This window comes from Cucumis sativus, chromosome 2, assembly GCF_000004075.3.
Source record: "Cucumis sativus cultivar 9930 chromosome 2, Cucumber_9930_V3, whole genome shotgun sequence".
Taxonomy (NCBI): domain Eukaryota; kingdom Viridiplantae; phylum Streptophyta; class Magnoliopsida; order Cucurbitales; family Cucurbitaceae; genus Cucumis; species Cucumis sativus.
Window position 1 is genome coordinate 8244028 of NC_026656.2, and position 144179 is coordinate 8388206.

The 144179-nt window shown below is 32.5% G+C and overlaps 13 protein-coding genes, 1 long non-coding RNA gene and 1 other non-coding gene across 21 annotated transcripts; 9 read left to right on the forward strand and 6 right to left on the reverse strand.

The window, feature by feature from the left end:
* Positions 1-1109: 1109 nt before the first annotated feature.
* LOC101203226 (non-specific phospholipase C3) lies at positions 1110-14543 on the forward strand. The gene is made up of 4 exons (XM_004138949.3): positions 1110-1927; positions 12334-12743; positions 12883-13053; positions 14024-14543. The coding sequence occupies exons 1-4, from the start codon at positions 1269-1271 to the stop codon at positions 14371-14373; spliced, it is 1590 nt and encodes a 529-aa protein (XP_004138997.1). The 5' UTR covers positions 1110-1268; the 3' UTR covers positions 14374-14543.
* Positions 14544-21048: 6505 nt separating this feature from the next.
* Positions 21049-36591, forward strand: LOC101203465 (putative acyl-activating enzyme 19). 3 transcript variants are annotated; one of them, XM_011650764.2, is made up of 17 exons: positions 21056-21552; positions 21895-22374; positions 22814-23010; positions 23180-23377; positions 24092-24811; positions 24940-25658; positions 25990-26065; positions 26209-26295; positions 26576-26619; positions 26941-27049; positions 27389-27448; positions 28742-28826; positions 29741-29805; positions 30824-30883; positions 35428-35472; positions 35737-35846; positions 36119-36591. In XM_011650764.2, exons 1-17 carry the CDS (start codon positions 21246-21248, stop codon positions 36354-36356), a joined length of 3600 nt encoding a protein of 1199 aa, XP_011649066.1. In that variant the 5' UTR covers positions 21056-21245; the 3' UTR covers positions 36357-36591. The 3 variants fall into 3 exon arrangements, 2 of the variants coding, with proteins under 2 accessions (XP_031736826.1, XP_011649066.1); XR_004214488.1 differs by lacking the exons at positions 29741-29805; positions 36119-36591 and having other exon boundaries at positions 21049-21552; positions 35737-35760; XM_031880966.1 differs by lacking the exons at positions 30824-30883; positions 35428-35472; positions 35737-35846; positions 36119-36591 and adding an exon at positions 29871-30809 and having other exon boundaries at positions 21049-21552.
* A 10333-nt stretch (positions 36592-46924) lies between these two features.
* LOC101203715 lies at positions 46925-47449 on the forward strand. The gene has a single exon (XM_004138951.1). The coding sequence runs from the start codon at positions 46925-46927 to the stop codon at positions 47447-47449; it is 525 nt and encodes a 174-aa protein (XP_004138999.1).
* A 2077-nt stretch (positions 47450-49526) lies between these two features.
* On the forward strand, positions 49527-50045 carry LOC101207229. The gene has a single exon (XM_031881021.1). The coding sequence runs from the start codon at positions 49535-49537 to the stop codon at positions 49805-49807; it is 273 nt and encodes a 90-aa protein (XP_031736881.1). The 5' UTR covers positions 49527-49534; the 3' UTR covers positions 49808-50045.
* A 133-nt stretch (positions 50046-50178) lies between these two features.
* LOC101203959 (transcription factor bHLH91) lies at positions 50179-55329 on the forward strand. 2 transcript variants are annotated; one of them, XM_011650767.2, is made up of 4 exons: positions 50179-50341; positions 52755-53689; positions 53995-54459; positions 54943-55329. In XM_011650767.2, exons 2-4 carry the CDS (start codon positions 52778-52780, stop codon positions 55051-55053), a joined length of 1488 nt encoding a protein of 495 aa, XP_011649069.1. In that variant the 5' UTR covers positions 50179-50341; positions 52755-52777; the 3' UTR covers positions 55054-55329. The 2 variants fall into 2 exon arrangements, with proteins under 2 accessions (XP_011649069.1, XP_031736880.1); XM_031881020.1 differs by lacking the exon at positions 50179-50341 and adding an exon at positions 50361-52633.
* A 552-nt stretch (positions 55330-55881) lies between these two features.
* LOC101207968 (60S ribosomal protein L37a) lies at positions 55882-58014 on the reverse strand. The gene is made up of 5 exons (XM_011650768.2): positions 57911-58014; positions 57145-57184; positions 56478-56566; positions 56281-56363; positions 55882-56192 (listed from the first exon to the last, which is right to left on the reverse strand). Exons 1-5 carry the CDS (start codon positions 57911-57913, stop codon positions 56129-56131), a joined length of 279 nt encoding a protein of 92 aa, XP_011649070.1. The 5' UTR covers positions 57914-58014; the 3' UTR covers positions 55882-56128.
* A 4674-nt stretch (positions 58015-62688) lies between these two features.
* Positions 62689-66672, reverse strand: LOC101207479. The gene is made up of 3 exons (XM_004138884.3): positions 65273-66672; positions 63412-63676; positions 62689-63293 (listed from the first exon to the last, which is right to left on the reverse strand). The coding sequence occupies exons 1-3, from the start codon at positions 66355-66357 to the stop codon at positions 63114-63116; spliced, it is 1530 nt and encodes a 509-aa protein (XP_004138932.1). The 5' UTR covers positions 66358-66672; the 3' UTR covers positions 62689-63113.
* Positions 66673-73646: 6974 nt separating this feature from the next.
* LOC101207720 (putative casein kinase II subunit beta-4) lies at positions 73647-77876 on the reverse strand. Its single transcript, XM_004138885.3, has 5 exons — positions 77237-77876; positions 76654-76872; positions 75939-76048; positions 75701-75866; positions 73647-74190 (listed from the first exon to the last, which is right to left on the reverse strand). Exons 1-5 carry the CDS (start codon positions 77490-77492, stop codon positions 74054-74056), a joined length of 888 nt encoding a protein of 295 aa, XP_004138933.1. The 5' UTR covers positions 77493-77876; the 3' UTR covers positions 73647-74053.
* Positions 77877-84882: 7006 nt separating this feature from the next.
* On the reverse strand, positions 84883-87723 carry LOC116402225. Its single transcript, XR_004214681.1, has 2 exons — positions 87585-87723; positions 84883-85846 (listed from the first exon to the last, which is right to left on the reverse strand). It is a non-coding gene; the product is annotated as an uncharacterized LOC116402225 (long non-coding RNA).
* On the forward strand, positions 87126-91374 carry LOC101208211 (cytochrome P450 714C2). Its single transcript, XM_004138887.3, has 5 exons — positions 87126-87901; positions 88006-88232; positions 89622-89863; positions 90365-90734; positions 90833-91374. Exons 1-5 carry the CDS (start codon positions 87595-87597, stop codon positions 91268-91270), a joined length of 1584 nt encoding a protein of 527 aa, XP_004138935.1. The 5' UTR covers positions 87126-87594; the 3' UTR covers positions 91271-91374.
* Positions 91375-100544: 9170 nt separating this feature from the next.
* Positions 100545-108022, forward strand: LOC101208456 (TBC domain-containing protein C1952.17c). 2 transcript variants are annotated; one of them, XM_031881108.1, is made up of 9 exons: positions 100545-101070; positions 101165-101257; positions 101371-101475; positions 102895-103038; positions 104296-104394; positions 104491-104619; positions 105485-105664; positions 106977-107156; positions 107273-107537. In XM_031881108.1, exons 1-9 carry the CDS (start codon positions 100762-100764, stop codon positions 107279-107281), a joined length of 1248 nt encoding a protein of 415 aa, XP_031736968.1. In that variant the 5' UTR covers positions 100545-100761; the 3' UTR covers positions 107282-107537. The 2 variants fall into 2 exon arrangements, with proteins under 2 accessions (XP_031736968.1, XP_004138936.1); XM_004138888.3 differs by lacking the exon at positions 107273-107537 and adding an exon at positions 107552-108022 and having other exon boundaries at positions 100550-101070; positions 106977-107093.
* A 947-nt stretch (positions 108023-108969) lies between these two features.
* On the forward strand, positions 108970-109058 carry TRNAY-GUA. The gene is given in 2 exon segments: positions 108970-109006; positions 109023-109058. It is a non-coding gene; the product is annotated as a tRNA-Tyr (tRNA).
* Positions 109054-114713, forward strand: LOC101204204 (actin-related protein 2/3 complex subunit 4). Of its 2 annotated transcripts, XM_011650769.2 has the most exons (8): positions 109054-109289; positions 109674-109739; positions 110472-110524; positions 112278-112305; positions 112690-112764; positions 112948-113052; positions 113872-113961; positions 114320-114713. In XM_011650769.2, exons 1-8 carry the CDS (start codon positions 109287-109289, stop codon positions 114407-114409), a joined length of 510 nt encoding a protein of 169 aa, XP_011649071.1. In that variant the 5' UTR covers positions 109054-109286; the 3' UTR covers positions 114410-114713. The 2 variants fall into 2 exon arrangements, with proteins under 2 accessions (XP_011649071.1, XP_031736665.1); XM_031880805.1 differs by lacking the exons at positions 109054-109289; positions 109674-109739 and adding an exon at positions 110187-110326.
* Positions 114714-115563: 850 nt separating this feature from the next.
* On the reverse strand, positions 115564-122624 carry LOC101208697 (probable methionine--tRNA ligase). The gene is made up of 17 exons (XM_004138889.3): positions 122281-122624; positions 121805-121949; positions 121139-121292; positions 120847-121002; positions 119783-120013; positions 119552-119695; positions 119298-119388; positions 119075-119181; positions 118877-118991; positions 118387-118505; positions 118181-118246; positions 117930-118058; positions 117456-117599; positions 117205-117325; positions 116483-116709; positions 116274-116375; positions 115564-116153 (listed from the first exon to the last, which is right to left on the reverse strand). Exons 1-17 carry the CDS (start codon positions 122411-122413, stop codon positions 115923-115925), a joined length of 2415 nt encoding a protein of 804 aa, XP_004138937.1. The 5' UTR covers positions 122414-122624; the 3' UTR covers positions 115564-115922.
* A 4427-nt stretch (positions 122625-127051) lies between these two features.
* On the reverse strand, positions 127052-133785 carry LOC101208942 (probable sucrose-phosphate synthase 2). Of its 2 annotated transcripts, none has more exons than XM_031880459.1 (12): positions 133277-133785; positions 131037-131282; positions 130890-130953; positions 130078-130773; positions 129812-129940; positions 129586-129717; positions 129311-129487; positions 129173-129226; positions 129002-129064; positions 127955-128902; positions 127732-127859; positions 127052-127535 (listed from the first exon to the last, which is right to left on the reverse strand). In XM_031880459.1, exons 1-12 carry the CDS (start codon positions 133396-133398, stop codon positions 127247-127249), a joined length of 3048 nt encoding a protein of 1015 aa, XP_031736319.1. In that variant the 5' UTR covers positions 133399-133785; the 3' UTR covers positions 127052-127246.
* Positions 133786-144179: the final 10394 nt, after the last annotated feature.

The window sequence follows — 144179 nt, forward strand, 5'->3', positions numbered from 1 at the left end:
GGCCCCACCCATACACGTGCATGAATCCTGAAAATGGGCATTTGTTAAACAATAAATTTTGCCCAACTAAATTCCACAATGTCATCACAGCAAAAACCATGATAATTATAATTTGATTTAGTTTGGATAATTAAATTTTCTCATATCCAACTCAATTCAAATTCCAAATAGAAAAATTGAGCCAAAGAAAATAATAGGCCCAAGCCCAAGTCCAGTTACAACATGAGCCCAAGCCAAGCCCAACAAGAAAATGGGTCCAAGTCTCATCTAAGGTCTATGGAAAATCTCTATAAATAGAGACTTTGTCATTCATTTGAGAGATCTTTGTTGGTTAAAGGAAGAATTAAGAATTGAAGCTTCAAATTTCTAAAGCTTTCAAGACGTGCAAGTTCTTATTGACCTTGAGATTACCATGTTTTGAAAGATTGAAAACTTGAAAGATTAAACATTCCTTGAATTCTAGAAGATCAAAGCTTAAATTGACTTGCAACCACAACTTTCTTCAAGGAATAAGAAGTTCAAAGTTTTAGTTTGTATTCAAGAAAAAGCATCAATACACTATAATTCAATACAAAGTTCAAATTTCGCTAATTACATTTATTTGGAAATCTCGTGTGAACATTCCCACTTATCCTATTTTTTACATTATTTTTCAAAATAACATTATTAGAAAAAATTAAAACTAGGTGAAGTCATCACTCACCCTTTAAAATGAGAAGGTATGATATTAAAATTATAGTTATGTAAGTAGAGAAAAGGTGAAGTTTTAAAATATATATATATATATATATAGTGAGAAAGAAAGAGCAAAGAGAGATTTTAAGAAGTAAAGGAAAGATAGGAAGTCAAATATTCTTTATTTTGTTTTTTTAAATATAGTATAGAGATTAGATAATGAAGATATAGATATTGAAGGTTTAATATAGATATAGAGTTGAGAGTCTCCTTAAAAGTTTGAAGATATATAATTGCAATCTCCAAACTATTGTAGTTTTTTAATTTGCTCTAATTTTTTTATATTTAAATTTGGTAGAATTACAAAGACATCGATATATTTAAAATCCTTTGGTAAACGGAAAAAGATAATAATAAATGTGATGCAAAACGAGTTCCCAAAAGCAAGATTTTTGTGATTATTTATTCACACGTAGAACTTCCCCAAGGACGGACGTCTTTCAAAACGCAACAAACTAAAATCAAATCCCTTACTCAACTCTACTTCTCTCTCTTACATTCCCCTTTCCATTTCCTCTCTCACCTAAAAAAATATGTCTCTGGAAATCACCGCCGGTACTGACGGCCGCGACGGTAAAGCCTCTCCAAATCCGATCAAAACCATTGTCATTCTGGTACAAGAAAATCGATCCTTCGACCACATGCTTGGCTGGATGAAAACTCTAAATCCAAAAATCGATGGCGTCACTAACCAAACTCAATTCTCCAACCCTATCTCCACCTCCCATCCAAACTCGCAATCTATTCCTTTTGGAAACGCCTCCGCCTTCGTCGATCCCGATCCTGGCCACTCAATCCAAGACATCTACGAGCAGGTTTTCGCCCACCCATGGTCTGACGATCTCCATCCTCTGCCGCCGCCTTCTATGCAAGGCTTCGCACAGAACGCCGAGCGAATTCAAAAAGGAATGTCCGCCACCGTGATGAACGGATTCAAGCCGGAGGCGGTGCCGGTGTTCAAAGAGTTGGTGGCTGAGTTCGGAGTGTGTGACCGGTGGTTCGCGTCGGTGCCGGCGGAGACGCAGCCGAATCGACTGTTTTTGCATTCGGCGACGTCGTTTGGACTGACTAGTAACGATACGAAGCAGTTGATCGAAGGACTTCCGCAGAAAACGATTTTCGAATCATTAGAGGAAGAAGGCTTCAGCTTCGGGATTTACTATCAGTATTTTCCGGCTACTCTTTTCTACCGGTATGTTCCATCGCCTTCTTCTTTCTCATTTTCTTTTTGCTTCCATTTTTATTTCTTAAATTATCTTTTTTTTTTAAATATTGTTTTTCTTCGTTATGTTTGAAATTTTCCCAAGAGTTCTTTTTAAAAAAATTAATTCTTAACCAGTTGTTTTATAGAAATGTTTATAAAATATAGTTTAAAAGATTAATTAATTTATTAGTTAATAAGGGTTTATTTTCAAATAAACCAAAATATATATTTACAAGATATCAAATTCTAGAGATCAATGTGTTGCTATAGGTATAATAATATTATATAACCAAAAGTAATAATTTTGAATCTCAATAAACATTAAACATTTTATAAAATCTGTTTAGATTGACAAAAAAAATGTTTTTAGAAAGAGTTATTTTTGTTTAAACTTTTTAGGATAAAATACACTTATACTATATACTATAGTTCCATCCATTTACATCATCATTAGAATATATGGTTTGTTTTATATGTTTAAATTTTGGTCTTTTTAAGTATTATTAATTATATAATAGTATTTTGTTAGGGTATGTATTAAATTTGCAATGACCTTAAACTATATTTTCTAAACATAATAAAGCAAAAAAGAAAAAAATATGATGGTGTGAAAATATTAAGAAAATGATAAAATTTTCATAATTAGGAGTCAAATTGGAATCTAACTAGAGAATGAGTTTCCTTGGCACCAATCAAAAGAGGCATATTTATATCATGAGAATTGATAAAATAAGAGTTAATGTCCAATTAAAGTAAAAAGAAAGAAACAATTAAGGTGAAGAAGTCGAACTTTAATTATTATATTTAATCAAATCACGAAATAACTTTTTGAAAAATAATGGTTATTAAAAACACACCAAATTAAAGTAAAAAGAAAGAAACAATTAAAGCGAAGAAATAGAACTTTAGTTATTATAATTAGTCAAATCACGAAAAAACGTTTTAAAAAATAATGGTAAGAATGGATGCAGTTTCATTGTTAATTACCATAACCTTCTTGCCCAAACGAAAACCTCTACTGATTTTCAATTTTATATTTGAAAATTATTGTAAATGAAAATTTATTTATAAATTATAATAAACCTCTAGTAATATTAATTTACACATATAAAAATAACTCCAATTAATTTTTTCATAAATTATAGGTTTGCCATTTTAGAATTTCTTCTTTTCTCCATAGTTTTTTTTTTTTTTGTCATCCCTCATCTTCTACGTTATCATTTTCATAAAAACAATTTCTTTTTCTTATTCTTTTTTCATTATGAAGTATTGTACCAAGATGATTTAGATTGAGTATAAGATCGTGTGAATTGGATACAAAGAAACATCGTGTACCAAGATAACTTAGATTGGTATCGTTTAGACGGGGTACAATGGTATAAGATTGTTTAAATGGAGTGATTCTTTATATTGTTTACAAAATCGTTTTTCGCATGTGTGTTTGATTAATCACATAGTATTTTTTGTTATTTTACGTTGTGGATTTAAGAGCTTTTTCTTTTTCAAAATTGTTACGTTTGTGTAAATGTTTTGTTCTATTTTTTAAAAACTTCATAATTATATCTATTTATAACAATAATATCTATCAATGCACCATTATCATTCATAAAGGTTATATTTTATAAATATTTTGATTGGTTATGCTATTTTTAAAACTTTCCTTTATATTTTATTTTATTTGTATGGATTTAATAAATATGAAGTGGAGATTGAAACTAAATTTAAATTTATTATGATGGGGTTTGACTTCCATGAAATATTTTAACAAATTGCTTATATGTTAAAATACAGAAAAGAAAAAAAAAAGTTTAGAGAAGTGTCAAAATGATTTTATATTGGATAAAATTTGCAACCAGTCTTTTTTATTTATTTTATCATTTGTTTGGTTTTGTTAAGTTTGTTCCAATACCCACATTTTGACAAAACTTTGGATCCACTCTTATTTTAACTAAATATTTAATAGAAGTTTGAATATATTTTGAAATATCTAAACAACATCCACTGCATATGGCTTCAATTATTCTCAATTATTTGTCATCTCCACTCTCATCATCTAATTGAAGGAAAACAGATGTGGTATTGACTTTCATTTTTATTTTAATATTTTAAAGCGCAAAAATATCCGTTGTAAACAACAACTTTAAAAATAAAAAAACTCACACTCTCACAACATGAAATAACAAAAATATTTTATGATTAATCAATCACACACGCGTGAAAAATTGTTTTATACCCAATCTAAAGAATATCGTATTAAGTCTAAACGACTTCGTAGCAAGTTAAACGATCTTGTATTCTTCTACATAGTTTAAATGATTTCGTAGCAAATCTAAACGATCTTGTACCATTGTACTAGTCTAAACAATCTTGTACTCAGTTTAAACGATCTTGTATCAAATCAAAACAATCTATTAGTGATATTTGTTTATATCTGGCTATCTGAGATAGACAATTGATCGTTTAGATATTAGTACACGATTGTTTAGATCATGTACCAATATTATTTAGATATTGTACCAATAAAAAAAAAGAAATTAATAATACAAAGATGAGATGAATAAATTGCAAAGAAAAAGAATAAAAAGAAACCGTTAGCATGGCAAACCTTAAATTTATAAAAATATCATTAGCCTTTTTATTTTGTTACCGTATCAGAAAGTATCGTACTGTTTTGTTATATTTTTTAAAATTAACCTAATCCTACGATAATTAGTAGATTTAAATATTAATTTTGATATTTAATGAATTTCTAAAACTTTCGAAAACTGTATTTAAAACTTTCGAAAACTGTATTTAATTTCTAAATCCTACAATATAAATGTGATGAAGGGACTGTTTTCATCGGCTTGAGAATTTTTTTTTAAAAAAATATTTTTATCAATACTCTTTTGATTTATTTTTTAAAAAATACACTTTAAAATCAAATGATAGTTAAAAATTATAAAGTATAAAGTGTTTTTAAATTATAAATTATATATTCTAAAGTTTGTTATTTTTAATTCTAATTCAATCCATCTACTCTTACTAAATCTTAAATTTAGTTCATAATCTTGGTTCATTATTGATTTTTTCATATAATTAATTTTTTCGTGAAAAATGATCATTGTTATTTAACGGATAGAAATTAAATTTGATACACTAAAATTTTAGATTTATTGAAGATAGATAAAAATATAAAAATTAGAACTGAGAACAGCTTCAAATATAGGTAACAAAACTATAGTTTAACTTTACTTTTTCTTTTTTGAAAGAACTATTGTTGTACTCTGTACTTTGGGAGAATAATAATTTTAGTATTTAATCATTTTAAATATATATATATATATATATATATATATATATATATATATATATATATATATATATATATTAGGTTAATTTTATATATGTAGCATAACATCAAAATATTTACGGTTCGTGTAACAAAAACAAAAAGTCCATGAAGTCGATAAAATATTTTCATAAATTTTATATTTACTCTTGATATTGCGAACGATTCGTCACTTCTTCTTATTCTTTGCAATTTATTCATCTTCTCTTCCAAATTATCTTTCTTTTATTTTTATTTTTATTTTTCTTTATTTCTTCATCTTTTCTTTCTTTCTTCCAACTCCTTTCTTTCTTTCTTCATCTTTTCTTTCTTTCTTCCGGCTCCTCTTTCTAAAATATCAAGACCGTTTAAATATCACTTTAATATGATCTAAACGATCGGTTATATAGTTCTCGTGATCGTTTAGCATGATCAACAAGATCATTTAGATTTGAAACATTTTTCCATCATTTTAAAAGAACTACACGATCATGTAAATCTGATCTAAACGATTGTTTACTACAGTCAACACAATCGTTTAGCATGATGAACATGATCGTTTAAATTTGAAGCCCTTTAATTTTTCAATTGTTTAAAAGGAACTAAACAATTGTGTGGATATGATATAAACAATCACTTACCATAAACAACACGATCGTTTAGTGTGGTTAACACAATTGTTTAGATTTGAGGCATTTTTTCCATTGTTAAAAAAAACTACACAATCGTGTATCATTTTTTACATGATTACTTATCATGGTCGTTTAGAAGAAGAATTACACGCGTGAATGTCACCAATTAATCTCATGTTTGACTAAGGCATTTTTTTATTTTTCATTGTGAGCTTTTTTTTTCGTTTTCAAAATTATTCTATACAGTGTAAATATTTTGCTTGTTTGTTATATTTTTTTAAAAATTCCTACATTATAGGCAATTAAAAACCCTTAATTTAGGAAATATAAAAATACAAAAAAAGACAACTGTATATAATATAATAATAATATAAATACATATTACACATTGCTCCCATTGGAGCAAATATTTCAATTATCATATCCAACTTGTTGCATGGCTATTTTATTTTTGCTTTGTTTAATACGTTGGGAAGAATATCTCACAATTATTAATTACCCTGTCTTCACATATCTTGTAGAAATTAAACCTTCTTAGATTTTCTCCCTGACAAAATGACAATCCACTTCAATATGTTTAGTTTGTTCACAAAATGTTGAGTTGGATGCAATTAAGAGTGATTATCATACCATAGTCTAGCTGGCACAGTAACACTGAAACCTATCTCAGTTAAGAGTGCGTATACACACTATTTTACACACAAATTATGTCACCTCAATATTCTGACTTAGCACTGAAAGTGTGTGAAACTACATTATGTTTCTTATTCTTCCTAACACTAAGATTCCTCCTCCAAAAACATAATATCTAGAGGTTGATCTCCTGTATTCTCAATAACTAGTCCAATCAACATCTAAAAAACATTCAACCCTTATGGCCATGATCTTTATACAAAATCTTATATTCATGTGGAGCTTTTAGATTACATAGAAATTATCCTACTACAATCCAATGATCCATAGTTAGGGAAGACATAAACTGACTCACAATACTCATAGAATAAACAATGTCAAGTCATGTCACTGTTAAATAGTTCAACTTTCCAACTAATCTTCTATATCTCTTAAGAATTTTAAATAATTCTCCTTTTTTAACAAGTTGCAAATTCGATATTTATTGAAGTACTATATGGTTTGCCTCCTAGTTTACATGTCCATCCAATAAATCAAGTACACATATTTTCATCATGATAGACAAATACATTTAGTTGCCTCTCATTACTTTAATACCCAAGAAATACTAAAACTTCCTCAAATCTTTATTATAAAATTGACTCTGGAGGAAAGTCTTGAGAGTAGATATGATTGATACATCATTTTCAATGATAACGATATCAACATATACAACAAGCAAAGTAGTATTACCATCTTCAGATGTTTGATAAAATACAAAATGATCAAGACCATGCACACATGGACTTTATTTCAGTTCCTACAAAGATTTTCAAAAGCAGCACACCTTATTACTCTCCCTCTGAGCAAAAAATTAAATTCAAGTGGTTGCTCCATGTAAACTTCCTCCTAAAAGATCATCATGAAGAAAAACATTCTTAATTTGGAGATGGTGCAAAGGTCCATTGTGAGTAGCAACCATAGAAGGAAATAGTCGTTGGATAAGAGTTAATTTGACAATAAGAGAAAGTGTATCATCAATCCTATAGAATTGGGATAACCTTTGGCAACAAGATAAGTTTTTAATTGAGCCGCATTATTCCATCAGAATTAAACTTTATAGTAACACTCATTTACACTAATTTCCTTTTTGTCTATCGAGCATGAAATCAAGCCTAAGTAACATTATCGTGGTCGTCATCTCTTTATTCATTGCACTACACCACCCAAGATGAGATAAATTTTTATGAACAAAGTTAGGATTAAATGTGGAATCAAGAGACATAATAAAAGAATATGGGTTGAGACAGTTAGGAAAATGTAACACACATAGAAATAAGATAAGTATAAGTGTATTTATCTTTTCGAAGAGCAATAAGAAGATCATCACTTTGACCCAGATTAGATGTCGAAGAAAAAGGTGGTGAAGGACATGTGTCTGAAGGTTGTTGTGAAGGATGCTTGGAGTAGACTCTAGTAATAGGTGGGGCAAAAGGAAGAGACACATGAAAGAAGAAGAAGTTGGAGATGATGTGGGAGAGGTAGTCTCATAGATAAAAAGAACATCATCATTCCCTTGACTATAAGGTGATGGACTTAAAGGTGATGGACTTAAAGGTGATCTTCAAAGAAGTAAAATAAAAGGATAGAGATACCTATTTAGAGTAAGACAATAACAACATTATCCCTTTTGAACACATGAATAGCTTAAGAATATGCATTTTAAAGATTTTGGATCGAACTTGATACGATGAGGACGAACATCCCGAGCAAAATGAACACAACCAAAGATCTTGTGAGCTATAGAAACAACATCAACTCAAAAAGGGCTTTGGCACATGGATGTGAAAGAATAAGGTCCAGACTGTTTCAAGTAGGTGATTGTTCTTTCTTTCAGCAACTCCATTTTGGGACGAAGGATGGACGAAGGATGTCATAATCATGTAAGTAACAACCAAGTACATGGGAGAAATATTTACCAACATTATGATTAGTGCACAAAGTTTTAAGTTAATAAGAGAAATATTTACCGCCTTTTTCGAATTTTAGCAAAAAAGCACAAAAATATAACCAAGTAATATTTAGCAAACTGACACGAATATAACTAAGTAATACAAGAGTGATCGTCAACAAAAGTAACAAAATAACGAAAATCTTTGAGACACGACTGGATAAGGACCTTAAATATCATAATAACCTAACTCAAAAGGAGTGCTAACTCATTTATGGACTCTAGGACTAGAACTAAGATCGATGATGAAAATTTAGCAAACTAACACGAATCACAATTAACAAGATGGATGACCTAAATATTAATGAACTTCAAAAGAGGTGTAACTCCATACCAAGCCATGACTTTCGGTATCTAGTGGTAAAAAATGTAAAGGCGGCCCCATGATTCATGTCCTTTACCAATAATCTTCTTCATCATATGATCTTGAAACAAGCAATAAATAGGAAACTACGACCATAGTAGTTAAGATCACGAGTAAGTTGGTTAATAGAAATTAAATTAAAAGACAATTAAGACAAATGTAATACATAGGACAAAGAAAGAGATGGAGGGTGAGAAATGGTGTCAAATCCAAGAACAAATAAGGTTGATCCATTTGCCAAAGTGACAGGTAGGGGATAAGACCTATAGAGGACAAAGGCGTAGAAAATAAGTTAGACCTATCATATATGAGCAGTGAAACCAGAGTTTATAACTCATTTGGTAGATGATGTAAGAAGACATTTCGTATTACCTCTCTCAAAATGGTGGCAATTGCATACAAACATCAAATATTTGATGAGTTTGTTCTTTTCCAGATTAGTATAGAAACTCTAAGAATTCTAAGAGTTCCTTCACAAAATCATAATGATCTACCAAACCAACAAATTCACTTTTAATAGAACTCTTAATCTAGATGAAGTCAGCATCATCATGAAGCTAAGCCTTTTTCTTACCATCTTTTGTTGGCTCCTTAGTCACATGATCTCTCATATCTGTACTAAGTAAATAAAAGGTTAAATCGAGTGATGTCAATCATAGTAATTAGATCTATTTTAACTTGTGTTTAACTATCACTACATCAAGTAGGGGTTTTTCCGACGCAAGACGACATCGACGAAAGTAAAGAATGGCGTCAGTAAAAGTTCTTCCGACAAAATCCTACACATCAGGATGATTGTCGGGAAGTCCACTTTGGGAGACCCATTCTCGATGAACAAAGATCACAGCGTTGCAAATTTTCGTCCCACGACAACCATTTTGTCGATGATGAAATCACGTAAACAACACTCCCGACGTCAGCATGTGATGTCAGACATAGGACGCTGTCGACGTAACTACAGGCATCGGGAGACGAGTTCTTCCGAAGTTACATTGCGAAACGTATCCTTGAAGTGCTAAAGAATGCGTCGGGGAACGCCACTATTGCCGCTATTTGCGTCGGGAGTTGTTTTAGATATATATATATATTGAATTTTTTGTTTCAATCGTGCACTATTCTGTTCGATACCAATTCGATTTAAATTGAATAAAATTTATAAAAACTGAGCAACCAAATTACTAAATAATTATATAAAATACCAAATCAAAATTAAATATATTATAATTAAACGTTATATTGTCTAACAATTTGAATGTTTAAAAAAAATTATATAGAAAAAAATTAACATAATATGGTCGTGGACGCCACGATTCTACAAGTCTACACCTACAATGACACAAAATTAAATTTATATATATATATATATATATATATATATATATCACTAAGAATGCAAAGTAAACAATGGTAAAGTTAAAAAATGCGTACTACAAGTGCGCGACTCACGATCCTCTTTGTGTTCGAGTCATTTTTTCATCATCTTCTTCATTTCTTCCATTTGTTGGCCCTGCAACTCGGACATGTTTGATCATTAGTCGTATATTCCTCCTATCAAACCCTAAACTTAATTACTCCATGAATAATTTATGCCCAATCCTCCCAATTTTTTCATGAAGCTAAGTTTAAACTACAAAGTTTACAAAGACTACTATAACTGCATGATAGCCATAAACTAACCACACAAACTACTAGCTAACAGATTCAAAACTAAGTTTGCACTAAAGAGAAGAAGTTACCATAATAGCCATACGAAATCAACAACAAATTTATAATAGTTCTAACAAACGAAACTATTAAAAATAAACAACAATCAAGTTTAAACTAAAGGTTATCATAACTGCAAGATAAATAAAGCAAATTTTCAATTCAATACAACCCCTCCCCTTCAAGTTTTTAATACAAACCCTCTCTCCCCCCTCAAGTTTCAATTCATCAACCCTCCCCCCAATATAATCTTCATTTCACCCCATCTCTTTAATTTTCAATTCACCCCTCCCTTAAAATTTCAATTCAACTCCCCCAATTTTCAATTCAACCCCTCTGCATCAAATTTTCAATTAATTCATGAATTCCAAAAACACTTAAAATTCAATTGAATACCAAAAACTAAATTAAAAACCAAATTCAAATTCAAAATCTTATTCTTAAAACAAATTTATAATCTAAACAAAAATAAACTAAATCTAAACTAAACTAAAACTAAACTACTTACCGAAATTAGTAGGATCGGCAGATGACGACTGAAAGGCGACGAGCGGCGACACAGGACGAATGACAAACTCTCTTCTTCTCGGTCTCTCTCTCTCGTTTTCCTTCTTCTCGGTCTCTCTCTCTCGTTTTCCTTCTTCTCTTTCGGTTCTGTAATTTACAGAACTGAAAGATGGTTATTTAAAGGAGAACTCGGATGCATAACAAAAGCGTCAAGAGAACCCCCCATTCTTGACGTCATTCGTCCTACGTCGGTGATAAATCTCCAATATACTGATGCATTACTAATGGCACAGGGAATTCGAATCCAATTTCCCTACGCCATGCAAGACACTTTGGAGGAAAGTAAATATATATTTCATTCTTTCACCTGTCCCGACGACGTCATCAGGACAGCGTCAGAAATGCAAATCTCGTTTCTCGACGCCATGCATGGCATGTTGGAGGAAAGTAAATATATATTTAATTCTTTCACCTGTCCGGACGCGGTAGTGGTTAACATCGACAGTGGTGAAGGCATTCCCAACGTTTATGTTGGCCACGTCGAGGATAGGCCACATTTGGCGGACGTAAAAAAGGCGCCGTTGGGATAAAGGCAATCAACTGACGTAGAAATTTCTCGATGTTCCTTTCCTCGACACCTTTGTGTACGTTGAGAGAACTCCAATTTCTTGTAGTGTATCTTCATTGCTAAAGGAATTATATTAGGATACTACCATGTATGTTTCACCAGCTGATTTGCTTACAAATGTCACAAGCAAAAAGAACAAAGCATAATTGGAGCCTGAAGTGAACCAGCAAATAGTAAATTAAACAACTATAAATTGGAACAAAATGGCAACAAAACCCTAAGAACAAAAGAGTTTTTTTCCAAATAACATCACCCGATTAGATTTGAAAGGAATCAAATACATAGACCAACCAGAAAACAAAAACTGAAACGAACTCAACCTTGTGAGAACATAGTGTCTTCAAACGAATAAGCAAATGGACGAATGTAAACTCTAGAAAGGCTTTGGTACCATGCACTTTATACTTTTGGAGAATAATAATCTTATTATATATTTTAATTAGGCTAAAGATACATATGTATAGGCGACTAAGAAACCCTACTAATCTAGGGAATATAAAATTACAATAAAGGACAACTATACATGATGATGATGATGATATAAATACAGATTATAGCAATTATATTTCCTTCCATTGTGTATTAATTTGATCTAACGTAGTAACATATTATTTTTTAAAACATAGGAATTTAAGAAAACTGAAATACATAAAGAACTTCCATATCTTCGACTTGGATTTCAAGAGAGATTGTCGAGAAGGAAAGCTACCAAACTACGTAGTGATAGAACAGAGATACTTTGATTTAGCATCACTACCTGGAAATGATGATCATCCTTCCCACGACGTTTCAGAAGGCCAAAAACTCATCAAAGAGGTCTATGAAGCTCTGCGATCCTGTCCACAGTGGAACGAAATCCTCTTCTTGATCACTTACGACGAGCATGGCGGTTTCTTCGATCACGTCCCTCCCCCCTCTGCTGGAGTTCCCAATCCTGACGGCCGACTCGGCCCTCCGCCATACAATTTCAATTTTGATCGCCTTGGACTTCGAGTTCCGACCATCTTTGTCTCTCCTTGGATTGAACCCGGAACAGGTTTTTTCTTCTTCTTTTAAATCTGTGAATTGTTTGTTTGTTTCAGAATTTCTGGTGTTAGAAAATTTCAATCGAAGCTATTAGTACAATTACACATAAAAAATGTAAATTTGAGAAGGATGGTGTATGTAAAATACAGTGGTGCACAGGCCGAGGGGGCCGGATCCGACGTCGGAATTTGAGCATTCGTCAATTCCTGCAACGGTGAAGAAAATTTTTGGTCTGAAACAGTTCTTGACGAAGCGTGACCAATGGGCCGGCACCTTTGACATTGTTCTTAATCGCCACACCCCTAGAACTGATTGTCCAGGTCTGTTTTTATGCTCCTTCTCCACACTATTATATGTCCCATATTTTTTTTTGGTTAAGCTGTAAACTTCCTCCTATCCTTTTGAATAAGTTCAAATTTAATTTTACAGTTTATAATTAGAATTTAATTCTTTTTTATACAAAATATATTTTTTTTTGTAAGTATTGAACTATGAGAGGTTTTATCGAAGTATACACAACGACTCTTTGTAAAATTTTAGTTTTGAAACGGTAGGGATTCAATGTTTGTTTGTTTTTTAGAAGGTATTTAACAAATTGATGTATAAAGAAAAATACCACAGATATACATGTACATGAAAACATATGAACACACTAAAATAACTATACCCTTACTACCTATTCCTATATTTCAATATATTATAGCAACTAAAATTAACATTAAGTTAAAACAATTAGCAAAATTTTGAAAGATGTTATTTTTTATATAGTATTACAAACACTTAGGAAGAGATTTGGGATGGTGTGAGTTGGTTATTAATTAAGCATGAAATTATTGTAGTCTTTATATTATAATAGTTTATGTGTCACAAATGTGTAGCTTAAAATAGTAAATTGATATTTAGGTCACTTATGTATTCATGGTATAGCTAATTATGAGTTAAAATAATAGTGTTCATTCTATCTAATAAGGGTTTAAAATAATAGTCTCTCAGTACAACTAATTTTGAGTTTAATAATTGTAACCTTTAGTTAGAATAATAATAGGTGCCAAACACCGAGAGTGGATTATAACATCTCATTTCACCCAACTTATAAAATTAGACCCCAAACACCCTCTTACATATTAGATCAATCCGCCTCTCACCACCTATCAAATTATTCCTAAAGTCTATGCAAAATGTCAGATATGTATCACTACTACGTTAATCTTAGCTTTTGTTGATGCATCACGCATGGAATATAAAAGATTATTTGTATTTGAAATCAACTTTGTGAATGATCTATAACAGTCACACTAAACAATCCTGTGAAATTACGGGACGTCGAGGCGAACGAGATGAGGCAGATCAGCGAGTTCCAGGAAGAGTTGGTACAGTTAGCAGCAGTACTAAGAGGAGATGGGAAGAAAGAAATCTATCCCAAAAAGTTAGTAGAGAAAATGTCTGTTGTGGAGGCAGCTTCATACTGTGAAAATGCACTGAAAAGTTTCTTCAATGAGTGTGAAAAAGCTAAAGAAAATGGAGCTGATGAATCTCAAGTTGTTGTTTGTGGAAAGAACAACCAAATTCTTCAACCTTCTAATTCCAAGCCCAAATCCTTAGCTCGTAAGTTCTTTGCCTGCTTCGCTTGCCATGGTTGATTGAAAAATTATTGCTCTTATATTGTTTATGCATATGCCACCATTTGATTTGATTGTTTAATTTGAACTGTTAATTTAAATTTTAGTTATATATGATTGAATATATATAACTTCTTTTGTTTCAAATGAAAATATATTTACTGATCTGTGTGTTATTTATTAGTGAAAAATACAGAGTAACGACCATTATACAATCTTTTTTATTTGTGGACACCCATTCTTAAGGTCCCAATTATAAGACATCTAACTATGCCATGATATAACTTAGACTCCCAATTTTTGCACATATCAAAATCTAAAAATCTAAAAGGGAAGAAAAGTTTTAGATCTTTTTTTTAACAATGTTATTTTAGAAAATATGGTAAAAAAAATGAGGTAAGAGGTAAACTATTAATGATTACAAAAATAGGATAGTTAAGGTAAAGTCGTAAACGGAGTCTACGACTTTGTTAAGTTGTCTATTGCAGTCGTTTCAATAACGGTCACTCATTCACACTTTCTTATTATTTTCTCTATTAAATCCCAAACTCCTAAAAATAGCATTCCTTCCTTATTTCCTTAAAAAATTATTTAAAAATCTCCTTATTGAACTATGGATATAAAATTTATTTAGGAAAATTAACGGTTTTGTTTTTAATATATAGATCAAATATGCATAAAAAAATGCCAACATGAGCCTAACTCAACTGACACTTGTATGTTCTAATCCTCACCCCAGTATTTATTACAATTAGGTTAACATTAATACACTTACTCGTGAACTATGTTTACTACTCTACCTTAACTACTCTAATTTTGTCTACAGTTTGCCTCCTATCTATTTTTAACGATATTTTCTAAAATAATATTATTAAATAAATAAAAAATTCAAAGTTTTAGGATAGAAAGAAGTGATATAGTTAATATATATTCTTTTTATCATTTGATGAAGCTTTTGACCTTTCTTTCTCATTTCTCCCTCCCTCTAAACTTTTCTTCTTCTCTTTGGCTACTCATCTACTCATCTTTCTATCTTTTTTTTTCTTTTTCCTTTTCTTTCTTCTATTTTTCTTCCGCATGCCGTTGAGCGAGACTCGACCAGCTTAGATTTGGCTCCCTCCGCAAAGCGCTAGCCACCGAACTTTTCCCTGTCCAAGCCGCACATCCTCGTGATTGTTGAAATAAGACTTTTTATTTTGTTAAATAAAGAATATTTTTCAATTTAAGAGGAGAAATTTGGCCTTTCATTTTTCTAACGGAAGTGATGTGATATTAACTTTTTTTTTTTCATATAACTCATCTAACTCAACTCTAAATTTTTATAGATCAATTTTGTCTTCTTTAACAAATGGGTGACAATTTTTTTATTTTATTTTAAAATTAATCAGTTTTTTTCATTTCCCTGCTAATTTATTATATGAAAAATTGCATAAAATAGCATTTTGATAATATAATATAGCAATTATAAGCACATTGTTTTAGAATTTTACAAATGTAGCAAAATTTTCATTTCTCCATCTTAAATTTGTTATTATTCCTAAACTACCTTTCAATAACTTATTTCTTTTCCTCTTCTAATACACTACTCTTTATTTATTTATTCTCCCATTTTTTAAGGTCCTAATTATTTGTTTATTTTTATACTAGAAATTTTTTTTATTCTTTTTGTCTTAATCTTAATTTTAAAAATATTAATAGTACAATAATTGCAATATGAAATATAATATAATGATTGTTGATCGGAATAATTTAACTTTATTTGTGATTTTTTTTTCTTTTTTCGATGTATATTTTGGGTTGAATCTGATTCCAAATGATTTTATTTTACTTTTTTACATTAATTTTTTGGTTTAACTTTGTCTTTGTTTTGTATATTAGTGTTGTAATATACTTATATTATATGATTAGCTGATTAATATACTTATTATGTGATTTTCGTTTTTTCAAATTTTATGCAGTTCATTAGAGTATGATTAAATATATGAATGATATAACCCAGTGTATTATTAACAAATATATCAACAATATATTGTTAAAGCATATCAGCAAAGTGAATCATTATCAAGTATATGAATCAAGTTTACAAGTATATATCAATAGTATATCAAGTGTATAAGTATGACTTCAAGCATATCAAGTGCATTTAATCAATCAATTGTATAAGTAAAGAATATTAAATATATATGCAGTGTTTCAAGTGTATCAAACATATATTATTAATGTTTCTGGTGTATATCAAAAGGTATCAAGTGTATCAAAGAGTATCAGGTGCATCAAGTGTATCAATTAAATGTATCAAGTGTATCAAGAAGTATCAGGTGTATTAGGTGTATCAGACGTGTATAAGGTGTATCAGATGTGTATTAGTAACGAGGACATTTGTGACATTTTACCTTTTGATGGGTGGGTTGGACTTCGTTTTTGCCATTTTCACAAATGATAAAGTGTGTGCTATAAACTTAATTATTATAACTTATTTTGTCATTTTTGCAAGTGTCTCTTATTATATAATACATAATACATAATTTTTTTTATTTCTAATAACAATTTGAAGTTAGATTTTATAACACCCACTAAAATCGTCAATTTGAATTCTTTTATACAATTATATTCATAAAATAATGGCATATTTTAAATTCAATATTTTTGGACTATTTATATTCCAAAATATTTATAAAAAAATTGAATTTAAATACTTTCAGAATACGTATTATTAATAACAATTTTAATTTAAAACTTTATGATTTCCTAAAATCGTGCTAATTATAATTATTCACTTATTTTATTATCCCCTAAAATTGTGTGGTTGATTTTTCTAAATAATGGCAAACATAAAAACATTTTTAGATTATTTGTATTCCAAAATATTTATAGAAAATTTGAATTTAAATACCTCCAAAATAAGGATTGTTAATAACATTTTGAATTTAAAATTTTATCATAGTTGAAATTCACATTAGTAAGTTCAATACGTCAGATACAATATAATTTACATACACATTACTTATCTCATCAATAAAGTACTCAAACTATAAGCTATATATAATTCAAATACATAGTTCTTAGAAGTTACAAGTTACAAGTCACTGATGACAACAAACATATCTAATTTGTTCATAACAAAAATATATACATTTAATTGATGACAACATAATTGACATATTTCACACTGTTAGAATTACAAATACCCTACATTTGAGATTCACAATTCTTAAAATTTAATAGTCATTCACTATAACAAACATATGCCAAACATAGAGAGTATTATACCATTTTCATCCAATCTTTTTCTTTTTTCTTCATTTCATCATTATATAACTTTTTTGTCGATTGACCTTATCAGCATGTTGATTTATTCCTCAGTATCTTTGTACCCTGTTTCAATTATGTACACATGTTAGTTACTAAGATGTATTCCAAACATTATGAATATGCTGTCTATATCCGGTTCTTTTCTTTTCCTTATACTGTGAGTCATTTCCCTCTTGTCCTTGGTCAGTAGGTGTTGTTTCTAATGTGCTTAATTTAATTTGGCCAAGTTTGATTATGTTGATTTTCTATAGAGCTACAGTGTATTTGTACATACTAAATGACAATATTATTCTTTTTCAAATTAGTTCCACATTATTTGACAGACTGTATAGCATATGTTGATAACGTAACTACATTGTAATTTATACTTTTAAATAATGTGATAAACTATTCGTTCTATAACATGATCACATATTCAAATATTAATATTTATTTACACATATAATCATATACTTTTCCAATACAAAAAACTTAACATTAAGATGGATTTGTTACAAAACCAACAATAAGAACGATATCCTAAATAGTGTCATTGAATCATAATCACGGTTGTTTAACTAGCCAAACTTTATAATAACCAAGAGAATTATGATTTTCCAAACATAGTATATGTCAAGTATGAATTATGTATACACAAAAAGTAAAAAATTTGGTCATCAAGATATGGTATCATTCACCTGGGCATAAGATAATCTATATATTCAAAATACAGTGTATTTGAATAACTCAAAAAATGAAACAATATATTGGAAATAGCACGAAGATAATGTATTTTGCAAACAACATTCAAATTTGGTAAATCTTAACTTTACTTGCTATTTCATTGTTGTACAAGATTGCAGCAACCTCCCCTATAATAATGACAAATATATATACTAGATTTTCAAATTTGTTTTATTTTTAAACAATTTATTAAATAATACATAATATATATCTTTAATAAAAAAATTGAATTTAAATTTTAGATCATTCTCCTAAAATAATGCCAAATACAAATACGAGATTTTTAATATTTTTATATTTTAAATAATTTATTAAACAATACATAACGTATTTTTCAATTAGAATTAGAATTTAAATTTTAGAATTGTAATTATGCCTCAATCTCATTTTTATAATTATTTGAATATTTTCTGTTATGTTTCATTTGCAAAGGAATAGACTACCTTGAAGAAGAAAATGAGGCACATGAATAAGACAAAGCATTTAAACAAAGAGGAACTTGCTCTTCAACTAATTGAAACCCTTTTCAACTGTTCATCGAATGCTTTCTTCAACCGATTGGATATTTTTTTTGCGAATGAATAGAATAAATGTGGAGTGGAAGAATACTTTTTGGTGGAGGAAAACGGTGGAAGGATGCTTTTCGGAAGAATACTTTTTGGTGAATGGATGTAAATTTGTGTGGAGCGAAATAATGTTTTTTGGTGGAGCAACGAATGTAAATTAAAAAAATATTCGAGTTTCAAATTGGAGATTTGATGCATGCAATGCTATTTTCAATGCCCGCATTGTTTAAATATGATGTGAAATTGTTGCACATATTGAGTGGAGATTTGATGGTGATGGTTTTTTTTTTTTGGAAAATTAGAATTTTCATAAGTTTTAATTGGCTGAATGAGTTTTTTTATTACAATGTATTTGAAGTTTATTTATTTACGATTCAAGTTATTTAGTTAGGTAGGGGCATTTAAGACAATGCTTCGACTATTTTTTTTCTTCAAAATTTTCTGTTTTGCTATTTTTTCAATTTAAAAATATTTTTGCTGTTTATCCAAAGCGAACCTCCTATTTCGTCATTCTTGTTGTAAGCTAATTCATTTTTCTAATTCATAGGTTGATAAAAATTGCACGAGGTCCATTTCAAATATTTTTTCTTTTTATATATTATGTAGAAAAAAAAGAATCAATAAAAAATAAGCTTGACTCAACTAGTACGATGATCCACGCAATTTCTAATGGTGTAAAATTTGAAACATATAGTTCACATCATTTAATCCAAGCTTGTTTGGATTGACGTAAGATTTTTTTTTCTTTTTTAAAAATTCATTTTTATTTGACATTTTTTTATAAAAGTTGATTAAAATAAACTTCAAAAATTATTTTGAGTGGTTATCAAACACTCAAACTCTACTAGAAAAATGATCTTTTTTGACATTTGTAGTTTTAGTTACTTGACGTTTTTCTAAGAAAAGAATGTTAAAAAATGAATAATTTCAAAGAAAAAACGTCAATCTTTTTTTATGAAAAGTGTCGATGTAATCTTAAAAAAATCAATTATATTCAAAATAACTAATTTTTTAAACTAAACATTTGAAAATGTATTTCATACATATTCTACATCATTCACACGAATCTAAATTAACCTTTTCTATTATAAATTGGGGCGGAGGGGATTTAAGTCGAAGACCTTTTGGTTTTCAGTACATGCAATGCTAAAGATGTCTTCTAATTGTATATATAAACTTTTTATAAATAATTCCAATGAAAAGAAATATGTGAAGTTAAAGTACGTTTAACTCAATAGTATTGACATTCGCTTTACTCTTAGGAAATGTTCAATTCATCTCGTAATTGCTGATGCAAAAGTTAGAAAAAGAAAAAAAATTACTTAAAAACACACCACCTTACCCACATAACCCTTCTCCCAAACACATCTTATCATAATACTATCTTCATAAACTCTTCTCCCAAACATCACTTATCATAACACTAGTTTTATTATAACACTAGCAACCTTAACCCTTCCATAACCTAACCCTTCCCCAAACGCCCCCTAATAGTTTAGCCAAATATACTTAATTTTTTAAAAGTTTAAATCCTATTTTGATCCATCAACTTTTATATATGTTTGTTTTGGTCTTTGAATTAAAAAAAAACTTACTTTGATCCCGGTCGGTAAGATTCTATTAACTTTTAACGTAATTATGAGGTGACTTTTATATTTGAATGACTAACTTCATCTTATTAATAAATTGATTAATTGTGTGAATATATATCTACAATAAAGAAGAATTTACTTTCTATATAGGTTGTTCTTATTATACATTTTTTAGTTTATTTTACCCTCGTATGAATGTTAATACTCATGTGCTAGTTCTATTTTTTTTTTTGTTATTCTCATGGTTTGTTTCAAAATTTCAATTTGGTAAAAATAAAAAGTATAAAATGACGGGGAGTCTGAAATGAAATGTAAGAGAGTTGAGTTCGGGAGTAAAAAAGAAAATGAAACTATTTACACTTTACCTGTCAATTTCGTGGATAATAATTTTTTTTAGGGTAAGTAGTTTGTATTTTTTATTATTATTGGAAAACCTTCCTTTTAAGAGTTCGGTATTAAAAGTAATTTAGAGAGTAAAATAGAATTCATTAGGTAACAAAAGAGGATTTAGTTTTTGATTTTTAGTTGCAATCGGGGGTGAGGAATCTTTTGGTTTCGAGTGGAAAGTTTTACTGCTTTAGGAAAATTTTATAATTTGGAAATCCGATTCCAAGGTTCGAGAATCAAGCAGCAATGGCGGAGATGAGCAAATGTTTCCATTTCCAGTATCTCTAATGCTTGAACTTCAGGGAAAGAGACTATGAAGCAGCCTCTTTGCTGCATATCTCACGAGTTTCAAAGGGTTGCACTATCTCATCCTGGAAAAATAGCTGTAATTCATGCCTCCGGTGGAGTTCAACTTTTCCGCCAGTTACACGGCGCCGGCGGAGGCGGCGAAGCTGATGATTTCTTCCAGGGGCGCGCCACATCCTCTTTTCCTCCCATGTACGAAGCCGACCGGTGCTTCACTTACTCGCAGCTGTTGGCCTCCGTTGATTCTCTCAGCTCCCGCCTTCTTGCAACCGTTCGCGGTCCTCAATTAAACGCGCCTACTGCTCCTCGACCAGGTCATTTCTTCAATTCTACTGAATTTTGATCTTTAATTCTCTCGTAATCATTTTCTCCGTTGAGATTTTATGACTCGCACAATACACTTTATTTCACTGAAATTTGAATAATCTGGTATTCCGGATTTATATTGTCGAGGTGCTTCCAATTTCAATTGTTTATCTGTTTGCAAAGAAATTTCTAACGTTGGCTGCAATATTAGTGGGTAATCAGTTTGATGACGACACAGAAGCTATACTTCCTGCAATTCTGTAAAACAGTGTAGTGTTTTCCCGTTAATATGCGAATTAATCAATGGGGCGCTCTTATTAACATAGAAATTAATCTCCACAATTTTTCAGCGAATGATCAGCCGGCAAAGACTAGTCCAGTGGCTAGTGAATTGTCTGAAGCATCAACTGAGCTTGAGAGCAGCAATATACCGAAAATATTTGGAATATATATGCCTCCTTCAGTTGAATACATAATTTCTGTTCTTTCTGTACTGAGATGCGGAGGGGCTTTTATGCCGTTAGATCCTGCATGGCCTAAAAGGAGGATTCTGTCAGTTGTTTCTTCATTGAAAATTGATCTTATTATCTACTCTGGGTCTTCATTTTGTGTAGATGGGTATCATGTGACTGAGGGATTTCGTTGGCTCGAGGAAATCAGTGGTTATTCAACCCTTTGTTTTAATATGGAAGAAAGTTCTGTTCGAGAGCATAATAGTGCAGTTGATTTAGTTTTTCCTTGTGAGGATGAGAAAGCGAGGTTGTTTTGTTATGTTATGTATACATCTGGATCTACTGGAAAGCCTAAAGGCATATGTGGCACCGAACAAGGTACGATGTTCCGAGGATTAAGATATTGATACCGATGGAAATGTCAAGATCTCAATTTTATAAAATTTTTGATGGATTTAACAATAAAATGTTGATACTGACAGATTCTTGAAAACCAATGGACTTATAAAAATTACTTCAATTCATAACTAAGTTCTTTACCCGTGCTCTTCACAATTAAGGTGTTATTTTAATCAACCCTGGTTGGAGATGATAATAGTGTTTTCTTGGTGGGGCTTTGTTGCCACAATGGGTTTTCTTTCTCCTTTTTAAAAATTTATTCCATTTCTGTATTAAAAGAATCCATTTTTCTAAAACCTGCTTTCTCAGTGAGTATAATATACAACTTATAAGAAAGATCAGTGACTTCTCCGTTCTTCGTAATACCAACAAAATATAACAGTGTGGTTTCTTTAACAAAATAGTTTAACTTTTGTAGGTCTTCTAAATCGCTTTCAATGGATGCAAGAAAATTTTCCTTCAACCAGAGAGGAACTTTTATTATTCAAGACATCAATTAGCTTTATTGATCACATTCAAGAATTTCTTAGTGCCATATTAACAGCTTCTGTCTTGGTTACACCTCCAATGAAAGAGCTGAAAGAAAATTTATGTTCTGTTGTCAATTTTATTCAGGTAGGCTCAGTAGGGACACTTTTGGTTTTGGGTTCTACTTTCTACATTAGGATGTTTCATGTAGGATCTGTACATTCTGCCTTTGCTACTCTGTACAGTTGATATCAACTCATATTTTTTGTTACATTCTTATTTAATGGATGACCAAATATAATCTCTTTCTTTGTAGGCGTATTCTATTAGTAAGCTTACTGCTGTTCCATCACTAATGAGGACGCTTCTTCCTGCATTGCAAAGATTCTGTGGGGTCAAATGTTCCCTGAGATTGTTAATTCTGAGTGGTGAAACTCTGCCAATACTGCTATGGGATGCACTTGTCAAGCTATTACCAGAAACCACTATTTTGAATTTGTATGGTAGTACAGAGGTTAGGATTCAATACTTACCAACATTGTGCACTTGATTTATGCAAAATCATTCCCAGTTTTTCATATTTTTCATTTTGGAATGTTGTTTCATTTTCCTGTCTGCAACATTGTTCTATTTAATGCTTTTCTGTGACTAATAAAAGGAAAGAGGCTTGGACTTGTTTCTCTTTTAGCTCCATCTTTGCTGCTCTCATCGTCCTTAACTTTTGTTGGACGTAGTGCTGTCTTCCTGCTTTAGGGTAGTGAATGGTGGTAAGGTTACAAGCAACCAACAACCTTATCTGAACAGGATCTGTTCAATAGGTTGTATAACTGTCTTGTTGAGTTCTAAGGAGTTACAAGCAACCATGCTGTGGGAAGTGTTAAATAGATTGTATCTAGATCTGTTAGGATGGGTATTGAATATAAGAAGCTTGATCGTGGGGTGTATCTTACAATCCTTGAGATTTTCCAACAATGAAATCTTTTTTGGACAGCAACTCATGAAAAGTCTTGAAATCCTTTCTGTCTTTTAACGTTGAAATTGCAACTCCTTTTTCATGCATGGTATCAGTTTCATAATTTAGATTTATGTCAAGATGGTGATTGAAGGTGCCACTATTCACTTGTACTTTGTTCTAATTCAGTGATCTGGAACATGTTGAGCCACCTATTGTCCTATCGTTCATATCTATTGGCCAATAATTTAGTATCTCAATTTTCTGAACAAAAAGGTATCTGGTGATTGTACATATTTCGATTGCAAGAAAATGCCAATGATTTTGGAGACAGACGCAATCAAGACTGTTCCAATTGGTGTGCCGATTTCTCACTGTGATGTTGTGGTTGTTGGTGACAATGATGCACTGAACCTGGGAGAACTATGTGTTGGTGGTCCCTGTGTATGCAGTGGATATTATTCAGATTCTGTTTTTCTCCCTTTGGATGGTATAAAGTTTTCTCAGGACTTTATTCATGAAGGTTCATTCAATGTAACGTGTAGTCAAATTTATATCAGGACTGGTGATTTTGTCCAACAGCTTCGAAGTGGTGACTTGGTGTTCTTGGGGAGAAAAGATCGTATTATCAAAGTTAATGGGCAACGTATTTCTTTAGAAGAGATTGAGGATGCTTTAAGGGAACATCCGGATGTAGTAGATGCAGCTGTTGTTTCCAGGAAAAGTGATTGGGAACTTGAGTATCTAGTGGCGTTTCTAGTTTTAAAAGATAACGAGAAAAGTGAAGTATTCAGATCCACTGTCAGAAGTTGGATGGTGGAAAAAGTTCCATTGGCTATGATTCCAAATAGCTTTTTCTTCACTGACTCAATTCCTATGACAACCAGTGGAAAAGTTGATTATGAGATCTTGACACATTCAAGACCTCTTTGGGAGCAGGTGCATGAAAGTATTGATGAAACTTGGGCAAATGAATTCATTCAAATCATAAAAAAGGTGTGACCCCCACCATCTTAATATTTCCAGCTTCGTTGCTTCATTTATAGCAGCTTGTGAAATGGACAACGGAGTACAATCTCCAAATAATGCACACTTTTTTCAGCATCCATTCTCTTGTTTTGCAGGCCTTTTCCGATGCTTTAATGGTTGAAGAGATCTCCAGTGGTGACGACTTCTTTACAATGGGTGGTAACTCTATAACTGCAGCGCATGTTTCACATAGATTAGGGATAGATATGAGATGGCTGTATCACTATCCAAGTCCAGCTAAGCTTCTTACGGTTATTCTAGAGAAGAAAGGATTGGATATCATACGTATCAATGAGGATGCTGACTCAAGAAGGAACCTGAAAACTGATAGGTGGAACAAATATTCTTTGGATGATTCTGAGTTTCTGAACCATTTTGATCTTAAAGAGGGTGGGAGTTCTGGAAAAAGGAAACAAGTTCAACCAAATGGTGATTTTTCAAGGGCAGTTGTACCAAGGAATAACAATTCTTTATTGTCGAAACACTATAAGGCGGTTTCCGACTGTTCTATCAATTTGGAAAATATAAGTCAAGTTGGTGGACACCTGTGGCATTCTCCTTTAACATCTGTATCATGTGCATTCAGTCGATGCAACAAGGTTGTGTATGAACGCAAGTATATTGGTGATAATAAACGTGCAGGAACTTTGTTGGTAAAGTCCCCAAGAGGTGAAAATGGGTCTATGAAAAAACTATGGCAAGTTCATATGGAATCTTGCGTGGATGCTTCACCACTTCTTGTGTTTAAACACCCCAATATCTACTTGTTTATTGGTTCTCACTCACATAAGTTTGTCTGCGTGGATGCAAAAAAGTAAGCAGCATTAAGGAATCAGAACATGTGTATTTACTATTCGCTTTAATGTAGTTAGTCAGAGTATTCCTTCTATGTTGTCTTCGAGATTTTCTTCCTTTATGTTAATACGGATGCCTTTTTTCCTCGATGAACTTTTATCTCTGTTCCCCTTTCACCATATATATTTATTTTTATTTTGGGATGGAAATGGACATATGCTAAGCCTTTCCCTTTTCTTATTTTCAATGACAATTCCTAATTTCCTTTTATGAAATAGTGTACTCTCTGTAATTAGTACATTTTTATTTGATTTACTGAATTTATACTTTTATTGTATTCCTTTCCATAGTGCTTCTCTTCGTTGGGAGATACGGCTAGAAGGAAGAATTGAATGTTCCGCAGCAATTGTTGGGGACTTTTCTCAGGTGCGGTCATTAGGCATAATATTCAATCAAGTTTTTTTTATATTTATTTATTTATTTATTTATTTGTTTATTTATTTATTATTATTTTAATCTTGGAAAAGAAATGTGTGTATTTATTTACTGTGTTCTCGGAAATTTTTTAGGTTGTTGTCGGATGCTACAAAGGGAATATATATTTTCTCGAGTTTTCCACTGGCGTTATCCTATGGACATTCCAAACATATGGTGAGGTAAGGGAATTTGTTTGCATTGACAAACCGATCAATGATAAAGTACGGCAGTTCTGCTGAACATATTAAAAGAAATAAGAATTGCATCTATCTACCATGTACCTTTTTGATTTGCGTCGGTTTAATTCTTACCAGAGCACTAGCATTGTATGTCAAAGAAAGGGAATAAAATTGCTCATAATCTCATATTTGGGGTTACCTGCCAAAGGGCCAATGCTTAAAACATGTTTTATTTATCAGCATCTCCTAGTTAATAAAGATTTCATTTTTCAACATGAAGGTAAAGTCGCAGCCAGTGGTTGACCCAGATAGAAATTTGATCTGGTATGGTTTTACTTCTACATTTCACCCAACTGATAGTTCATTCTCCTCTATTAGGGTGGTTGTTGTTGTTGTTCTTTTTAAAGGTTGACGTGTAGTTTATATTGGTCTCTCAGCGATCATGGTTGTTTTTTCCATTCAAATCTGATGTTGGACACTAACTTGACTTTAAAATTATTGTAAACAAAAGATGGCTAAAAACATGTTGGTTTGAGGAAAACTTCCATTAATCCACTGATTGAAAAAGGAAATATAGTATCAACTGTTTACATTATTTCATGCCAAAAGATTCTTTTTAGCTTAAGATTTAAAATTTTATTGCAGGTGTGGATCGTATGACCATAACTTATATGCACTTGACTACGTGAGGCATTCTTGTGTTTATAAACTTCCATGTGGAGGAAGTTTATATGGATCACCTGCAATTGATGGGGTAAACACTGTCAGTCATTTTCTTTTTCCAGTACTTTCCTGATTGATGATCTATAGTGAATTCAATATTATTTTTCAGCTACCTTTTTTTTTAATTTTTTTAAAAAAGGTTATCCTGCTCTTTATTTTCAAATGAGAGCGTTAGTAAATGGTTGTGGATATTATTTATGCACGAGGGATCAGCTTTGTGGAGGATGATCATTAGGTTAGGAGTATTGAATTTTTTTACAATTGTAACTTCAGTAAAAATAAAGCTGCAATAGATTAGATTAGGAGTACTGAAATTTTTTACAATTGTAACTTCAGTAAAGATTTAAATGTAACTTTCTTCTTTCTGTAGGTTCAACATAGACTTTATGTGGCTTCAACCGGTGGACGAATAAGTGCTCTATTGATAAAGGCAATGACAAGTATTATTATATGTTGATTCCTTTCAATCATGGAAAAAAAGAATCCCTCTAATGATATGAATCTGGCTTGGGAACTTGGCAGATGAGAAATAACTACAAAAATAGTTTTATCTTTTGTAATTATGCGTCTGCTTCAGGAAATCTATAGAGGCAATGGGTGGTGGGATCTTCAGCTATTGCCTCTTGAGTCTATTTTAATTTTAGTCGGGACTTATTGTTACATGGAGCAATTAGGAGAAACTATCTTTTGCAGATCTAGTTAACTTAATACTGACTCGGGGATGGTGAGACAATTACCATGACATCAGGAACTTGTCACTATCGTCACCATCTATCTATGTTCTCAACACCTTTCCCACCACATTTCCTAACCGTTTGAAAGTTGGGATTACATGAGAACCTATGCATTAGATACGAGAAGAATACGATGGGGAGGAGAAACTAAAATTAGGTTTATATCCTTGAATTGTTGGGACTATTTTATTTTGATTTTTGAACTTCCAAAACATATATAAATTTCTTAAATGTCCAATTTCTTTTCATTTTCGTCCGGAAACTCAAAACATCTATTTGATTTCTTGTCGTTAGCTAGACGTTAGTTGTTGTTAAGTGATATAATATTAAATTCATTCGTCTTCACCCTTCACCCCTTAGTTTAAGTTTTTGGATCAATTGGTGATTAAAGATGGTATTAGAATCAAAAGGTCCTCTTTTCAAACCCCAGCATTGTTGTTTCCTCCTCCGGTTAATATTAATTTCTACTTGTTGTGTCTTCTTTATATTTTGAGCTCACAAGTGAAGGAGAGTGTTAGATTTTATATTAAATTTGCATTCACCCATAAGTTTAAGCTTTTGGGTGAAGGTAAATTTAATTATATATCATCTAAGAGTTGTTTAACATATGCACGCTAGGCTACCTAATAATATCAAGGATCAAACCTTTTTCAAGTAGAAAATTTGAAAGTTTGAAGTAAAATGGGATTTGAACTTAAAAATAATAACCATAAATTTTAGAGGGTTGTTGAGGGTGCAAACAGGATTTATCATTTAGCTTCTAAATTGTCTGGTTTTCTCTCTCTCCTTCTCGACTTCTAGAAACTTTAAATTGAGTGCATACTTCCGTCTCTTATTTATTTCCATCTTCATTCTCCGAATCCTACATCTGCGGTATCGGCATTTCTATTTTTCCTAAAATGTTATTGAAGTCTCCAATATACTTTGCATGGTAGAATTCCAAACCATGCAATTTTTTGTTGACTATTTCCTTCTCTTAATTACTGCAGGATTTCCCTTTCAATTCTTTGTGGCATTATGATTTAGAAGCGCCAGTCTTTGGGTCCCTTGCAATTGATCCAGTTACTAGAAATGGTATTTCTCTATATTCTTATTTTGTTGTTGTTTTGTTTTCTGAGCACTTTTTCCTTTCATATACCATACATTTGTGCAAACAGAGAATATAGTATCTGGGATTTTCGGAAAAATTTGGATTTCGGAAAACGTTAGAAGTTCTGAATGAGGAAGTTTGGGTCACTTTGAGTAGGTTTAAGACAGTAGACAAATTAGTCTTCAAGTTTTAAAGTACGGAACAAATGCTTGACTTGCAAACCAAAGTTAATGATGCTCTTTAGCTTTGATGCTTTAACTGCAATTTTTTTTATTAGATCTTACTTTCTAAAATTTTGATTTTGTTTTTCATGTTCTTTTGTCTAAGGTATCTATCTTTCAATAAATTTTTTAAGCCATTCGTTTAACTTTCCAAAAGAAAAAGAGACTTGGTTATATTATTTTGTCGTCATGTAATTCAATAAATCTTCTTCAGACTTCCTTTTCCTTTTGAGCTATTCTCATAGATAATTTAATTCACTCCTAGCTTTTCCTTAAGTTTCTCTAACAAGTATGAATTGAAACCTAAGCAGCATTTCCCATCTATAGTTTTCTTCATTTGCTAAATCTGCGAGTGTTTAGTGATTAAGCCCCCAATTCTTAGTCCCTTGAACAACAACCTTAACTCAACCGGTTAAGGCATATATCTTTTGTTTAAAGATTATAGGTCCAAATTTTCAACTTCTCATGCTGTCAAACTTAAATAAAAGTTGCTTGTACTCAATCAAGAGTTTGCTAAATTTAGAAACTTCTACTGCCTCGGTGGTTTTGGTTTTCTGTATCCAAGATTTGTCAGCCAGGCGAGAACCAAAAAAAGAACAAAAAAAGAACTCCATATTTTGAACTATGGATTTATGATATTGGATACAGGGTTGCTCACACCATCGTTCTATTCACAGTTATTTGTTGCCTGGTGGATGGCCATGTTGTTGCGTTGGATTCAAGTGGATCTGTTTCATGGAAGGTACAATTTCTACAGTTACTGAAATTTTCTAATTTCCCAAAAGTAATGAACTCACACGTATACAGACGCAGATGTGCAAAGAAGAGAATATGGATAGTCCTTCGGACTAGCACAAAAGTCAATCAAAGAAGAATTCACTCATAAACGAGGATTCAAGAATCATTAATTAACGAGAACGAAAGAAGCTCAAAACAAAATTCATCTGCTAGATTTCAGATTAATCAAACAAAGGTCCAGGTGATTTATCTGTAGGATTATCCATTAGAATAAGGAGAGCTGAAAAGAATATAATAAAGGAACGCAACTTTTCATGAAAAATCAGTCAAAATTTCTCTCTTTTCATTAAATAGAAATATTCGAAAAAGAAAAGCGGTCACGCATATTTCATTGCGCCTTCAGACGAGAAAAGGCAATTCAAGAATCAAGCCTAGGACAGGTAAAAGAAATTCAATGTTCACACTTCTAATGGATAGTCCTCCAGTCTTCATACTCCTAACTACGGGATAAAGACAGGTCTATTCTTGCCTTCTAATGGATAGTCCTCCGTTTTAGAGTCCTACGGATAAATCCTCCAGACTGGATCTTCTCTCATCAAATTTCATTGTCCTTGTTTATCCACTAAAAAATAGACGATGAAAAGATCTCATGAGAGTAGCCGGACTGTGGAGACAAAGAGGTATCCCCCAGAAGGAAGTGTGGTATTCAATTCCCTTTTATTCAAGAAAAGCAAGAAAGCCTATGGTTGGTACTCTAAGTCTCATTCATCAGAAAGAGTTGGGGGCGCGCGACCTGAAAGGAATCCAAGTCTACTAGTAAAAGGAAATAGCCCAACCTAAATCAAACTACAAAATAAAAGAGAAATAAGTTCCTAATTTGGCAATTTCAAAACTATCCCCAACTTTTAATAATTTACTATAAAATCCAACACTTATATTCATTTTCTTTTTGTGTATTGTAAATTTTGTGTAAAACCCTTCATTATATGCTCATCAACAAAACTATCTCATAACTCATTCAGAGTAAAACTGGAGGCCCTATATTTGCTGGACCCTGCATATCTACTTCCATTCCTTCGCAGGTACATTTTTACAGTATTCTCGTAAGTCTTAATTTAATATAGTCCCCTTGTTTATTTTGTCTATCCCACTTTATCTAGCTTTTATTTTCATTTTTTATTTTCTGCAGCACACCATGTAATGTGCTGTGGGTTAGAAACCTATGATCATTTTGCTTTCTTTCTTTATCTCTGAATATGTGATTGCTCTACGACCCTTGATAATTTAGTTGCACATGATAGAAGGGTAAGAAGACATGGATAGAATCGGATGAAGAATAATTGTTTTTATATTAAGAATAAAAGAGTTTTCAAACTTTCAATTTCAATACAAATGTGAATGCATAAGAAATAAAGAAGTGTAAAGCAAGAAATGAGTTGATCCACCGATTGGAATCTTTTGTTCCCTCTGGCTCTGATGTAGGCTGTTTATGGCTTGAATCGCTATGGAGATGGTGGACTCTCTCTCGCTTCATAGAAGTAAACTAAGTTCCCATTTAGAGTCCTTCAAAGAAAAGATCGAGAGGTTGGAGATTATGAAAAATGTGGGGAATTTTGATCAGCAGAGGTTCGACCAATCTTTTGAGAGGAAGTCTGTTGTTAAATTCTGTGCTGCTTTGGGCTATTTATCGTTGGAAATTTATGCGAGATATAAATATTGAAAGCAGTAAAAGAAAATATGACACCGAATTACATTTCGGAGATGAAACAGGGCCAACTGACAAAGGAGACGAAATAGCAAATGGGTGATCAGCAGAACAATATCAATCTCAATGACCCAAATATGCCCAAATGAATTAAACAACCGCAATGTACAAAATTTGGGCAACAAACCGAAAAACGCGTTAGCCCCAACTAATCCCATACTCCTCGCCGATGATCATAATTGACCAATAAGGGAGTATGCATCACCTAATCTGTACGATTTCTCATCAGGGATCATGCAGCCAGCCTTTGAGGGAGTCAAGTTTGAGATGAAACTTGTCATTTTCAAATAAGCCAAATAGCTGGACCATTTGTAGGGAACCCTGGCTTGAGAGAGTAAGTGATTATGGAATGCACTAAACAAGGAAAGAGTTAGCTTTAGAGTTCAAATCAACTAAGTTTGAAATTAACATGAGCGTGCATCTTAGAGATAAGACAAATGTGGCTTTCATAAACGAGAGGTTAGGTTTCTAAACGAAAGAGTTGAAAACTGTATACTTTTGCATCACTTAAGGAAGTATTAGATAATCTTTTCTTCTCAACCCTACCTTATCAAATTGCTTTTTCCTCACTCTTCGTAGACTGTTTTCATAAGAACTGCAACCATTTACCACATTGATAGAACACCAAGTAATGTGTTCTATTTGTTCATTAAGCAACCAAACTGTTACAGAATACAATACTCAAACCAGTCTTGAAAATACAGAACAAACAAGTACTTAGACAATAACCAAGTTCAAACTAAAACATTCAAACATCAAAAGTAATTACGATAATGGAAAACACTTTCTAAGATTAAAGTAACTGAACAACTTCTGTAATTCTGCTCTCCAGAAACTACAACCCCTCCACTTCCAGAAACTAATTAGCCACCCCCATCTTTCTTTCCATCTCTTCCTTTTAACTTCCCCCATTTAACTAACTGTGGTCCCCACTAAGGTGATTTCGACTTCCTCCACTTCCATCACCTGTGCACGTTCCATTCCACTTGTCTTCCTTCTGCCATTTTGTATTACAATTGGTGGTCTATCATTACTCTCCCTCTCCAAAGTCACACCTTGTCCTCAAGTTGGAAATGAGGAAAATGTTGTGCAAAATCATCACAATTCTCCTATGTAGCCTCATGTGGTGGTATTCCTTTCCAACTAATAAGCACTTCCCACTCCTTTGTTGCTGGATTTTTACAAAAGCCAAAATGTCTGCTGGTAGTAACTCTTGAATTGTAGGAACATCATCAATCCCATACAATTCGGCAAATGTCATTCCTCGCTCCAAAGCTCGACATTCTATCAAGAAACCTAGATCAGATGGTGTCCATGTCTTCATCATGTGTTTCAAACTCACTCTAGTCTTTGTCAAACTTGGGTCACCCCTTATAACGACCTTTTTTTCATTTTGTATGAAAGATAAAGTGAGTTTCCGCCAATCCACTTCAGTTACCCCCAACGTGTGCATCCATTGCATTCCAAGGATTACGTCCACTCCTCCCAACTCTAAACTCTAAACTCTAATGGTAGGAAATTATCAAGTTTCCAATCACCCAATGTTAGTTCCACTTGACTACATATATGCTCTTACCTTTCATAGCAATACCCCACCCCAGAATGACCCCATAGTGAGAAGTTTCCTCCAAAGACAATTTCAACTAAGCCCACTAGTTTTTCAGAAATAAATTATGTATTGCACCGTATTCTATCAAAACCACCACTGACATCCCTTGAATTGCTCCTTTTAATTTTATCGTGCCCGGATTTGTTAATCCCACCACTGAATTTAATGACGATTCTATCACTGGTTCTTTTTTTTTAATGTCAAGTTCAATAGCTTTTACCTCATGTTCGTCTGTATGGTCATCCTCTTCCACTACTTTCAATTCCTCCCCAGTTGCTTGAACAACTAACACTCTGAGTTCCTTATGATACTTCACCTTACATCTATGGCATGCATAAAATTTTTCCTCCCAACGAAAACAGTCCTTTCTCACGTCTGGCTTGAAACTCAGCATCAGAAAGCCGTCTTGATTTGATGGTCCTTCCCACCTATTAGTTTCTGCAGCCACTCCTCAAAGTGTGATAGTCCTCACTGGAACAGTACCTCCTGACTTATTGTCATTGGAAACTACAGGAAATTGAGTATTTAAAGTAGAAACCTGGGTTTTACCATCCCATGCACATTTGAAGTCTGATTCACCCCTTATCACCTCTTGATTCTCAATCTTTTGGGCCAACTTCATGATTTGAGCAAGCCCAACAGGTTCCAAACATTCCATTTCTGCCTTAATCCAAGGTTTCAAACTTGAATGTCTCTTCTATGATTGTCTTCTGTAGAAAAGGCAAAGGTGCCACCAATTTATCAAATAAATTTCTGTGTTCATCCACTGTAGTATCTTGCTTTATCATTAAAAATCTGCCCAAGATCGATCCCTCACGGTTTGATCGAAATCGAATAATAAGTCTTCTCTTTAAATCTTATAACAAACGATTCACGGTCTTCATGAGATCTATACCAATCCAAGGCTGCTCCATCAAAACTAATGATTGACACCATCATCTTCTCTGATTCAGTAAGTTTGTGTATCTGAAAATAATGTTCTGGTCTAAATAGCCACGATCCGGATCAGTACCCACAAAAACTGGCATGTCAATTTTTTGAATTTGCTTCGATCCCCTGCAGATTCTTCTCCTTCCAACTGGGTGTGTTTTTCTTCAGATTTTCCTCCCATCACAAATGAATCACTGACATCAATCGTAGTTACTTTCTTGCTGGACGAACCTTCTGAAACTTATTCCCATGTTGTCTTTCCCTTAATCATTCCCATAATATTCATGAAAGTTTGTTGTTGCTGCTGTTGCTGTTCAGCCTGCACACCCAGCCTTCCAATTCTCTTTGCCAACGATGAAATATCCTCCTTAATAGATGGTAATCCATGTAACTCTGCTCGAATGCCAGATATCTCTTGATCAACCATTTCCAACTTTTCCTCACTTCGCTTTTGAGCCATGGCGAGAATGCTGCACAGATTCGAATGTCTCTGATTCCAAAATGATAGAAGACCAAGTAATATGTTCTATTTGTTTATTAAGCAACCAAACTATTACAGAATACAATACTCAAACCAGTCTTGAAAACACAGAACAAACAAGTTCTTTTACAGACAATAACCAAGTTCAAAATAAATCATTCAAACATCGAAAGTAATTACAATAATGGAAAACACTTTCTAAGATTAAAGTAACTGAACAACTTCTGTAATTCTGCTCTCCAGAAACTACAACCCCTCCACTTCCAGAAACTGATTAACCAGCCCCATCTTTCCTTCCATCTCTCCCTTTTACCCTCCCCATTTAACTAACTATGGTCCCCACTAAGGTGATTTCCACTTCCTCCACTTCCATCACCTGTGCACGTGCCATTCCACTTATCTTCCTTCTGCCATATTGTATTACAATTGGTGGTTTATCACACATCCACACACACTTCCAATTCATCGCATCGGCATCATCACTCTCCATCACATTCATCACATCATATTTACCCCATCCTCATTACGACTATTACCCATCAATCACCATTCATTGTAAGTAGATAAAGATTTTTTAGAGTAGAGATTATTATTTCTTTTAATCAATTTCACCACATAAGATCACTCACGTCCAAACATTAATTTTAAAAAGTTCTGTGTTCAGAATTACACTTGGGTTTAGACAAAGAAAACTTGAATTTAATTGCTATTAATCATCAATTCATTCTTAGAGTACGACATAAGTCTATTGCATTACTTCATATTTCCATTGCATGCAAATTTACGAACAACCTATACTCTCTTTTGGGGAATTATTCTTATTGTAAATCTTGTGTTTCAGGTTCTCATATGTTCCAGGAATGGAAGCATTTATTCTTTTGAACTGGTAAACACCATTGTAATTATTTTTTTTTATCTTATTTCCGTTGTTTTTTGGTACTTCTCTCTGGCACATTCTTCTAATTGTCCCTACTCTAGTAAATTTTTTGAACAATGTCTTGATGGGAATCATATTGATGTTGAGAAAAATAAAGGATTACATGATTGGGAAGAAATTTGAGAGCCCTCCCTCCTCTGCTTCTCCCTCATTGTAGTCTACTTGGAGCACTCTAATTTCGAAATCATGTGTTTTCTGTTGGGATCTATTCAGGAAAGTGGAGATTTAGTGTGGGAGTACAACATTGGCAATCCGATAACTGCATCTGCTTGTGTTGATGAGCATCTGCAACTTGTACCTGAAACTTCCATCTCCTCGGACAGGTATGAAAAGTAATGTAGGAAACATAGCTCGAATGTATTATTTTAACTCATTAATGAGATTGTAATGGGTTTAAGCCATGTTAGCCACTTATTTAAAATTTAATATCTTGGGTTTATTTGTCAACGAAATATAGTAGCCTCAAGTGATTGTTTTATTAGAATTGTTGAGGCAAAGCTCGTCCAGGCTTTCATATTTTACCCACAGACACATCCAATTATTTCTAAAATGGATGAAGATGAAGTAAAGAGAGAATTTTTTTTTCTTTTTTCAGGTTGATTTGTGTTTGCTCCAGTGCTGGATCCATACATTTGCTTCGAGTAAAGTTGAATGCAACACAGGAGGGAAATTCCCAGAACACAAATGTGGAAGAGTTTGGTAGGTTAGATCTTGAAGGAGACATATTTTCCTCATCTGTTATGATAGGTGGACTGGTTTTTGTTGGTTGCCGCGATGATTATGTGCACTGTGTTGGGATTGATAACCTTAACACCAAAAGAAATAGTACATAGTGACTAAAATTTTGCCATTTTTCTCTTGTTGAGACTGTTCATGGAAGAAATGAGACCAAACTTAGGAAGATGGTTGAGTCTTGAGTCTCCTCTGGGCTGATCTTTGTTTTTATTATTCTATATTTTACCCTTAGTAGTGTATCTACGTGTATATCAATAGTATATAAGTTATATACTTTATGTACTAAAATTATAATTCATATATGGTGTTTATTAGTCAACAAGTGTTTGTGCAGTTGCTATTGTTTGTGGACTTTGATTGATATACCAAATACAAATAAATATAAAGTATATAAGTTATTCATTTGATATACCAAATCTATCCTTCATATATCATATTGATCAATTAATTAATTTTTCTACGTCTATTATTATTAGTGGACTGAACGAATATGTAAAGATTCATTCCCTAGAAAACTATTCATTCCCTAGAAAACAGAAAAATCCCAACAAGACTAAACATTACATATAAATATCCAACATTTAGTGGGTTCGTCAGCTCCTCGAAATACCATATTTCATGTCAATTCCTTTTCTGTCCCTTCTTGTGTGTGTATGTAATATTCAGGTCTAAAATTTTCGCTTAGCTCGAAACTCACATTGTCTTTAAGGTGGAATGTAAGGAATTATTGATTCCTTATGTGCGCTACGTAGCTTTGCTATCCAACAACCCCTTCCACTTGACCAACCACTCATTTGTTGCTATTTCTCTGTTCTATTTGATCCCCATAGCGGCTTTCAGCTCCAGTTGCAATTCAAACTCTGCGGTCAGTATAAGGGAAAAGTGTTGGACTTATTGATTCATTATGTGCGTTGTCCCCTACGTAGATTTGTGTAAAGTGTTGGACCTATTGATTCATTATGTGCGTTGTCCCCTACGTAGATTTGTGTTTGACCAAACTTTAGCTTTAGTTGGGACACATGAAAAGACATCATGAACACATGCCCTTAGTGGTAATTCTAAGCGATATGCCACTTCTCAAATTCTTTACATGATCCGATATAGTTCATAGAATTTGGGTGAAAGTTTCTCACTTCTTTTTTGTTTTTGCTAAGAACATTCGCGATACGGTCTTAATTTCAAGTATACCTCATTCCTCACTTGGAAAGTAAGTTTCCTCCAATGTAAGTTCCTTGATTTTTCATCATATTTTAGGCTACCACCAAGTTTTCTTTCAACGCATTGATTATTAAATCTCTCTCCATCAACAGTTGATCAACATTGTTATTCACTATTTTCCTTTCTCCATACGAAATGATCGGAGGTGAGGGTCTTCCATAAACAGCTTGAAATGGTCTAGTTTTTTAGGAACCATGAAAATGAGTGTTATACCCAAATTTCGCCCAAAGAATATCAAACTTCTAGTGGAGACTAGCAAGAAAGTCATAGATTTTTTCAATTTTCTCAATGCTTGAGTGTTATATACCATCAATAGGACAATTCCAGACAATTTTCCTGCACATATCTATTTCCTGCCAGATAAGAGAGTTTGTTAAAATAAGACGTCCCATCCATCATCCTCTATCTGTATTCATGGACTTGTTTTCGCAGAGTATAAAGTCAAGAGGTATTTTGACGCTTGGAGTATAGTTGTCTGGGTCGTATCCTATATATCTTTGGTTGTTGCAGCATACAATAATGACTTGCCAATCTAGAGTTCCATATTGTTGATCAATGTGAATTGAAGAGAATAAAGTGGGGAACGAGGGTTGCCACATTCTCCAAATACATTGGTTGTGTATGAAGGCCACAACCAAAAGTGTGGGATGTTATCCCTAAGGTAGCCTCAAGTGCTGCAATTTGCTGTCGAAACCCTTCTAGTTGCTGGTGAGCTATATCCGAAGAAAAAGGGAAAGACACATTAAGGTTGGTGATAGAACCCCGATAATCCACCAGTACAACAGAAGAGGAAAGAAAGGAATTAACACGCGCACATGAGAAGCATGTGATAGGTGATAGGAGTTAGTTACGATTTGTTAGTTACGGTTTGTTAGTTACATGTTAGTTACGATTTGTTAGTTACATGTTAGTTACAATTTGTTAGTATAAATAAGAGAGAGGTTGTGAGAGGGAGATTTGGAGAGTGAGTTTGTTTTCTGTTCTTCCTTGAAAGAGAGGGAAAGAGAAAGGGAGTTTCTATATTGTACTAGGGTTACGTCCTATTCTATAATCTATAATATAGTTCTGAATTCATTACAAGTTGGGCTCCATCAAATTGGTATCAAAACATTTAGATTCCGGGCACAAGGAAGAAAGATGGTTTAGACGCGAAGCGAAGAAAAACTGAAAGCACTTGATCAGGAGATGCACGACATTAGAAAGGAGATTAGTAAGATACCGGTGATCGAAAAGACATTGGCGAAAATATAAAAAAATATGGAGATACAGAACCAGACAATGTTGAGAATTATGGAGTCGACGACACAAGACCGATCGACGATGAGCGAAAAACTGACAAAACTAACTATGCGCAATTCAATGGCGAAGGATGTGAGGGATCATCGAAACGGGAGAATGAGATGGAGAGAGTCGAAAAGAAAACAGAGGATGCAAGCAGAAGTGATCGCAACAAATTCAAGAAGGTCGAAATGCCGATTTTTAATGGAGACGATCCTGATTCCTGGTTGTTTTGTGTAGAGATATATTTCCAGATTCATAAACTTACTGAATTTAAGAAATTAACTGTATCTACTATTAGTTATAAGGGTCCCACATTGAATTGGTACCTTTCTCAAGAAGAACGAGAGAAATTTATAGATTGGGCAAATATGAAGGAGAGACTATTAGTGTGTTTTCGATCCCTGAGAGAGGGGTCGTTGTATGGAAGATTTATGAGAATTCAACAAAAGACGACGGTGGAAAAATATCACAATTTGTTTGATAAGTGGGTCGCTCCTTTGTCGGATTTACCGAAGATGTAGAGGAGACTTTTATGTTCGATTTAAAACCGTGGATACAAGCAGAGATGGATTTCTGTGAGTCGAAGGGATTAGCACAGATGATGCGAATTGCACAGAAGGTAGAGAACAGAGAAGACATACGAAGAGAAGCCAAATTATTAGGATATGCTGGAGGAGGAGTTAAGTTTTCGCAAAGTAACACTAAAGCAAACGCTAATGTGAATACAGGAGAAAGTAAAGGAGGGATGAATTGGCCAATGAGAACAATCACATTGTGAGGAGACACGGAAGAAGAGGGCCGAAAAGAAGGTCCGACGAAATGCTTATCGAATGCTGAATTCCAATCTAGAAAGGAGAAAAGTATGTGCTTCCGCTGTAATGAAAAATCCTCTCATGATCATAAATGTAGGATGAAAGAGCAAAGAGAATTAAGAATGCTGGTGGTGTTAGAAGAAGGTGGGGAATACGAGATTATAGAAGAAGAATCGAGGAGTCATAAAGAATTGAATAATTTGAAGATTATGGAGGAGAATCAGGTGGTGGTGGAGCTGTCCATCAATTCTGTAGTTGGATTGTCTAATCCATGAACAATGAAGGTAAAAGGAGAATTAAAAGAGAGGTCAGCTATTGTGTTAATTGATTGTGGAGCCACCCACAATTTTATCTCAGAGAAGCTGGTAAAGGAGTTATAGTTGAAAACAAAGGAGACATCAAATTATGGTGTTATTCTTGGGTCAGGAACTGCAGTCAAGGGGAAGGGAATTTGTGAAGCTGTAGAACTGATGTTTGGGGACTGGAAGGTGGTAGATGAATTTCTACTCTTGGGAATGCAGTGGTTATATTCCCCAACAGAAGTAGACTGGAAGAATCTGTTGTTGACTTTCACACATAAGGGAAAGAAAGTGGGAATACAGGGAGATCCGAGCCTAACCAAGGCAAGTGTTAGTCTTAAGAAAATGATGAAGACACTAGGGGAAGAAGACCAAGGCTTTCTAGTTGAATGCAGAGCCTTAGAGAGAAGCGAAGTGTGGGAGGGGGAGAATTTATGGGAAGAGGAGTTGACAGTAGAAGAATCTATGACTGTGATACTTAAGAGTTTCGAGGATGTTTTTTAGTGGCCTGAAACTCTTCCACCCCGTACAACCATTAAACATCACATACATCTTAAGAAGGAAGTGGATCCGGTGAATGTAAGACCATATCGTTATGCACACCAACAGAAAAATGAAATGGAAAGATTGGTGGAGGAAATGTTATCGTCAGGAATAATTCGACCAAGCACGAATCCGTATTCAAGTCCTGTGTTATTAGTAAGGAAAAAAGGATGGGAGCTGGCGTTTTGTGTTGATTACCGAGCTCTAAATAATGTGACGGTACCTGACAAATTTTCGATACTAGTGATTGAAGAGTTGTTTGATGAACTAAATGGAGCAACAATATTTTCAAAGATTGATCTAAAAGCTGGATATCATCAAATTCGAATGAGTTCAGAAGATGTGGAGAAAATAGCCTTTAGAATCCATGAGGGACATTATGAGTTTTTAGTAATGCCCTTTGGGTTAACACTTTGATGAATGCTGTGTTTAAGCCCTATTTGAGAAAGTTCATCTTTGTATTTTTTTTATGACATTCTAATATACAGCAGCGACCTCGAAACTCATTTGAGCCACATGAAGATAATCTTGAAAGTGTTAAGAAAGAATGAGCTTTATGCTAACAAGAAGAAATGCAGCTTTGCAAAATCTAAAGTAGACTACTTGGGGCATATTATCTCAGGTAAAGGGGTGAAAGTTGACCTAGAAAAAATAAGGGACCTGAGGAAATCTATGGATACTTGAAGAATAAAGCTGAGAGTTGGGATGTCCTGATAAGTTGGAAATGATTGCCTCGACATGAAGTACATGGGAGTTGTATGAGGATATACGACAACGTTTTCTGGATTTCCACCTTGTGGACAAGGTGAATTTGGAGGAGTGTAATGATAGACCCCGATAATCCATTAGTACAGCAAAAGAGGAAAGAAAAGAATTATCACGCGCATGTGAGGAGCATGTGATAGGTGATAGGAGTTAGTTACATGTTAGTTACGATTTGTTAGTTAAATGTTAGTTACAATTTGTTAGTATAAATAAGAGAGGGGTTGTGAGAGGGAAAGACAATGAATATTTGGAGAGTGAGTTTGCTTTCTGTTCTTCCTTGAAAGAGAGGGAAACAGAAAAAGAGTTTCTATGTTGTACTAGGGTTACGTTCTATTCTATAATCAATAATATAGTTCTGATTTCATTACAAGTTGGGTTCCATCAGTTGGACTGGACCGAAGATTTACCAACCTCAAATGTTGAGTCAATTTGAGGATTCCTAACCTCGCAATGATAACTAGGGTTTGCAGTAGAGTCAGTGGTGGATCATAATTAGGTGGTAGCACATGAGGCGATGCGTCAGGGATAGTACATGCTGCGGATGAATACAAAGGTGGCACAAAAGGGTTGGTAGGCGTGGTTTGAACTGGATGGGCTGGTGTGTGGAGCTTATGCGGTGACACATGGGTGGCGTGTGGCGGCATAGACAATGAAAAAAGTGATGGAATCGCATTGGTCAACGTTGTCTAAAGGCAGTGAAACCACTAATCCATGGTAGCATTAATTCGAGCATCAACAACAGTGCTAATACCGACGGTTGTCTCCTCTGTTTGGTTTTCATCACTAGTTGTGTTGTTTAGGGTTTGATCAGTATCATGCTCTAATACCATATTGAAAGTAAAGATGAAGAACACATAAATTTACCTGAAAACCCTAGTACAAGGAGAAAAACCACGGTGCTGATGATCTTATTATTTTCTAATAATCCTAAAGGTACAAAAGGGAAAAATTTATAGACAACATGAGCCTAATTAAAAGAATAAAAAATTAGAGCAAAGTAAAACTTAACTACCAATGAGGTTTCATCATAACATAAGTCTATTATTTCTAACAAATTGCAAACATCAATATTACATAAGTAAGTTTGGACAATCATAGATAATGATATATATGCAAAGTTTGGCAAGAGGTATATTATGCCAAAGTTAAAAACAAAATATAATAGGTTAAGGAAGTTACGTCGACATTTTGTGCCGACATTTTCTGCGTTTGGCACAAAATGATGAGCATGATAATGACTCATCGACATCTTCCAATGAGATGGTTGGTCAAATGCTTATAGTCACCACAATGTCGATTAAATATGAATTTCAAATTTCTAAATACCCATGTCACATTCTCATTAGGTGGACTTCTTAGAGTTGTTGAATGGATAGCCTGATAGAACTCTTTATTCCTTTCAAATGGATAAAAATACATTTAGAGCTTTATGTGAGAGATTAGGACAATCAAATTATTTAACAGATGATAGGATAATTAGTATTGAGGAAGGTAGTTGGAATGTTTTTACTTACAGTATGTCATAGCACACGTAATAGGATAGTAGCTTAATGATTTCAACACTCCAAGGAAACTGTGTCTTGACAGTTCTCTAGAGTTTTAATAGCTATGTGTATGTTGGGATGTGATGTTATCCAGGCTTCAAATATGATGGAAACTTCGCTTGAAATTTTGAATAATCTCAAGTTCAATGCATGGTTTAAGGTATTATTTGTCTTATTAGTATCTTGCTTTCTTAGTTTATTATTTTCATGTAATTATCAACTTTTCTTTCTGCTGTTTAGAATTGTATAGGTGTAATTGATGGCACTCATATGAGTGAGTGAGCTCCTACGCCAAAACAAATGTCATATCGTGGAAGAAAGGTTGCAGTAACCCAAAATATTTTGTGTGCATGCCTATTCAATATGTTGTTCACCTTTGTCTATATTAGTTGGAAGTGTATTGGAAATGAGTCTAGAGTGTCGATAGATGCTATCGATCGAGAAGGAAATAATTTTCCAATGCCACCTAAAGGTTAGACTTTTTTTCTTTTAAAAGTACAACACTTCTTTTTAATATTGTTTAATATAATTATTGTAATTCAAATTGAATAGGAAAAACATATTATCTTAAAGATTTGGGGTACACAAATATGCCTGTTTCTTAGCTCCATATCATGATGAAAAAGATATCATTTGAGAGATTACAGAGGAAGAGGAAGACACCCACGAGCACCACAATATTTTTTTATTCACAAGCACTCTTCATTTGTGCAATGTGATTGAACGTTGTTTTGGTGTACTTGGCTAGATTCCCCATTAGGTAATAACTACTAAATGTCTTCTATTAAACTAAGAACCTAGTTCATTTGTACAAACATAAAAACAATAATAATGTAAATTATAACATATTATATTATTAGTTGCATGATATGTTGTAATTAAATAAAATTTATAAAATAAAAATATTATATAATATACTTATTAATAAATTTGAAAACATATTCTAGTAATATATATGAAAATATTAAAAGCATAAAATTCAACTCTTATTTTTTATTGGATTTCATGTTCTCAAATTCAAATTTTTGGACCACCAACCAAACAACCCTTATTTATCAACAAAATTCTAAATAATAAAGAAAAAATAGGGTCAACTAGAAGAATACCGAGAAAACACATATTCAAACAAAATTATAAAGAAAAGATTAATATAAAAATTGTGTTGAGGTGCGCTTAGGCAACATTGGGTCGAAGCACTAGAAGTTCATGTTCAAGAGTAATGTTGTCGAAGATAAAAGAATTTTGGGATAGTTGTAAATTTAACTATTAGATTCAAAATAATTAAGTATATAACAATTTTTTAAAAAATTTACAAATATAGCAAAATTTGTCAAATTCTATCAATGATACAAGTTTATCATCGATAGACTATGTTGTAAATATTGGTCTATCACTAATAGATCATACGAGTCTATCAATGATATAAGTCTATCAACAATAGTTTTGCTATATTTGCAATTTTAAAAAAATATTGTTATATACTTAATTTTTATTCCTCAAATGACTATCTATTATAATTATCCAACAATTTTTTGTTGAGATTCTTTGTCTCACTCCAATCTAGAGAGCCAAAAAACTAAAAGATATGTTTCTTAATTTCTTTTTTTTAAACTATAAAATATTTAAGGAATTTTTTCAAAATGGGAAAAATTGACAAACTATTTACACTCTATATAAAACAAAATCACTAAAAGACAAGTAGGCATTACATGTCACCATTTAACTGCACACCATTTAACTGCACAGTACAAAATTATCGGTTAAGTCAATTAACAATTAAATGGGTCTAAGGACCATTTAGATTCATTATTCAAACTTAGACTAAAAATGACCATTATAAAACCTCAAAAACCAAATTGACAGTTACTTCAAACTTTAGAGACCAAAAGTGTATTTTTTTTTAATAACTTCAAAATTAAATGGTAAAGATGATTTAATTAAAAAAAAGTTTCAAATACAATAGCATAAGAAAAATCTACTGTAAAGTTAAGAATACTTTGTAAAACCCTAAAATTTAAAGAAACTTTTCCTACTAAGATATGTGTAAAGAAAAAAGGAAATTTAAATCAAATTGGGATCAAAGTTAAGTATTGAGATTTGATTATTAAAGTTAAATGATCGGACTTGGGCAAATTAACAATGTAGTTGAAGTCCTTAATTAGGTGTTTTGACTAAGGTTAGACAAGAAGGTAAGATGAATCCAGGTGTTATCTTTGTCTTGCTCGACCAAAAGGAAAGACAAAGAAGACAGAGAGCAAATCTCAGACCATCTCGAAGCAGTGGTAGCCCAAGATGGAAAACAGAAAGGAAATTATCAAGGATCTCAGGGGCATACATGGGAAACCCTATACAAGATTGAGGATAGAAGGTTGATCTTGGTGCTTGTCCGATCGAGATTGGAAGAAAAGAGAGAAATGTAAAAAGATCTCGGGCCATCTCAATACTAATTCGGTTGATATTAGAAGAAGAGAAAGGAAATGAAAGAAATCTTGGTCAATCTCGGGCACGAGTCCGGTCGAGATTGAAGACCAAAAGAAGAAATTGAAGAATCTCAAGGCTATCTCGGACTGTATGCAACCAAGACTAGAGAAAAAAATGGTTTAATTAGTGATCTTAGAATGATCTCGAGCCATTTCTGGCCGAGAGCACTGAAGATTAAGTATTCAGTAGAGTGAAATCCAGATGTCTTAAGTATAATTCATGCATTTTTGCGGTCAAATAGAAGGTGGGTTAAGAGTAAAAGGTGGACTAAGGAAATCAAAAGGTAATTAAGTGAAGTTGTTGGTGTCAATTTATTTTCATACAAGATTTAGTATATATAGGCAACTTCATGGTAAGGTTTCTCACAATTCACTCAAATCACTTTCAAAGATCTTCTAAGGAAGGCTACCGAGAAAGAAGCAAACAAAATTGTGAAGGAAAACTCTTCCAGATTATGAGTAGTTTTTTTAAAAATGTTTTCTATAATATTTTATTAAGCATGATTTCTAAGCTTTATTTCAATGCACGTTTTAAGATAAATGTTTAAGTTACTGTTTTCTATTACTTAAATATTTTACAACCGATTTCTTAAAGTTATGTTATGATTGACTGTTATGATTATGGATTGTGAAAACGAAAGAATGTTTCAAAGTTTTCAAAATATGTTTTATCATAACCCAAATATTACATGGGGCCTATTGTGCATATGTGGTTAACTCCATACTTATGGTAGGGTTGACGAACCTATCTTTAACTATGGGTTATCAGGAAGGGTATAAATTATTTTCCCTTAAAGGAGTAGGGTAACAGTGAAAGATAGATGTTTCCTATCAACTGTTCCGTCTTTGGACAAAGAGGTTTAAATACTGTTTGTGGCTATGGATCATGTCTCACAAAATATCCCGGAAATGTTGCCAACAATAAAGGTTTATAAATGTTATGTTATGAAATGATACTTCAATGTTAAATGTTTCTTAAGAAAAAGTTTATGCCAAATTGTTTGTGAAGACATGTGTTGTAAGATTGACACTCACTAAGTCTTTCGACTTACTCTTTCAAAATATCTATGTATAGATTATGTTGCTGGCCGAGGAGACTTACTATTTTCAGGCTAATATAATATGAATTAATGGAATTATTAAGATAGAATGAGTTATTTGTATTAAATTATTTTTGTTAATTTTACCGTTTCCATTGTTAAATATTTTTATAAAGGTATTAAAGTTAAAAAATCATTTTATAAAATGGGTTGCATCTTAATTTTGTTTTCTTTGAGAGCTAAAGTCTTTCACCTTAAAATTATTTAAATATTTGAGGTTAAGGGTATGACATCATTCAAGAGGAGAATGACATCACGTCATCTCTCAGACTAAGGTGTAGTGTAGGTGATCTGGGATGGGGTGTGGCATATTTTATAAATGTTAATTTATCGTAATTTGTTGATGGGGATTCTTTTTTTAATCCGCATGGGGATTTAGTAGTACATCAACCGCTCTATAAATTAAATTATAAATTTGATTTCTGTTTCTCTCCTTTTCTTTTGTCTATTATTATATATGTGATTTGAGAAGTTGCAAAGGTGTTGGTTTTTAGTCATAATAACATAGCCAATTAGAAGCCAAATTTGTAGGGTTTGAAACTCTCTACATGCCATTGGATTCTTTAGTTAGTTTTCCCAAAAAAGAAAATGAACGTGTTGAATGAATCTACGTCATAATTAAACATGATCTATAATCCCACATCTTCACCCATTTCCACATATTTGATGGAAGAAAGAAAAGGAGATGCAAGAATTGTCATCATCTCTGGTTTGATCTTCCTTTGCATTATCTTGGGCGGTTTCCTTCTCTGCCTCTACCTTTTCCTCCCCGAATCGCAAACTTCTGACTGGTATCCGACCATTGGGATCGTTTTGGTTTCAACTCCCTGGATCTTTTGGCTTTCAGTTTATATCTATCATTGCTTGAAACCTACCAAAGTGCTACTCAATCCCTTTGGCTCTAATAGTATTAACTCATCTAGCAAAAAGACAGAAGCTTCTAAAAATAATGAAGATGATGTTGGTGAAGATGATGTTGGTGACGATGAAACCCCTGGTGGAGGCAAACGCAAAGTGCATTTCGGTGCAGTGTTTGTCATGGAAAAACAGCCAACATTAGATAGAAATTCTAGCCATTCAAAACAATCTACTTCTACATCTCCAAGGGAACCTGAAATGCCATTAAGATTGTCAACCTCGTCGTCTTAGTCTACAATATCGATCGCAAAAAATAGCTATTCATGAGGCTCGTTATTTTTGGTAACATTCTTGTTTTTCTATGGTTTGTTTCAAGGCTTTTAAGAAATAGATTATTTTTATAATTCTCACAATTGTTATTGGAATTATTATGCAGTATGTTTTCTCTTAGGTAAGAAGAGAAAATGTAAAGACAAGAAATAGGTTTATCGTGATTCGAAAAAGCTAGATGACACGGTACGTTGTGGGGAATAATGCAAATAATTAAAAGAGCTAGGGAGATGCTTTTTTGAAATCAAGAAACAAAGGAGGATATAGGTAACAACTAAGATTTGATTTGAGATTCTTTTTCAAGTTTAACATCATGAGGAGGTGCAAATTAATCTTTTAACTTCTCTCTGCCTCTACAATGTCTTAACCTAGTTTAGCTAAAGATTAGGTCACATTCATTCATCTGATTTCTATCTAATTTATTTGTCTTTCTTTTGTTATATTGAGATCAACCGGTCGATAATTTGATTATGGTTAACTAACTCTCCATTTTTTTATTTTTGTGTAAGGAAGACGATGTATATAGATGTTGGTGGAAGAAGAAGAGTATAGAAGGCATTACAATTACAAATCAAATGTTCAGACCAACCCAATCATATATTTCTTTTAGGTTATGTCTGAGTATATTTCACTTTGTTTTTTTTTTTTCCGAGGATTTATAGAACGAAGAGTCTTAAACAATATACCTTTTGATCATTGACATATATAGTTATTGTTTGTTGAGTTATACTCACTTTGACAATATAACTAATTTTGTTAAGTTATATTTATTTACATTTGTTGACGTACATGTATTTTCTTTTGTCAAAGCTTGATTCATAAACCGTCCGTGAAACTTTAATTTTGAGCTTAACAATAAATATCTATCCTCAATTTCAATAAAAACACATTTGTTGAGATAAAGTAGATAAGTTAGAGTAAAAAAAATTAATTTGTTTGAGTAATAAACATGAATAAAAAGATACGATGATAATAGACAATGTTGGGAATATTTAGGCAACCTATGAAGCAAGGCTTGGATAGTTAGACGATGCAACTAATCAAATTTTACCATGTGACAAATCTTTTTAATTCTTTTATGAAATATTTTATTTATTTATTTTGATATGAGTGATGAAAAGATGATTTACAAAGATGAATGATGCACCTAAATATTACTCTAAGACCACGTTAACACTTTTGAAAATAAAAAGGTGGAGCTCATTTGATTAATTTTGGTTGTTTGTTTATTTGCATTTGCACTTATTCATGAGACCCACTCTCAAATTTGGAGTGAACAAAATTGATGAATCGAGAGTCTTCAATCCAATTGCTCTCAATAATTTTATAACTATATTAGTAACATATCTTAAAAGTAAATTTAACCAAATTTATAATTTTAGTTTAGAAAGCAATTCAATTAAATTAGGGATCAAATTTGATTAAAGTTCACACCCTATTTTCATTACGGTAAACAGAGCCTAAATTTAAACCATTTAAAACCAATCCTAGAGCTCTTTGGACCCCAACTTTGTTATTTTTGGCAATTTCGGAACAGGGGAGACGCATCAGTTTACCGTGAAAGTGAGGGAGAGAGAGATGATTTGGGCGTGAGGGTTGTGGTTTACGGAAGAGGGTTTCAACGATTGTGCTAATGGAAGGAAAAGTTGTCCCCAATTAGTAGGCCGGAAGAAGCGAGCACGTACATTGATTTCATTGATAAACTCCACTCTGATCCAGGTTAACAAATTTTCATATTTTATAATTCTTTTTACTCCTAATCGCTGCCTAGAATTTAATGAATCGCCATAACTTAGTTGTTGGGTTTGTGTATTTATGTCTAAATTATGGTCCAAAAACCCCAAAATCGGAAAACTTCTACATCCTTCTGTTATTTTACTATTGCCCAATTCTATCCATGAAACGTACTTGAAAGTTTTGAGTTTGATTTGGGACATGCGCACAAGGTGTTTGAAGAAATGCCGAAGAGACATTGACCTGCAATTGGGAACCCTTTCTGTCTGATTGTCTTCAATTTTCTTTTACTTCTACTTTTCAGTTTGAGAAATGGCGAAGGGCATCATATGGGCAACAGCAGAGGATTTAGCGAGGAACCGTGGGCGTGTTATATCTCTTTATCGCCAGATATTGCGAAGCCTCAACTCCCCAAATTTGCCTCTAAGCTTTGCAGCTAGATTGGCAAAGAAGGCGGAGGTTCGTGCCATTTTCATGCTTGCTTCTGAAGAGCGATCTCTTCACAATATTGAAGATCTCATTGATACTGCTGAGTACTCCCTTTCTCTTTTAAGGAAGGGAGAAATTCCCAAATATATTCAATGAGTTACCCTTTCTTCTCTTATGTCAATTTTATGTTAGTTTCCTCTCTATCTACATGAATGAGCGATACTAATGCTTTCCCTTTGTCTAAATTTCTTTGACTTAACTTTTGGGTTCTGCTACAATGTTTTGTATTTGAATGTCATGCATCAAAAACTCATCGACTTGATACTAATCAATCTAAACTTTATGTTGACCCTTTCATGTTCTGTTTAAGTATTTGGTTCAAACTTTCATAAGATTGTAATAGATTTATATTCTATTCATCTTGGCTTAGCCATTTTTGAGTTTGATGTCAAATTCAATATGTCTTATTTAGAGATCAAAGCAATATATATTTAGAAGTATATTAATGGAATGAAAATGAAAAAATACGTATACAAACTAATTGGTTTATTTGAAACTCTGTGGTCTGAAATTGTATTGGTGAAAAATATTGCATTTCAATAATGGCAGTAGAAGGATCTTTCCATAATGATGGTGTATAGGGGCATGGGAACAGCAGCAAACTCAGTAGGTTTCCACTGTTCAAAACAGGTAATATTTGATATCTCTGTTGTAGACAAAACATATATCGCTTTCTGATATTTGCCTTCAGTTGTGTTTGCTTTATGGCTCTGTCTCTAACACTGCAATGGGGCATATACCAAAGCAATTATAAGAAAAAGATGAATGAAGTTAGGGGAAAACAGACAACTGACTTTAACTCTTGTTTTCTGTTCCTCTTATTTTTGAATAACTGTGTCTTTAGTGATTTATCAGCAAAGAAATGGAAGTAACAATAATATTGTTTCTTGTTTCCTTTCATTTCTTTATTAGAGTTGTTTCTCCATGTCTAGTTTATACAATATATATTTCCTTTATTATTGGTTCAATATAAATGGTTCTTTATAAATGTTTCATTACTATGAAGCACATACGGGGATAAAGATATGAGAACTTGAATACTAATTTGTTGAAGTTACGTATTTTTGTTAAAAAGAAAAAGTCTAGGAGATAGATACAAATTATGCTATAATGATGCTAAATGTAATTTGCTAAATCTATGGGGAAAAAAAAGGTATAAAATGTCAAGTTAATGGCAATAGTAAACAAATACAATAATTGAAATATAATACAAAAAAGCAACATAAAAAATATTGAAGTGAATAAAGAATGTTGGAAAATGAGGAATAATATTAAGAAAGTTGTAATTTGTATTTTGGGTTTGTAGACCATTTAATTGTATACAGTTTTGTGTGTGATTGGGACATATGAATTTGAGACTTAGGAAGGTTAAAGTACAAAAGCATTATGAGATTTGTACTTACTCTGCCATGAGATATTATCACATCACAACGTCTTTGTCTTAGAATCGCTTTGATCAAGACTTCCAAAATCTTTAGCCTCATATGATTCCTTGCCCTCAAATGCTTTACTGTGTGTGTGTGTGTGTATTTTAAGAAAACTAGAAAAGAAAAAAAAAAAGTTATCTTTTAGGTGTTTTCTTAATCTATTTTTACCAATTTCTTAAATTTTGTTTTGTTATCTATATCTACATGATTTTAAAAAAAAAGAAAATAGTTTATTTCTTATTGTTTTATATGGTTAGTTGAGATAATTTGGAATTCAATGTTACAAACCAAAAGGGATTGTGTTTAATGTTGTCAAATATGTTTGGTGTAAAAAGATTTAGAAAAATGGATCTCAAATATATATATATATATGTTTGGCAAAGTAGAAATTGAAAATGAGTTTGGGGAATTAATAAATGATTTAAGTGAAAGTAATAAAAATGGGGAAAGAGAGAAAAGGGGTGGGAAAGGATAACAAAAACAGTTGCATTTGGGAAATGGGGTTAGTTTGGATTGGCTGATTGCATGGATAACTCATTTGTGGGTCCCTCACCTTATGGATTTCCCTTTCTTTCTCTCTTTCTCTTCTTCAACTCTTTGTTTTTATCTACAAATAACCGCACTCTGCACTGCACTGCACTGCACTGCACTTCCCTGCACTGCCCCCTGCCTTTTGCTTTTCTACTTCCTCTTCTTTCCATATTTACCCCTTCTCACTTCTCATATTCACCCATTCCTCCCTCCCTCCCTCCCCCATCTAATCTCTTGGTTAACAACCATCTTCCAATTTTAGCTTTTTCTATTTCATTATTTAATATGTTTGACGCTAAACTTCCTTTTAGAGAATATATATCACTTGTAACTAGTTCAATTATAAGCATGTTGGTGGTAGTGCATCAATTTTATTTCCTCTTCCTTGCTTCTTTTTGGACTGAATTGAGTGGAGTATGTATGATGAAGAGATGGGGAGAGACATAGATAGGTGTATGACCAAATTTGTTTTTGTAAATTTAATATGAAGCCAAAAGGAAGGAAGGTGATATGTATTTATTTGTTATTTAAAAAAAAAAAAAAAAGGAAGAAGAGTAAGGGCATAATTGTAAATAAGGTGAAAAGGGAGAGAGAAAAAAAGAAAGAAAGAAAAGAGAAGAGAGTTAGAGTAGGAGTAGAGATCACGCAGCTTTGTATCAGAAGAAAAAATTTAAAAAGGAAAAAAAAAAAAAAGAAGAAATACGGAGATTATGAAGTGGGCCCTCACCTACTCCTTCCTCTCTAACAAACTCTTTCAACTTACAACCTTTCTCTTTCTTCTTCCTTCTTCCTTCTTCCTTCTTTATATAAACTTCCTTCCTTCCTCCTCCTCCTCCTCCTTAATCTTCCTTTTCAAACTCTCTCTCTCTAAACTAATTCCATTCCATGGAACAACTACTCATCTGAATTCTCACCACCCCCATACCTTCCTTCTGATTGAGATTAAAATAAAAAAAAACGAAAGGTTGGGTCTTTTCTTTCTTTGTAATTAGTTTCCTGGCTTTTGTGTTTTTCTTTTCTGACATGATTGTTTGTTTTGTTTTGTTTTGTTTTGTTTTGTAAAAAAAACCATTGCTTGGAATTAGCACACTTGATTTCGTACCAAAATATGTATGAAGAAACTGAGTGTTCTGATCCCAACTCCATCTCACCTGAAACAATGCCCCATATTTCTGCTTTCCCTAATTCATTTCCTCCTCCCCTCATTGCCCAACAAACCCATCCCAATTTTCATCACAATAATAATCTCAATCTTTCCATCGACCACATTTCTTACCATCACCACTCTACCGCCCTCCAACCTGCAGACGCTATGGAGCTTGACTTTCAACAAGCTGCGGCCGCGCCCACACCAGGGTTTGATCAAGAACTAACTTCTGATTCCAATCCCATGCTCTGTCTTGATCAATCCAACTGGGTTGGAACTCAAATTCAAGAAATGGGGTTTAATCACAACCATGTTCAATCTCAATTTTCAGATTCCGCCATCCCCCCCACTCCCTATACTCAACCTCCTGACCTCTTGAACTTCTTAAACATGCCGCCCACCGCTAGATGCTCTAACAACTCTTCCATCTCCTTCTCCAATCTTCACACCCCCGCCATGGGAGCCTTTCTTGGAGACCTTCCCCCCGGAGACGCTCCCAACTCATCCTCCACTTCGCTTTCAATACTCTACGACCCTTTGTTTCACCTGAATCTTCCGCCTCAGCCCCCACTGTTCAGGGAACTGTTTCACTCTCTTCCTCATGGATACGGTATGCCGGCGGCCAGTTCCAGAGGGCGAGGAGGGAGTTTGTTCCCGGAAGGATCAGAGATAGTGGAGAGAGAAGGAACTGCCGGAGTTTATGAAGACGGCGATGGAAGTGGAGTTTTGGAGTTTAGTAGAGATATGGCGGATTGTATTGGGAAAAGAAGAGATGGGAAAATGACTAAACATTTTGCCACTGAACGCCAAAGAAGAGTTCAATTGAATGACAAATATAAAGCTCTCAGAAGTTTGGTTCCTATTCCTACTAAGGTATTTCTTCTCCATTTTTGGACTGAATCAAAGCCTCATTACTAATGTTATTTCTCTTTTTCTCCGTCTTTCCATTTATCTTGATGATGGGTTTACTATTTTTGGACTTTAATTTGATTTCTCTGAATAATCTGACATTTATATCTTGTCACTTTCCTTTGATCTTGAACAACAAATGGGAGACTGAAATAGCTAGATTCACCATTTTTAATGAAAATTTCCTATCTGGTTATCGACCAAATCGAGCTATCTTTCTATCTAACCCACCATTTTTTAATGACAAACAACAAAATGATCAAAACCAGAATGATAGAGCATCAATAGTGGGAGACGCCATAAATTACATCCAAGAGCTTCTAAGAGAAGTGAAGGAACTGAAACTACTGGTGGAGAAGAAGAGAAGCAGCAGAGAGAGGAGCAAGAGGGTTCGGACAGCGGAGGAAATAGAACAGGGCGGCGGCAGCGGTGGCGGAGGCGGTGGTGGAGGCGGCGGTGGCGCGTGGGATGTAGAGAGCTCAAATGCAAAGGGAGGAGAGGGAGTAGTAGAGGATCAAAGATACAATTTGAGAAGTTCATGGCTGCAGAGGAAGACAAAAGATACTGAAGTTGATGTGAGAATTGTTGACGATGAAGTTACAGTAAAGCTTGTGCAGAGAAAACTCAACTGCTTGTTGCTTGTTTCTAAATTGCTTGAAGATCTTCAGCTTGATCTTCACCATGTCGCCGGCGGCCACATCGGTGATTACTACAGCTTCTTGTTCAATACCAAGGTATATAAAAATTCCTCCCATTTTCTAATTTTTCCTTTCCTTGATCACAAAAAAAATTACATATATAACTAATGTTCATATTTTACTCCCAGAACTTTAAACTTAAATAGGTGTAAAAATACCTCTCAAATCACAAAAACCAATTTATACTAAATTTGAAGGTCAAATTTTAATATTAGAGCTCAGTTTTTACGTGTTTTCGTTTTCATAATATATGTAGTATTTCTTTCAAAACTACCTTCAATTATATTTTATTTAAGAAATTGGATTTTGAAATAGTTTGAACACCACCATATCACTCTCATGCCTCCAATATCCCTAAAAGTATATGTATACCTTTTTAATAATTCAACAATTTTGAATTGTGAAATTGGTCGATAGTTCATAAAGTTAGTACATTTTGACGCATAAAGTATACATTAACAACAGATTAATTAACCATAGAAGACAATAATAATGAGAATTGTGTTTGGAATTGATCAGATATATGAAGGTTCATCAGTGTATGCAAGTGCCATAGCCAATAAGGTTATGGAGGCAGTGGACAGACAATACAACAACACATCGATTTCTCCACTCACCAATACCTATTAATTTTTAGTTTTTCTTTTTCTTTTTTTTCTTTTTTTTGGTGATAAAAAGGTGATATTTACTATGACAACTAAACCATACCCTAAGCCCTAAACGTTCTAATTTCTGATCTTTATTTTCTATTACTATTAACATAGTTGTTGGTCCCATTATCTTACATGCAAAATTCATCATTTCTTACCTCTTCTCTAATAAAAACCTCTCTTTAGTGTTTACCTTCGGCCACAATGACTGTTGGCTCCTTAATCAAACTAGTTTAATTATAATTTTTTTCCTTTACTTATTATTATTATTATATATTATATATTACACAATCTATTGTTTCTGATATTAAATTTCATTCTATAATATTTTGATTAAATAGCGTCATTAATAAATTAAAATTGGGTAACTAAAACGACTGACAATATAAAATATTTTCAAATAAGTAACACTTGTATATGGAACTAACATGTGATTAGATAATTGAGTTACACAATTATCAATTACCGGGAGTTCTATTAGAAAATCATTAAAGTAGGTTGGTTTTATGACGTATCTAACACAACCAAAATCAAAAGCAGAATCTAATAGTAACACAAATATTTATTCTATATAATCCATAAACTTAATAAGTAAAGTAGTTAAGAAATTAGAGGAGTATGGAAAGTAGAATTATTAGTAAAAGAACGATACAAATGGAAAGGAAAGGACAGAGAGAGTATCCAAGTAAAATATAATTAAGGGTTTAACTATGTAATAGTTTAGTGTTTAAAAACTGATATAAAATTAGGTTACGACATCCATATTTTCTTTCAAGTTGTTTTCCTACCAAGGAATTTCAACAATAAATTTACTCTTTTGAAAACTCTATAATATTATATATATAAATTTAAATTCTGAAACTTAGAGCATAACTAGCTTGTACTAAACTAAAAAAACAAATTCTAAAATAAATATCCCACATTCATTTATAGTCAAAACAAAATGATCAATTCCTCAACTTCCGTTCGAGAAGGATTAAAATTCGGCAAAGACTGACTCAAGAACCTCAACAAAATTACTCCATGTAACCTCATCAATGAATCTGGAAGTTAATTTAGCTCTCTGTCTGCTCCCTCAACCTTCTAATAGTACTCCTCACAGTGACGGCACTAGCAGTACTGTCATTTACAAACATAATTAGAACAATGAAAATGTTGATAAAAAAAAAGAAGAAAAAAATTGAGAGAGAAATTCAGTCATCCTTACTTCAACGTGTAAGCACCTCCTGCTTTCACTTTGCCACAATCTTTGCAACCCCATATTCCAACAGCCTTTCTCTTTACGGCGTACTGAGACGATACACAAAAGTTGTTAAATAATTCGCATTCACAGCATCAAACAACCTTCAAGACATTAAAAAACAGCAAGCCCCACCCCAGCCCCCAAACAATGTTGTACTGTACCTTTCCACAAAATTCACAGAAGTACTTGCTGTGCTGACTTACTTCCATCTTCTTAATTTGCTTCCTCAAACTAGCACCATAACGAGTGCCTGTAATCAAGAAAAATATTTAACAAGTTTAGTGTAAAGACAAGATAAAAAGGGCTATAGACAAACAATTTTTCACAGAAAAATGCCATTCTTATTTTCGTTAAATTGAGGAAAATTCCCTGGAGCACTCCCTTACATAAAAAAAAGTTACCCTCGTTATTGCAAAAATCGCAGTATACCCTTGATCTTTCATTTGAAAATACCTTAGAAATCAAGAATTTCACATAAACACTGGGACCTAAAAAGAGTGGCAGTGACCAACATTCCCACAATGCAGTCTCACTAACCAAATCGGGTCCTAACTGACCTAAAAAAATCCAAATATTTCTACTACATGGGTAATCTTAAAACATTTATGAACTGTCAATTGTTATATAACTTCTGAAAAATGAGGGTATTACTAAAATAATGGGCAAAGTTTAAGAGTACTTCTCATAATTGAGCCTTTATTACGAGTGGGGGTTATCAAGTACTAAACATAAGAATATTCACCTCTACCATATTCCAAAAACATTATAAATATTCCCTCGTCCAACAATTTTCCTTTACTTAAGAACAAGAACGAGAGTAGCACATACCATACTTCCCAACAATGCCAGCCTTCTTCGTTCTCTTCGTCTACATAACATTATAAAAGGTATAAACATTACAGATCAAACAATTATGAAGAATAATGAGAGTCAATAATTTAAAAAAAATTAAAAGAATTTTACAACAAGATTTCTACTCTAAGTTTATAAGTTTAAGACACAAGTACAAATGAATAAACAATCACATAAACTTTGGTCGACAAGTTGTTTAGATAGGGAATGTTAACAATACAAACTAGGATATCTGAATCATAAAAATGATAAAATGAACGTCCAAAAGATAAACTAGATTCAGCATTTTATTCATCTTCCCTAACAACCAGCAATAATTGAATGAATCGAAAAGATTGCTGCCATCAGGTTAAAACGTCAAAAGATAATATGTAAAGAAAAATCAAAATGTAAAACAGGATTAAGCTCCATCTTTCACATCCAACATATCACGAAATATCCCGAATCTAAATGAGGGTATTGCATCTCTTAAAAAACCAAAAGTACCGAGCGAAATCCAAAAGTTGATTAACCACATTTTCATGCAATCTAATCGCTTAAAATTACCCTGTAAACAATCAAAGTAACAAACAATAACTTAATCGTTTAACAAGAAACCATCGTCAAAAGTCCAAGAGATGATTACGAAATGCCTAATCAAAATTGATATTGAACTATACAAACTAATCTCTATGGAATCCCTAATTCCAATTATGAAGAAGAAACTAAAATCCATAAGTGAGGAACATGGAAACGGGATTACCATTTCGGCTAACTAGCAAGAGAGAGCAGAAACCCTAGAAATCTTCGACACTTCTACTGCGCGGCTGAACGAAAGGCTTTGGTGGTTTATTGGTTTTATATGTGTGGTAAATGGAACCAAAAAACTGTTTCCCAATTGGGTTTCGGGCTGCGATGAGAAAGCCCAATAGGCCCATATTTATTTGGGAATTTTTATAGAAAGATTTTGACAAAAACCTAAATCAAATGTACTATATGATCTATTTTCTTTCTTCATTAGTTTTTCATAAATTTGTAGGACAATTATAGGTTTATAATAATTAATAATTATATATAATTTTCGTAGTTAAATTCAAATTATTTTTTTATTTATATTATACTAAATAGTTAGGGATAGTTGCAGATATAACAAATTTATTATAAAAAATTAGGCTCATAGCACACAACCCACATTTTAAATATACGAAATTACAAAGCTACCATTCATCTTCCCTCACGCATTTTTATCTCTCGCGTTGTTTCATCTTCCCAAAATTTAGGGCATACCAAAAACCACTCAATCGAACATATCATTTTCTTGATACACGAAGTGGCAAGGTATTTGAGAGAGACTTCTATACACTTCTATACAACCATTATTTGATTTCTTTTTCTAACTCATACACAAGTACAATTTATACACTTTTATTCACTTAACTCAAAGCATTATTTAATTTCTTTTTCTAGTATTTTATGTTGTTGTTGAATACAAACAACTTTTTGAAATTGATATTTTTTTTATTTTTGAATACAAACAAAAAAGGGGAAAGATTGAAAAAGATAAAACGATGAAAAGAAAAATGAAGTTTGAAAATGGTGAAAGTTCAAAAAGTAGAAAAAGACAAAAAAAAAATAATCGTCGTCCAAAAAAGAGGTAATTACTTATATATCATTGTATACAGTTGATATACTTTATTTGTTTCATTGATAAACTGCTTATACACATATTATAAGTTTGAAACATTTGATATGATGTTGATACACTTGTTAAACTGTTGATACACTTGATGCACTAAGCATGATACACTTTATGTATTGAAACACTTGATATGATGTTGATACACTTGTTAAATTGTTGATACACTTGATATTTTGTTGATACACTCAATCAGTTAAATACACTTGATGCACTAAACATGATACACTTTATGTATTGAAACACTTGATATGATGTTGATACACTTGTTAAACTGTTGATACACTTGATATTTTGTTGATACATTCAATCAGTTAAATAGACTTGATGCACTAAGAGCATGATACACTTTATGTATTGAAACACTTGGTATAACGTTGATACACTTGTTAAACTGTTGATACACTGAATTAGTTAAATACACTTGATGCACTAAGCATGATACATTTTATGTGCTCTGGACACACTACTTGTTATGGTTTGATGATACACTTGATTGAATGAATCATTTTCAATTTACTTAAACAGGTTAATACTGAAGAGAACCTTGCAAAAAAAAGTTCATTACTATTCAAAGTTGACAATAATAGATTCTATTGTCAAAAAGTTGTATGAAAAGCAAATGGAAATGTTTAGGAAGGGTCCATTTGGGCACCTTATTGATATTCAAATCAAAAAGTGTCATGGACAATTGTTAGTTCATTTGATGAGAAGAATGTCTAAACAATCAACTGATGACACTTTGATTTTCAATCTAGAGGGTAATATAGCAAAGTTTGGGTTGAGAGAATTCCATTTAATTAGTGGACTAAATTGTCAACCATTCCCACAATCCATAACTTCATATATCAAGGAGGTGTTCAATAGTGAATTGAGAACTTTCTGCTTAGTAGTATTGATACATTAGATATAAACAAAATCATTGCAGCCTTTAGTATAACTCAATTTAGTGACCAACTCATGGTTAAACTAGCAAACCTTCTTATTTTAGACTGTTTCATCAATTGTAAACAACTCCATAATGTAGTAGATTGGAAACATCTTAAAATGGTAGATGAAGAGGAAACTTTGCTAAATTTTCCATGGGGTAGGTTGTCATTTAACTTAACAGTTGAGTATATGAGAAAAGTTGTAGAAGACTTGACAGTCAATTTCTCACTACATGGATTTCCATACATTTTGGTTTGCTGGGCATTAGAAATCATCCCAAAGCTTTCTGAAAGTCCAAATGGGATAGCCACAAAAATTGGACATTGAAGCCCAAGAATCATAAATTGGAAATTAGAACAGCAACCTGTATGGACATATCTGCAATTGTAGTGAACATAAAGCTTTGCAAATATAGCAAAACTTTAACTCAACGAGAACTTAGTTACTATGTGATATAGAGAGAGATAGTGAGCATATCAATTGTAGTGAACATGCTCAGTGACGTACTGCCTATACCAGGATATAAACCTAGCACACCCCACATAATGAGTCCGAGTGAATTAAGTAATCACTCTACAACAAACCAATATGTTGTGTTTCTGGAAGCCGTACAAAACTACCATGGATAGTTTGTCGAATTTCTATATGAAAAGTTACAACATATACGATGGACAGTTAGTCCTCTCATGTGTTTTTGCATGGATGAATGGCATCATCATGACAGAACACTCAGACAATTTGGTCTTAAACAAGATGTTCCACTCGACTTTAATACTGAACCACTTTTGCACAATGTTGACTTAAGAATTACTGATTGGTTCGATATAGTTGTCCATTTGGTGATGTGATGACTAAATCACAGAAGATTTATTGCCATGAGAAGTCTTATTAGGCAATTTGATGTGGATGTAACTCCAGAATACATCTATTTGTACAAAAATATTATAAGGCTCTATATCACTCGAACGAGAGTTGTTATGGGTCACTGGAACATATTTAAATATTGTCTAATTATTTTTAGTAAAAAGTTATTTTGAATTTTCTAATTTATTTTAATATTTCATAGGGATCGAACAACGGTAGACTTCGGGATGTTGCAGATCATTCACAGCAGATCCTAGATATATGCAACGATAACGAGCATCACATGGAGAGCATACACTATATGTACGCGTACTCTAGTGCAAAATCCCGATGAATTGGAAGAAGCTGACTAGCACATGGAAGAAGTGCCTCATGTTACACAAACATAGAGCGAAACTGGTTACGTTAGTCCAATGATGATGATGCAAACATTTGAAACGAAATACTATGATTCAAGAGTTAGTTAATCGTTAGACTTTGAAATAGTATATTAAAATTTGGAGGCAGGCCCATCATCGTCAAACTCTGGACAAGAATATTGTGATTTAGGGACCGATCCATCCATTTCATACATGCATTGACACTGATGCAATCATGGAGAACATAATGAATATTTTTACTACGAAGCACTTGCACCGATACCCGAGCAACCATATGAGCAACAACAACAAAAGAATTAGGAGGTACTATAGCAACAAAAATCGTAGAGTCGACAACGACAACCAATTAGAAATTGGCAACATCTAGGTTGTAGTACACATTGATTTTTTTTCTTTAAATGAAAATGGTTAAATTTTTGTATTAGACATTCTACTTTATATTTAATTATTTTTCAATCACAAACAATTACTAAAAATTTACGGCCTTAAATTGATACCAAATGAATGGATTACAATGATAAATATCCATAAGAAATGACATTAGTATAAACCGAACAAATTACTCATATAAAATTGCACACTCAAGTAATGAAATTTCGATTAATTGTTGATCATTACAAATCTATTATGTCAAGTAACAAATGCAAAAATAAATTAGAAAACTAAAATTAAAATAAATTGAAAGATTTAAAAAAATGGAAAGAAATTTCATCAATTTGAAATTTCCTAAATAGTTTTGAAAGTGCATTATTTTCATATATATTTTTCCAAATTGTAACATTAATATAATTTTTCCCTTATTTGCTATTAAAAAAAATATCAATTTAAAACTTAAACTATCAAATTATTATTTAGATACATTTACAACTATGATGAAAATTCGAAATTTAAATCGATATAACAGCAAAGTAGAAAATCTAAATTGATACGACTCACAGATATTCACCTTCACCATCACCACCATACAACACTCAGCAAGTTAATGTTGGAAACAAAACAAAGCAACAAGAAAATTCATTGAGTAAGCAATTCTCGGTCATTTCTTCTAAGCCATGTTTGGCTTTCATCTTTGGAAACCACAAATATGAGTAATTTTTCTGAAGAACAAACAAACAAACAAATCCTACGGTAACAACTAACAACTGATTCTTAGTTTTATCCTCATTTATATTTATTAGATTACTTCATTAATAATATTTGTACATACATAGTTTAGGAACAGAAAGTTAACAGAGCAAACTGCCTAAAGACCTTTTTTACCCAGAAAAAAAAAAGAACCTTTAACAAAAACCAAGTTTTTAGGAACTAAACCCCACCTAATACAAAACCAACCATCCAAACCAAAAAGAAAACCAACCAACCGATGAACACCGTTCAAACTGTAAACACTAACCAATGAAACCCATTTGATTCACCCAGAATTGTTGGTTTTTTCAGTTTAGTTTCATCAATTCCTCGAACATATTAAATAGGGATGGTATGAAAAAAAATTCCAATAAAGTGGCAACCAAAACTAAAAGCAAAGAAGCTCTGATATTCGAGAAAGTTGCCACAATGAAGGTGGTAGTTTTGTGAAAAACAAACTATAAAAGTGCATCGAGTTTGTATTTCGTAGTTACTAGAGAGATTGCAAATTCATAAGCAATGTTTAGAGTTGCAAGCAAAGAGGGATACTTTTGTCACATCAGGCTACGTATGGACAATTTTATATAGTAATGAAGAAAAAGAGCAGCAAATTCAAATACAACATAGCTTTGGGGATAAGACTTTCATCCGCTTCCAGCAGTAATTTCATTCACATCATCTTACCTTCTCTCTTCCTCTCATCTTTACAAAAATGGAACAAAGTGTAAAATTAGTTTATCATATGCATATACTTTATCCTCTCTCTCTCTCCCCCCCACCCTTTTTTCCCCTCATTAGAGAATGTTAATGCAGAGCAATTCTAGCTATTTCAGCTCCTCTTCAGTTTCCCATATCCGATCCCTCCTCTTTAACACATGAGCTAAAAAGTAAGGAGAGACAAAAGAAACCGAACAGGAATCAAACAAACCTTCCTATGAAGTTATTGACTGATGAACTGCTGCTGAAGAGACTCAAACAACTGTAACTGGCATATTGTCGTTATTTCTGCCGCGTTGCATTTGCTTTTGTACTGCTTTGATTGCTGCTACTCTAGCTGCATTGGCTGCTCTATTAGCCGCTGCTACTGCTCGGTTAACCCTTTCGTCCACTTTGCCCACATCGTAGGCTTTCTCAGCCGCTCGTCTTGCTTCCTGTAGACATTGCAAATTCCAAATCAATCAGAAAACTCTCTGTTGAATGAAAGATGGAGAGGAGTTGAACGACACAAAATGAATCAAATGGCTCACGTCAGTACAAAAGAGATTTTACCTGCACTGCATTCAGTACTTTGGAATGATAAACTGCGACGGGGGACACTGGATAAGTGGAATTCTGAGTGCTAGGAATGTCAAGAACTCCATTTTGCCAGTGACCGGATTGGGTTTCTCCATTTCTATATGTATACATTCCAAGTCCTTGTCTTCTGCCTTCATGCCAAGCCCCCTCGTAGCGGTGTCCATTGTTAGCAAATTGATAAACCCCAAATCCATGCATTTTATCGGCAAAATATTCACCAGCATATGTGTCCCCATTTCTAGATAATATGAAAAAAGTTACAATATCAGTAATGAAAGGGGAGATACATCAAATAAATCTGAAAAGAAATAGTATCCAAGAACAACAGAAAGATTATAGTCTATCAAGAAGTGAGAAAGATAAGAAAAACTGCCTCCGAATTAATGTATGACAAGCCCTGCGAGCACAAATTTCAAGGTAGCACATGAACAGTTGTCCTAAATCTCTCAGATTATGAAAGATGATTCAACAATTCACCGAAACTGGAGCGGCAACGACACACACATTCCCTACAGAGCTGTTTCACGTCATTATCAGTTCAGTTACCACAACTATCTCAAGGCACAAGCCTGAGCAAATCAAACCAAGGTCCCCTTCTCTATTTCTTTGTTGCTCTTTTTTGGAGTATTTTTTCTAATTTCCTACATTTTATCAATGTTTTAAAATGCTAAAGGCGACCTTGAGGCCTTTCCTCTTGAAGAGGCAAGGCGTAAGCCTCGAGATGGTATGAGGTGTGTAAGCCGCAAAGAGTGAATTAAAAAACATTTTAAAAACCCTAAATTGGTATGACCAAATACTGCTGAACATGATTGTCATATATAAGTGAAAAGAAAATATGCCCCCACATTTTCACTTAATCAAAAATCCAGAAGGATATCTTTATCATCACTACTACTACTACTACTACTACTACTACTACTACTACTAATACTACTACTAATACTATCATTAATAGGATTGATTTAGACAATAGATTTTTACCTTCGATATTTTTTAAAGTCACGGCAACAAAAGTGGTCCTAATTCAAATTGCCACAACTCAAACCCTAATATTTTTTTAAGGTAGGTAAATCTCTATTTTATTTTTCTAACCATTCGACGAGGGCCACAAGGCACATAGAACTTAAGCCTCAATAAGCAAGCCTCTTATGGCTCAATGAAGGCATAAGTCTCAAGGCTTAAACTTAGAATTTTGGCCCAAGGTGTAAGTCTCAATAGCTTCTTGAAACATTGATCTTAGAAACAGTCGCATGCAAATCCATGGAACTGAATGGGCATTAATAATAACCAAATATTGCAGAGAACAAGGCGTTTTTGGTCAAAAGAAAGCCAAGACACTGCTCAACTTATGATTTCATATCATCCCAAGGGTTGGTCCAGTGGTACATAACTTCTCTAAAACAGGGCATCACTTCTGCGGAGGGGCATTGGTGAGATGGGCCATATGGATAAGAAATATTCAAAGCAAATGAGTTTATGTAATTCAACGACCAATGACATCCCACCTCTCCTTGCACAAACAAAATGAAAGAAAAAACGCATATATTTAAGTGGTTCCTCTGCACAGCGCTGTTGGATCAAAGACACTAATTTCCAAACCTTATGACGAGAACTAAGGTGATTAGAAGCATATAAAAAGAACCGTAGTCAAATCATTGTATATAAAAGCAAGGAATCGAGTAAGCATTCAATGCCCAAACAAACCTCACCAAAAGACACAGAACTCAAACAAAAACCAATACATATATTCAAATACAGTTATTGAAAGGCAAAAAAGCAATGGACAATTTGGATTCCAAATGCTAGAAATTTTTAGATAAATACTTTTAGCTACCTGAAATGATAATGACCAAGCCCATGTTTGACGCCCCACTTGAATTCCCCAACGAATCGGCTTCCATCGTCGCAGGTATGAACTCCACACCCATGGCTTTGCCCATTAGACCATTCTCCGGCATAAACATCGCCTGTGTAAAACCTATACATCCCAAAACCGTGCCGTAGCCCCTGCCGGTACTGCCCACGGTACCGGCTTCCTCTAGCCCATGTCTCAACACCATATCCATCATATTTTCCATCAATCCAGTCTCCTTCATATCTACCACTCATATAGTAATAATAAACACCACTACCTGAACACTTGCCCTTATGAAACTCACCCTCATAAACATCGCCATCACTGTAGACCTGAACCCAACAACCAGAATTCAATCTCTTCTCTGATTTTGACCGAGACCCAATTGACCAAAAAACCGGAAGATGCGTTCTAGACGATGCAGATGACGAAATGAGCTTCACAGGGAAGGAGCGAGCGAAGAATAAACGTATGGAGGGAAGGCGAGGAACAGCGAGATTAAGAGAGAACAAAAGGGCAGCAGAGAAAGCAAAAGCCGAAAGAAAATCAAGGAAAAAAGAATGGGTTGGATGAGAAACCAAGAAATAGAAAAAGGGTAGAGAAAACAAAAGAATCAACCGCAAATGAACACGAAGCCGACGAAGCTGCTTGAGGCGACGGAGCAAACGGAAAGCGGCACTCCGAACGGCCAAAGAAACAGAAAAGAAAGAAGGATCGACGGAATTGAATTGAGGGGCTGAAGGGAGACGATAAAGAGTTGGAGATTTAGTGAGAGAAGAGTGATTATGGGTCAAAAGGGGTCTCTTATAAGGCGAAGTAGACGAAGAAGATGAAGGCGACGGCACAATCGGGTCATGATGAGAAGGAGTTTCAATTAAGATTTGAGGGGTTGTGAACGAAAGAAAAGATTGATGAGATTGATTATTATTATGAGACTGCGGCGGGGGATGTTTCTGATGAATTGAGATTGAAGATGGGAAAAGAAGAGGAGGGGATGGATTGAAATCGGAAGAGACGCCGCTGCTTTCTTTTCCGATCTGAACTTCAGATTTCTTCTGATGCATTACATAAGAAAAAAACCCAATTGAAAGAAGAAGAAGAAAAACACCAACCAAGATTCAAAATCAAAATCAAAACCAAAACCAAAACCAAAACCAAAAAGAGAATCAAATTCTCCCCCGAACGAAAACTTTCAATCTTCAACTTCAAAATCCAAAACTCAAAATCCTTCTTCTTGTTCTTGTTCTCGTAAGAAGCTTATGGTTAAGCGTTTAAATCTTCGAATTCAGCGGAGAAAACTCGATGATGCGGTTCTCCAAAATCCACCCAGATAGAGAGAGAAATGAAGCAGTGAGGAGAGAGAAGGAGCGGTGTGCGCGAAGAATTTATGGTATTACAAATTTTTTTTATTATCAATTCCAAAAAAAGCAACTCACATCCACTTTTACCAAAATACCCTTACACTTTCTACGTAATTACTAAATGACTTCTTCTTGTATGGCTTCGTTTTATTTACTTCCACGGGGGTATATGGTGTCAAACTGTCAATGGCTTCATTTTCTTCCTCACATATTTTTAATTACGGAAAATTAATTTTATTACCTCTAAACCCTCCAGTTTTATGTCAATTTTTACCTTAAATAAATCACTTCTATTAAGGGAGAGTGTCATAATCTTAATTTTGAACTATAATTTTTTTTTTTATAATAAAAACGTCTTAATACTTTTTATTGATTATTAGATATATGGTGATTCCAAGCATGTTTTAGTTATAAAGTCATTAGAGATATGGTTCTAAAGATTGATACTTTAAAATGTGACTCTTTTATCTTTATCAGGTTCTTTAATAATTAATTGTGCATTAATTTGCCTTAAACTTGGCCAACATTCACTGTCCTTAAATTTAGTGAAATTAATATTTTTACATCGTTTTTTTATTAAAAAAAATTTAGAGAAATGTTTTTATTTTGTTAAACTAAACCGAGGGTATTGTTCACACGAGAGTTTTTAGATAAAAAGTGTTTTCTGGTGTTAAATTTGTGTTGATGTTGACTATGATGCAATGTTAACTTGATCTAACGGTTATGATGAAAATACGTGGTATATCTGAATTCACCAATTTATCTATTTAATTTTCGTTTAGATTTTTAATATACAAAAGATAAAATACCATCCACCTTTGGTAGAATTTTTTTATATGGTAGAGAGATTAATTATTATATACTACAATTTAAAAGTAAATTATTACAGATTTACACAAATTAGGTCACTATATAATATAAACCTTTGCTACCTCAACACAAATATCAATATTAAAATTATCGTTAACACTACCTTTGCTCTCTTTCTCTATCTTTTTTCTAACACATTCTTATTCTTTTAATTGAATTAGATTTTTTTTATAATGAGACTTGGTGAATTAACTTATTGATTAATAATTAATTATTGCATGTTTGACTAAGTATAACATTCCTTAAGATGATATTAAATAATCTGTCTTTTTTTTTTAAGAAACAAAAAAGAATTTGTATGTATATTATATAATACATATACTTAGTAATTATCGACCCCATTTTGTTTGTGTCATCTTAGACTTATATTGTTTTAATCATTACACCTTCGAATTTCAAATAGTTCTTTTTTCTTTTTAAAAAATTTTAGTTTATTTATTTATTTTATCTAAAAAAATCTCGAGAGATTATAAAGAGTCAACATTAATATGATTCTTTTAGTTTTTATTGAAATGTAAGATCTAAATAGATTTATAATTTGACTTTTAACAAGTTACATAGACAAAGATTTAAGATAAACGTAGTTTGTAAAGTTGGATATAAGTTTTGTAAGTGGTGTAGTTCAATATTTAACGTTTGAACTTCTTATCTACCTTCAGCTTGTGATATTTGCTTGAAAAGCAAATCACATGCTATTTACATATGAAATTTTAGGTTTTGGAATTGTTTGGGAGTCTTGTTTTGGTTTCTTGAATTCTTTCTAAACTAAATATATAATTTAACCAAAACAAACATATTATGCTAAAAAATTCAAAATAATGATCTTACATCTTAATTTAGAGAATTATCAATTTGATCATTTCCGAAATGTATTAATAAATTAGTTCTCAATTTCAGCTATCTCAGGAAAGAAGTAGTCAAATTTTGTTATAAATCTTTTTTTATATATATATATATATATTATAATTATTAATCTATTAATCTTTATTTTATTAAAAAATGATTACTGTATTAATAAATTGACATGCCTAAAATCCTCCATCATTACTTCTTAAAGGTTGAAATTGTTAAGTCTTTTTTGGGGGCATTTTCTAAGTATATATATACTAAAGCACTTGAATGGAAAGAAATGCAATAGTATTAAATGAATAAAATAAGATGATTATACTTGGAGGAGAAGAAATGAAATAAAGAGCATTTGAAGGGCACAAAAATGGAAAACTTTGATGCAATTCAAGAATTTTGACACAAAAGTTTCAAAGCTTTTGAAATGTTGAAACATAAATTTCAGATTTAAATATTGAGATCAATGATCAAAATCCAACCACTTTGATCACTTTGATCTCTTTAGGAATTTAGGAAAATGGGATGGAAGAAAGCGATGGTTTAGGCCTTAGGGCCTAAAATATAAAGGACACACCTTGAAATTAAAACAAACTTTTTATTTCAAATAGAATCATGAATTAGGGTTCCAATGTCATTCTCAACTAAATTATGGGAATTTAAATTTTAATCAAATGCCTATAAAATATGGATTCATTTTAATGTTGATGGATTTTTATTATTAGATTTGGACCGTTTCTTTCTTTCTTTCTTTCTTCATCGATTTTTATGATAGTCTTTGATATCAATACCGTTGGTAGAACAAATGCTACTCAAACATTCATGAACGATCAAAGTTTCAAGGACCTTAATCTTAAAACACCTTGAGACAACTTTGAATCTAGCTTGTCGAACAAGTTCTGGATTATTCTAGACGACCCATCCCAACCCACCAACTTTTTTTTAAAGGAATCTAAGTCGCATTAATATTATGCATCTACCCGTTTCTAGTAGGAGGGTGTTGGGATATATGTTTTAAATCTCAAAATCGGTAATTATTTAAACAAGTTATGTATATAAATGATATTTAATTTTATTTATAAATAAATGTTATTTATTTTGCATTACTCAAAATCCAATGTTAGGTATTCCACATATGTATTTCGAAAAATAGCAAACAAAGATAGAAATAGGACAATACCAAGGCTACGATGGATATATCTAGAGCAAAATCTCCAACGTTCCGACTTCAATATCAATCCAAAATAAGAGTATTCTTAAGACAAGATGATAATGGAAACAAACAGAAGGAAAAAAGATAAGAGCCAATTCTAGAGTGCGGCTCTCTCTGTCACACCTCATTCTTGGTGAAACCTCTAACCTAGATCGTGGTGTGAATCTACTCTTTAAAACATTCTTTTTCAAACTTAAGATTGATCAAATATTTTTCAAGAAATTCAATAAAAATGTTGGCAGTACCATCCCTAAAATATGGGTTAGTCAAACCTAACAAATGGGGAGAGATTTTCACTTCTATACATATATGCAATCCTCATACTCAAAATCATATCAAGTGTGTCTCACCACACACTCATCTAGGCAATTCCAGAGTCTCAATCAAAGTTTATATTCATATTAGATATTAGTTACAAAAATAATTACAATCCAAAAGGGTCTCTAAAAATACATGACCTTGGAGTGATCCTCATTACTTCTAATCACCCTGTTATACAATACAAAACTTAAGTAAATACATACAAAAAGAATGGTAATATACAACACAAAAAACTTGGTCCTTGACCACTACCTAGTAGGGGTGAAATCGGGTTGGGTTGGGGGCATTCTCAACCCAACCCATATTTTCGGGTTATTTGGGTTGGCAACCCGAATTTAGTTTCCAACCCAACCCGTAAAATATGGGTTGGGTTGGGTTGTCGGGTTGTATAGATTTTTTTTTCTTTCGTATCTAGTTACGTTTAAATCGAGTTGTATAGGTTTGTTACATTTAAATTTCAAACATATATAATTCAAAATTTCATACAATAAATTCAAGCTAAGCATTCATAAATTCGAAGTTACAAACACAAATAAGTTTAAAATTACAAACACAAATAAATTCAAGGTTTTTAAAATACATAAATCCAAAAATTACCCATAAATGAACCGTGAAGTTCATTTTTAATAGTAAACGAATAATAAAGTTCATTTGAACTAGTATATAAAGAGACTTATGACTAAGGTCCCCAACATACCAAAACAATAAGCACTTAGTCTTTCTTATATCTCATCAAGAGAAAGATCTCTCGAAGTTTTGGTTGAGGAAGACAATAACTCAATTACCTAGGGATGGAATCTGGTATGTAACTTATTCTTGATAATTTGGAATAAATGAGTTTGAGTTAATTTATTATATAGATTTAAAGTATTTATGCTAACAATTCTGACCTTAATGGACGTTGTCATTTCAACTCCACCACCATCACAACAACCCAATCAATTTATCTTCTTGATTCATCCCATTTTTCTAGACCAGAATTCATTCTGGTGTGGTTTTCGATTGCCACCGTCTAAAGAACAGTCGATTTGCAGCGGAGTTTAAGTGATTCATTTTTTAAAAAAAAATTGAACCAAAATGACCTTAAATAAATACCCCGCTCTAGATTTCTATCTTAATTTTCCTCCACTAGACAACGCTTACGCTTTGATTTTTGACATTCATGAATTGTCAGATTTTTTTTAGTTCTCCATGTTAATTATGTGTACTTCATTCATCATTAGCAACAACGGTAACAATGGGAGGTTGAAGGAGAAGACGAAGAGAATGGGAAGAGCAGAAGATGTCACGTCATAAAAAATAATATTATAATACATTTTGCCAATTTAGCAAGATGAACTAATCATATTTAACGGCCACATCATTTTGTCATTAGCCAACTAACGGTCCAAGTAACTTCAGGGACTATTTTGAACTATTTTTTAAAATTCGAGAACTAAAGTATTCGTTTTGAAACTTTAGAGACCAAATAGACATCACCTTTAAACTTTAGAGATAAAAAGTGTATTTACTTTTTATTTTGAAACGGATAGAATTACGGTAATAGTTAATTAAATTTGTACCACTGATTTTTTTTTCTTAATTTAATAGATGAGGATTGAATGAATGAAAAAGAAAAATGTTGATATTCGAAGTGATTAAAGTCAAAGAAGAATAATATCAAAGACAGCTAATTTAAAACAACCAAATACGTACAATTAGTTCCCACAGTTACTTCACAGAATTATTTCCTTTCAAATTGAATATAAAATCAAAAGAATCAATTCTCCAAAACAAAACACAAAACACAAAACAATATAAAATACATATACATGAAAAATTGTCAACAATTGTTGTAAACAAGAGTAAAATTGTAGAACCTATAAATGAAATACAATTCCATGGATGACTATTGATTAATTTTGAAACATTTCTATATTTCGTAAATATTTTCTTTCATAAATACTATATATAATAAGGCATATAGGTTAAAATACTGTATAAGTTTGTTCAATTTAGTTCTTATACATTTATTCAATCTTCACTTTAGTCGCTATATAGCATTTTTACTATAAAATTTAGAAATACATTTATATCTATTTGTATAAAAATTATTGTCATTGTCTCATCGATTTCGGTAAAATTAACTTCAAGACACTGAATGATATTTTAACCTATATATAAAATTGTCAATGGATCATATTTAAATATAGAAAAACGAACCTAAATATTACAAAATATAGCAAATATCGCAGTATGACTACAATCTCTATTCATCTATACCTGATATAAATAGATTGTAATATTTTATTAAATTTGTAAATATTTTGGGACGATGTCATTGAAAATAATTTTCCTTTTAAATTTAATGATACAATATTTTGATAAAAAATTAAAGAGAAATAGAACTACATTTATGGAGGGAAATAATGATTTGATATTTATTCTTATAATTGTAAGACAATTTTCCGATGGGTTTATTTGACTTAATTTTACAATAAATAATTTTTTTAGCGACAATTAATAAGTTATCCTTTTTTTTTTTTGGGTGTTTTATAGTTCATCTCAATAAATAACATTTACGGCTGATTTAAAGAACAATTTTATTAAAAAGAAAAAAAGAGAATACTTTTGATTTGTTTCATTGATTTCAAATCATAACGCGAAACTAAACCACCAACCAAACCAACTAATTTCTCAATATTTCAGATTAATACAAAGTCCTCCATTCAATCATGGAAGTGCTTTAATAAAATAATTTAATTACTAATTTACTATCATGCAAACATAAATAAATCAGACTTCCAACCCAAAACCCTTCAAAGGCATGCCCATACACCCACGCTTTGATGATCAAAATATAATTTTCCAAAAACTATGATTTTTTTTTAAGAAAAGAAGAACTCTATAAATTTAAACTATCAGGATTGAGTTGGATTGTTTTTAAAACAGATTAAAGTTGTATTCACGATTTGTGAAGATATGAGAGGGGAGAGATTAAAGCACTAGTAAGCATTTAACCAATAATAATAAACTTTTAAAAAGTTAAAAATGGTAGCTCCATTGTTTGATATTTAGTTTTGGTTCTACAAATACTTCCTATAAGGTCTATGATTTTTTATATTGTGCTAGCTTTCATGGCAAATCTTCACAGTAATTTTCATTCTTCCTTTAACAAACATGTATATTCTCAACCAAATTAAAAAAAAAAAATGAAAACAAACAAACCTCATGTCCAAGTAACATTTACAAGATACTTTGTAGGAGAAAAATGTTCATACGCTTAATTGTTAAAGAAACGAAAAAAAAAAAAAAAACAAAAGGTTACCTTGACTTAGTGAAGTAAATAAAAACAAAATTAACAAAAGAATCAACAAATAAGAGTTTAAATTAAAAAGTCACCATTCATAATTAATTGATTATAATCCCCAAAAGAAATTAATATATCACAATTCCATCTCACAATCAAGCATTACCATGAAAAAGAACATTTATAAACCATGAATCACAATCCACATAACCAAGACAGATATGGAACACAAGCAAGTATCAAGAGCAATGCAAAAACAATATCCTCATTGCAAAAAAAATTGATTTTGTAACACGAGCTCTGGTATATTTGGATATCAACCAAAACACAGTACATAAACTAAAAATATTCAATCCAGAATATTTCAGAAGCCCAAACTTCTCCAAAAGAGTCTATGAGAAAGAGAGATAACATTCTTATTACAACTTAAAGGAAATAAGAAATAGGAAAGAGTGGTGGTAGTAAAGGGCATAAAAGCTAAGGTGTATTATATAAAACTCGAGGAGAAAGAATCAAGTACAAGAACGGGAATGCATAACAGCAAATAATTTGGATTATCAACCCATAAAGAGAAATAAACTTACAAACACCATTTTTAATTCATGAAACGACAATAAGAAGAAAAGAAAGACATGTTCAGCTACTATGACAATTTTGCATTTGTGAACATTTTTTTTTTCTTTAATAATCATTTTGAGACTTTTTGAACAACTGGCTGTAATTTTACCTTTGATAGTTAGAACCATGAGTGCATGCATCCATCAGCCCACGTCCCAAAAGGGTATTAGAAGTATTGCACCAGGCAGCACATTTGAAAATGGATGAATACCGAAGGATCTCGACTCAACGTGCAGCTTTCTAACTCAATCATGCTTTTTGTGAAGCTTGAAGCCAAAAACTCTGGGAACATACCCTTGTGTGGCTTTTTGTGGCTTCAGGTGTCCGTATGTCATCAAAAACAAGTGTGGGAATGTGGTTCCAAAATATGCTCCATCGATATCTTAGGCCAAGTGAAGGAAAATCATGAACAACATGAGGCAATAGGTGTATAGTAACAGTATGCTTCATAAAGAGACTAGTTAAGCAGGTATTCGCTTGCAAAGGAAAAGAAAAAGGCAACTCAAGTGCCCAACATTTGCCTTAGAACGAACCCATAAACCAAAAATCCAAAACCATTACTAAAACAGAGAAGCCACAGATTAACATGTAAAAAATGAAAACACATCCATTCCCAGCCCCCTTTAAAAGCCAAATTTATCTGCATGCAAGTTCGTAACTGTGTCCAATATACATTTGCAGCCCATGGAATATCCAAAATGACAACTCTGACTTAACAGAACACATCAGGGAAGGGAGCGACTTTAGAAGAAAAGTAAAATCAAGTGAAAGCACTTCTCTATCTGTACTTTCAATAGATACACCACTTGTCTGCTTCTCCAAGATGCGTCATATGTGATTACAGAATTTTCCAAACCACTTTTAATTAACCAGGCAAACAGGCAAACACAACATAAAACTTTTTTTAATGTGCTTTAAATTAACTAAAGGCACTGGTCACCCTGCCAAAAATGTTCCAAACCCACCCTTAAATCTCAAAATACCATGGAAAGAAAAAACTTAGAATGTGAAACTGACTTTCTGATTTGCCGTAGCAGGTGGCACTTAACAAAAAGGAAAAAAAGAAACATGGCCATGCCTCGTCTATTTATAACAAAGCATAACCTTTTGTAATATTGTAGAACCAATCAAACCATTATAGGTTGGCCTAGTAGTAAAATAAGGGGACGTGATATTGATAAAGAGCTAAGAGAACATGGTTCAATTCATGGTGGCCACCTATCTATAACTTAATATTCTGAGTTTGCTTGACACCAAATGTTGTAGAATTAGGCCACTTATCCCATGAAATTAATCAAAGTGCATGTAAGCTAGCCTGAACACTCGTGGATATCAAAAAAAAAAAAAAAAGAAACCAAGCATGATCAAGCATCTGTCATGGATGACTCAATTGAAAATGCAGTGACCATTCGCAGCGAAGGAGAACATCCTTGGAAAACTAATGTTCTACACAACAACTAAAGACTATCAAGGCCTTGAAACAACTATTTAAACTGCTATAACAGTTGACCATTCATAACAATGTAATAATTGTGATTTTGTTATTTTTACTATGCAAAATATAAACTCAGCTTGGGATCACAAAGAATACACATGGAAAAAACTCACATGAAGAGTAGTATAGAACCAAATATTATCTTAACCAGCAACATGAGAGAGAAATAACATTACACAAAAATTATTAAAGTTAACGTATGCTTCTTGAGGAAAAAAAAGCACAGCAGAAATCAATCTCATAAAAAAAATGGCTATACATACTTCACAACAGATTCAATAACAAGCATGTAGACGTGAAGCAAAGAATCAAAATAATTATATATGAGAATAAAATAACAACAGGAAGGGACAGAAAAGGCAGAAGGACAAGTCATGATATATTTAAAAAAGGATACTGCCTTGATACTTTGAACGAGGGTAATATATGTCTTCACATTTTGGGCAGTATATCTTTACAGTGCTTGAACGAGGAATATCTGACTGCCCCACTGGAAGGCATGGTTGTCCACAGCAGTACACTCTTGGGCACCTTCCAAAGTCGTAGTTTTTATACTTCTCCAGCTGTATTTTTCTAGTTAGCAGTTTAAACAGAGGGGAAAAGTAAAAATTTAAAAAACTTGAACAAGAAATTACCATTGCAGATATTCCTTTGCCAGTTAGTATGTATCTGACATGAATTAGACCATACAGCATCTCAGCAGCCGACTCAACTAGTTCATTCTGTTCTTCAGTGAACATGTCACCTGTGCACGGCCATACACTTCAAATATGTCAAAATTGTCATGGAAAACAAACAAATGCACGTCAACGAAAAACAGATGAGTACAAAGAACAAAGATATGAAGTATGAACTGTGAAGTAGTATCGTTCTTCTACGAACACAAGCCTACAAGTAGTACTGATCTTCCAAAGCAAGAATGAGGAAGAAAGAGGGAGCTGGTTAACATGTAGAAACAGTGAAGACTAAAATTTTCTCATAGTTATTATGGGAAAATTTAAACAATTCCAGAAAATGAGCTGAGAATGGATTGTACTGTTTTAGTTTTAAAAATAAATAATTCCCTAACAATTCCAAAATCTACCAAATACTAAACAAAATATTTTTGAAGGAACTAGACTTCCTAACAAGGGACAGTAGTGTCTTCATACCATCCAATCAATGGAATACCAAACCAAGATTTCCTATCATATTACACATATTAGACCAGCAGTCTAATAGATACACATATGTTGAACTTCCAAATGATATTATGAAAGTCAAGGAAGCTTACGAGGGCAGCATTATACATTTCTTAAATCAAGAAAGGTGGGGAAACGAGAAATCCAGGATCGGACAAGATAGCCTCACCATGAGAAGATTCAACATCCAAGATAAGATCAAGTGCATAATCATAGTACGGAACTTGACTGCTCAAGCCACAGAGATTGAAATCATCTTGTATGTACTCATCGTCAACTTCACAAAAAAATTCATTTCCCCTCAAATTGCAAAACCACGAAATCCATGATGTATCATCTCCGTCTGAACCACTGACATCTGATTCTTCGCTGTCTGTTTCAGATTCCTCTGCCATTAATGGAAATTGTTAAATTTAAAAAAAAAAAAAATCGAAGAAGAAGACAAACGATAGCAAGAATATCTCCAGAGAAAATAATGCTGCCATAGAACCCAAGTACCACTCTATCATTGGACACAACACTCGATAGCAAAAATGCAACACCCAGTTCAATTAACTTCTGTGTAGATTTTCAAAACACGGAACAAAGACATTAAAAAACCTAGATCCCGATTAAAACAAAAATTAGAGTTAAAAACTCTTCCAAATTTCCCAAGCGTATACCCAAAATTCAACTGAATAACACGAACTAAAAAGGGAAAAACAAACTCAAATTAACAAAAAAAATAATAATAACAAGACAAGAAGACTAACCATCGGAGCATTTATTCTTGGATAAAGAGGCAGAACGATGATCAAGCTGTGGTTTACCAGTAGAAGTGGAGGGCACAGAGAGCCTCTCCTTCTCCTTACTATGAAGACCTCTTGAAGTAGAGGGAGAAGTCTTCTCAAGATGTTTATCGAGAGCATCGTTGATACGCTTTCGATCCAAGGTAGCACCAACGATCTCCGATTTGGAAGAACCACCAATCCCCCCTCCTCCTCCTCCTCCTCCTCGATCCCTATACATATCTTTGAAGAAATCAAAGCTTGTAAAATTCAAATTGAAACAAGTGATGGAGGGACTCTCCCCACCCCCTCCAAAAGAAAAAAGAAGAACTCGGGGGGATTGGGGAGCTAAGAAGAAAGGGAGATTAGGGTTTTTGTTTAGAGAAGGGAATGAGAGGAAGTCATTAGGATGAGAGAAAAGCAAGAGGAGAAATGGAGGTGGAAGAGAAATGGAGGAGAAAGGGGGAAGAAAAACAGTAGGGTTTGATGGAAGAAGGAATCGAAGGAGGGGAGGTCTAGGGTTTGAAGAAGTGGAAGAGAACAGTTTGCTTCGGCTTCTTCTTCTTCTTTTTTCCTTTTTTCTTTTTTTTTTTAAAAAAATTTCTCTCTCTAAATTGAAATGAAAAATCAAAGAGTATGGTAAAGGGTTGCTTTGAGAAACCACGAGAATTTCAGACGATAAATTATTGTATTATTGTTTATATATATTTATTATTATTATTATTATTATTATTATTTCGTCTTTTAGTTTTTAAAATGACTAAGGAATAAAGTTTTGAGTTAAATATCTCTTTTTATAAATTAGGTTACAAGTTTGGTAGGTAGTCTTCCCCTTTTTTTAATTTCTTTTTTTAAATTACAAGTCATACTACTTTAATTTTTAAAAATTTTATCTATTGTACGTAAGTCGTGTTGGATAAATTTTTCTCGATCAACCCAAAGTATAAAATTAACAAAAATAAAATAAAAATAAAAAAAATAAGCCCTATCCGTTCAATATGTAAGGTCAACCAACTCAAAAAGTTCAAGTTGGGTTGGCAGTTTTTTTTTCATCATCTCTCCATAATTTAGACAAATTTCTATATTGTTTTTCGACATGCAAGGTGAACAAATTGTAATTCAAGATGACATACATGTGAGGCCCAGATTCGAGAAAGGGAGTCTTGTTGAAGAAGAGACGCGTCGAGGAGTGGGATGATCATTCTAAAGATAAAATTTAAAGGAAATGAAGGAAGTCACATTGAGAGAAGGCTATGGAGGAAGAGTTGTCGCAACGTTCTATCGCAAGAGGAGTTAGGTGATTAGTGAAGTAACTCAAAGAGGAGTTAGGTGATCTGGTGAAGTAACTTGAAGAGGAGTTAGAAAAGAAGTATATGATTGTAGATTGTTGCGAGAAAGAGAAGGCGAGGAAGAAAAGGTGAGAAAAAAAGTTTAGCTTTTCGAGGAGATAAGACAAGGAAGAGTTTGGCTTCCCAAGATGATAAGGTTTGCATCTGGAGGGAATGTTTAATCGTGAGTTGACATGTTGAGCTTGGTTTGGTTACATGGTGCGGCAAGGCAATAGGACGACACATGTAAAGTTGTAATTTGGAACTGACGGACAAAGAGAGTAACTGGTCCAAAGGATTAATATAAATAGGGGTGAAAGCCTAAAAGAAATGTTATTATTTGGAAGTTTTATCAAAAGAATGCAAGAAATTAAGTTGCTATTGAGAAAGTTATAGACAAGCAGAGGTGTTCGAGGGAAGAAAAAGATCAAATATTTGTGTGAGTGACCTTCTTAAAACTAAACACGCATGTGTAAGTGACATTCTTAAACTAAATACTCATGCAACGATGATTTGTAAACTCAGTGATTCGTAATATTTTTTTCTTCTTTCGAATATGAGTTATGCATAATGTGTTTGGTATCTTTGTGTTGTTGTTATTATTGTGTTGTTGTTTGAAATAGAGAAAATCGATGCTTTCTATATGTTGAACGTGATGAATGTATGCAAATCATTAACCTTATTCCTATCAAGTGAGCAGTGATTATGTGGTGTGCACATATGTAAAAGACGTCATATAGACGATCGATGCAACGAGAAAGGAATGAATAAGGAACCTTCCCATACGCCATGGATGGAGAGAACATCACAATAGCTCAATCGCAAGATGTTGGCCAAAGTGAATCGTAACAGGCTTGGCAAGGAGAAGGATTTATGCTCTTGGTGAAAAGGAATAAGATAAGCTAATGTGAGATTTCTGTGATTTAGGAAATGAGACGTTGGAAGACACATTTAAGAAATGAAAATGATTTTGTACTTAACTTGTATTCCCAAAAAAGTTTTTCTAAAATCTTCACTCACTAAGTATTTGACTTACGTTTTAAAGTTTTCCTACCCCGAGTGATCAGACGTTGATACCAAGTGAGAAAAGGTAAGATGGGTTATGATGCGGAAAAACTGATTAAGTTAGCCGTTTTCGGATGATTTAAGTTACTACATTTGGAGAGAGCATAACATTCTAGTTTTGTGTGTGGGATGCATCTTATCTTTAAGGTGGTTGCTAGGTGATCAAGGAGAAAGATAAGAAAGAGGAATAATATCCCAGTGGATAAAGGAATTAAGGTGTGGAGATTAAAGCTTAGGTTTTATTTAAGAGCCTTGCGAGAAAGGAAATGTAATTGTAAAGTATTGGATTAAGTAATAAAATCGTAATTGTGTTTTCTATCTTTCCGTTGTGTTGTGCTTTTATCTTTGTTAATTGTGTTTTCTATTTTTCTGTTGTGTTATTCTTATTGCTTAGTAGTTAATGAGTTTAAGTTGGTTGAGGACTAGGTGATTAAGCTAAGTTGGTTATTCTAGTGTTTTTCGTTGCATTGAGTTATAAAGATTTCTGGAGTTTGAAGTTGAAACTCTATGATGAAGATTGGTTTGAGAAGCTCCACTTACTAGGCGTTCAACTCGTCAACTCGCAGAGAGGTATACGTTGGGTGTCTAAGCAACACACCTCCTTCTGCATGTAGTGGCTGGAGGGGTAGGGTGTGACAATACATATGTTATACATTCAAAATCCAAGTCTACAATGTCCATTCAAAAGGAGGTTTACTTTTAGGTTTTAAGTTTATATATATATTACATAATTGGGTTTAGCCGAGTCTACCCGATCCCTTACTTGTATGACTCGGCTACTCCACTCAACTTTTTGTTTCTTCAATTTTCTAACTCAACCCTTACGGTTTGAGTTGGATTATCCGGGTTAGTTGGTTTATTGGTTTTTTTTTAACACCCCTACTATTTAATCCTCAAATTTCCTTATTAAATTTTCATTTTTCTTTCTAATAGATTATAATTTATTTATTTATTTTTTTTTTTGGAAAGAATAGATATAACTAATTTAGATTTTATGAATTTTCAACCATAAAATTCATGATGTAGTTTGATACTTTGTTTTAATTTAGGGTAAAAATCATAATTTGCTCTTTCCATTTTTGAAGAGACCAATAGTTTGTTTTATCTAATATAATAATTTTAAAGGTAAATATAAATTTATTACTCTAGACTAATAATTGCATTTAATTATTGTATTAACTATAAACTCTAAATTTAAAAGGAAAATATCAATTTATTCTACACTAGATATTTGTTGGTTGCTCTCGAGTAAAAATAGATAGTCAAATAAGAGTGTTGATCAGAAGATAATGACAATCATTTTCAATCTTTTTGAAACGTTTATAAAATACATCATTGTGAACAATCTAAATGACACTAAGATTGTCACAATGAAGTAGAGTGATAACTATTGCAAAACATCTTTGTAACGAAACTATAGTAACTCAAAAGTTGCATCTACAATGGCAGTTATATTTATTTAAAATAAGAAGATGAATAGGTAGTCTAAGTTTTTATCTTGTGCTTAACAAAACAATAACATGCATTTATAAGATTACGATGGTTAACTCTATTAGGAGTTTAAGAATTTATGTGATATACAACATTGACATGAAAGTGATAGTAATTGATATGGTGATAAGCAAGATAATATATGTTTGAGTTTGCTGGTGAGCTAAGTGTTCTAAACACAACAAAAACATGGATGCCAGATGGGCCACAATTGAAGTTAAAGAACCATCCATTATGTACGTACGATACCAATTCATTTTACATTTTAGTTTTTTCTTTACTATCTATTAACATAATTTATACTATCAACTTTGAAGTTAGAGATTCGATTCTTTTCTTTATTGACAATCATTTGATTCTTGAAAACCACGCTAACAAATGTTACTTCTACGACCTATAATTCCTTTGTTTTTCTATCCACCTTCCACCATTGATATAAAAAATATTCAAGTCCGATTTTGAAAACTAAAAGATAGTATAGATTTTTTTGGTTTTATTTATAAAATTTGATTAAGGATTTAAGTAATTCTTTTTTAAGAAATAAAAAATTATGGTTTAAAAAGTGGTTCGACAAACATTCTTTCTTTTCTAATTTTGTAAAAATGATTGTATGTTCCTCTAATATCTAAATCTCCCTTTTGTTGCTTGAAGAGTTGGTTACATAATTGTAGAGAGTTGAAATTTCTTCAAAATCATCAAGTCTCCTTTCCATCTAGCCTTCTACAACCTTTCTATTGGTAGGTCAAAGCCAAGAAACTTAAAAGCAACCTATGAGACATTTGAGTTCAGTGATTGGTTTTGTAAACATATAAGTTGCATTGTACAAGGGATGCACCTTTAAATCCTTTTACATCTCATTTTCCAATCTAAGATTGAATAGATTTGTTTTGTTGTAGATTTTAGAGATATATATGTATAATATTTACTGTTGTTTGTTGGATTTCGAAGTCAATTAGAAGAGTCTTTTTAGCCATAAAGCTTCCTTTATTATTTTTGAAAGTTAATGAACTTTGCCTCTGTGATTGATAAAGCAACAACGGGTTCTAACTTAGTTGATTAGTGTCAAATAGGAAACAATAGTCTGATAGGTACCTTCCTGTGTTTAAAATCCCAGCAAAGTTTGAATCTATATAGCCATAGAGTTTAAGCTTGACACTTTGCTTTTATAAACCCAACTTGACTATATATGGTATTCTTGACGTTTGTTTCTTCTGACATTCCAAAATTTCAAAATAAATTTTATTTTAATTGTCTTGAGATAATTTGTACTTTGAATTTTAGAGATTAAATTCATTTATTTGGGGAGAAATTCAATTTAAAATTAAGGGTGATTAACAATATGGGAGTTCAAATTTAATTTGGAACTCAGAGAGATAAGAAAATATATTTATTTATTTAAATAAATCAATAGAAATTTTGATTTAAGGGATATGGAAATATATCTATATATATATATATATAAAGGAAGAGGAAGATATACATACATATAAATACATACACACATATGTATGTATGTAATAAAAGGAATTAGGGTAGTGAAGTATACGAGTGCTTTGGGAAGCAGTGCTGAGCAAAAGAGCGAAGAAAACATCTTATTCTTCACATGTGGAAGTCCAGCCGTCGGTAACCTTCTTAATCGTGTATCTCGCCGCCACTATTCACGTTGTCACCTGATTTAGCTGTACACCAACCGCACTCTGTCGTCGCCTATGGTTCGATGTTGTTATTATATTCTCTCTCTCTCTCTAAACCCTTGTTCGTTGATGACAAAACTACTGTTGGGGTCACTATAGCCGTTGGTTATCGCTCGACTATGCCCCTCCTCCTTTTTATCCTTTAAAACTTGGGGTTTTGGTAAGTTTTTTGGTATTTCTGGTTATCATCTTGGTTGATTGAACACTCATTATGTGTTAGCGTTACAAGAATTAGGGGATCTTCCAATGCATAGAGGTGTTGGAATAAATAACAAAAGGTGTTGGGAAATGCTCGTCTGACGCAGTAAGCCATGTTGGAAGAGAGTCGGTAGTAACGCATCGGAGGAGGCAACACCGAAGCACAAACGGGATGACGTTGACAATAACTTTCTCCATATGCAAACAATGATGACGATTGACGTAAAACGTCCGGAAAAGGGTACTTCCGACGTCCAGTCTACGTGTCAGCAATAGAGTATTGCTAACGTCGGTAATAGGCAATAGGGAATGCGAGACACTGTGTTGGAGGACATTTACTCGAAGCAGCGTCGCGATAAGCTATCATGTCCAATGCACCAACTACGTTGGAAAAATGTTTTATAATATTTTTTTAAAATTATTATATTTAATTTTTTATAATCTATTAGGTTCCGATTCGATTTAAATGATTTGATATTACTTTTGCGAAATGATTACGAAAAGGTATTGCGAAAGGTTTTCATAAAATCTCACTATGTCTTTTAGACTTGTGTTTTAAAAATCTTTCTAGGATCAGACGTTTAGGCCAAGTAGAGAAGAAAGTTGAAGGATTTGCGATGAGGTGATTCAAGACGTATCGAAAATAGTTAAGCATTGGTTATTTGGTCAAAGTATTGTAATAATGTATGAAACATGTGTTATTAATAAAGTATACGTTTTAGTTTGTATTTATTTTGTTTGGCGTTACATTGACCACTATTGCGTTTTGAGTGTTGTTAATTGTTTAAAAAGAGTTGAGAATATGATTTGCGATAAGAAAATTTAAAGGTTGTAACTAACTTGCATCTTATTCTCACTAGTTCGACATTTTGGTTTAAGCATTTCTTAGCATTACTTTCCATGTCCTCAAGATCCCTCTCATTCAAATGTGATACTTGTTCATCCATGTCTTCCTCCTAATCTCGGGCGTTACATGCCCACCAGCTTGTGCTTGGTTCGTTCCCGAACCACATCTTACTGGGAGAGGTTACCAATTGTAACGACCAAACTTTTATTTTATTTATTATTTTCTTTACATACTTTACGTATATTTTATAAATAAATATTTGAAGTATTTCTTTTAAAATTTAGCATTTTCTTTTACTTTAAATAAAAAGTCATTATTTGCTTTAGTGGTAATGACCTCAACTTAGTATAAAAGTTAGGTCGTTACAATATCATTTCCAAAGTTTGTAAGGAGTTTTATCTAATTTTCCGTGAAGAACGCTAATAAGAACAAAACATGTAGAGAACGTGATTTTTCTCCACATATTATCAGATAATCCAGAACTTAATAATATAACATTCATAATTTCTTTACAGATTCTATTTTTTCGCTTTGTTATATCATTTTGTTGTGGTGAATAAGAGATAGTAAATTCATGTATAATATCATTTTATTCACAAAAGTCTTTAAAAAATTTATCACTGTATTCATCACTTTCATCTGATCTTAATCTTTTTATCTTTTTATCTAACTAATTTTTAACTTCGGCTTTAAATTTAAAAAACAAGCTACCAACTTCATCTTTTGTTTTTATAAGATAAATCTTAGTAAATCTAGAACAATCATCAACACACGATACATAATAATTTTTTTCACCTCTACTTGTAGTGTAATTTAAATTAATTACAAAAAATTTGTACTTCTGGTCATAACAAATTTGAAAGGTTTCTTAAAATATTTACTTTATACACAAATTTACTAGCTTTATGTAATTCAGATGCATTAATTAATCTTAATTCTTTAAGCTTCTTAATTGATGCAAAATTTACATAACATAGTCAACCACGTCACATAACAAGTTCAACTATGTAAGCAGAATTAGAAGCAGTTGCATTCATTGAAACAATATTTAGTACAACCAACAAAGTTTCTGTTTTTTTGTAAGGATAACCTTGTCACCTTCTAGTATAATCTTAAGACCAACCCGATTCAACAAACTCCGATATACGAGATTTTTACGTAATAAAGGTACATATAAAATATTATTTAAAGATAAAGTTTTGAAAGTATTTTTAAAAATAGTAAAATAAACTAAAATATGTAGCAAAATTTTAGATTCTATCAATGACAGAAACTGATAGAAGCATATTAATATCTATCAACGTTTATTATTGATGAAATCTAAAAATTTTGCGATATGCTGTAGATATTATGTCAAGTTTGCTATTTTTGACATTTCCCCTAAAGTTTTCCATAAGTTAATTTAAAAATAATCTTCCTTTTCCCAAGTACTCCTGTTGTGTCTCATGAACACACATTTTCCATCCATAGCGTCCTCGTAGTCATGGAGAAGTTTTTTTTTATTAGTGTAGCCTTATCTTGTCCCCTTTTTATGAGTTTTTTCCATTGTGCTTTTTAAAATGTTGGAACATGTCTCTGTTACCAGGAGAAGATTCAACGAGGTTAGCATTGAACAAAATTTAGATTTTCAGAAATGAGTTATATCTGTTGATCTATTGGCTTCTTCTGTGCGCATATAGTTGATCCGCTCTTAAAGTTTCAAGCTCTTCTTTTTATGTTTCAAGTGATTTCGATAGTCATTCCATTACGAAGGAAATTTCTCTAGCAATACATTCGCTTGGAGTATTTCACACATCTTCGTTCCTTCAAATAGAACATTTGCCACTAAATTCTCATATTCATGAATTTATTCCATAATAGGTTTATCGTCCACCATTTGAAATTGTAGTCATTTTTCAACAGCATACTTTTTCTGGCCTATATCATCTCCACCATACCGAGATTCCAATGTACTCCAGACTGCCTTGGTAGACTTTTTGACCATGAACAGATCGAACATTAGATCTAACATATAGTTCAATAGATGCTTACAAAGTGTCTTGTTGACTTACAAAGATAACAACATTTTTCATGTCATACGAAAATATAAGATGAGATTTATATTTTGATTTTAAATGGATTTTTTATGCTCGACAATAAAAAAGAACAGGTAAAAATAAAAGAGAAAAAAGCTAGGTAAAAAATATAGTTACTTACTTTTTAAAACATAATTGGATGTGGTACGTATAACAAAGAGACATATCCAAAATTAATAAAACTATTTACAAAATATAGCAAAATTCATATATAGCCTATTATGATTTTTTTGTTATATCTTATAAATAGTTTCAATATTTTGCTATTCATCACAATTCTCTTTAAATTATAATAAATAAATAATTTTCAAACCACTTTAGTTATTGTCGACGACATATTCTTTAACAAAACATGCAAATCTCAATATAAAAACCTATAAAACAAACATATACATTTAATTTCAAGACTTATACTCCAAATTCAAGCACGCCAAAAATATAAAAACCTATACAACAATTCTCTTTAAAATTGTCGTGAATAAATCATTTTAAACTTTTTTTATTAAAACAATCATGGAGATGTTAATTGAAAATCCCATTTCATCCATAGAATTCATGTCAATTATTGTTAAGTTCAACTTTTTTTATCCTTTAAAACTCAAACATTTTAATCCTAAATGATCCAAAAAAAAAAAAATTTAATGGTCACTACCCTTATTAGTCATGGCAAGGGTATTGTTATGTTATTCTACTCTCTTTCTCGGCTAAATTATAAAAAATGTTTTTTGTATTTTGGGCAAAAACGTACTTCAAAGTTTCAAAAATACCCTCAAACTATAAAAAAAAATGATTCAAATATATCCCTAAGCTATAAAAAAAATGGTTAGTTTTAGATAAAATCAGTTAAGTTTTATTTCAAAAATAGCCCTAAACTATTAAAAAGTTTCAAAAATACCCTGAAAGAATGCGAATGAATATCTAGTTGAAAAAATAACTAGACATTTATTTAAAGTCGTTAGGTTTTATCATGAGATTGACAATATTTGTTTTATGGCTTTAGATATCATAAATATAAATGTCATTGTATTGCTATTATTTCGAAAGAGGAATGCCAAAAAACTTTGGTTATTGGTGATTGTCCTTATGACATCATCCCTTATTCAATAAGCGCGGTTGCTATGGAAACTAGGGTTGATGATCATTGTGATTCAATTGTGCATATTTAACTCCAGTTAAAGTTGACCGTTCAATTTGTCTCAACGCTTTGGCTTGTGTTAGAAGTACAAAATATGACATGTATTGGAGACATACACTTTTTTTTTTTTTTATTACTGTGCATTGTGATTAAGAGATTTTCTTAAAGCTTTGAAGGAGTCCAAGTAACAAAAGACATGCAACAATGTGAGAAAGAGAGTTTTACAATCGACTAGGGGACTCAAGCTATGTTGAGATTGAAAATGTGAGGGTATGTTGGACAACTTGATGGTTTTTACTTTTTAATCTTTATAATTTAGTTCTTTCTTTTATTTTGTTGGTATGTTGTTTGTTTTCTTTCGATAATAAATTCAAAAACATCCAAACCCAAACTTCATGCAACGAATCTATCGCCAAAAAGGAAAAACATTCAATTTTAGTCAAAACCATTTCTAAATGCTACTTGGCATTAAAGAAAATCGGGAGTAAGAGAGTAAATACCAGAATTGAAATGGAACTAGAGCTCGAAGCCGGATCAACAGTGGCGGTCATGCTACTCACTCTGATCCCACTTCTTTTCTTCTTTATTTCTCTTCATCTCTTCAAATCCTACTTCTGGAAGCCACAAACACTGAGATCCAAGCTTCGCAAACAAGGAATCGACGGTCCTCCACCGTCTTCTCTCCTTGGAAACCTCTCTCAAATCAAGAACCTCCGAGCCCTAACTCCACAGACAAAGAGTACAGAACACAATTCCATTACTCATGCCTGGACTTCGAATCTCTTCCCGCATTTGGAGCTATGGCGGAATCGATACGGTGATCGAAATTGAATTTCGTGTCGAATCTTCATTCTCATTTCGATTGATTGATTGATTGATTGATTGACTCATTGATTTATTGATTGTATTTGGAGATTTTAGGGCGGAACTTTGTGTATTCAAGCGGAACGATTCAGATTTTGTGCATAACGGAGATGGAGACGGTGAAGGAGATCAGTCTTTGGACGTCGTTGAGTTTAGGGAAGCCTGATCACTTGTCGAAGGATCGTGGGCCGTTATTGGGCCTGGGTATTTTGGCTTCGAGTGGCCCAATTTGGGTTCACCAAAGGAAGATCATCGCTCCTCAACTATATCTTGATAAAGTTAAGGTAAAGTGCTTGATTTTAATTTGGTATGATTTGGAGGGATGTTAGGTTAGGGGCATGTGTGGGAATGTCATTGATTTGCCTAAAATCACTCTTCTCCAGGTTAAAATTGTTCTCAAATATAGTTTCAATAATCTAAAAAAATGGATTGCAATTGTTAAAATCACTTTTATTGTGTTTAAAATTAGAAACACATGTTTCACGTTCCTTTCAAACATCCACTTACAGCATATTTAGATATGGTCTTCAAATTGTTAAAATCACCTTTATCTTGTTCATAATCAATTTAATGTTTGATTTTACAATTTTGAACATCATTTCAATAAAAATAAAATTAGAATTACAAAAAACACTTGCTTTGGAGTGATTTTGAACGTGACTGAAACCGACCTCAAGTTAACTATGCTCTTAATCCAACCATGTCTTCATATAATTAGTTTTTGGGTTTTAACCCTATTTTCAATTAGCTAACATTAGAGTTTACTAGTTATTGGGTGTCCATGATATTACTTATTAGGGAAAAACAATGGCATCTATGTGATAAAAGGAATAGCTCAATTGTACATATGTGTTTGTGATAGAGTTTTGTGGTTCAATTCCCTCACCCCTATTAGATGTGGAGTGACATTATTCTTTATTCTACTAATCACAACTTTTCATTTCATGCCAACCCCTTATAGTTAAAAAGTTGTTCCAAGACCATCGGTGCTCTTGCGAGCATAATTTAGGTTGGAGCTTAATATATTGCTTGATTGGGAAGAGAATAGGACACAATAATTACTTTTGTTTGTCAGATTTTTGGAGTTTCTAATATTTTGTTAGGTTTTATTTCTATTGAATTGTTAGGTGATAGAGATATGTAAGCTTCAAATTAAATGGTGAGGATGGCAGTGTAATTTTCCATAGCATGAGAGGAATAAAATGAAACTAATGTTAAGGACTGAAATAGTCATTTAGCTCATATGAACTTAAGGGCAGTTTATCAACAAGATAAGTTTTAGGTCATAATTGATTCAAATTAATCTAAAAACTCTAGTTGTATTTGTACATTGTTATATTTTTAGTTAACATATTCTACTATGACGATGTAATTAATAAGTTCTATACTTCAATACCCAACGAGAGTTTAGCTCAGCTAGTATCACTGTATACTATGGATTAACGGGTTCATGGTTCAAATCCCCCCATCACTCACTTGTACTAAAAAAAGGTTCTATTCAATAGTTAATGCTTATATTGCTAATAAACACACCCACAATTATTAGAATGTTAGCATATCTTAATTGAAGTTAGTGATGGTTTAAGAAGATATTCCCACGGATATAAGGAACTTAATTTGTGAGCCTAATTAGTCTATTTAAAAGATGACCCGAGAAATTCTTGAATTTACAGGGCATGACAAATCTAATGGTGGAATCTGCAAACTCCATGCTAAGATCATGGGAAATTAAAGTCGAGAATGATGGGGGACAATCTGAAATCAATGTCGATGACGATTTGAGAGCCTTGTCTGCTGATATTATCTCGAAGGCCTGTTTTGGAAGCAATTATTCTGAAGGAAAAGAAATATTTCTAAAACTTAGAGCCCTTCAAGTTGTCATGTCCAAAGGAAGTATCGGTATTCCTGGTTTCAGGTATGAGATATAAAAATGCATCAATGACTTTTTTAAAAAAATGTGAATGATAGCAGCAATTTTAAGACTGTTATTCCTATTTTATATTAGTGTTAACCTATGCATATTTCAATCGGTTAAGACATATAACCTTGACCAAAAGGTCAAAGGGTTAGAATTTTCACCCTCACATGTTGAACTATAAAGTAATACTAATAGTACTAAGCTATGGGCAGTATTGATCTCCTTTACGTGGTTGATTTATTAAGCACACAAAGATGAAGATCAAACCTCCATTTTATATGGTTGAGTTCATATCTATCAATTAAAGCTACATTACGTTTATGTTTTTATAAAAATGTGAATATGTCATTGCGCTTCTACTTCTTGGTTTTGAAATTTTATTCTCATAAATATAACTAGTTTGATAGGAATTCAATGCCATGTTCTTAATGAGTAATGTGGTCACAGAACTTTTTTTTTTCCCTGTCTATGGCTGTGGTTTAACTCTTCATCTTAAAGGTACATCCCCACCAAAAACAATAGAGAAATATGGAGGCTAGAGAAGGAAATCGAGTCAATAGTTTTAAATGTGGTAAACGAACGAAGTGAGCGGTCTTCACATGAGAAAGACTTGTTGCAAATGATTCTTGAGGGTGCAAAAAGTCTCGAAGAAGATAACAACTCGTTGAATATATCACGGGACAAGTTCATTGTTGATAACTGCAAAAATATATACTTTGCCGGTCATGAGACGACAGCAATAACAGCATCATGGTGCTTGATGTTACTAGCGGCACATCCTGATTGGCAAGCTCGTGTTCGTTCTGAGGTGCTTCAATGTTGTCAAGATCGGCCTATCAACGCTGATGCCATTAAGAACATGAAGATGGTATTCCTTCTCTAATTGCCTACTAATGTGAAGACTTTGACTTAAAATCAGTTAAAAAAGCTGCATTCTTATGATTTTAATCTTTGGTCGTCTTGCAGCTGACAATGGTGATACAAGAGACATTGAGGCTGTATCCACCTGCTGCTTTTGTCACAAGACAAGCATTGGAAGATATAAAGCTAAAAAACATTACAATTCCGAAAGGGATGAATGTTCAAATTCCGATCCCGATCCTACAGCAGGACATTCATATCTGGGGACCCGATGCACACTCATTCGATCCGCAGAGGTTCAATAATGGCATTGCCAGAGCTTGCAAGAACCCACAGGCTTATATGCCATTTGGGGTCGGCCCCCGCGTGTGTGCCGGACAAAACTTTGCAATGGTAGAGCTGAAGGTGATAGTTAGCCTTGTTGTGTCAAGATTTGAGTTCTCTCTTTCACCTTTTTATAAGCATTCCCCTGCCTTCAGGTTGGTTGTGGAGCCTGAAAATGGAGTTATTCTCCATATAAGGAAGCTATGTCCTTCCTCTTAATAAAACTTGGATATGAAATAATACTCGCAGTTAATGGAATATGTGTTATTTAGGAGACAGTTCCAAAGGTTTGATACATTGAATAAAATTCTTTTCATTAACAATCCTTGTGGTGTTTGTTCATTATTGTTTTAAAAAATGGCTAAGATATGTCTCTTCTTCAATTTAAGACCTGTTTTTTCAATTTCTATACCTAAATGCATTTAGGTATCAAATGGCTTGTTGCCTACTCTAAAACCAATTGATTATTTGCAATGGCTTGAACAATTCGAAAAAAGAATACCTTACTCGATAAGATTTGAGATTAGCATCAAATGTGTGGAAAGTGGCCTATCAACTAGTTCTAACTCTAAAGGCCGAGAAAAAGTTAAAAGGGAAAATTGCCAAAATTACGACACAATTTACAAGCTTATTAATTTGATTGGATAATTTAGTGGGATGTGAAAATTTTACCTAAATATTTTTCTTTTTAAACAAGAAGAATAGTAGGTAAAATGGAGGGTCGAAATATCCAAATTTCGACTAAGTTTGAAAGAAACAAGTAATATCTTTGTTTATTGTTTCATTAACAAAGTTATTTTTGAAGGATACTATAGATCAAAAAAGGGGAAAATATTTTATTCCTTCACGTTTTTTAATTCACAATTCATAAGAACAAACTTTTTTCGTGCATGTTTGCTTTTATGAGTTGGGTCGAATGTTAATCATTATCAATATGAGGGTGTTGTGTATACAAGAAGGAAGTTTAGCAAGGGAACTTCATATTTTTTTATATGAGAACCATGATGATGAATTGAAGTGAAACAATGCATAACTACTAGTTTTCTTTTGTCAACCTACTTTATTTGGTTGGTTTGTTTGATATGTATTACAAAAAATTGTTGTTGATGCCAATTTTGGTCAAGGAAAAATACATATTGGATCTTAATGCGGTAAATTTTAAAAAAAGACTTTGATGCCTAAGCCAGTAAAAAATATAAGTTTTTGGTTTATATAGGAGCCATAATGGTGTATTTATAGGGGACGTGATCCATGAGTTATCTTAACTTTACTAGGATTAGCTGATTAGGATATGAGTTTTTAATCCCATATAGGCTTTGACCAAATCTTAATCTTATTTTACATGGAAAAGTGACAATGCAATCCTCGATGTTGGAGATGAAGAAGCGATAGTCAGAGAACCTCAATGTTCAACTGAATTAGACAGTTCGTTTCGCACGTCTAAAATTCAAAAGACTAAGCATGACAAAGGTAGAAAGGGAGAGTTACCAATCAGTGACTAGCCTTGACTGACGTTCGACCTTTCGAAGGCTAACTATGTCCTCTAAAAAAAGAGAAAAATGCATGCCAGGCTTCAGCACCTACGAAACCATTAGCCTTTAAAAGGCTAGGAGTGGCTAACAAGAAAAATGTACACGCATCCAATGTACCAATTTACGACCTTCTTGTGTATGGAGGTCTACATGTCAACACTGGTTCTAGCAGTTTGGTACCTCAATAAGCTTAAAGATGTCAAGAATTGTCCTAGTAAGGAGTTTCCTTATGAGGAAAAGGGAGAGAGAGATATTCGTAGTAATGTTCCTTCTCGAATGAAAGCAAAAACTTTGTTATTCTTAATATAAGCCAAGACGTGTTGACAGTGAAAATGAGTGACGTTATACTAAGTAATTCTGAAAATGAAGGCTCAAAACAAGAAGAAGGTAAAATTTCATGTCATCACATCACCATCATTGTAGAAGATGTGGAAGACGCCCCAAAAATTTTAAAGGATGGTGGCCAATCTATCATAGATGAGCTAAAAGTGGTGAATCTTGGTACAATAGAGGAACATCTTCTAACTTTAATTAGTGCATCTCTCTAGTGAAGAGGAGGGTAAATACATGAGTTTGCTTACCGAGTTTAAAGACATTTTTGCTTGGTCATACGAGAAGATATTGGAACTTGATCCAAAGGTAGCAGTCCATGCCATCATCTCCCAGTCAAACCATGGTATCGACCGATTAAGCAAGCTCAAAGATGTTTTCGGCTAGAGCTTATTCCTCAAATTGAAGTTGAAGTCAACAAGTTGATTGAAGCAGGATTCATTCATGAGGTCATGTATCCAATGTGGATAGAAAACATTGTCCCTCTCAGAAAAAAGAATGGACAACTTCATGTTTGTGTAGACTTTTGTGACCTAAATAATGCATGCCCCAAAGATGACGTCCATTTGCCCATCACAAAAATTAGAGTTGATACAACCACTAGGCATGAGACATTGTCCTTTATGGATGGATCATCTGAATATAAACAAATATGAAAGGCTCTTTCAAAAGACGAAATGATAGCCTTAAGACTTCAAAGAGAATATATTGTTACTAGGTGATGCTCTTTGGATTGAAGAATACTAGTGCTACTTATCAACATGCTATACATAAATGTTTGATGCTTTAGTAGCTGGCAAGCTGTTTATCTGTACATCATTGAACAAGAAAGGGCACTAAGAGCATTGTTGGCACAAGAGAAAAAGAAAGAAAATGAGTTGAACTCAACTATTCTTCCATCGAGAAATATGTCTTACACTTTTCTTTGACATCGATAAGTTGAGGCATTATATGCAGACCTTCACAATTCATCTAATGGTAAAAGTGGATCTTATAAAGTACGTTCTATCCAGGCCAATCATTTCTAGATGCTTAGCCAAATGAGTGATCATGCTCCAACAATATGACATTGTTTATATTTCACAAAATGCGATAAATATAGAAGAATTAAGATGTTGATTTTGATGAATATGGTGCATTAACGACTATTGATAATAGTCTTTGGAAATCTGCACCGATTGTGGTATAAGCTAGAGTTGCAAGAAGTTTTGATTTATCATTCAAGAACTCAACATTCTTTCTTTGATCAATGTCCTGAAGATAATCGTTCTCTATGAACTATTCTTTCATATGTTTGATGGTAGCATGCTGAAAATTATATTTATCCCACCATTTTTTTTTTGAGTCTTTTTACTAACATTTTGTATTGAGAATATGATGTTGTATTGAAACTCTAACAAGATATCCATGGAATTTGAACGTAGAGATAGAATCTCATTGAGTTATGAAAATAATTCTTTTAACTTGTTCTTGAAAAATGAAATTAGGATTCTTGAATGGGTGTTGATAAAATATCGTCTCTGAGACCAAAATTATTCTACCATTCAATGCACCATAATAAAAAATTTATTTTGTAGGCATTTTGACAAAAGAAAATGAATCATGAGTGGTTCCTGCTTGAAAACCAGATTACTCTAAACCAAGCTTTAATGTAGTCTTTGTATGAGTAGGAATGAGGAACAAAGATTTTTGAAAGGGATTTTTCTTTAAAAGTTATTTGGTTCCAATGGGTTGAATTTATTATTTTGAAAATAATTTGAATGTTTTTTAAGGATCATTTTTGTTTGGGACATTAGTTATTTCTATAGACTTAGTATCTACTAGAATAAACTCATCTGAGTTTTTCTGGAAGAAAATTGAAGCCCTCATGGAAGATTTTTTAAATTGCCTCATCTAGAGTGAAACTTTGATATTCTGGTTCTATGATAGAATCATAGACCACGATCTATTTTTAAAAATAAGATTTGATCTTGAACCTCAGCACAAACCATTTTTAGGGAGTGATGGCCTGAGAATATGTAGTAGAAGGAGGAGTATATGACTCCCTATTTGATGAAGGAGAAATGCAGGAGGCCTCATTTGAATGACTATATCGGAAGGATAGATGAGACAAGTCGAAGGCCTAGGTGGAGTAGTAGACTCTGTGGGAGATTCAATTTGTATGCCAAATGATCTTGATATGGATCGTATTACCGTGATAAACCCTAAATCCACAGCATATTGATTTGCATTCATGGGTGAGGGTGCACAATTTGAAGAGGAAGATACGTGATTGCCCTGTGATAAGGTAGAGATTACTTTTCCTCTAATACTTCCTTTTTTTCGAACTCATTTTCCTTAGAGAGGGTTTTTAGAAAGGAGAGAGGGATTTATAGTTAGAAACTCACTTGAGAGATAGTGGATTAGGAGGTTTTGCTCTTCTTTTATAAGAAAAACTTCCAAATGAAGGCAAGACAATATGACTTGCCATCTAGCAAAATTTTGTTTTGAAACAATATTTTTTACATCTTTTTCTAATGCAAATTTAGAAGTGCTTGAATCTGTTTTGTTTACAAATTTTTTATTAATTAGTACTCCTTGAAATTTTTTAACACACAAAACTATTGCAAGTAATTTATTTTTTATCATTGAGTAATTTTTCTAGGTATCATTCTAAATTCCTGAATGTAATCAAATTATTGATTTAGTCTTATCTAGACATTATTTAAAAATTTCTTCATATTCTAAATAAGAGGCATCAATCTCAACGATAAAATTTATTTTTGGATTGATAAGATTTAGGCAAGAAATTGATTTGACTAAAACCTTAACTTTTTGAACAATTTAGATATACGTGTCAGACCGCAGTTTTGAGTTTTTCTTTAGCCTTTATGATAGAGTGGTTTCCAAATGAGCCTAAGATTTTGGATGAAATCAGACACATAATTTAGACAAAACAAAAATCTTAAAAGTTAAGTTTTATCTAAAATTTGATCAGAAAAATTTGAAGTACAAAACTCAATTGATCTTTGGAAGAGACAACATATAAATGGTTAAAAGGTCATGTTACATGAATGGAGCAATCAAATAAATAAAGCTACCTTTTGTTGGTGTGAGATGAAAGTAAAACCCTTACAATGGAAGTTTTGTAGGTCAGACCATGTTCAACTATCTCTTGTTTCTGCCTCTATCACAGCCCATGCAATAGGGTATATACCAACGTTACCATCTATTCCAACTGAGGCCATCAAATTCCCTTGGCATGGCCCTTTGAGATGACATGCATTTAATCCTATGCATGAGCGACATCCATTAATTGAAACTCTTTATATGCTTTAAACCATGTATACACCTGTCTAAATCAGAGATGAGAATCCCCACGTACCCTATCACACGTTATTTTAATGGTTGAACCCCTTCTCACAATCTCAGCTTCTACACATAGTCCCTCAATCATTTGTATTATTGATCAAATAGATTTCCATTAATCTTTTTCAAGATTTTCTTTCTAGCTTTACAACCTTAGGTTCTCCAAATTTTAACTTCATAATTGTTTTTCACTATTTCAATCAATTCAGTCAAACTCCAATTAGGTTATTTTTTAATTCCATCTACAAAAGTCATGCTCATATTTTTATTATGAAACATCCTAGAAACATGTGTATAGTTCATTACATAAAATTAATTGCTACACCTTGTACTTGAATTTGTTCATGTCATTTTACAAGTCATTTTGACGTGAATAGAAAGTTTTGTCTAAATTACTAATCAACAAAATGAATCTATTAATTTGCTTAATTAAGTATGCTCGATAAAAGTTTTCATTAAGTGGAAACCACGTTCTGTCCTATGACGTTGCCATACCCATCATATATATATATATATGTTAGACAAACCAAGAGGAAAATAGTCCATTCTCTTTGAATGTTTCTTTTCTTCTGTTTTCTTTCTTTCTATTTTTTTTCCTTTTTTGGAAGTTTCTCTTCAATTTGATGTTCTTTCACTTTTTTTGCACTAAAAAGTGAGCCAGCTTATTTATTTATTTATTTATTTAATGAAGGTTGAATAAAGGACTGAATGTCAATGATTTTTAATTTCCCAATCTTTTGTTATGTATCAAATAAATTAGCAAAGGAAAAAGAAAAAGAAAACATGAATCAAACATGATTGTACAAGTCTTGTCTATATCACAACTCATAAGAGATCTTAATTATTAGTAACCTTCCCCTCCACCTTCAAAGTAGCCCCTACCTTTTGCTTTGGGAGAAATGTAATTATTGGACTCACATGGACTCAAGAATTTTCAATTTGTCTATTATTTGTTTATTTTTAGTTAGATATTTTCATATGTACTTATTCAAAAAAAAAAAAAAAGTAAGTAAATTTGTTATAAAAATAGGGGAAAAAAACATTTATGAGGGTAAGTTAATTAACTAATTGTTAAGAGTGAATTATCATGGATTAGGTTACCAAATGTTATCTATAATTAATGTTCTATTTAATTGAAGGTAAGAAATAAATCCTATTTGATTTCTGAACTTTAAATGTTGTATAAATATATTTCTAAACCTTAAATTTTGTATCTTGAAAAGACAAATAAAACTTAGTTTCATTTGTAATCTCCTCCTAAAACCTATATGTTTTATTTCTTTCTAATTATTAGTTCACTTTTTGACAATGCTAAATTACTTTAAATTTTTATATAAACTATAAAATCTTTTTTTTTTTTTTCAAAATTCAATCAAAATCACTTTTGAGACATACTTGACAAACCAAAAAGAAAAAAAAGAAAAAAAGGAGGATTTTTAAAAATATTAGATTTTACAAAATATTTACCATCTATATTAAATTTTGCTATAGCTTATAAATATTTTAATTTATTTTACTATTTTTAAAAATGTTCCTAGAATAAACTAAAAATAGAAATGAAATATCATATGTCTCTCTTTCATAAATAATAACTCCATTCTAAAATAAGTTTAGTTATAATTCTCCTCTATACTATACATATGTTGCTACATCTAATCTCAATTTCTTGTAATTAAAATTGTTCGTGAAAAAGTATATAAGAAAAGTTTTCAAAAGTTTTGTAAGTGTGCGTTTGAAATGATATTCACGTAATGATTCTAGAAGAAGAGATTTATTTGTTTATTTATTGATTTAAAATTTTATTTTGTCCCTGAACCTTCTCACTTTTAAGAAAGTATGTTATGTTTTAGTCTCGAGTTCTTTTAAAGAAAAGCATATTTTGACATGGATCGTTGTGATTTTGTTAACTCTTTAATAGAACGATGATGACGTGGTTTCTATATCTAGATGTTTAGGTTACCTAATAAGATAAACACTCTTAAAATTGTAAAGTTTAATATATATTTTTTTTGTTGAAAAAATACACATAGTGGGTCAATAGGTACGCACCACGTCAAAGTTTTAATCTTTAATTAAAAGAGTAAATGATAAATTGATGTTTTATTGAAGAACGCAAAATGACACTTTCCCTTCAAGATTTTTATTGTCATCATTTGTGCATATCGGCATTCTACTTCAATTTCTCAAATCATATGCTAGATGCAATTTCATTCACATGCAAACTTTTTTGTTGTTTCAAGTTTGGGTTATTTTGTGATTCATTGGTGTGCTCTTTTTCTTTTCCTCACTTCTTTTTTTGTTTCATGTGAGAATATATATATGCAATTTCGTAGAGTTTATTTTATATTTGTGTTTTACCTAGTTTTTTTTAGTTTATTTTAGAAGTTACACAAATATGTTAGTTCTATTTTATTTTGTTTTTATATTTTTTAATATTTTTCTTATTTGTTTCAAAATTCCAATTTGGAAAATAAAGAGGTTAGTCGGGAAAGGATGTAAGAGATTTGAGTTTTGGAGAAAAAAAAGAACAATTTTTTTTTTTTAGTTTATTTGATTCAAGTACGTTATTATGTTTATGTATTCACATGAAAGATTTATAGAATAAATTAGCAAGGTATATGTATCGATCTAATTAATATGATGAATATATAACTCAATCATCTAAATATAAAAGTCATGGAGAAGGTTATTTCTTAAGAGGACATAGAAGGAGTCTTATATTTTGGCCCTCCTTTATCTTATTTTATTCCTTTAAGCTTCTTTTAGCACATACTTCAGCAACCACTACACCGAAGACTTCGTCAACAGATACAAGAAAAACAAGGTGAAGAAATTGGAATACTCACTTTGAGTTCTCTCTCCTCGATGAATATCGAAAAGCACTATTGAGGCGCTGTTTTTTTGAAAGATAGATTGAGAACTCAAAGAAAGAGATCAAGTCTTTTCTATCTAGATAGTTTGAAGCGTGTCTTTCAACTTTCTTCTTTACTAACCATACCACCAAGGCTTCTTGGGCGTGACATTCTCTCATCTTCTTCATAGAAGTCCACAGGGCAGGGTGGGCCCGGGGATGCCACTCTCTGTCCCCTATCCCATTCCCCATCCCCACCAATTTTCCTGCGTGGATTCGCTGTTGGAATTTCACGGGGGATTGGATTCTTCAGAGGCAAATATTATCAGTTTTTTTAAAGTTCAATCTCATTTTCCAATCCTCATCTACTTGAAATGTATGTACGTTTCCAATGTTGTTTTATTATCAATTTTCTTGTTCAAAACAATTAAAATGTCAAATTCTCGTAGTTTATAAAAATAAAAATTAAATTATTAGAAGATACGTTTAGAAATTCATCCACAAAATTAAAAAATCCATATAAAAAATCAAATATCAATTCAAAACCTTTAATTACATCATATTTTTTAAGCTACAACCACATATGTTTCTTTTAAAAAAAAGGTTTACAAATCACACGTCAATACACACACATACTCATACTTTTTAAGAAAGGTTAGAAATGAAATTAGGAAAAAGAAAACAAAGAAATGAAATAGAGAGAAAGAAGGAAAGAAACAATATCAAAATAGTTTTTTTAGAATTTTAAAAAATAACAAATTTTAGGAAATATTCCTACCATACATTTCAAAATTTCAAAATTTGGGTGTAACTCGTAAATATTTTAATTTATTGTATTATTTTGAAAAGTAATTTTTTCTCTCTCTTTTACCTATTATTAAATAGGTTAATAAATAAATAAATATTTATATTAATAATTAATGAATTAATTAATTATATATATATGACTACATTTTTGTTGGACGGGGTCGAAAATGTATTCCAGGGCGCGGTGTTGCCAATGGAGAAAAAAATTTCTCCCTTCCCACACACTCTCACACTCCCACATTCCCATGTATTCGGAAATTTTCATACCGAATCCGTTGCATGGATTAAATGAAGATCTCTAATATTCTTTTAATTAAGTTGAGAAGGAGCATTTAGTGGTTGGAGACTGATTATAATTAAGAGAATCTTCAATAATAATATACGAACTTTAGAGAAGAGAATAAGATTTAAATTATATTTCTTTTAATTGAGAGTTATTTATGGAAGGAAGTTGAAATCTGTAGTTCAGTAAATGCCATTTCTTACCCTCATTGAATGAATTTCCCATTAAAACAAACTGATCATCTCCGCAATTTTTGTCATGATGACGTGTCAGATTACTATTTGTTGGTCACAAACTTTCTTGCAATACCTCGGTGACCCAAGTTTTTCCAACCTTCTCCCACTTTCGTCCACAGAGTCCCCTTTTCAGAGAGGCAACGGCAAACTCAAGAAAAGATGTTTAACGAATAATTAAATCGGAAAAAAAACGAGCTCGGAACCCTAGCAATCCAAGCGACATGTTGAAGACAATCTCAATAGCTCAAATTCAAATTCATCTCAAATTGTTGCAGTAATTTTGTTCTTAATTCGTTTGCAATCGCTACGGAGCAAAAAAAAAAATGGTGAAGAAACGTGTGCCGGATTGGCTCAATAGCTCTCTTTGGTCCTCCGCTCCCTCTGTCGACGACGATCGCCTCCACCGCTACACTTCCGAGCCGGCAGCCACCACTTCCTCACCGGAACCTGTCGTTCAACCTCCTGTTCCGGTTCCTCCTCCGTCTGCGACCACCGCAGTCGTTAGAACGGAATCTCCTAAGTCTGATACTAGAGACTCCAGGGGTAATAACAATGTCACCAACGACGATAATGGCACTTCCTCAGGCCCTTCTGCTGAGGATGTATCTCGCCAAGCACAGCTTCTTGTTGAGGTTTGTTTTTTAGTGTGATCTCCTGCATGTCTTAGATTGTTTATTCTTCTCATTCTTTTAGTTGTTGATCGTTTCGTGTCTTCTCGATTCGCAGCTGTCGAAGAAGATCATAAATCTGCGCGAATTGCGTAAAATTGCGTCTCAAGGCATACCGGATGGTCCAGGAATTCGTTCAACCGTCTGGAAAGTATGCCTTTTAAGTTTTTATCGTGCGTCAAAATAGTATGATGGAGAAAATTAGCTAGATTTGTCGTGACGCGTCCAAAATAAATAGTGATTGAGTCATTTGATTGATCACAGCTTCTATTGGGTTATCTGCCACCAGATCGTGGGCTGTGGACGTCTGAGTTAGCTAAAAAGAGGTCTCAATACAAGCATTTTAAAGACGAGCTTTTGATGAATCCTGTAAGTCATATTGTGGAACTTTCACTCTTCATTTTGGTCCCTAACATTTTGTAGAAGGATTCGATTAGTTGTCTGTGGTGTAGTCGGTCGCTCCTCTTTTGCCGTTCTCTTTTTACAATCCAGCCAGCACGGGGTAAAATTGTTCCTTATGGAGTTAATCAATTTTTTTTATCGCCTCTCCCAAAATCTGAGAACAGAAAGTTCTTCTTTAGCAATTGGAAACACTTAGGAGAGAATTCAACCAATTTTTTTTATCGCCTCTCCCAAACTTGGATTTCTAATTTGAAAGTGACGATTTATTAGTGGAGAATGTAATTCCTATTGTTTTAATTCTGTGGAACTCTTCTCCACTTTATTGTGTGCCCTCATCAAATTAGACTGTATTTTGATTTTATAATGTAGTACATTACGTTATAGCAATTTCTCTTTCCCTTACCCAAAATGCATACATTTCCAGTTGTTTTATTCCTGCTCTAGTTAATCAATACGATTCTTCTTCAAATTTGCTACCATGTGGTAACAAAGCAAACGGTCTGTTTGTATGGTTTTCTTAATGTTTTGGTTAATTTACATTATATAGAACAAAATGCGAAAATATTTACGGCTCGTATAACAAAAAAACCATAAAGTCACCATTGTTTTTTATAAATTCCAGATTTGCTCTTATTGGTTTTGAATTTCCCCGGACGAGTATTGAATTCTTGCGCATCTTCTTCACATTACTACTTATCTTCTTCATATTCCCACTTCCTTGTTTTTTTTTTTAATATCCGTGAGGGTCCGAGGTGGCCAGCTTACGCGCACCTCAACTAATCTCACGGGACAATCCGCTTGACCCTACAACATTTGGGTGTCAAGGAAACCCATAGGAAATTAATTCCTAGGTAGGTGGCCACCATGAATCGAATCCATGAACCCATGGTGGTTTATTCCCACTTTCTTGTTCGTCTTCTCTCGTTCTTTTTTCTTCTTTTTTCACTACACAATTGTGTACCAAAATCTAAACAATCAGTCATCTATATAGACCACTATCACTGTCTATCTATCCCAAATAGATAAGTGATTAGATTCAAACGATCATTTACCAAGATTTGAACGATCGTGTACCAATATCTAAACGATCTTTTAGACTTTATTATACAATCGTTTAAACTAGAAGCTTTTTGCGCACGGTGTGGTGATTAATCGCGGGTTATTTTTGTTATTTCACATTGTGAGCTTGTGGGCTTTTTCGTTTTTCAAAATTGTTCTGTGTAAATATTTTTGCGTTTTGTTCGTTCTATTTTTGTAAAAACTCTGTAAATATTTAAATATTTGTTCTATATGTAAATATTTTTGTATTTTTGTTCTAAAGACAAAGCAAAGCAGTCTGTTTGTATGTACAAACATGGTTTTCTTAATGTTTTTGTGGCTAGTCAGTCCGAAATTTCAAGGAGGTCGGAGAAGGCCAAAAGTTACGAGCATGATGAAACGAACAAGGGTCCACTCTCAAGATCAGAAATAAGTCAAGAGGAACATCCTTTGAGTCTTGGGAAAACCAGCATCTGGAATCAGTACTTCCAGGTATCCTTTGTCTAATCTTATGAAATCCGTTAGAATTAATGTACACCATAGGATACTACTGGCCTCTCTATGTTGAGCTCTTAATGTAAATAGTTCTGTTAACTTTTAACAGTTTGTTAGTCAGAACTTTAGAACTTTATTTATTTATTTAACTGTATGATGAATTTTGGACTCAAGTAGGTATGTCTAAAGAATTAAACCTTTTTTTGTTCTCATTGATAAGGGCACCTATTAACTTCTTTGTTGAAGGTTAATGTTCAATCTCTGACAGCTACATTGTTTCTTGTATTGAGAAATCAGGAATAATAATAATAATAATAATAATAATAACCCTAATAAAACATCTTTGGTTCTAGAATAATTGTGCCAAAAGTATAAGTTTTTGATTTTCTAATTTTGGGATGCCAAAATTTTTTGTGGTTAGCTGGGGGGTGTGCAATCTTGTGGGATATTTGGAGTGGGAGGAATGATAGAATCTTATCTTTAGAAGAAGAGAATGGGATCCTAGTGATGTTTGGTTCTTGGTTAGATTTCATGGTTCTCTTTGGGCTTCAATTTTGAAGCAGTTCAGTAACTGTACGATAAATCATATTTTGCTTAACTGGAACCCTTTCATAATCTGAGGGTCATTTTTATTGGGCTACTTTGCCTTTGTACCTTTTATTTTATCTCAATGAAAGTTGTTATTTTATCAAAATAGTACAAATAAATCAATAAATAAATTCTTGATTTTCTAGATGAACTTGAGTATTTCAGTTATGTGATTGTCCTCTATGAGTTCTCTTCAACCTTATGCATGGGTCAACTATTTATGCAACTGGACCCTTAAGGGTGTACATGGAATAGAAGAAGAAATCAAGATCAGGAAACTCAAGTTGATGAAGAGTTTATTACCGCACTTTAAAATTTATAATTTGCCATCTCGGATCCTGATTGGTAGATATTCGCTTGAAAATTTCCCTTCTCTAAGTCATGTGATGACCTGCTTTTTCAGTACCTTGACCATGATAGAAGTCATCAAATATTTTCTTGTTATGGAAAGTTATATGGTGATATTTGATCTTGGCGAGTTTGTGTTCTTACAAGCTTTTTATTATATTTCTTACAAGATTTTTATTATTCACTTCTGTAATGTATCAATCATATCCTATCTCTGTGTTTCATATGTATCTTCTCTGTTCGTGCTTATACAGTTGTAGAACAAAATGATCACATTCTATAACATCATTTTATTCTAATTTATCACCTATGTGTTAGGACTCTGAGATTATAGAACAGATTGACCGGGATGTGAAGCGTACTCATCCAGATATGCACTTCTTCTCTGGGGACTCATCACTTGCAAAATCTAATCAGGTTAATCTTTTAGTATACATAAATATGTGAAACGTGTAATATTATTTTATAGAGGTTTGGACAATTATCTTATGTTAATTGTGCTTGTACTTTCAGGAGGCTCTGAGAAACATCTTAATTGTATTTGCAAAGTTGAATCCAGGAATTAGATATGTTCAAGGGATGAATGAAATCTTAGCTCCTTTATTCTATGTATTTAGAAGTGATCCTGATGAGGACAATGCGGTAACTTTCTTTACACCCTCCATCCCCCATTCCCCACCCCCCTGATGGTTATATGAATATGATGATGTTAGCTCTGTAGTGCTGCAAATACATTCCTAAAGAAGTTGGGCTTTTTGTCTAATAGCTATCGGTACACCTTTTGATAGCTAAAAACTTAGGTAGTCAACCTAAGTATCGCTCGATTGATAAGGAATTATAACCTCGATCAAAAGGTTAGAGGTTTAAATCCTCAATTCTGATTTTTTCTTTTAAAAAAAGGAAAAACTTGCTTGAGTGTCTGTGGCACTTTTTTGATAATGATAAGTCTAGTTTCTTACACTAAAAAAGGCAGAAAAGAAATGTTGGTTGACTGTTGAGTTTGGATTGTTCATTTATTCTGCATTGGAACCTTTAGGCAAACATTTTCTAGCTATGGAAATTGATATGTGCGTCCTATGGCTATGAGAGTAATAATTTAAGTTATTTTAAAAAAATTCATTTGAGTTAACTTCAATTGTCAAAATCTGTATTGGATAAAGTTCTATAGAGACGCCAGTATCTCTCCCTGGTAATCTTTTGCGTAAATCACAAATAGAAACCTTCAGAGATAGTTGTGTAATAACAGTGTTGTTTTCTGGTTATCAAACGTAGAATGAATTTTTTTCTTTTTTGAAGATTAATGAAGAATCAATTTGACTACCATGAAGTTCTTTTCCCAAACCAGATTATTGTTCCTTCTAAAGGAACAATTGTTAGGGCCACTTAACATTTAACTGTTAAATACTATTTCGTCCCAACTACGTAGATATTTATTTTATGAATAAATCCACATCTAACTGCATGGACTTTCTGTGACGTGTCTTGACTTTTACTATTCAAATTTCAGGCATCTGCTGAAGCAGACACGTTCTTTTGTTTTGTTGAGTTATTGAGTGGATTTAGGGATCATTTCTGCCAGCAATTGGATAATAGTGTTGTGGGAATTCGTGCCACAATCACAAAGTTGTCTCAACTTCTGAAGGAGCATGATGAAGAGCTCTGGCGTCACCTTGAGATCACAACGAAAGTAGGGTTTAATTTTTTTTCACAGTTTTAAGCCTTAAATATTTATAAGTTTTAATTTTATATGCGCTTATTTCTTTTCTTGACGAGTCCTATAAATCTCCACTATTTTCCGTATTTTGATTATGGCAACCACTCTCAGGGGTTCCCTGTTTTCTCCTTACTATACAGGAGAGTGCTTACAAATTTGAAATGATAAAACTTAAAGCACCAAAATTTTCATAATATTCAAAATTGTAGAGGAAAAAGTCTTCTAATCACTTTCCTCATCTTTGGAATATTCTTTGCTCTTTTTCTTGATTGTTGATCATTTGAGTCCTTGTAATTTTTATTTTTCATGACCATTTACTCATATGCTCTATGTTAGTGATATATAATTAAATTTGTCTTTACTCACCAACTTAAGCTTTTGAGTTAATATGTGATTTAGAATGGTATTAGAGCAGAAAATGTTATTTCCTTCCCAATTAATTTACATTTTCACTTGTTTGGGTCTTCTTCATATTTCAAGCCTACAAATGAGAGGGAGTACTAGATATTATATTTAATTTGCCCTTACCCACTAGCTTAAGCTTTTAGGTTGAGTCGGCGATTTAAAATGGTATCAAAGCAAGTGGTCCAGGGAGGTTATGTGTTCAAATCCCACCATTGTTGTTTCCTCCCCAAATAAAGTTGATTTCCACTCATTAGACATTTCAAAATATTTCAATCCCACAAATAAGGGGGAGTGTTAGTGATATATAATTAAATTTGTCTTTATCCACTAGCTTAAGCTTCCAGGTTACTTGGTGATTTAAGCTCACGGTTTAATTGGCGATTTAAACCGTTTCTTCTCAAAAGTTAACAATTTGGTCTTTATATTTTCTATTGCTATGACGTGGATCATTTTGATTGAAAATATTTCTTATGGTTGCTAAGGTATCAGCCCCAGTGTGATCTGAACAAGTCCTTGAAAATATACAAAGAAATAATACCAACATAGTATTGTTACATCTCAAACGCTAAAGTAATCTGAGGCTTTATAGTGGCCGATATTTCCTATTTCTTTGTGTATTTGTTTCTGAAGGTTGAATCTATTTTCCCACTTTCTTCATCCATACAAACAAAACAAAAATCTATTTTCCTACTTAAAAAACTTTTAATCTCTCAACAACTTCAGTTAGGCTCAACCTGTAATTTAAGCTCATTTTATTTTGCATATCAATTTTATGGAATATAGTTTTCATGTGTACTGAAGTCCTAAGTAGGCATCTGTAATAGGTGTCTATTTAATACCCTTATTTATCATTGCATTTCTTTGTGTTGTCTAATTACAGGTAAACCCCCAGTTTTATGCATTTAGGTGGATCACTCTGCTCTTGACCCAAGAGTTCAATTTTGCAGACAGCCTTCACATATGGGATACTATTTTGAGTGATCCTGAGGGTCCTCTGGTAATATTTTCTTCTTTTAGGTTCAAGTTATCCCCTGTAGAGTTTTTCTTCCCTTCCCTCTTATAGAACCATGGTCCAATCTCCAATGCCTAAAATTTAAATCATTTAGTAATGAGGATATAAAAAGGACGTGACATATCAAAACGGGACAAGTAATTTTGGAATGTTGAACTATCTGTCCGCTTTAGAGAGCTATTTGCCGTAGATAAGCCTCGTTTTGTTAATGAAATCCCTTATGGTAGTAGTTATCATGCTTGTGCCATATATCTTGTAAGAGAGGTTGCACCCGTAAATGCATGACCGTGATATGAAAACATGCTCGAGGTTGTAGAAGAATTCGACCATCCCTTTGATTGTATTTTTTTCTTGACTTACCCCAGGGTGATTCTTCATGTATTTTGTACCATTTTGAAATGAAATTGTATCAAATCTAGACCTGATATTTAATCAATTTGCAGGAAACACTCCTCCGAATATGCTGCTCGATGTTGATTCTCATTAGACGACGCCTACTTGCAGGTGATTTTACAGCTAATCTCAAACTGCTCCAACACTATCCCCCGGCAAACATCAGTCATTTGCTCTACGTTGCAAACAAGTTGCGGAAACAACCTTCAATCTGATCTCGTTCCTCATGCACTTCGTTTACGTGTTTGATTATCTTTCTTTGAAATATTATAGTGTTGGTTAATTACTGGATGTAAATGTTGGTTGAAAGAATGACAGTTGTAGGGAGCAGGATATGTAAGGATTGTTCATTAGATGTTGACTTGGTAGTAATTCTTCTTCTGTTTTTCATCAACACTTGTGTGTGTATCTTTCCTGAGAGATTAGTAGTGAGTGATATTTATCAACAATTTCTGATTCTCTTGTAGTTTACACAAATTTTGACTCATTGTTTATTCAAATTTCCTCCTTTGAATTTCTCATTCAGGTTTTATTCTTTGATTTTCCCCTCCATGATTTTGAACATCCATTTTATTTATAAATCATAAGGGATGTGACTCGTGGGTCAAGTACTTGTGCTATGTTGGGATTTCGTTCGTGAACATTTTATTTGTATTTCTTTCTCTCTTTTTCTTGAAAATTCTATAAGGAAATACACCAATAACGTTTTTGTTTTTTTCATTTCTGAAATTGGTGAGTTTTAAAAGTTGTATAATCATATATCTTGTGCATTATCATCATCGTTGGAATTAGTAAGTTTTTAAATATTTTGTTCTCTTAAAGATAAAATAAAATTAATGGGTAATTTGACCTAAATTGAATAGATGTTAAAAACCAAAACACATGTTTAAGTTTAGCGTTCAATTGGATGGGATTGAAAATTCAATCATAATATGAGTAACAATTTTAGTCCTTATAACAACCTTTGAATAATTTAATATGTTTCGTTTAGTATGATACAATTTAATCTCTTGTACGGCGTATAAGATTTGTAACAATTTAATTTTTATTATAAAAGTGTTTATCAAAATTGAATGTCAATTTTTAATATCACAGATAGAGATATTCAATTAAAAAAAAAATTAATTGTTAAAGCATATTTAATGACAATTGAGTAAATTCACTTTGCAACCGATTAGACTTTGTAGCTTATAAACACAATCGGTCTCAATTAGTTTATTTGTTTGATTGTAAAAAAAATTATCTAGAATAGCGACATGTTTGACAAATTCAAATGGTTCAACTTTATAATTTGGAAGGTTTGAATTGATTTTCTAACTATATATATTCAGAAAAAATGTTTCTAAGCAACCAAAAAAAAAAAGATAGCTTTGAAGTTTGAAGGTTGAAAAAGTTGAGCCTAGGCGATTGTTAAACTGAAGAATAAATTAAAGAGTAAATTGATTTAGTACAGTTTAGAATAACGAATCCGACCTTAGCTCAGTTGGTAGAGCGGAGGACTGTAGTCGTAATCGCAGTTGAATCCTTAGGTCGCTGGTTCGAATCCGGCAGGTCGGACTTTTTATTTTTTTCTTTTAATTTTGTTGATCCCTTCCTCTTTTAACTCTTCGAGTCTTTCTTTCCTTTGCTTTCTCCGGCGTCGGAGTTTTGGAGTTTCGGCGTCATTGTACCAACAGTTTCCTACACTCACCAGTTCGGTCCACAATCCAGCCTGTTTTCTCCCTCCAAGTTCTCACCTCAGGGCGCCAATCTTGATCTCCCAAAACTACTCTCTCCAATTCAGAAATGGTCGGTAACGAACAGTTCTTATCATCCTTGATCTTTGATTCGTTTGAAGTTGTCTACCGCTTGAATAATAACAATATCGTTGCGAATGAAGTTTATCCGTTTACTTACCAATGTCAGATTTAACTCACTTTCTTGGTGAAATTGTTGATGCTGATATACTCGGACGCTTTTGGATTCGTTTTTTTTTTTTTTTTTTTTGCCGATTTTCTTCTTCATTTTGATATGGCTTGTGGAGGAAGCAAGCTTCACCTTGATGAACTCCTGATTTTGAGATGTTATTTGTTTAAATACTTGATTTCGGAATGAGATTGATCTTTTGTTTTTTTTTTTTTTGTTTCTTTCTTCTTTTTCTACCTAATTTTCTGCCTGTATGTGTAAACTCAGGCAACTACTTTACGCTTGTATTTGACGTGCATACGGAACACTCTTGAGGCCGCCATGTGCCTTCAGGTATTTGTATCGTTGTTTTGTTGCTGTTTTTTTCAATTCATTTTCGTTTGAGTTGTGATTTTTTGCAGTTTGATTTATTATTTCTGCAACCAGAGTTATTAGGTTCGGTTAAAATTTTCATCCTACAAATTATTTGCCTTACGAACTTCAGGAATGCGATGTTGAATTGAACGCATTGCTTGTAATTGTTTCTCGAACACATAAGTTAATGTAATTTCATTGTAAGTGTGAGTAAAAATACTTCTGTACGCATGTAGTTTCCGTTCTGTTCAAAATGCTCTTTGTGAGAAAATATTCACCAAGTAACTTTTTGGTATATGATAATACATATAGAGAGTGAGGGCTTTTGGTAATGTCACATCTCTAAATTTTCTACTTATTATTGAAGGATAAATTGGACTATGATGTTGTTTTCTTTTACCCGCTTACCTCTTTCCTCTAGGAGGAACTTCATAGACATCCGGAATATCCTCCAAGTCACCAGTCTGAATGTTAAGAGAGAGTAGTGAATTCTAAGTATCTTTTAGTATTTACATTGACTTGGGAGTGAATGAACTATTCAGCTGTACATGACCAGTTACGTTTGTGTACGGTGTTCCTCCCTGCTACTTCTTGAAATTTTTTGTTTCACTTTGGATATTTGCTTTCTTTCTAATACAAACATCTCCTTGTTTTCACATGTATATGATGTTTGATCTATAAAACTTTTTTTTTTTCTCCGCATGATTACAGAATTTTCCTTGTCAAGAAGTTGAAAGACACAACAAGCCGGAAGTTGAACTAAAGTATGGATCTTCTAGTAATCTTAAAACCTCTTGCTGTATTTATTTATTGTAGATATATCCTTGCTTGCGAGTCAGTGGAGATCAGAATCGTCTAGTTAATAAGCTTATACATGAGCTCCCTTGTGAGCATTCTAGGGATCACTTATGGAGGATTTTAGTCTTGAGGATATCGAATAGCATTTTTCTTATCAATATTTGCATAGTTATAGCATTGTGATTATCATTCTAGTACGAAAAATTGTAGAGTGATTTTTTTTTTTTTTTTTTTTATAGAATTAACACCTTTCGTCGAGAAAAAAAATGAAAGAATACAAAGGCATACAAAAATGCCCACCAAAACACCCCATCTAAAAGAAGGGGGACTAACTAAGTAAAATGTTACCAATGAAATAGTTACAAAAGGTCTTCAAAATCGAACCTCAAACAGAAACGTGAAATCTAATCAAGGACCAAACCTCACTGTGCTCCCTTTCCTTACCACGGAACACCCGGTCATTCCCGTCCCTCCAAATGTTCCAAATATCAGCACACACCTCGAAAAGCCATGAAAACCCCCCTTTCTCTCTAAAGAGCGAATGGAGGAGGTTTTCCTCAATCATCAGGCAAATGCTCCGGTGGCCGGCATATCTAATGCCTTTTGCATAAAAAAACTCCACACGGTCTGAGCATATTGACAATCCCAAAAAAGGTGATTAAGGTCTCCTTTCGCCTTTCGACAGAGAAAGCAACAAAAATGCTTAACAAGTGAAGTCCTCCTCTTAACAAGTCTGTCAACAATGTTACCCGGCCAAACAAAACTTGCCAAATAAAAAATCTAACTTTCTTTGGAACCTTAGTCCTCCAAACCACTTCGAAAATAGACTCCGTGGGAGGAGAGGGATCCAACAACAAACTGAACAAAGATTTACACGTATATCCTCGACTGGGGTTAGGACTCCAAACTTGAGCACCCCTCCTTCCCTTCCTAAAGCTACACCCCTCAACCAAAGGAAGAAGAGAGACGACCTCCATCGCTTCCCTATTGGTCAAATTATGACGAAACCCAAAAGAACAAGACACGAGGTTCTCAGACCCAACTAAAAGATCCGACATCATGCAGTTTTTGGAGGAGAATAAATAATAAAGATGTGGAAATAAAGAGCAAAGGGAACTCTCCCCCACCCAATGATCCTCCAAAAATACATATCTTACCATCCCTCACAAAGCAACGAGTAAATTGAGAGAAGGCGGGAGCTCAAAAGAGACATCCTTCAAGGTTTGGGATATGTGCCTTTTAACCCCTTTCTCTGTCCATTCAAAAGGATGGGTACATTGCTTACACACGATAGTAGAATGGTTATCATTTGTAACTTGTAGAATGATTATCATACTTTTGTAGCTTTATCGCTCTTTTCCAATTGGAAAGGTCTTTTGTAACTACTCTTGGGGTTCTTCCCCCTTGTTTGGTAATTTCATATCATCAATGAAATTGTTTTCCAAAAGAAAAATTATCGTTCTATTGTGTTGGTCATATTTGGTTGCTGCATAGTTTTGTGTCACTTGTCTTACTTAAATTGCATGTTCTGGTTAGTTGAACCTGTGTTGGTAGTTGGTTAATAGCTATCTGTCTTGTGTCTGCTCTCATACACCAATCTCTGAGTACTGTTAGTTTGTTTGCTTACAGAATAGTAATTGAATTTTTACATGGATTGCACCCATGAAAGTTTTGCTGATTTGTGTTCGCTCTTATTTTCTTGTTCATTACCCTTTCCAGGACCAGCTCAGAACTTCTTCTCAATCCTGTAAGTTCATGTCATTAATGAGCATTCTGCCTTGACAATTTAGCTGCTTTATCATTTTGTGCTTTTTCTTTTTCTGGGGAGTTGGGGGGGCTCAGTGGAGGATGGAGTACATAGCTATTCATGCTGAGCAAAACTTGTGGAAACATCAAGCACTTATTTTCTTGGGGGATTGGAACGCATTTTTATCTACTGTGACATGTCAGCGTCAGCGCCTATGCATAATTTTCTAGTGATCCTTTTTTTCTTCCCTCTTTTTATTTTCTTCAATTGGAGAATCATGTTCATGCAAAAAGAGCATACTTAGGAGTTGGGAGTAGTTGGGGAATGACTTATATATTTATTTAAGGACACATGTGATCTTGCTATATTATATTGCTCTTGCAGATCTTAATATGTAGAAATGAGTCAGAGAAATGTTTGATTGAGACATCTATAAACTCTCTCCGTATCAGTCTCAAGGTAATTTTATTCTCTTTGTTCTAATTTGATGCATTAGAGGCATATGTACTACCATAAACTCTTTTCTCTCCATTCCTTTGATCCACTTACCTGATGAAACACCGCTGGATGTGTACAATTATTATCATAGATTGCCATCAACTTGTTCACAATAATTTTATTTGAATTTTTTCTTGTGCTCAGGTTAAGCAGACAGACGAACTAGAGAATATCCTAACTAAAAAGTTCCTTCGATTTCTGTCAATGAGGGCAGAAGCATTCCAGGTGTTGAGAAGAAAACCTGTACAGGTACCACGATGATTCTAATCTTGACTTTAGCTTTGTTCTTTAGTTCAAGATGACATATTACAGCGAGTGTGAACTATTCTTCTAAAAACAAAAGTTAAACTTTCAAGTATTGGAGATTATTTGTGACGAATCACTTGAAAATACTTGGAACTGTACTACTAGGATGATTGTGTCTTCTGAATCCTCAAGTTTCCACGAAGTCATATTTTATTTCTCTTGGAGGGCATGATATTGAAACTGGTCTACCCTCTATTGAGAGAGAACTGAAAGGCGAGTTCTAGGTTCATTTGTCTTATTCATCTTTGTTGAAGGAGATAAGAGACATCCTCCAATTTCATTTATTTATTCTCTTATTGCCAGTGTGAACAGTAAAATAACTGAATTTATAGGCTATAATATTGAGATGCTATTTAGCGACAACTATTTGTGCCTGCATAGCTAGTTGTCTTGGTTTTGATGACCTAAAAATAATCTGATTAATTGATTTATGTTGTGGTATTAAACCTTTATAACCATGCATGTCTTGTCTTTAAGAGTCAACGATTCTGGATTAATTATCTCCTATTTTTTCTCTCTTCCCTTCCATATAACTAAAAATAATTATTATAAGCGACAAGCCTCTAACATGAATCCATCCTGGTCAATTGTTTTTCTATAAAGAAACTATGTTTTCTTTTCCGATATGAACTACTTCCTCCATAATTGTTTATATTCTTTGCCAGTATTCTAGACCATATTCCAGATTTGCTATTTTGTTTGCAAAACATAAGTAGTGTCCTTCAGAATTCATCTCTTATTTCTTTTTGGCTTTCATTACAGGGATACGACATTAGCTTTCTCATAACGAACTATCATTGTGAGGACATGCAGAAGCAAAAACTCATTGATTTTATTGTACAGTTTATGGAGGCAAGATAACACCACCTCAATCAATTTGTAGCTATTTACTTGATTTCATTTTCTTCTGCTTAATTATCTCTTTGATTTTCTTTTCTCATCAACTGAATTTTCTATATGCTTTTTATCCTAATGAACATACACTATTTCAAAAAGTTTCTCGAACTTGTCTTGGAGTTCATAACTGAATATTTCTTTTATGTAAAAATCCTTCCGTCATTGGCTTTCACAACTTCAAACTGTTCTGCACAAATTTAAGAGCTAACATTTATAATTCCCTTTTGTGGAATTGTTTATGTAATGATCGAAGAGAAATTTATCGAATTGAGAGCTTGTTGAATAATCCTTTTATTTCCCCTCATTTGTGCAGGATATTGATAAAGAGATTAGTGAACTTAAAATGTCCGTGAACACTCGAGGAAGGCTTGTAGCAACAGAGTTTCTAAAGCAATTCATATGATGTCTCTTTCTCTATCTAGGTAAACTCCCCTTTCCCCAAATTTTTCTTCAAGATCATTCTATTGCTACTTGTTAATTATATATATATCCTTGTACCTCATTTAACAAGATTTATTCCTCTTATATTTTAATTTTATGCTACCTAATATTGGGTTTAGGATTTGATCCAAAAATACATAGTTGATGAATAAAGCTATACTTGGGTTTGGCGTTGTAAACCCAATGTCCAAAAAGATTATGTAAAAGAGGTTTTTGAAGGGATAAATGAATTGAAATAGAAGAGAACTAAGAACAGATAAAGCATAGGACAGCTTGTCCGGATAACTTCCAATAAAAGAAAAGAGCTTACGAAGCACACTCTCAATGAGATTGTCTTTGATGCCTTCTCAGGCCTTCAAAGATTGTCAAAACCTTTCACGAGGGAATGGGAGACCCACGAGAGTCTCACACAAAATGACAAATCCACCCTTTTTATCAATTTTATTAGAGATTTTAGGCTTTTCTGGTCGTTAAGAATTAAGATTGTGTCCAAATCCATTGGTTTTCTTTTTATCATTTTGTTGCTGTAAGTATTTACGCAAACCTCTGCACTTTAAAATCTCTTTTGCTTCCTTAAATCGCTTTTTTTGTAATCATAAAATTCTTTTTTCATTTCAGTTCTTTCTTATTCTCCCTAACCCTAATTTAATCATACGGCTATCTACATTACTACCCTAGTTAAATAGGTCCAGTTAGCCTAAAGTTACAATTCTTTTCACTAATAGCCTAATGAGTCACAATATTTCATTAAAAAAAGGGTCAAAATGTCATTATACATCTTTGCACATTTAATCTTACGGGTTTTCAAATAAATAAATATAATTGAATTTTTTTTTACCACATTTACTGGCATTTTACTGTTATCATTACTAGCATTTTACCATTATCATTACTAGATGTAGTAGATTACTAAAACAGTAACAAATGAAAATGTAATTTTCAGATTGAGCATCCTACATTTCTTAATTAGATTGCATGATTAGATATGAAATTTTTAGGTAAGTAACAGTCTACATCTAAAATTTGAGGACAAACTCAGACAAAGAATCCAGACTCTGTCGCTATCATGATTTGTCTATAATACAAATATTTTCAGAATTTTGTCATCTACAATAATTTTTCATGATAAAACACCGTCAAATCTCGTAAAAGAAAAAAAAAGATATACAGAGAGTATGCCATTCCATGGTGTGGTTAGTTGCGTGAAATTTTGTGATACATAATACTATCGAGAGTTAATGTTTTTTCAAACATAACATAAAATAAAATGGAATACACAACTTTGTGTAACCTGGAATATGGGAAAATTGATTCGTCAATCATCCCATAAAATAAAGCATAACGAAACTCCAGGTGGAAGGAGGGAGAATGCAAATTAAAAAAAGAAAAAGGAAAGACTTGGAAAACGAAAGCACTCCTCCGATCCCTTTTCATCATCTCAATCAAATCAATGTTGGTTTGTGTCTTTCTTTCTTTTACCTGATGGAACCATTGGAAATGGAAGAAACTTTGCAAATACCCGCAGTTGTGGTAAAGGGAATGTCTTTAAAACACGCCACTAGGTCTCCGTTGGTACACAAATCAACCTGCAGCGTCTCCCATACCTTCTTTTTTGGGTTCAATACATCGTCCGCATCCCCTTCCATTCCTCCGAATTTTACCCTTTCTCCAACCTTCGCCTCTTTTGGTGGCTCCACTAATTCCACCTATAATAACAATAAATAATAACAAACCTTACAATATCTCATCCTAATCTGATTTTATTTTGTAATATGATGTGTATATACATAAATAAGGAGGGAGCATGGTATATAAAAATTGGTAACCTTGGTATGGTCACTATTGGAAGCAGCAAGAACCATGGCTTGAGATTTAATGCCCCTCATGGTTGCCGGCTTCAAGTTGCAAAGAACGCACACCTTCCGGTTCTACAGCAGAAAGTTTCTTAGATTATGAGTTTTGCAAAAACTATAAACATTTACAATCTAAGTGAAAACAAGAAAGGGGAGAGCTTTTATTCTCTCTAAACAAAAACCTGCATCTCTTCAATGGGTATGTACTTCACTAATCCGCTCACAACAGTTCGAGGTTGCGATTCTCCCACATCAATTTCTTCCACGTATAAGGAATCAGCATCAGGATGCTTCTGAGCTTTTGTAATTAACCCAACACGTATATCCAGTCTCGTAATTGTAATTTCTTGTTCCACAGCAGCTTTCTGTTTCCCACCTGTAGATTTTGCCTGTTGCTTTTTTCCACCGCCTTCATCAACAAACAATGGAAGAATATAACTATTTGGAAAAACATTCATTCCAGGAATATCATCTTATAAATTCAATATCTTGTGTATTAAAGTAATTCAAATTCTATTTTGGTATGACTACTTTCATCCACGTTAATATTTGCCCATTCCATGTTTGTCTTAATCAATCCATATGGCTTTGGTTCCAATATATGTCGTCTACATCGACCATACAATAATAAACATATTTGAAGTCACCTAATTAAATATTAGACAATTAGCAGCAAAATAATGACAAGGACTAAAGTGGTTCCTTTTCAAAGGTTCAAAGGCTAAAATAAATATTTGAAAATTTTGGTAATCAAAGTTGAATTAAAACCTAAAATTATTTGGAAGTTCTAAGACCAAAGTGAGATTTAAACTTTAACATAATGTTTTTTTCAAACTCCAAAAGTTTAACGTTATGTCATATTTCATAAAGTAAAAGAAAAATGGGGAAACATAACCAAACCAACCTGAGACGTTAGTTTTCTTAAGCTGAGCAGCAAGCTTTTCTGCTTCAGCTTCTGCTCTGACAATGCGTTGAGCCTGACTTCCAGCAAACTTGTCTCTGTATAGTTCTACTTCTTCGTCTTTCTGGAGAAAGAGAGTTAAATGTCACCAAGGTCGTTTCACATGCAGCAAAAGCAACCCACAATATCATGATCATGGAATAACAATTTATATATTAAAAATAAAAAACTTATGTGAACACAATGAGGCATACCAATTCTTTGAACAATGGCTCTGGTGTGCCAATCTTTTGACCAGAAGGTAGGATCTTCCAAGGTTGTTTTACTGTCTCGATGTCTCCCTTTTCTTCACAAAGGGAAATATGTCGTTCCAGAGGTAAATCCAGCTGCCTAAACACCTTCAAATAAATGGGTAAAGGTTATACTCAAACTACGAAGAAAAAGAACAATGAAAACGAAATATTAATTGCCAAATACCAACATTTGGTTATTTATTTGACCTAACTAATGTCATATATTCATTCATTTGCTATACTGTCGAGAAATATGTAAGATGTGATGTACACATAATTAAATAAAATTTGCCTTCCAGAAGGTAAATAGTCTAGTTTGAGATTCTTTTACCATAAAATAGTTATTTGTATTAGGACATAGGACTTATAATGAACACAATAATCAACCAACTGTTTACGCTCTAAAGCTAATAGAAATGTAGTCAAAATATTTACCTCCAGTGAGAAAGAAGGTATGAATGGTTCTAATAAACATGCTAGAAGATATACTAGTCCAGCTGAAGTTCTCATAACAATATCGCAGGAAGGTTTGTCCGCCTTGTAAAGATTCCAGAACTGTGCTGTCTGCATGGAAAGCACGGTATTCATAAATAGTCAGTGGCAAGTATTGCAAAGAGATTTTAGAATTAAAAAAAGATGTTACGCAATACAAAATAGGACCCAATTGAGTCAATTACTATGCGTACTTGCAAATATATATTTCCCTCACTTGAAATAGCCATTGCAGCTTTCAGACCTTGTTTTAGTTTAACCTGTAAATATTCCATATAGAACAGTTTCATTTCAATAATCAATATAATGAAAAAGAAAACTGGCAATAATTTAATATAATAAACTTCCTGTTCCTATAAGAAAAAGATTACAGAATATGAAGTTCGATTTATTTAAATACCTTCTCCATTGATTCCATATATTGGTCTACGTATTTACCAACTTTGTCAGCCAAACTCAATGTTAACTCATGAGATACCACGTCAGGAACATCAGGAATAATGGAACCATAACCCTGCCCTGTAAACAGAGAATCCAAATATGTTTAACTGTAGGAAACTGCAGCAATTGTAGGATACGGAAACATAGAGTTTTGGGAAATTTTATTTCCTTTTTACTGAATATAGTGCTTGGAAATATTTCATAGATATTAAGTAAAATATGGAGCCCACTTGAAATTATCGTTCTTCAGAATAAGAAGCACAAACACTTGATTCGGTAACTGTATATGACCTTACTATTAACTAGTTATTAAACATCTATAACAGATCTACAAAATTCACTTCCACCTGCTACATAAATGCCTACTAGTTCCACCTGAAAAAATTAAGTTCTGAAAGCAGAAGTAATTACAGTCCCAAGAAAGTTATAAGAAGAAACAAAGTACCAACCTAAAGGTTTGGCAATGAAGCTCAAAACTCGATGAATGAAGTTGCCCAAATTGTTCAGCAACTCACCATTGAGTTTTGCTTGTAAATCAGCCCATGTAAATAATGTATCTGACACCTAATTTTACAAAATTTTAAATTTAAAAAGTGTGTAAGCTATGAACAGAGTGGAGAACAGAATCGATCAAGCAAAAATTTTACCTCAGGCCTATTTGCTAGTAAGTAGTATCTCCACACTTCTACAGGAATATTTGTATCTTTTGCATCATTACCAAAAACTCCTATGCCCTTGCTTTTAGAAAATTTTCCTGTACAGAATAAATGGTTACAGTAAGATGTTTCCAAACGCCATATACAAGTAATCCATCCTTACAGATGAATTATAGATAAAAAGATGTGAACTGACTGAATCATTCACTGTTACCTGCTTCATAGTTTAAATATTCAGTAACACTAATGGTTTTCATTAAGGTCCAGTCTTCTCCAGTTCCAAGAAGAGTGGAAGGAAACATAACCTGAATCAGTATTCTAGAGAAGTTAACGAATACATATAAGTTCCAATTTAAGGGTGAGAGAGAGATTTATTACAATGGTCAAAGTGGCATTTGTTAATTCATTTAAGAGGAGGAGAAAAAACAGATCTTCAGTCAAAAAGGGAAGTTGAATAGTGAGGCCTACCGTGTGAAAAGGCACGTTATCCTTTCCCATAAATTGAAAAAGCTCTACATTTTCTGGATTCTTCCACCACTTCTCCCATTCATTTGTGTAGCATGATGTAATGGAGACATATCCTATAGGTGCATCAAACCAGACATAGAAAACCTAACAAATTGAAATCAAAATTAATAATTTTATATCATAGAAAATTGTCTGGCTATTATAATGAAAAAGATTGAAAATAATACTAACCTTGTCCTTGAACCTTTCAAGTGGAACGGGAACCCCCCACTTAAGATCTCTTGTAATACACCGAGGTTTCAACCCTTCCTTAAGCCAAGCATTTGTTGCTTGAATAGCATTTTGGCTCCAAGATCCAGCCACAGACATCTTGTTGATATATTCTTCCAGTTTCTCTCTCAGCAAAGGAAGTTCAAGAAACATGTGGTTTGTGTCACGGATACGTGGGGTTGTTTGACAGACCTATTTTCAAATATTAACACTAAGTTGACATCTTGGGGAAAACGAAAACTGATAACTTTTTGTTTTTTAATAAGAAACCCGGAAAAAATGTATCTAAACAAATTAAGTGCATGAAATACTGTTACATTTGTTATTTAATTATCGCTACCCATACAACGCTTGTATCTAAAGCTTTCATTTGGGAACTGTGGAATGAATGAAATGATATGACCGTTCTATCAAGATCCTTAGAAGGAGTGCTTGATTCCAATTGTTCTACCCTTTAGCAACCATAGTCTAAATCCACTTTGAGAAGTTCTTTGTAATATCTTCGAATGGCTCGACTCCAATTTATATAATTTCATTTCAATAATGAAATTTAACTGCCTATCCTATCCAATAAAAATATAAGTTTGTTTTCCATCTATACGAACGTGGCTTCATAAGTTCTTTTGTCCATATTTGTTGGTTTCTCTTTTTTTTTTTTTTTTTTTTTTTGTTCTTTAAGAGGAAGGTGCTAACAACTATTGTTATACATTTTTAAAAAGCAACCAAGCAACCATTCAAATCAATTTTGTTCAAAGAAACAATCTCTAACTTTTATCGAGAGTTAAAAGGCAATTGGTGTTGTTTGATTCAAAAGGAAAAGAAGAGTCTTTCAGGGTGAGATTTAGAAGAAACTGGAGTGGCTGCCCCAAAGACACACACACACGCATTAAAAAGGAGGGAAACCCCATTTGAAATATGTTTTCATAATTTCCTAGGAAGTTCTATACAGTTCGTTGCACTTAATGAAAGATTTTGTAACCCAAAAATATAAGAAGTTTCCCAGTTGCAGCAAATCCATGAAGTACCTTGCACCTAGGGTCTTGCAATTCAGTTGGATTTAGAAGTTTCCCACACTTCTCACACTGATCACCACGTGCAGAGTCATACTCGCAACCTGGAGTAGGACATATGCCTTCAACAAGCCGATCAGCTAAAAATCTCTCACACGTATCACAGTATAGCTGAAGAATGGGTAAAAAAAAGCTAAATAAATATCATGTATGAAATCAGTAAACAGACTTAAAAGAACTCAAACACCATGCAACCATAACTAACCAGGAGATGAAAATAATACTCAAGTGATAAATAACTCTGTACCTGTTGCATTGTGTTCTCAGAAAGCCAATTGTTCTCCAATAGTTTGCCAAATATTGCTTGACAAACTTCCGTCTGCTGTGGCGATGATGTGCGCCCAAACTCATCGAAACTAATACCAAACCAATTATAAACTTCTTTGTGAATTGCGTGATACCTGACAGTGCAAAAATCGTTAAATAAAGGTAAAAAAATTTCCCCAGATACAAGTCACGTCTAAGCAGGTAGCGGGAACTGAGATTCAAAAGAGGACGAAAGAGATTGCAATTGCAGGGCGCAAAAATATAAATTCAATCTGAACAGCCAATTAAATGTATATAACATTCGGCCAAATTATGCCATTACGGAAGTAAGGAAGAGATTATCTTAAAAAATGCTCCACGAAACTGCATGCATGCGAAAATTAGAACCGTTCAACAATTTGAATATGAAAAAAAAATGTCCAAGAAGTGAATATGACAGTATCCGAGTCCAGAAGACAGTACTAGAACCATGAGAACTAGATAATCATCTGATTTACCAAAGTATGGTCGTGGAAGATAGAAGAAGAGAATTTGAAATTGTAACATTACGTGTGTAGAGATTATATACAAAACGAGCTATAGAAACCTGAACGAAGTATTTTCCAGAATCACCGATAGAGAACAGAATCCGGAGAAGAAATCTTACTTGTCACAAATCTCTTTAGGAGAGCATTTCTCTTCCATTGCTTTTGTCTCCGTTGCCGTTCCATACTCATCGGTTCCGCATATGTAAATAGCGTTATAACCTCTAAGCCGACAGTATCGAGCAAAAACATCAGCACTCAACACACCTGCATACACAAAAAATTAAAAAAAAAATAAAAATCAATGCAGCCGTATGGTGAAAGTGTAACAGGATTTAGAAATCAAATATAAACAAAACGTTTCATTCCGCCTTCAATAATCATAACAACAATCAGCGTCACAGAGATGAGGCACACTGGAAGTAAAATTGAGAGGGCGGAAAAATTACTCAATTCTCCATTATTCAATTCTCAGTAACCGAACATCAACCAATTCAAAGAAAAACACGCAGAAATGAGAAGAAACATAAGAGTCCTCAATCAATCAATGAAACAGAGTGAAACATAAAAATACACAAGTGAGAAAGAAGGTTCTTACAGCCAATGATGTTTCCGAGGTGAGGAACGTTATTGACGTATGGAAGAGCGCTGGTGATGAGAATATTCCTCTTTCCTGGAATCGGAAGCTTTGAAGCGTTGGCTCCGGCGGCCTTGCCTGAATGGTCGCCCATATCTATCTATCAATCTCAATCTAGTGGGAAGAAGAACGATTCCGTGGTGGTTCAGATATGTTATAGAGTGGAGAATGGAGATGAGGAAGGAAAAGAAAATGGAGAAATTTGGAGGAGTGGGAGTTGGAAACAACGACGGCGTTAGAAGTCTGAGTGGAAGCTTGAGAAAGTAGGGTTAAACTGGTCAGCCACGCACTTCTTTTGCCCTTTTTTCTCTCTCTTTTTCTTTTCTTTTTAATTGGATTTTATGATTGGTTAAAACGTACTTTTCCGGTTACTATTGCTATTTACTATACTTTCATTGCATTTCTTAGCCTTCTTTATTACAATACCTTTACCATTCTTGTTTTAAAATGCCCCCAATATTAAATGTTGGATTTTGATTGGTTAAACCATACCATTCCTATTATACAATTGTCAAAAATAGTAAATTTGATAAAATATTTACAGTATATATTCTAATAGACATTGATAGACACTCATATGCTTCCATCAGTTACATTGATAGACTCTGATCGATTTTTATTTTTGATATAATCCAACACTTTATTTTAGTTTGTAAATATTTTAATTTATTTTGTTATTTTTTAAAATGCTCATAAATTATTATAGGTTTTACTATATTTGAATTTTTATATATTTGCAATTGTCCCTCGATCAATTTTAATAAAATTAATGTTAATTTTATATTTATTAAAAGTATAGGCACTAATATTGAAAAGTTTAAAATTAGAGAAACTAAAATAGAAAAAATTTCTAATTATATAGACTAAAATAGTATTTATTTATTTTATTTTTATTTTTATTATTATCGACTCTACATGAGGTTTGGAAATCGAGCATATAACTTCAAAGTCAGTAATAACTTTTTTTTATGTCATTTGAGTTATACTTTTAGTATTTTCGTGTTTATATTAATAGGTTCCATTTTATTTTAGTTCACGCAATTTTGATACTTTCATTCCTATAAAACATAATTTATGCGGCTTAGTGGACTATTATTTTATTAGTATTATTTTTTAAGTTTCTATTAGCGTTTTATTTATACGTTATGACTATAATCTAACTATAGAGACTAGTTTTAAGATTTACTGAATGTGTGATCAATATTTGAACGTTTAAAAGTACGTTATTAAAAATTAAACAAAAATCAAAGTTTATATGAACCAACCTTATATTTACCTTATTATAATTATGGAGAAACTACGAGTTTAAACATTTTCAAACGTAACTAATATGTATTCTGTTGTTAAATAAAATTAAAAGATTTGTGAAGGTGCATTTTATCGATTAATAATAATATTATATATATATATATATATATATATATATATATATATATTTAATGTGAATTAAACAATGTTAAAGAGCTTCATATATAATACATAATCTATGATATTTTGACACTTTTAAATTATAATTTTCATCTGCTTCTTCACATACTAACTTATCCTTAATATTACGAAATATAATTCATCAATAAAGTGAAGAACATGACGAATATATTTTATTTATATTCCTTTATAGTGACAAATATATTTTTTTTAATTAAATTGGAAACTTTTTTTATATTTATTTGAGGAATATAACGTCATCATGTTTATTGTATATTAATTGATGAGTAGGATTAGCAAACATAATTTATCGAATATTTTTTATCTAGTTGAGATTTCTTTAGTACAATTTAGTTGAGATAATGTGTATAATATAATTAAGATATAGGAACTTTTAGAAAAATAAAATAATTTATAAACTACGCCAAAATTTTTAATTTCAAGTCTAAAATGAATAACTAAATTTTAACACAACCTAAAATATTCATCTTTTTTTTTTCTATAAAATGTAAATACTTTTCTTTTTTCTATTTATATAAATTTTTCTAAAATATATTTATTTAATCAATCACATTTATCTCAATCTATACCAAGTTGGATATAAAAAAATATCTATAACTTTTTTTACTTTCGTCATTTAAAACAAATTTTCTTAAACTTTTAATATATTATTTAAATAAACTTGACATATGAGTGTAGGAAAATAATTATTGAAATAAAATAGAGCCAAATAACACTTGCTATCTTTTTCATTAGCATGATATCACTGATAAATCCAATAAATTAAAAATCAGCATTCAAACAATAATGGATTGAAAATAAATGTTAAATATCGTTTTATTTACTATTGTTAATTGATTATATAATTAATAGATGAATCATTGTAGTGTCAAAATGAATTTAACTCAATGGTAATTGACATGATCTTTCATTCTAGAGATATAATAAACGAGGGGTTACTCAACATGATATGATATATTTATCATGTTAGATGACATATTTGATCTTTCACACGTCACATCTATATTTATTAAATAAATAAAGTAAAAATAACGATGATATGATAATTATTAAAAGGAAAAAAACCCACTATATTATTTGATTTGTTCTTGAAGCTAGTTGATTTAAAGATACTATTCCCATTTCAAAAGATTCCTCAAAATGAGACTTATGTTGAGTCTAATACACAATATTTATTATTCCCCCATTAATTAGGTATTGCAACTTGAGATGCTTAAGAATACATTCCATGTCAACATTAATAAAAAAAAAAGTAATGCATCTTTAATTAGTTCCATATATTTGGGAGATATTAATACACAATCTCTTGAACTCAAAGGATGTTAAAGAATATTCTTCCCTTCTTATATTGAATATGATATGAAAAAAAATGCCACAATTTTGTTAGTTGTATCAAATTTTATCAAAATTGTGCAACTAAATCTTACATAAGCATGTAGACTTTTACCATTTGATCATGTTTCAAATTAATGATCAATTTTATGAGGGTTGTAAGTTAGAGAGTTATGAACACACATGTTTTTTAAGCAAAATTCATTCAAGTTCATCATCATATATTACCCAATTAAATTAGAAAGTTGTAAAAAAAGTAGGTCGATTTTAGAGTGTTAAATGAATTTTAGGATTGAACGTAAAAAAATACGAGTTTTAGGACAAACTGAAGGTGAAATGTCAATTTCGCCCTTAATAAAATTTTCCCCCTCTATCTTAAAAAAATTATTTCTCTCTTTCTCTTGATCTATCTTCTCATTTCATGGAATAATTAGCTAATTTTGATCAAGTTCCAATGCTATCGGTAAGTTTTTAGGTTTTTTGTTATTTTTTTTCCTTTGACTTACGTCATATATAGGCTTGTTTTTCTGCCCTCTTCTTTTGGTGGTGAAACATTTGAATCTTAAATGTATAAAAGTAATATGATTTTTATTTGTTTCAAGTTGATTTAAAGTTGTTTTGTAACCCAAAAAATAAGATCATGTTAAATTTAATTATGTTGAAAATATTGAGTGTTAAATTGAGATATTTTTGAACAATTATTTGATTTCGTGGAAGTTAGAATTAATTAAATATTATTTAAAAAAAAGTATTTAACTAATTATTGAAATTTGAATTTATTTAAGTTGAATGTTATTGAGATATTTAAATGGGTGAATTATAAGGAATTTTGATTAATGATATATAATAATTATTATTTTGAAATGATTAATATTATTGGTGGAAAATATGATTATTGTGAAAAAAATATTTATATTTTTGGGAAGAGAAAAGATTGATTTGATTAGTGCTATTGATGAAAGAGAAGAAGTTAGGATTTTGTTTTAGAAAAAATAGAAAATGATAATAATTATTATTTTTTAAAAAAAATAAATAATGGAGCGCTGGTCTTGTATAAATAATTTTAATATTTTGTTATTTTAAAAAATGACCGATAATATTTTCAAACCAAGTCACAAGACCAAATAAACAATAGACCAAGTAAAAGTTTGATGGATCTTGTATAAATAGTTTTAATATTTTGTTATTTTAAAAAATGATCGATAATATTTTCAAATCAACTAATTATTTAATTTACTAAAAAAAATATAAAATTTTTCCTAGAATGTACTAAAGAATATCAAAATTTAAAAATAATCTTGAATTAAATATTAAAAATGTGATATTATGAAAAATAGAAAAATGAATAATTGAAGTTAAAAGATAATAATAAAATTGGTTAGGTGTGGGTTGTAAAACAAATAATTATATTCAAGGTTTTAGAAAATGAAAAAAAAAAAATGTTGGAAAAGAGGGAAATAATACATTGAGATGAAAATAGATATTTTTGTTGTAAAGTGATTATAGAAATATTTTGCAACTAAAGTTGAGTCAAAGAAGACCACATTCCAAAGCTAAAGTTGAGTCGAAGAAGAGGACCTAACACTAAAGGCCACCGTTTTTTAAATTTGTTATAATAGTTCTGGGCTCATCTCGTCCAAAATCAAACACCAAAATTTAGGTTGGTTTGCTTCGTCGGTGAAATCTTGGCTAGTTTTAACCATGAGATTCTAGCCGAGATTCTACCGTGTTTTAAAAATTTTATATAATTTTTTCAAATCATATACCAAATCTTAACCAATTTTTCAAATCTTCTCAAAATTTGGCTCTCTATCAAATCTTATATCAAATTTTTCTTTAAATTCCAAAGCCTTAGTTAATTTTTACAGTGAACCCTCCGACAATTTCCCCTCCCCCGTTCTTCATAATTTAAAGTATAAACAATATATATATTATTGAAAGGCTGAATCAAAGATCAAAATTGTTTAGAAAGTAAGATGTAAATCTGTTACATATATATATGTTTTAATTGAGAGTCTCCAACAACAATAGGAAGTTTAGTTTTTAGATTGAACAGAGCTATTAACCACTATACAAAGAAAAATGAATATAGAAAACAGAATTAAGCATGAAACTGTGTTTGATTGGGTGAGACAGTTTATAAAGTTCAGATTTTGGATGCAGATAATGAAACTTGCTTTATAGCACTTGCAATCTCTTCAGCATTTGCATCCCCATTCACAAATGCCACCAGTGGGCTCTCACCTGGAACGATGTCGTCTCTGGCATAGCTTCCTGATGTCCTCAACAGCTCTTCCGATCCCTTGTTCCACACTCCTTTCATGACTATCGTCTTGTGAGTCCCTGATATCATCTCTTCGTAGTCCGTGTCTCCAACCTCACCAAGGAATACATACATGTTCGAAAGGTTCAATCTCCATCGCACGAAAAGGTACCTACAATTCATCATATGAAAATAAAACAGAATTAAAAGAATAAAAGTTGAGATATACAGTAATAATTAATATCATTGCATCTACTAGTCTAATGTACCATAACTTAATAATCCAATCAAATACGATGGAAAACTAAAAGGAGCACCACAAGTTCAGAACTTGCTGTGGACTCCATTGAATTTGTATGGTGTCAAACCTGAGTGCTTGAGCTCTTGATGCGAGTAAAGGAACAATTTGCATTCGAGTCGAGCTTCTGCAATACATTGGATGGCACCGAAGCCCGCGCATCCGAAGCTTCTGTCTCAAATCATCGACTTTCATAGCCTGAAGAGAAAAAGAGAGAAAATCTGTCGGTGTGAGCTCAAGTAAAGCTACACAGTACATATATTGCAATGTAATTTTGTTAGCTTTTCACTTACCTTACTGGGATTCTTTACTAAGTAGGAGATGCAATGAGCGTTACTCGATTTTCCATCCTGCTGAACCGGACTACGAAATTTGTCAGAATCTTCTTCAGATGCACTCAACAACTTCAGAATCGTTTTCTTCAAACCGTCATATCCCCAACGATAATCAATATGTGACGCGTAATCTGGATCTGGATACAATTTTCCATCTTCTTCGGTGTAAGAACCCGGGTAGTAAACCTCACTTCCGCTACTGCAAATTAAGGCATCGAACTCAGTCAGTTGTATTTTTCCGGACTTTAAGAATTCTGAAGTCTCTGCCAATGGCATTGCTGTTGATAGAGCAAAGCCTGAAACTCGTGCAACTTGAGTGTCAAGACGACCAGCTTTAATAATCTCCTGCAACATCTTGATCATCTTCTTTTCTGGAGCCCCATTGCTGTCGTAGCAATCAAGTGCTATAACAATCAACCTGCGTCGTCGTCTCAAAATTGGATACTTTCCAGGCGCATTCTCCAGCATTTTATTCCCTTTTTCGGTCTCTGTTGACTCATTCCCTGACCTCTTTATCTTGCTCAAAACTCGCTTCACTTGGTCCTGCAAATCAGGGTCATCAGTGGATGCAGCTATATCGACAGATGCATTCAGTGATGTTTTTTCTCCATCAACTGACAGTCTGAGCGACATATCTTGGACGTCCTTCAGTGAATCATTGAAGGATTCCTCGGTGGATATTTCGTCCCCTGGGGTGTCGGTTTGCCACTGTGGGTGCCTCATGCGGCAGGCTGCCACTCGAGTCAAGTACGTGCGACAGTGGGCTGGCCAGGAAAACAGGTGTATGTTCTTCAAACCATTTTTCCTACAGTCATTCCATAAGTTTTTCTCTGATAGCAATTTCAGCAGAGCATCAGCAATTGCTTGCTGATCATGTGGGTCAACAAGCAGCCCATTGTTTAGAGCCTAAAACCACAAAAACAAGTTCACATGGTTACTCATATTATAAAATAACAAATGAGTTCATTATACGAATTTCAGATCAGGTTTTTAGGTTCTCTTTACTCGATGGATGTCAACTGGTCCGCCATTTTTAGTTGCCACCATCGGGAGTCCATGTGCAGCTGCCTACAATAATTCAGAGGCATAAATCCGACTGGGTTTTCACTTAGCCAGGAGAAACCAATAAATCACATAACATATCTATTGATAACCAAAAGAAAAAAAAAAATCTACCTCAATCAAGGTAAGCCCAAATGGTTCGACCAATGCTGGATTAATGAAAACACCCTATCATTGTTTCAAAATACAAGTTATTAATGTCAGACAATGGTGTGGTTATGAGAAGCAAATGGGATTCGTGATATCTAAAACCTTTGTTTTTGCTGCAAGCCGATATATGTCTGGAACATCATATTGTTTATGATGCTTTGGGTATGCCACTTGACCATAGAGATCATATTTGTCGATAAATTTTATAACTGTTGTGAGAACGCTAGCATTACCAGCTGACATCTCATCGATATCATCCCTATTCCCCATGATCAGTGTCTACAGAAAACAAAAAGAACATGATTTATCAAAAGGCATGTGTATCCTATAGTCCTACAGTTCATAACTTAAACATATTATTGAAAAATCCAACTTACTAGATTAGCAAGTTCTCTCAAGGGGCGACACTCTCCAAAGGCTTTCAAGAGAGTGGTTATATTCTTCTTTGGGTCCGGCCTCGACAAAGCCAATATCATAGGTTTATGGGGATTTGTAAGAAACCGCATCACCTATTACACATTATATAAATTGAGACAAGAAGCAACAATGTAACGGAAGATGGTTCAATAAGATTAATTGGGGGGATCAAAATTGGACACTTACATCAGACCATATCGCCGGAATTGCTTTCGGAGAGGACCCATCGCTTGTAAGTTGTGTCAATTCGCCATCAACATCAGGTGCATCTTCAGGAACCACAACATTGCTGAAATCCATACCAGGAGGAATGACCTACAAATAACTTCGGTCTTAAGTTCTTCATTAGAATGTCCAAGTAAAGTAGCATATTGCAAAATCTACCATATATGATTTTACTTATAGTTAATTTGGCATTTGGCTACAAAAGATGAAGAAACTAAAGATCTTACCACCATCCTCGGCATGTATCGACCATGGGAAATTACTCCACGCCGAGCACGAGCCCGCAACACTTTCTCAAGTTTGACATCAAATCCATCGTAAAGTCCCCATTGCTCATCTATCTCCTGTCTGGTGCTTGTTATCACAAGCTCTGCAGCATCAAGAGAAAGCTCCTCTGCTTCGATCCTCCTCATTATCTTATAGTTCGAATTAATATCTTCTTTCGATTGGCGTCCCTGCTTAAGAAGTTGTTCGAGCTTGTTTCTTCCAAGCGAGTGTCCAGTTAGCACCATCGGAACATTCAAAGCACCTGAGAGAAGAGCAGCGCTATCCCCGGCATCGGCATAATGTCCATGGATGACATATGGCCACACAGGTTGACCACCACCAATTTGTTCACCTAAAGCCTTAGACATATTGAGAACATGGGCTAAAGCTCCATCTACAAACTCTTGAATATGGGGCCATAGTAATTCTTTCCGCAGATATTTGTCCCGTGGACCAAATGGAATTCTAATAATATAAGCTCCACTGCTTTCTCCAACATCACCATCACCGTCATCGATTCCAGTAGTTAGCATCTCTGTTGGCTCACCGTAGCTCCAATCAACTTCTGTTGACAAGATTTGCCTAGTAAAAAGGTCCACTCTATATACCCCTGGCATTTGCGCTAGAGCACGAGAAAGCTCTACAACATACTTAACCTGAAAATGTAAAAGTATGAGTTTAAGACAGAAGCATCCTTTAAACAAAGATCAGATAATACAAAACTAGTGATAGTTTAATTTTTTTCAAGTGATATCAGTTTGCAATTTTGCACCTGTCCACCAGTGTCAGAATCACGACCAAGCTCCATGTTATCTCCCCGAACCAGACCGTGCAAGCTGTGATAAAGATCAACAGGAATATTGGAGGATACACATACAATAATATAAAGTTATTAGCATTGAATTAGAAAAATGTGAACCTGATGAGAATAATGTAAAGTTTCCTTTCCTTTTTATCTTCAGACCAAACTTCCAAGTTGGAAGAAGTCCTCTGGAACGATTCCTTTGGAGTCTCGTTTTGCACTATTTCGCTCACGGTATCCCCCTTTTCTCCTTCTGATAAGTCTTCCGACATATCTTCCGTCACATCCATCCGTCCTCGTTCCCGCTCCAGTCTCCGGTTTGTGGACCTTTGAAGCTCCTCCCATTCCAACTGTACACAAAAACTTTGAGTGCACCAAGTAATAATCCACAAATTATTTCCCTTTCAGCAAAAGAAAACATTGTTTCATTTTAAAGTGATGATCAGGATAAACATGGTGAGAGCAGAAACTACTCATTCTTTCTTGTAACTTGCAAGTTTGTATATATGTCATCAATCAGTATTTAGAAAGTCAATCCAAACACACCTTCAAGATTTCACACAGCTACTTGCCAATGCCTACTCATTTAGCCATTGCAAGAAGAAGTGCAGATGTATATTCCAGTGAACAAAAACGCTGTTCACATATTTTATTGTATTAAGATGATCATATCAACTTAGAAAAATATGATTAAGTTATAATTAATACTTTTTAGTATTTGATCTTCTTTTTCCTACCACTTTGCCTCTGGTAACTTCTTGGTAATTAGACTATACAATTAAGTTCTAATTACTTAAAACGATTTAACAATGGGCTCCCAACATTAAAATTTGTGTTGTAATATTAATTAATTCATATGGATGACCAAATAACTGAATCACAACTCACATTTAGTACTTCTACTTGTTACCTTGTCAAAGGTAATGGCGGCTAAACCATTATTATTAATTAAGCACCAAATTAAAGTTCAAACCAAACTGATAATTAAAGTTTAAATCCCAATTTAACCCCCTAAGATTTATAACAAAATTTGGGTTTCTATAATTCAAAAAACTTCAATTCAGTCCTTGTAGTTTGATTAAATCTCAAACTACATTCATAAAAGAACTTCTATTATCCAACCAGACCAAAAACAAATAGCAAATAGCAGAATCTGTATTTAAGTTATAACTCTAAACTAATCCTATAAACCTGAAACTTAATCTATATTAACTATAGTATAATCACAAAGTTGTTAAGAAAAAGGGTATATGTATATGTAGAATAGGACAAAAAGTTAAGAGTTAACAGAATCAGATTCGGTGGCAGAAAAAATGAGTAGAAACAGAGAGTGAAAAAGTTTCGAATAAAAAAAAAAGCAAAAAAAGCAAAAAGCAAAAAGCAAGAGAAGATCCAAAATCCGCATGTATATTCCAAAGAAAAAAGAACGAATTGAACAATTTCTGGGAGAAGAAAAAATTCCATCGCTGTTCATCACCAACAAAAATAAATAAATAAATAAAAGTGTTGGTTAAAAATACTATTTTATTTTGGACTTTGTTACATTTGAATTTGTTTAATTTCAGTCTGCCAATTTTCATACCTATGATTTTACTAAATCTTAAGTTTAGTATTTATTTTTTAAAATTAAAATTGATTAAATAATAATAATAACAATAATAGAGTTTTCAAGATATATGGACCAAAATTGACCAAAATTGTACCTAAACCCTATAAAAAATATCCTAATTTTACTTTTTATATAACACACATATATATTAAAAAAATTCTTACTCCTTCAAAATTGTAATATTAACTTCGATATTTGCCCGTAAGGTCACAAAATGTAGCACAAAACCAAGAGGTATTTGGTTTTAACCTCTAGACCTTTTTTAAGCGAGAAATTTGAACGTACGTAGGACATCTACCTTGGCTCTCGTACAGTTCTTGTTAGTTTCAGGAAGCTCTAGAGTTTGATATTTGATGTAAGCAACTGAAGTCTTAAATTAAGATTTGTTTTTGCGATGGTGAGATCATGAATATATAGGGATGTTTGGATTTGATGATCAGTATACACCAAGTGTTTTAGAAAGCGTTTAATTAAAACAAAATTGAAAGTGGTTGGAAGAAGTATTTTGAGAGTGAATTAATTAAAGAAAAAGGGCGTATGGCGGTGACCGGTACGTACCTATCTGAATTAATTTGGAGTAAAATAAATCTGGGGTTAACTAAGATCGGATGCACCACTAGTTTACAACTCTCAAAATTTCTTCTAACGCTAGTACTGTGAATCTCTTTGTAAATTATATATTGGGAGGAATCTTCGACGAAAACAAAAGCAAAATTATATGGAAGGTGGTAGTGATAGTGGTAGGAACCTGTTTTTTCTTTCGAGTGAGATGCCAAATCCGCCAACACATATTCTCAAGTCTAGAGCTCCGTTCACGAGTGTTGCGAGTGGCAACCACTTTGAGCCATGTCCGATGAAGGTCCGACTCATCCACACCGCTAACCACTTCCTCTACGAAGTATTTCGTCGGATTGAAATGTCCTCTGTCTGTCAAATTGGCAGCCGCCGCCGCGGAAGCCGGTTTCTGTTCTTCAATGGCGGTGGCACCGGTATCCAATATGGCTTCCAAGTACCCATTGATCCACTCATTCCCAGCCATTTCTTCTTTCAGTAAGAGAAATTACGAGAATGGAATTAAAAGTTATTGTTTGAAATGCGATTGGGATTAATTGAAGAGGAGGAAGGAGGAGGAGGAGAAGAAGAGGAAGAAGAAAAGGAGGACACGTGGCAGTAGTTAGGGAGAGATGCGGTTAGAGAGGGTGAGTTGTGAAAGTTTCACCATTTCCAATACTGCTGTCCGTTTCTCAATGCGAACTCCCCGTTTTTCCCTTTTTTTATACTCTTTATTACTTACACCTTTCCCCCCTTTTTTCTTTCAGAAAAAAATTCCAACTCAAACTATGTGATTTTTTTTCTTAAAAAAGAAAATTCCAAAATTTACAATCAAATCAAATATATATTTTTTTTCTTTAGATAAAAATAAGCGTATGAGTAGGAAAAACCCAAGGACGTGAGTCCCTCTCAAGTTTAAAACTTCATCTCCTTAAGATGGAAACATCCATATTTTAATATCACCATAATTTTCATGGATATTTACAAAAGAATTATGAACACTCCAACAATACATTTAAATTAAGTAGACAAATATTTTATAACTTTTAAACTCATTAAGATAGTACAATATTTATTCATCGTGATGGAGTAAATATCGACATGTCAATTAAAATTTAATTATACAGTTGATACCATGAGTCAATTTCATAAATATACATACTTGTTTTCACTCATGAACAACCTAAAAGAGGATCCTAAGGATGCCGGATAATTTTATTTTTTTCCTATAAGAACCTTGCAAAAATAAGGAATTATTACCCTTATTAAAAGTTCAGAATTAAAATACAACTTAAACCAAGTTTTAATTTAGAGCAAAAAAAAAAAAGGTAATTTTTGGAAATAATGTATTATTAATCACGGAAACAAAGGGCTTAACAATGAGATATGTGTGATCGGTGTTACGTTTAGAGGTGTTCATGGTTCGATTTGAAGCTGAAACCACACCAAACCACAAAATGTAAAAAACAAATCTCATCTAAAATCAAACTGAATCGATTTCGGTTTGGTAAGTTCTTCGTTTTCGTCGTTTGCATGAGAACTAAGGATTTGCCTTCATCTTTGAATGAGATTTTTTTTTGCATCTATAAAGTACCGAGCATTGTGTTTTGCATGTCCGAAGGGTTTTCCTTTGTCTAGTCATCTGTGTTTGTGTATCATGCCGTTGTCAGAGGGTTTGCCTTTTATGGTATGAACTTTTCTCTTGTAATCAGTCTGTTTTGGAAACCAATTTAATATTTTTGTTATAGAAATTTATGTGTCAGACTTTTTTAGCTTTATTTAGGTGTTGTATAAAACACCTGAAACTCTATATGGAAACCAATGGATGAATCTTTAATTATCAAATTCTAAAACCCTCAATCAATTTGAGAATAACAGAAGGAATGAATTAGATTTGAATTACCTTTTGATATATAAAAAAACAAGAGATAAGTCGAGCTAGTTCTTCACTCCAATTTTGAACATTCTATAAGCAACATGATCAAATAACTTACTTTGAATGTTCTTAGCATGCAACTCTAAGTCAAGAATTGCAAAAGAATGATGATAAGATTCAACTGTTATCTTCTAGAGAATTATTTCTATTGATAGAAAACCCTAAATCTTCAAATTTCAAAAAGTACCTTAAACTAATGAAAACGATAGATATTCATAACGAAAATCAAATCAATTTTACTTTATTTGAATTAAATTAACATGTAAAAATCTAATTAAATTAAAATTAAGGTTAAGGAAAACTCACCTTCATAGCTCTTTAATCGCTCCAATCTCCACCAAACACAAACTAGACCACCACTAGAGTTGATCTACTATTCTTCGGATTTAGAACCAGTTTGTGGTACCTGATGAGTGAAGGATTTAAGAAAGAGATGAAAATTGGACGGGTGTCAAATGTCTGAGAAATTATTTGGTGATTAATAATTTAAAGAAAAAATAATATAAGAGTAAAAAAGTTCTTTTTATTTGAAAATTCAAACTTTAAATAGAAAAAAAAAACTTGCATGTTTAAACTCACCAGAGCCCAACACCCCACATTCCAATAACTCTTAGTAAACTTGATGTCATCACCGTGAGCTTCCATTTATCCCACTAATGAGTTAGTGTAGTTATGCAACAATGCACTATTTCTTAGTGGGCTTGGTGCCATCAACATTTTCTCACTAACTTTAGTTAAAGAGTAAAATGGTCATTTCACCATTCAAGTTAAAGTCAAACTTTGACCAAAAGTCAACATTTTGACTTTTAACTTCCTTCTTCACTAATTTCGACCTCCTAAGCTTGAATCCCCCTTAATTTTTTTGAAAATAAAATCACATTTGAATCTATAGTCGGTCAAGACTTTTCAAAGTCAAAAGTCAATTCTTTGACCTTTACAATTTGACAATTTCTATCATTTTAGAGTTTCCATATTTGAATCTATATTCATATTCTTGATATTTAAAGCACATTTAAACATAAAACTTTATCTCTAAACTGAAAACTAATTGTTATATCACATATACTTGTCGGTTTTAAGTTTATTTCATATGAGCTAGGAGGAGAACCTAATAAACCTAGATCATGGGCTCAAACAATTTGAGATTCACTGACTAAACCTTTTTACACCAAACAATCAACATTCTTTAACTAACAGATCATTCCACTAAAGTTTCATAGTTGCACTCCTTTCACTATAGATATATTTGTGTCTATTTGATATAATCATGATTAGTAAGTTAATCATTCATAGGTTGTTGTTCGTAATATCAGCTGAAAATACAGTTGTACTCCCGAGATTACACCTTGCTCCTTAAGTTCCACTAATCCATTATTGAACAACTGGTTTCAGGTCCAATTTATAAACTGAATCCCTCTCAGGCCAATGAGAGGGTGGGACCCCTTTGTTCAATACCCGAATTCAATACTTAAGAGAACAACCTATTTACTAACCCTATGGTGGGTAGGAGTGAATTTCGTCTTGCACCCTATGTCCCTAACTATCCACCCCATCATACCCCTAAAATGAGAGGCTTATTGGACCAGCGATATTGAGTTGTCATCACCTATGCAAATCTAAGGATAATCTCATGTAAATAGGAGTTCATGGTTAGCTCAAAATTAAGATTAAGTTACACAAGTCATTAATAATTCAAATAGTCAATTTTATATAGTCGATAGTTTTATAACGTAAAAGTGACTATATCATCGTTCTAGTCTTATGTAAACTCTTTACATAGGATGTCCAACTTTCATGTCTCCACACGAGCGATTTAAGATCAAATTGTTTGTACTAACTACAAAGTGGGATGCATCCATAATATGTCCCTATAATAAAACGTCCAACCTTATTCATATACTATAGACTGTTTAGGCTATATACTCAAACTTGATCCATGTTTATGTCTCTATATAAGGATCAAGTTTACTCAAGATAGTGTTGGAACCTTAGCATATATGATTCCAAATTGTAGAAGTCAATTTCACTAATAATTCATCAATAACAATTTTATTGAATAGAATATAATTTTAAACTACAAACTATGAGTTTTAGAACATAAATTTCAATACAAACAACCTAAGGGCAAGACTTAAATAGCCTCCCAATAAAACCCTAATGCATTGTAAAAAGACTAAATCAATCATACTTAAAAGTTATTTAAAATGATAAAATTGGAAAATATTAAAATTATATCAAAAAAATTATTTAAAATCTAATTTAATAATTTGATGTTTGGTCAGTTCATATCATCCTTAAAGGGATAAAAGCCCTTGGCAACAGAAAATTTTACAGAATCATTTCGAAAAAATCATAGAAGAGGAAGAGAACAAAGCCAATGAAAAGGAAGAGCAAACTTGAAATATTTTAAAAAAATGGCCAGCTTCATGGGCTTTTTCATTTTGTTATACGGACCGTGAACATTTTACTGGTTTGTTATATTTATGAAAATTAACCAATAAAGTATTAGAATGAGTTCAAATATTAATTTAATATGAATTAGATTCATATTAAAACTATAGATTAAAATTTAATACACATTAAAACTATAGGTTATGAGAGAAATTTATATATGAATATGATTCAAATATGGATTAAATTAAATATAAAACATTTAATTTAGTAATAAATTAATTGAAGAATTAATTAATATTTTAATTTAATGTTATTTAATTACATATCATTTAACTAAATTAAAGTTATTGGTTATGTGAAAATTTGACAAAATATTTACAACATATAGCAATATTTTCAAATTTTATCAATAATAGATACTGATAGTCACTAGTAATAGGAGTCTATCAATGACTATCGTTGATAAAATTTAGAATTTTCCTATAGCTTATAAATATTTTAACTTATTTTGTTATTTTTTAAAATACTTTTAAATATTATTTAACCATTGATTAATTATTTTAAATTAAATCAATAACTCTACTATCTGGGAGTTAGGAAACTTGGAAAGCATCCCACGAATCCCGATCTCACTCTTCCTCTTCTTTGTACTGAAAGAAAAGAGAAGGTTGGTAATGCAAAATTGAACTGACGAACTCTCGAGTTTTCTACGTAATCTCTATTTGAAAGAAAATAAAAATTCTCACTCATCTTATTTCCAAAATTCAATTGGTTACCAGAAATCAAACTTCCCTTACTCGGAGAGTAGAAAAAAGGTTACAAATGGTGACGACTTTCCAATTGACATTTTACATTTAGAGTCAACAACAAAAGTAAGTTTCGATTTGTTTATAACTCTATAATTTTCATGTCAAGCATGTTTAGTCAATAATAGTTATTTTACGGTCAGTATGTCTTTGTATAACCATTAATTTACTAATGTATTGGTATTTCTAAAATCCCAAATTAAAATTGGGAATTGGTCTCTCTAAAGTTTTCGTTGCATAAGGGCTTTAATCCCCTTTAGATGAAAGAATTTTGTTTAGTATTTGGTATAATTTGGGTTATGTTAGCACCAATTAAAGTAATGAACAAAACAGTAATTTTTTTTTTTAATAATAGATCTTATGTCAGCATCACACTGGATTATGAAGAATCAACACTTCAAGGATATGACGATGAAAAAAAGTAACCGTCGACATAAAAGAACTATTCCAAGTATAGTGGTGAAACATCCAACGATCTTTCCAAATCGTTGGCCTTAAAAGAATTGCTGACACCACATCATTGCATCGACAAATATACCTTTAGCTAATGTCATGTTGCTAGCGTCAACATAGGTTAGATTCAATGTTTTTCCTCTTCCCATCTGTAGTTTCAACATATGCTGACACTTCTTTTCCATTCGTCGTCATAGGCTTTTTTGACGAACTTATGCTGACAGTTACCATTGATAGTGACGTGGCGTTGCCACCGAAATAATGTTTATAGTATATATTTTTATTTTAAATCTTTTTTAGAATTTTTTTATATTTTTTATTCTTAAACTCTAATATAATTTTGAATTTCAAGTGTTCACAATTTTAGGTGTTATTCTCCTTTAGTCTTAAACTCTTACATGATTTTATGCATCATAATGAAACTAACACTTTTATGGAACTTGTTAGTCGCTAAAGTGTCACTTAGACATATTTAATTTGTTCTGAAGGTGAGAGTGTCAATTCTTAAGAACTTTTTACATGGATTACATGTTTTTTTTAGTTGGTGGATTGTATTACTCTTTTTAATAGCTTTAATTGATCATGAAACTTTGATATTCAAATGACTTGGTCACTTTAGTCTTAAATTATTACTTATTACTAAGATATTCTTTTGATGTGTGTGGGGGAAAGAAGGGGAAGAGAAATGGAGTGAAAAAAGCTAACTTAGATTTATGGTGAGTATCATTCATATTAATACATTCAGTTGAACACTAAAATGAATGTTGAGTTTTATTAGGTCTTGCACGAATCCATCGAAGTGGTGAAGCTATCAAGCAAGTGATTGATGTTTAGTTAGTCGGAGAACTTGATGTAATGTAATTACTCATCACAGTTTCTTGTTGTTTGCTTGTACTTGCCTCTTTGGAGACATTCAATTGTATTTTGCTACTGTGCACTTTATTATTTGTAAAATTTCTTATTTATATTTATATCAAATTTGTGTTCAAATAGAATAAATGGATAAAAATCATGTGTGCAATAATAAGATTCATAGATAAAATAAAATATCAAACATGTATTTGTTGGCAACACAAAAGTGTTATAAATATGAAATTATGTAACAATAAAAACGATTCGTGATATATTGAAAATTTGTTAACATAAAGTATTTGTCAAATCTGTTTGAACGTTCTTGACAATAAAGTGTCATGATTTAGATATTTTTGGCAAGAAAATAAATGTTATTGTATATTCTTTTTTGTTTGTTGTCAATAATTAATTAGCCAATTTTAAATCAATTGATAATTGATAGCATACCATAGTAAATTTGGCAAGACAGTTCATCATTATTAATAATTATAAATTGTTGGCAATTATTTATTGTCATTAAAATTTTAATGATGACATTCTTGGAAAATTGTTGTTGATATTTTTACTTTACATACGATAGGACTTGAAATAAGTGTCATAAATACTGTTTGTGACAATTTGTAGATGTTCATTATTAGAGCAACTTCAATGATTTGTGGTGTCATGCAGTCGTTAAAGACCTAATTCTTGTAATGATAAATCAGTTACAACGTTGAGTGTGGTCATCTCTTAGGGTATTACGTATCAAGTCACTGCAAAAAATAACGGATATGAAGTTAATGAAAAAGTTTAGTAATGTTATAGCATTATATAGAAATGCAATAAATGCGCTATAATAAACTAGGAAAGCATAGCTTATTATACATTACTATAAACATATTTTTTATAACATTCTTTTATTAAAACTATAATATGTTTTATATACCTAAAATTATGTGTGATTCTTAAATTATGATATCATTTTCAAACGTTATATTAGTTTTAATCAATCTAGTGCTAATTTTCAAACGTTATATTAGTTTTAATCAATCTAGTGCTAACAACGTTATTTTTGTGTTTTTAAATTACTATAACTCTTCTAATAAACTTTTATAGCATTTTTAATTGATTATTTTTTCTAAATATAATAAACCAGTTTGTGTAACAAGATGAAAAAGTTCATGAAACTGTCCAGTTTTTTTTTTTAAATATTTCAGGTTCAATCTTTTTTTTCATCTGTCTTTCTTCTCTCTTCTGCCATTTTTTTTCTTTTCGTATTTTTTTCTTCCTATACAATTTTTCTTTTATTTTTCTTAAACTGTTATTTGGTTCAAGATCGTCTACCGAGTATAAAATATTAAAATTTTTATTTTTTTCTTTCAAATTGTTATTTGGTTGTTTCAAAAATATAAAAGATTGTGAAAAAAAAATTCATTGGATATTGGATAGCCAAATCTAAACGATCATGTACCAGTCAAATCTAAACGATTTGTGTACGAACAATCTTTATAAAATCTTGAAAAATAATTGTTGAGATTTAGGAATCCAAATTTAAACAATCAATTTAAAAGATTGTATACCAAAAAAATTATGAAAAAATCGTTTAGATTGATCTTGTAAAAAAGAATAGCTAAACGATAGTTTTCTAAATACTAAACAATAATTTCTCAAATATATTGCGTTCGGAATGCCAATTAATTGGGGGTATTTCATGGTTCATCACTGAGCTTTTTCCGTTTTCGAAATTATTCTTATAAATATTTTGCCTTGTTATATTCTTAAAAGCCCTTTCTTATTTGCTTACATAAGTTTTTCATAGCTTTTACTAAGATTTTTCTTTGTTGCTACATAGCTGTAACTTTCTTTTCTCAACAATATATTATTAATTTAATTTAGTTTTTGTTGCTAAACATTAATTCATTTTGTTGTTTGGATTTCTTTCTTCTTTCTTCTATTTTTTTACATTGAGTTTCATTTAAATTAATTAAAAATTGGTTTTTAAAAGTTAAATCAACCGATTTGAAATATTTCGGGTTCGTTTAGATTGAATTAAGAATAAAATGTTTTTCAATAATACATTTTCTTCTAAACATTTTTTTTGTAAATGAGTTTAAAATTTAAACCGTTAATGTTTGGTTAGACTTTTTTATAAGTGTTTATATGTGAATTTGGATTTTAAAATTTTCTCTAAAATAGATTATTTTATAAATGAATTTTTTAAAAATACATTATTTTAATTTATCAAATAATACCATGCTTTTCAAATAGTTTTTTTAACAAAATTAAACACTTTAGAATCTCAACCAAACACACCCTTCACAATTATAAAATAAAGTAATAATATACGAAAAATTGGTAGAATAAAAAAGATAGGACGATATTTTGAAGAACATTTTACAAAAATATTTACAAGAATCTAAAATTTTGGTATTGTAAATATTTTAATTTATTTTGTTATTTTAAAAAATGTTGGTAATTTTAATTAAAAATATAAATGGGTGGAATTGTGATTCACATCTCAAATTTTATTTTTATTTTTTATTGAGCATAATCATAGCACATTTGCTTCTGGTTTAATTTGTGGCACCATTTGTTTTAGAAAAACTTTTGGTTTTTGTGAACTCTTGGTGCCAACACAATTGAATCTCTTTTCAACAATTCTTTTTCTTCTTTTTGGATATGTTTATGAACATCATTTTGTCTTTCTTTTCTTCTTTTTTATTTTCTTAAATTTGATACAAATTAAAGATGCTTAATTACTCTTTTACACACATTTCAGTTTGCCATATTTAGTCTCCAATTTAAAAGCTTACTTGTAATTTTCTATTGCCTTTTAAGACTCTCCTTGTTTAATTCATTCATCAATCAAATAGAAAAATATTTATATTATATAAAACAATTCAAAAAACGAAAAATCCCACACGTCCACATTGAAAAAACAAAAAATGCTCCGATCAATACACGATTAAGTGAACATTCGCACGCTTAATATATTTGCTAGAGATAGTTTAGATTTGACTATACGATCTTATGTTAATATCCAACAACTTTTTTCAACATCTTTTATATTTGTTAGATTTGATTGTAGAACCAAATCTACTAATATCCCAATGGTTTTTGTTCAAGATCGCGTAACAAGATTTTTTAGATTTTGTACACGATCTTGAACCAAACAACACCTTGAAAAAAACAATACAAGATTCATGATTGATGGAAGAAGAATTGCAGAAAAAGAAGAGAAGAAAGAAGATGAAAATGAATGACAAATCTGAAATATTTTTAATAAATGACCGATTTCATAGACTTTTTGATTTTGTTGTACGGACGGTAAATATTTTGGTGTTTTGTTATATTTTATATGAAAATTAACTTTTAAAAAATTTGATTCCTAATCTTTTAACTAGATTTATTTTAGTTAATCATATTTTCAAATTGTTGAATGCGTCAATCAACAAACAGGAAAACAACAATAACAACCGGGAGTTGGTAGCCTAGTTCGATAGTAGAGCACTTACGCCTAGGGTAATTAATGTACGTAGGAAAGACAATCCATTAAAATTATAGTGACAACCGTAGAGCCTAGATAATGATTCATATATTTGATAATAATTCACTTTTTTGATATGCTTTAATAATATATTATTGATATACTTGATAATGGTACATTGTTAATAATACTACAATGAACAACATAAAATTAAAAAGAAATGAAAATCACGTAGTAAATATATCAACCAACTAATACATTATAAGTATATCACAACACTAATATACAAAACTAAGACAAAGTAAAACCAAAACAAAATCAATATAAAAAAATAAAATAAAATGACTTAAAATCATATTCAACTCAAAATACATATAGAATAAACTAAAAAAACAAACAAAATGAAGTTAAATTACTTTTATCAACCATAATTATATTTTATATTACAATTATTATACTTTTCATATTCTAAAATCAAGTTACTATTAATTAGGGTCTTAAACAAAATAGGAAAATACATAAATAATGAGTCGGAACGTTAAAAAAGAGGAAGAGAAATAGAGTACTGTAGTTTGGTGGGCATAGCAAGGAATACCTTTCTCCTATTCCTTTTCCCTTTTTGCTTACTCCTACGTGTTCCACTTACAACCGCTCAAACCCTAAAGAAACAAAAGATGAAATTTCACAAAACAAATCAACTTTCAAAATGGACACCACAAACATGTCTCTTTTTCACATCATACATTGTTTTTACATAATTTTTTGGAAACCCTTTCTTCTTTATATCTTATTTATTGCAAAAAAGCTTACAGGTGGTGCCTTTGAGTTTAAAAAGAAACTCCACACTTTTCTCTTATCAGAGAGCAAAAGGAAACAAACTACTTTTCATAACAAAACATTACAAAATAAACAACAACTCTCTCTCTTTCAATCCACTAATACATATATCCTCTTCATCTTTCAATGTTATGTTTCAATTATGATTTGGTATATCTTTTTAAAAAAGTTTTGGTTCCGTCTAACTTTGGACTATGTTTGTTAAAATGTTAGAGGCTCACAATTCACGTGTAGACCATTAGTAGTTCGGTGTGTCATTATATATTTAAGACGATACGAAGTGGTCGACCTCTTAAAAATGATTAATTTTAACTAATAATAAAAATGAGTGCACACTACTCCTTTCACCAGTGTG

Bases quoted from the DNA above. Each gene is read 5' to 3' on its own strand.
- LOC101207479 (XM_004138884.3), bottom strand. From the start codon at position 66,357: ATGCATCAGAAGAAATCTGAAGTTCAGATCGGAAAAGAAAGCAGCGGC. The intron at 63,677-65,272 runs GTAGCTAAAAGT...CATATTATCTAG, and splicing joins CTTGGTCATTATCATTTCAG to AAATGGGGACACATATGCTG. The intron at 63,294-63,411 runs GTAAAATCTCTT...CAATGTCTACAG, and splicing joins AAGTACTGAATGCAGTGCAG to GAAGCAAGACGAGCGGCTGA.
- LOC101208456 (XM_004138888.3), top strand. From the start codon at position 100,762: ATGGTGAAGAAACGTGTGCCGGATTGGCTCAATAGCTCTCTTTGGTCC. The intron at 101,071-101,164 runs GTTTGTTTTTTA...CTCGATTCGCAG, and splicing joins AAGCACAGCTTCTTGTTGAG to CTGTCGAAGAAGATCATAAA. The intron at 103,039-104,295 runs GTATCCTTTGTC...CCTATGTGTTAG, and splicing joins TCTGGAATCAGTACTTCCAG to GACTCTGAGATTATAGAACA.
- LOC101207968 (XM_011650768.2), bottom strand. The intron at 56,364-56,477 runs GTACAGTACAAC...GTATCGTCTCAG, and splicing joins TCTGTGAATTTTGTGGAAAG to TACGCCGTAAAGAGAAAGGC. The intron at 56,193-56,280 runs GTAAGGATGACT...TGTAAATGACAG, and splicing joins GGAGGTGCTTACACGTTGAA to TACTGCTAGTGCCGTCACTG.
- LOC101203465 (XM_011650764.2), top strand. From the start codon at position 21,246: ATGAAGCAGCCTCTTTGCTGCATATCTCACGAGTTTCAAAGGGTTGCA. The intron at 23,011-23,179 runs GTAGGCTCAGTA...CTTTCTTTGTAG, and splicing joins CTGTTGTCAATTTTATTCAG to GCGTATTCTATTAGTAAGCT. The intron at 27,449-28,741 runs GCAATGACAAGT...TAATTACTGCAG, and splicing joins TAAGTGCTCTATTGATAAAG to GATTTCCCTTTCAATTCTTT.
- LOC101203959 (XM_011650767.2), top strand. From the start codon at position 52,778: ATGTATGAAGAAACTGAGTGTTCTGATCCCAACTCCATCTCACCTGAA. The intron at 53,690-53,994 runs GTATTTCTTCTC...GATCAAAACCAG, and splicing joins TGGTTCCTATTCCTACTAAG to AATGATAGAGCATCAATAGT. The intron at 54,460-54,942 runs GTATATAAAAAT...GGAATTGATCAG, and splicing joins GCTTCTTGTTCAATACCAAG to ATATATGAAGGTTCATCAGT.
- LOC101208211 (XM_004138887.3), top strand. From the start codon at position 87,595: ATGGAACTAGAGCTCGAAGCCGGATCAACAGTGGCGGTCATGCTACTC. The intron at 87,902-88,005 runs GTGATCGAAATT...TGGAGATTTTAG, and splicing joins GCTATGGCGGAATCGATACG to GGCGGAACTTTGTGTATTCA. The intron at 88,233-89,621 runs GTAAAGTGCTTG...TTGAATTTACAG, and splicing joins TATATCTTGATAAAGTTAAG to GGCATGACAAATCTAATGGT.
- LOC101208697 (XM_004138889.3), bottom strand. From the start codon at position 122,413: ATGGGCGACCATTCAGGCAAGGCCGCCGGAGCCAACGCTTCAAAGCTT. The intron at 119,696-119,782 runs GTTAGTATTATT...TCAATTTGTTAG, and splicing joins TTGAAAGGTTCAAGGACAAG to GTTTTCTATGTCTGGTTTGA. The intron at 119,389-119,551 runs GTAGGCCTCACT...ATACTGATTCAG, and splicing joins ATAACGTGCCTTTTCACACG to GTTATGTTTCCTTCCACTCT.
- LOC101207720 (XM_004138885.3), bottom strand. From the start codon at position 77,492: ATGTATAGGGATCGAGGAGGAGGAGGAGGAGGAGGGGGGATTGGTGGT. The intron at 76,873-77,236 runs GTTAGTCTTCTT...CATTAATGGCAG, and splicing joins CAAGAATAAATGCTCCGATG to AGGAATCTGAAACAGACAGC. The intron at 74,191-75,700 runs GTATCCTTTTTT...ACTTGGCCTAAG, and splicing joins TCGTTCAAAGTATCAAGGCA to ATATCGATGGAGCATATTTT.
- LOC101203715 (XM_004138951.1), top strand. From the start codon at position 46,925: ATGATCTATAATCCCACATCTTCACCCATTTCCACATATTTGATGGAA.
- LOC101203226 (XM_004138949.3), top strand. From the start codon at position 1,269: ATGTCTCTGGAAATCACCGCCGGTACTGACGGCCGCGACGGTAAAGCC. The intron at 1,928-12,333 runs GTATGTTCCATC...TTTAAAACATAG, and splicing joins CCGGCTACTCTTTTCTACCG to GAATTTAAGAAAACTGAAAT. The intron at 13,054-14,023 runs GTCTGTTTTTAT...GATCTATAACAG, and splicing joins CCCTAGAACTGATTGTCCAG to TCACACTAAACAATCCTGTG.
- LOC101207229 (XM_031881021.1), top strand. From the start codon at position 49,535: ATGGCGAAGGGCATCATATGGGCAACAGCAGAGGATTTAGCGAGGAAC.
- LOC101208942 (XM_031880459.1), bottom strand. From the start codon at position 133,398: ATGAGTCGGACCTTCATCGGACATGGCTCAAAGTGGTTGCCACTCGCA. The intron at 131,283-133,276 runs GTTCCTACCACT...GTGCACTCAAAG, and splicing joins TCACTCGAAAGAAAAAACAG to TTTTTGTGTACAGTTGGAAT. The intron at 130,774-130,889 runs GTGCAAAATTGC...TTACATTTTCAG, and splicing joins ATTCTGACACTGGTGGACAG to GTTAAGTATGTTGTAGAGCT.
- LOC101204204 (XM_011650769.2), top strand. The intron at 110,525-112,277 runs GTATGGATCTTC...TACCCTTTCCAG, and splicing joins AAGCCGGAAGTTGAACTAAA to GACCAGCTCAGAACTTCTTC. The intron at 112,306-112,689 runs GTAAGTTCATGT...TTGCTCTTGCAG, and splicing joins CAGAACTTCTTCTCAATCCT to ATCTTAATATGTAGAAATGA.